A 144,179-nucleotide genomic window follows, 5' to 3' on the forward strand; every position below is an offset into this window, starting at 1 on the left:
CAAGACATCATTTAGTCCAATCCGAGACAGCTGAAAACGCAAAAGCATCATCTAGGCTGAAAGGTGGCAGAACCTGGTCTGAGCTTCCAGCTGACTCAACGTCAAGGAGTGCTGGGGGAAAGACGCCAGGAGCAATTAAAAGGCTCCAGGAGTCTCCTGCTCTTAGTTCCAGCTGCTTTCAGATCAGGAGATACTGATGAAAAACAGTTCCATCTTTCTTCAGCATCTACCACCACCCGCACCTTTAAAGACCTAGCCTTCATGGAGAAAGAGCCCATCATGTGTGAATTTCCTCTGTTTTGTGCTCCTCACAGATCTCTCTTCACCTTTTCTCACCTATCTCGTCATTTCCTACTGTAAATGTTTGGATTCAGTGAATTTTGAATGGTTCCAACAGTTCCTCTCCCCCTTTCCAACGTTAATCTCCTCTGAGTCCTAAATATATTCTTAATTTCTGTTTCGCATAGGTACTGTTTGTGCGTGCTTAGTCAGTCAGTCACGTCTGGCTCTGTGACCTGCTGAATTGTAGCCCGCCAGGCTCCTCTGTCCACAGGATTCTCTGGGTCAAGATTCCAGAGGACCTTTATTTATCCGCTCCCTTGCATCTTCAGTATTTCCTTTTGTGCTTTCTCCTAATCCTACATTCACCTCTCCCACATTCTATACCCCAACCTAAGCAAACAATCCTATCCCCTTCATCTCCTAACTGACTCAGAAGAGTCAACACTTTCTTAGTTGCTATTCATTCTTTGACCCAATTCAATTTAACCTGGGACCTCTCTTTTGCTCTGACAGAAAACGCTCTTGCAAAGATTAGCAGTGATTTAATTGCCAAGTTCAGAAGCTTCTTTCCAATTCACCCTCTTAAACTGGACAGGGTTGGTCACCACCTCTTTGTGGGGATGGGGGGTTCTCCCACCACACTATTTTACATCACTCACCTTTTTGAGCTTCTCTTCTGCTCCAACGCTGCACTGGACTATTTTCCTGACTTCCTTCATCTGTCCTCATGTCCAGATCTTCAAACATGATATAATACACACACGAGTGTGTCTCGGTGTGACTGTTTCATTTCCACTCCACACCCCAATCCTGAGTTCTAGCTCTGTACAAGGTCTCAGGGACTTCACTGGTGGGTGGGCCAGTGGTTAGGATGCCACACTTCCACTGCAGGGGGCACAGGCTCAATTCTTAATGGGAGAACTAGGACCCTACACGGTGCTTTGTCAAGGCCAAAAAAGGGAAAAATTTTAAAACAGGGTCTGCTGGGTAAGCTCAAACCAGGCGAAACGTAGTCAAAATTGAAATCATCTCGCTCTCCCCCTACCACTCCACTCTTCTTCCGACCCTTTCTCAGTTAATGGCATCAATAAACACTCAGGCCAAGGGAAAAAAAAAAAGATCACACATTGCCTTCTTCCTCTCTCAACCATCTCCTTACCATGGACTTGGCTTTGTCTCTCACACCTATCCCAGCCCACCTTCCCCACGCCGAGGGTCACAGCTGAGGGTGTGGCGTGATTCCTTCCTTAAGAGTTCACAGGCCTCCTGGCCTTGGTGCTTATCACCTTTCATAACCATCTAAAAGTTGCCTTTAAGCGTTTTCCTGCTTTAAATAACCCCTTGAAAGGTATCTCACTATTCAAATAAGTTCAACCCCTCGGAGGGCATGTAAACTTCAGTTTTGGTCCACGACTTCACAACATTTTCAGTGTCCTCTCTACCTACCACGTTTTCCAGCCACAATGAACATGTTTATGTCCGGAATGTATTTTCACATGTCAGTTACAGGCGTGTGCGTAATCCCTTTTGGATACTCATCCTTCAGTAGATTCCCTCCTCTGGAAGCAATGCCTTGATGCTTTCTGGCAGAACAAATGCTCTAAACCAGCAGTCCCCAAGCTTTTTGGCACCAGGGATTGGTTTCATGAAAGAGTTTTTCTGAGGGCCAGGGGTGGGAGGGGGGATGGTTTCGGGATGATTCAAGCGCATTACATTCATTGTGCACTTTCTCTTATTATGACATCGGCTCCACCTCAGATCATCATCAGGCGTGAGACCCCAGAGGTGGGGGACCCCTGTCTAAACGTACAGCCCCGTCGTACCTCACACATGATAAATGATTACATCCTGTGATGACTGTCTCCCCAACCCCAGAGGAGCAGTCCCAGGAGGGCAGGGACGTCATCCACTCCTATGCGCCGGGCACGCTGGCGGGTCCTCTAGGATCTGAGCAACTCAGTGGAAAATGTGTATGTAGACGGGTGTTCCCCTCAACTCCCAGGCAACACACGGGACATAAAATCATATACTGACAGAAAGAGTTTTGTGATAGCTTTAATAGCACAAAATGTTTGTTGCTACAAGTTATACATGGATTGTAAACTGTATATAATGATACAAAGTGCTAACTAAATAGATGAGGAATGCATAATCACTTTGGCTCAGTTAAGTCCGATAATTTCAACAACTGGTTCACTTGAAGATTCATCTGACTGGCTAAATCTTCAGTTTTCATTGTTTAGGAGAGTCAATGTTTTTACTGCAATCAGAATAACTTGCTGCACTCGTCAATGTGCAAGCTTGTGCAGTTTTGCTCTTGATTATATTTACAAATATCTTACGCCAGTTTTCATCAAACATAGGAAAAGGAAGCCTGCCTTTTTGTCCCCAAATTGTGAACAGGCATAAAGCTTTTTAAACGATCTTAAAACATGTCAACTGTTCATTGTCCAGTTCTCCTTTCCAATCACACAATCTGGCTCCAATCAAAACAAATCTGGGGAGGAGCATAAACATTTATCCCACACATTAAGATTATTGATAAATACTGCATGATTTCATCTTATGATTAAGTTCTACTGTGATCGTGTATTCATGTTCTAAGTAATAGTCCAAAATTTCACAGCTATTTGAAGAAAAGGGGCAGAGCTACATTTATTTTCAATGTTGGAAAACAAACAAAACAAAAAACCCCCACAAATGTACTCAATCACACTCCTGATAGGATTACTATTGAATTTCAAAAGAGAGTCCTGTGTTGTCTGTATAAACTTGCTTTCCTCTAATTTTACTTTTCCCTCCCATGATACTCAATGTAATACAAACTGTGTATCAGAACAGTTTAGCTCTTTAGTTCGGTTAAGTTTACTGGCCTTTCCAATTTTATTCAAGGCTTTTCAAAGTCCAACAAGCCAGCAGATGTACTTTCTTCCCAAAGAAAAATGAAGACTTGAAATAAATAGGTTACAGAAGGCAAATCAGGTGTTATTAGATTTGTGAATAAGACAAGGAAACAAGGCCTAATAAACAGACGGCCGAGACTGTTCAGACAACAAAAACTAGAAAGAAAACACCAAAGAATTCAGAAGACTACCTGGATACACCGTCTTCCTTAAAGATATCCAGATGTATTCTTGAATAAAGAGATCAGAAACTTGTTTGTTTGTTTAAGCTATACGTTATTTTCCACTATAACACATCAACTTTACAAAACTTGATGTGAGAGAGAAGACAGTTTCTGCAAACTAGCACACCTGATGGTTCAGAGTGCTTTTGTTCAAGTCAACCTGGTTTCCCTATGGTTCTCTAAATAGTCAATGTCTATACTATAAACAGTAATTATTTATATATGACACATATAACAGCATCCCTTCAGAGTCATGCTGTGTGTTCAGAGAGCCAATAAACCTCCTTGAAATAAATGGTAACTGATGCTTTCTAACAATTTGGTCCTAAAGCTTCACATCTGAGAAATGAACACAGAAGTGTATCATGAGAGGAAGTTGTTGAGTGTTCTGGGACTTGCGGAGCTCGAACGGAACTGGAAAGATGGCTACGGGAGGAGGAAGTGGCCGGCGCCTGTGGACTCACAGGGATCGGTCAGGCAGGCTGTGTGGTACCCACGAGAAAGGGAGTGAGCAGGAGAAAACCAATGGCTTCTCTTCAGAGCTCTGTCAACTGTTCCCACAACCCAGGTCTGGTTTTCCAAGTTTCCCAAGAGCTTGAAATAACTCTGAGACAACTGTCTTCAGAGCTGAAAGGCTTCAGAGTGTAAGTGATGCTTCCTAAAACAAGAAGCCTGTATTTATACCACAAATTGGAACTCATTCCAAAGCCTCTTGGGAAAAAATTAAAAAGGAAAGAAAATTCCAAGTCGTGAAAAATTCACATGCAGCTAATAAACATAAAAATACCACACACACACACACACACACACACACACGCACAAACCCCCAAAGCAATTTCATAGATTTCTAGGCCTGAGACATTCCTTACCAGAAATAAAGATTCTACACTATAGAAAAGACAGCATTATAACCTACTAGTATTAAAATCTGCTAATGTATTCTAGTTCTTGTACTTTATACCTATCATTTATGTAGCCTGCCTCCAACAAATTAAAATGGCGCCATTAAGAGGCTTAGACAAAGAGTGGCTCCAAAGCTGGTTTAAAATAACTTTTTATTGCCCAGGATATTTTTTTCCCTTGTGTTGTATTTTGTCTGTTTTATTTGTTTTTGTTTTCTTTTTTCATAACTATAAATTCAAGCTTAGGGAAGCTTGCCTTTGTCTTGGAAAACAAAACAACAAAGCTTTCATATCATTTGTAACCTGGTCTCCTCTGAAGAGACAGGTGGGGTTATCTTGCAAGAGGAAGATTTATACCATGAATGGTGCAGGCCTAGATCTGGTGGTACTGAGAGAAGACAATGGCATTCTTGACAAAATTACAATCTGCTGGTGGCGTTTGCGGAAAAGAAGCCCTTGCAAATTTCTAAACGACAGTAAACTCTTATTAGGAAATTCTAAAGTGTTTTACAGGCCAAAAGGGGAATGAGGTTATTAGTAAAATGCCTCAACAGAGTTGGAATAAAATACTGGATTTGAGAGTTACTGGAACTTGGATATGTAAAAAGAGGGTGGAGGTTGGGTCATGCTTACAATGGTCTCAAGTTCAAATAAACTACTGTGACAAGACACCACTTCACAAGTCACACGCTGGCCCAGGGACTCTTCTCTTCCCTTAGTAGGTGCTGGCAGAAGGCGTGCTCAGTCGTTTTCCAATGTAGATGCTGAAAGGGAAACAGAGTGTGCGTGTTTCATCTGTTTCAACAGCTCTGTACCGACCTGGCCACAGACTGAACTGTTCAAAGGAACGTCTTCAGCCGTTTGCAAAAAAGGGCTCTCTAAGAGGTCTACGTGCACGGTTCCCTGACACCCTGAAATCATTACTGACTTACCTGAAGCCAGTCACCAGCCAGCTAAACTGGTTTTATGTGGTTGTGTTTACTCGTGGGGCAGGACTGGACAGCACAGGGCAGTGATTAGGCAGTCAAGCCAGGGAGAACAGATGCTTCTGATGAGACAAGCAGAGCCAGCCTCCTCTGAGGTGGTCTGCTGTGGTGCACAAAAGATTCTACCGATATTTAAGCTAAAAAATACAGCAATATACCTAATTACAAAGCTGCCCGTGCTTTAAAATGTTCTAACAGCTTAATTCTTTTTTAAAATACTGTTTCATGATTCTTTTCTTCTCTTTAAATTTATTTACTTCTAATTGCAGGTTAATTACTTTACAATATTGTGGTGGTTTCTGTCATACATCAACATGAATCAGCCATTGGTAATGCATGCTCCCTGCTTCTTGAACCCCCCCTCCCCCCCACTCTCACCCCATCTAGGCCGTCACAGAGCGCCGGGTTTGAGCTCCCTGCATCATACAGCAAATTCCCACTGGCTACTGGTTTTCCATATGGTAATGTCTATTTCCATGCTACTCTCTCCATTCGGCTCAGCCCTCCCTTCCCCTGCAGTATACCAGCTTAACTCTTAAGGGCCTTGTATCACTTTCCCACACCAAGCAGCGGTTTTACCCTTATAGAACTGAAGCAGAAGTGAAGGGAAGGGAAAATAGAACCAGCCCACACCCCAGTGTAATGAAACTGTCATTTTTTCCTACATTTATTTTAACTGTGCTGGGTCTCAGTTGCAGCTTGTGGCATCTTCCTTGCAGCATGCTGACTTTTTAGTGGTGGCATGCATGTGGGTTATCTAGTTTCCCAACTGGGGACCAAACCCAGGTCCCTGCATTGGAAGCTTAGAGTTCTACACACAGGACCCCCAGGGGTGTCCCCCAATAATACTTTTCAAAATCCTTTTTTTCTCCATCTGGTTATATCAATAGTTACACCAGCAAAAGAAACAGTCCAAAGATTCATAAAAGCAAGATAATTCAAGGTACAAAAGCCAGCCAACCTTCTGAGGGCAAATGAATTGCTGTGCAGTCAACCCTGGGGTTGGGGGAGGAGCCTGAGCTCTGAGCCTGCCCCCACACCAACCACACACAACTTTTACACACTCCCTGTTCTGCTGGGTGCTGAGGCTGTCCTCACCCTCATGGAAGCAGGCACCCAGAAAGACGGAAGAGGTGTGTGAGACAGCCAGGTGTGTTTCCAAGTTCACGACTGTGAACATCTCTCCCACAGGCTGAGCTCCTTATAGGGAAGTTAAAAACTGTGTATCTTCTGTGCATTCTACATTGAAAATGACCCACTGGGCATGCTCAAAGAGAAGGCCGGATACATCCTGAATATAAGTAGAAGCAAGTGCCTAACTCCTAAAATACAGGGTTGGCCAGAAAGTTTGTTTGGGTTTTGCTCACAAGATGTTACGTTAACAACAAACTTTCTGGCCAACCCAGTATTTAAAAAATATATTTCCTCAATTGTTCAAATTAACAACAAAAACAAAAAGAATAAAGAATTTAAAAGGCATGCCAGAAAAATGAACGAATTATAGGTAAATGTGCAGTCAGTTTTAGAAGAATTAAAAAAAAAAAAAAAAGACTGTAAGAAGAAAAGAATCGAACTAACAGTATCAACCAATTTCCCAGTTTCACTCAAGGACTATTCAAGAAAAGTGTGCTTTCCCACCTAGGAAAAAGAAATATGCACACCAACCCCAGCTTTACACACTCAAGGTTCATCTACTTTCAAACTCAGCTGATTCTGAATAATTTATAGACAACAGCAACAAAACCCCCCAAAAAAATCAAATACAAAAGAGTTCACTTAAAAAAATCATCATTTAGGGGATTAAATCATAGAAACAACTTGCTTTCAAATGAGGGGAAAAAACTCTACTATTACAAACCCCTGTTGGGACAGGTGTACCCCGCTTTTCGAAAGTTTGGTTTCCACCACTTCACTACGGAAGTTAGACCTACATAAGTACCTGTTTTTGCTCACTGAAAGAAATCTGAAGAGGAGTTTCACTTATATTAAAAAAAAAAAAATGCAAACGTGAAAATACCACTCAGGACTGGTTTTGAAGAGAGCTGTTAGGGAGACAGGGCACCCCACGCAGTGAGAATTGCCCTGTCAAGCAAGCTCCTTCCTAGGGACCACACTCAGCATCTCAGCACCCAGCCTCCAGAGATTTGAACCGAGTCTGTGTGCTTTATCTCAAGGCATCTTGCACCCGCTAGCAAGATGTGTCCTCAGGTGACCGCTGCTTCACCTTATACCGTTTCAGCTTACGGAAGGTTTCCTAGAAACATTCTACTTTCAGAGAGTGGGGAAGGGTGGGGAGAACGTGTGTATCAATAGTGTATCAACTCATTCTTTTAAGTTCACTCCACTTGTGCTAACATATGAAAAGGAAAACACCACACACTGCTTTCACATGTATTCCTTACATCCTGAAAACAAAATCTGTGCAGAAAATGAATGGAAAAAACTTCAGCCATTGACCAGTACTTACCCGAGCCCCAAAGCCAGAACATGGGAGAGGAAGAGAGATGGAATGAACACCTTAAGAAACTCTGCGGAGAAGATGCCCCCTTTCTTCATGGCTCCACTTTTCCTCATGCTTAAGGAGACGGAACGTTTAGGGTGCCTGAAGTGGAACTCCCTGGGGGAAGAAACGCAGAGGGGATAAATGGATCTCAGGTGCTAGCGGGCCCACACCACTACACTGCGCCCACTGAAAAGGGACATGGACCGACTCACTTGGGTGGAATGTTTTCAGGTCTACTGGACCAGTCGGACACCCAGTCTACGCTTTTCTTCAGAGCATCCACTTCTTTTTCTCCTTCTGCAACTTCTTCTTCTGACTGTAGAGGAGAACGCACACTTTAAAAAAGGAGAAAAGGAAGATAGAGCCTTCCTACAACAGAAGACAAATATGGACAGAAAATACACAAGAATCATAAACTTGGGCATCAGTAATTTTTATGTAAGCAACATGCCATGTTTCTAAAAAGCCATAAGATCAGAGTATTTAATATCTTAAAAAAAAAAACCAAAAAACCTTGAGTGAGTTTCACTGTGGTTATATAAACATAAAATGAACCTGAAACTTGAATTATATCTCAATTTAAGAAAAAGAATATGAATCTGAAAAAAGTGTACATTAGGACATAATGTTAACTGAAGTGTGGAAAGCATTGATAATTGTTGAATGTAAGTGACACGTGTATGGATGGCCATCATAATAGGCTCTATTTACTTTTGTATGCATTCAAAAATGCTCATAATTAAAAACTAAAAGGAACATATCAAAAAGTATACGCTAACAAATAGAAAGGAAAAAAACTGGGAGAGGCGCTGCAGAAACAAATAATTTAAATAATTATTAACAAATAATTTAAAATAAATAGTATTTATTAAGCATTTACCAAGAGATAAGTATCGATCTAAGCACTTTCCATGTACTAACCTCTACTTAAAACAACCGTATTAAAAAAAAGGAACTATTACTATTCCATTTTCCATATGAGGCAACTGAGACATAAATAACCACCTAAGACCGTATGAGTAGTAAGTAGCAGGGCCGTATCCAAACCCAGGCAAACTGACTCTAGAGCCCCCACTCTTAGGATTAGGTTTTGTTTTATTCCCTGGAAGGAGATTATAGTTTTTAAAGAAACTGCTATCCAAATATTTCCCAAAGTTTATTCAAAACTGGTGGCACTACCGGTAAAGAATCTGCCTGCCAATGAGGGGGCACAGGAGACGCTGGTTCAATCCCTAGGTCGGGAAGATCCCCTGGAGAAGGAAACGAAAACCTATTCCAGTATCCTGGCCTGGAAAACTCCATGGACAGAGGAGCCTGGCAGGCTACAGTCCATGGGGTCACAAAGAGTCAGACATGACTGAACAACTGAACAACAAACTACATAAGCCAAAAGTTTTAAAAAGTAATTTATTTAATACTGAGTAAGAATCTGACATCTTTCATATCAAATCTTTTTCTTGCTAATGAGAACCTAAACTTTCGGCCTAAGAACAATCAAAATTTCCAATAGCTTCTCTTTCAACAGAACCCACGGGGATGAACAATTTCTGAAAAATGACACATTTATTTATTCAGTTTTCAGGAATATGAAGCTATGACCCGAAACCAAAGGGTCTCAAATGACCCGAAACCAAAGGATCTCAAAGCTAAGAATTATTTTGATGTTCTTTTGTTTGGGCAGACTTAACTTTTTGACCCAAACTTTCATTCTTTTCAGTAGGTAGTTATGAAAATTCTCTATGAAACAGCTGCCCCAGGAAGGTAACTTCAGAGAATCTCTAGGTACAGATGGCCCCGTTTGCTGTCAAACTGAAATTAAATCCCTGTGGATTTTTGCTACTCTGGTACTATCCCTCTTAGTTCCGCTGGGCTTGACAAGTTCCACAGAATGACACGATGTAGCCTTTAGGATTAAGCTTGTTCCCACTGGGTTTTGAGATGACTGGGAACCATGAGTTGGCTCTCTGGAGTAAATCTGAAAACACTAAATCAAAAGTGATCAACCGCTACAATTTACTTAGGGATCAGTCTGTCACACAGTATCTCATTCAACACACTGTGGGTCACTTCAGTTTCTAACCTTGGTCTCAATCAACTCTTCTAAAACCACTCAAAGATTTAGATTTAAATTTGTGAATAAGGTAATATTTCATACTTTCCAAAAGAATGAAAATATAATAAGATTTTATGCTAATTTTTAGAGATGATGATTTTCAGACTATGATTTAGGGAAAAGAAAAAACAACAAACAAAACCCTGATTATTTTAGAATGCTGACCTTAAGAATAAGGGCTGTAACCTTTCCTTACTCACTACCCTTTGCTTACTTTTATTAACCTTAAATTTACCAATTTTAGGCTTTGACTTGCCTTCTGATTCTTAGAATTTTAGAATACTGTAAAAATGTACTTCATCTGATGAAGTGAGAGTTGAGAGTCATGCCTTTATCCAAATCAATACCCCTCGCCCCACATCTACATCTATCATGATAGAAGATTCTGATCATCACAGTGCGTCATCATGTCGAAGTCTCTTACTTTCTAATCGCTTACATTTCCCTTCTCTGGCCCACCCCAAGCTCTCTGAGGCCTCTAAACACGGATATTGAATTCCATCCCACGTACAGATAAACCACAGTTTCACAGGAGAGAAAAGGCAGGCATTTTCAGTGTGTGTTACCTTCCAACCCATGCTGGCCTCTTTGGTCCCAGAAACACATTGAGAATTGCCTCTGAGAGACAATCTGTGGTCTATTTTCTGCTACAAACGTGAGATTCATGAGGACCATCATCCTAAAAGTCCAGTTTGAACAATCTTTCTCCTAAACACGTTACACCCTAGGCTTCCCTGTACCAGGAACGACTTGCCTGACACGTCTCGGTTCATTCTCACAACCTTGTGAGCGCTCCTGAAATCAATCCCATTCATCAACTTACTTTAGTTCAACAGGGGCCACAGGCCCAGACAGCCGGGGTGTCAGCCCTGGCCTATCACTTACTTCCTTGGGGATCTTAGGTAAGTAACTTAATTAAGACAAAGCTTGGTTTTTCCAGTTAATTCACGGGGATACATCACCTCTTTCACTGAACTGAAAATAATGTGGGAAAAACTTTAAAAAATATTCTAATAAATGAGTGTGGAGATTCCTTTAAAAACTGGAAATAGAACTGCCATATGACCCAGCAATCCCACTGCTGGGCATACACACTGAGGAAACCAGAATTGAAAGAGACACATGTACCCCAATGTTCATAGCAGCACTGTTTATAATAGCCAGGACATGGAAGCAACCTAGATGTCTATCAGCTGACGAATGGATAAGAAAGCTGTGGTACATATATAAATAGAATATTACTCAGCCATTAAAAAGAATGCATTTGAATCAGTTCTAATGGGGTGGATGAAACTGGAGGCTATTATACAGAGTGAAGTAGGTCAGAAAGGAAAACACCAATACAGTATATTAACGCATACATATGGAATTTTAAAAGATGGTAATGATGACCCTATATGCAAGACAGTGAAAGAGACACAGATGTAAAGAACAGACTGTTGGACTCTGTGGGAGAAGGCGAGGGTGGGATGATTTGAGAGAATAGCACTGAAACATGTATATTATCATATGTGAAACAGATCGCCAGTCCAGGTTCAATGCATAAGACAGGGCTCTCAGGACTGGTGCACTGGGATGACCCTGAGGGGTGGGAGAGGAGGGAGGTGGGAGACAGGGTCAGGATGGGGAACACATGTACACCCATGGCTGATTCATGTGAATGTATGGCAAAAACCACCACAATATTGTAAAGTAATTAGCCTCCAATTAAAATTTTTTAAAAATTCTAATAAATGAGCACCTTTCCTTTGTCTTCCTAAAAAGGCTAAAAACGTCATATATTCTTCATGTGGACAATATAAAAATATTCAATAAGAGCAAGTAACAGGCCTTTGTTAACTGTTTTTAACTGTTTCCTAACCCTAAGCTTCCTTCCCATTTATGAAAAAAATTCATCCTTCTAAACACTAAAATAATTAAATGATCTCTTCTTCAATTAAAAACAAGCAATATAAAAAGTTTTTTGAAAGTGTAAGTAAATTACACCTATTGATTTCTCCCTTACTAAGAGTCCTACTCTGAAGGATATAATGTTTTTCTACAGGAGTTAGGCTGCTTCTCAAAAAACATAACCTGGCTTAAATAGACTGATCTGATTGTTAGCATCACTTACGCAGTGCTTGATGATAACCAGTGTTCTTTTAGGTTCTTTTAGAGATCACACTAGCGATCCTATCACAATCTGACAAGAGACCAAACTCTCTTCTCTCCTGAATTTCACAAATTCCTTTCAAATTCTAGGATGGATGCAGTCAGCTCTAGAATTCCACTTAAAATACAATTCTCAGGTAAGCCTAACTGTACACCTGCCACCCCATGAGCCAGGACTGTTCTCTTCTGTGGTTGTCAGTTACCAGGTAGATCATTAGGGGGAAAAGGTATGTATGGAGGGGGAAGGAGGTCTAATGTCAGATAAGTTTAGGAAGCAGTCAGCTCTCAGTATGGGTGGGTCACACATCCTCGAATATGGAAGCTGACTGCACTACCAGTTTACATAAGGGACTCAATCATCCGTGGACTGGGGTGTCGGGGGTAGTGATGGTGGTCCTGGGACCAGTCCCCTGAGAATACCGAGGAATGCCTGCACTTGGTGGAAATCAACAGACTTCTTTACTGCATGAATTTCCAGAGTCTTTAATGTGCTTCTCGTGCCCTGGTACCACTGGAGAGGGAAGGTGAGTGAACCTGGGAATTGCAGTGTATTTCCCAGATATCTGACTTCAGAACTACCTTATGGAGCCTCCCATCGAGCAAATGTTCCTCAAAATGTTTTTAGGGAACCACTAACTCTAGACTTTCAACTTGTCTGTATAAAAGGCTATATGGATGGAGACACCTAACTCAGGGAAAAACTGAAGCAAACAGCTAATTTCACGTCTCCATCCTGGGATTCCTCAGTACACTTTTTCACCCCCACATCCCCCATGGAAGCTTCATATAGTCTTCTTGTTAGCTACAGCTAACTGCACACAACAAAACTGATGGACAGAGGCGAGCAATTCTACAATCACAGCAGCCAGCTCCCTGCATGAGTGCCTTGGGGCTACGAGCTTCTCTGCAACATAAAGCTCATTGTAAAATCGTTAGTAGTCAGTCCCCTAGATTTTCGAGGTTTTAGAAAACAGCACAAATGAAGCACAGTCAACATAGGGAGAAAGTGTGCAGCTTCTCAAACAGAAAGAACACTGGGTGGATCCCAGGTAACATGCAAAATATTTCCAGTGCAAAGGGAGCCAGGACACTGCAGAGAGAGCCCCACAAAACGGCTTTTGTTGTTAGCATTCACTGAAATACTCACTCAACACACATTCTTCAGGTACCTGAGCGTGGGAGGAAAAAAACAATGCTTCCTGTTCTCAGGAATTTGCACTCTGACACTGGGAGGTGATCTGACATGTCAATAAAGTCAAGGGCTGGTTATAAACATTCTACATTATCAACATCCATTACTTATTTATCAAAGGTTTATAATAAAAACCTTTGTAAGCTTTCAATACTATATTCATCTATATTTACAACAGTGTCAACTCCTAGTGAAACAATATTTAACTTCTTTACCTTAAGGAACTTGGTGTGTTTAATTTAGGAGAGTTTTATCTCTTGCTGCTGAAAATCACTGCAACAGTCACTGACTTGATTTTAGGTGCAAAAAAAGCTTCACACCTGGTTCTACAACAACTTTCATTTATTCTGTGACCTTAAATAAGTCATCAGTCTCAGTTTTCAAATATTTATAAACCTGAGACACTAGCCTGGAATACTGGAATGATACAGACAAAAGAATTTCCCAGTTCTTTTAGATGACAGGATCCCAAATTCTGGGTTGTAAAGGAGCACATTCATGACCAAAAGCATTAAGTAAATTTCAACATGAGAGCCTCAGTAAGTCAAAACGGCTTCAAACTATTTTTTATTTTAATTTTTTAATTTTTTTTAAACTATTTTTTAAAGTCTTCATATTCTTTACTATATTTTAGCAAACCAGACTTATTTAGGGATTTGCATATTCCTAATTACTGTAAACCACAAAATTAAACACACACATACACACCTGAGAGCTATGGTCCTTGCTTGTGTGCATTTCCACATCAAACATGATCTGCCCATCTTCTTGTGGGGAAGGGCTGGAGGAAAAAGTCATTGAGCTGTTAGTTTTCTTTCAATTTGTCAAATAAACCAGCCTCTACTGGATATTAGAAATTAAAGGTTACAGTCGCATCGCTTTGAAAAAGCAGCAAATCAGAAAGTATACCATAATGCTGTGTAATAAAAATTAAAACTGAGCACTCTTACTGTCCAAATGATCTAGAATTTTTCAGTGGTGCTAAATTCCTTTGCAATGATAAATATGCGATGGAAATATCACCCAAAGACAGAAGCCTGTCACATTTTCTTATTTTTACTCTTTTCCCCAGTAACGGTAAAAGGATCTTTAAATTCAGAAACTCCAGTTTGGGCTTCTTTTTATCAACGCTCTCTCATCATTAAATAATTCACCAGTTGTTCTCAAAGTGTGAAAGCAGCTCTTAAAGACTCTTTCAGAAGGTCTGTAAGGTTAAAACTGTTTTTACAACACCACTAGGATTTATGTGCCTCTTTCATGCTCATTTGCTCATGAGAGGCCAGTGCAATTTTCCAAAGGCTGCATTATATATAATATCATGACAGAGTGAATGCAACAGCACGTGAGAATCCAGCTGTTTTCTATTAAGTCAGATATTAAAGAGATGTGCATAAATATAAAATAATGCCACTATTCTTACAAATGTCTTGGTTATGGAAAACAGTTATTTTCTGTTTAAAAAAGTTACTTATGGTAATGTTTGTTGCTTGGTATGGTAGGTTTGTTATCATTGACTGAATGAACACATACTTTTTTAATGCTCTGTTTTACTTTCTCTACAGTAATATCAAAACATACAACCCACATAAATAAAAGCCCTCTGGGTCCCTCATAGTTTCACAGGTGTAAATGAGTACTGGGACCAAGAAGTCTGAGAACCACTACTTTACTGATTTTTAGAAATATTAACTCTGAGATATTGCAGAGTGAATTATAAAAGCTTATAACAAGTGATAACCTTTAGCAACTACAAGACGTAGTCCAAGAATTACAAACTTTTAGACAAAGATACATGATCGTGAGTTGTACTGGATACAACAGGTGAACACAACGTGGTAAGTGCTATTCTGAGTGGCATTGATGACTCCTTATGTAACCATAGCGAGTCACTGCATCTTTCACTCACAACCCACCTCCCCACATTTAAACTCAAGTGGGCGTGAAGGATGCTCCAGGCTTAACTTGCTCAAAGGAATTGATGATGACTATTAGAGCTGCCAAGAGCATGTGTATGATGGTAATACACAGAGATGCTGGTGAGACTGACTAGGAAGTGAGATCCCCAGAAATGTGTCGGATATTAGGTCTAGGAGTCTTTGACTATTATAACTGACATAAGTGAAGTGAAAATATTAGTCGCTCAGCTGTGTCCGACTGTTTGTGACCCTGAGGACTCTAGCCCACCAGGCTCCTCTGTCCGTGGCATTCTCCATGCAAGAATACTAGAGTAGAGTGGGGAGCCATTCCCTTCTTCAGAGGATCTTCCCAACCCAGGGATCGAACCCAGCTCTCTCGCATTGCGGGCAGATTCTTTACCATCTAAGCCACCAGGAAAGTCCCACAACTGACATAAGAGATTCTACAATGAGGGCAGGAAAAGGGAAAAGCTGGTTCTATATCAAACCACCATATTAACATACTTAGAAAATTTCTATCTTGAACTGGAGTAGAAATCTCAGGCTATAGCACAGGAACCCAGCAGAATGAGGGCCTCTTATCCTCAATGTACTGTCATTAGGCTGCTAACACTGCTGAATTCACAGCCATAGATCGAGCGAGGGGCCAGCCTCACAGAGCCACGATGATGAGGACAAGGCAGCAAACGATCAGTCAAGAACCCCAGAGAAGCACTGCTCTTCTCTACACTCCTCTTACCACGCAAGCCCAAAGTAAGCTTGCTTAGATTAACACTCAGCGTTTCACTGACTGGCTGAGCCCAACAGCATTATTCTGTTCGGAATAATCTGGTGTGCATTATTATCCTGGCTCATATTAGGATCAGCTAGGAAGCTTTTAAAATTTTCTCCTGTCTGACAACAGGATGAGAATCTCTAGGGACACGGTCTCTGCGCTAGTCTTTTTAAAAGCTCCCGGGGTGAATCTAGTATATAGGTTGGAAACTCCAACAAGAGGCTGGAACAGAAAGCAAAACACATGAAGGTTATTTTCTAACAATCGCAGTGACCATCATGTTTGTTTTAGTCGCTAAGTCATGTCTGACTCAGTGTGACTCCTCTGTCCATGGGATTTCCCAGGCAAGAATACTGGAGTGGGCTGCCATTTCCTTCCCCAAGTGGCAATCATATAGCTACGGGATAATTTTTAAATAAACAATATACATAGGGACTTCCCTGGTGGTCAAGTGGTTAAGAATTCGACTTGCAAAGCAGGGGACGTGGGTTTGATTCCTGGTCCGGGAACTAAGATCCCCCAAGTTGCAGGACAACTAAACCTGAGCGCCACAACTACTGAGCCTGTGTGCTCTGGAGTGACCTGATGTAGCCAAATAAATAAAGAAATATTTAAAAATAAATATATAAATATTTTAAAATAAATTTTAAAAAAATACACGTAAGGCTGACTCATTGGAAAAGATCCTGATGCTGGGAAAGATTGAGGGCAGGAGGAGAAGGGGACAACAGAGGATGAGATGGTTGGATGGCATCATTGACCTGATGGACATGGTTTTGGGTGAACTCCGGGAGTTGGTGATAGACAGGGAGGCCTGGCGTGCCGCGGTTCATGCGGTAACAAAGAGTCGGACACGACTGAGCAACTGGACTGAACACATAAGTTAACTCTGGAACTAATAGCCAACACTCCTAAAACACTTCTGCCTACAAGAAACAGTTCGTAAATTTCAAGTATAGACACATTGGCAATTTTGATGACATGAGCTGTAAAGACGTTTTTAAATGTTCAAGTGTTAGATATCCCCAGAAAGCATCACTGAGCGAGCATCTGAGGCCTCCTCTGAGGGGTGACTGGTAACCCAGAGCCTGAAGATGAGTCAGTAAGAACAAAAAAGTGTCCAAGAGCACCTACCACACATCAATTAACATGTTTAGAAACCCAACTGGAACATGTTCACAGGAAGATGAATTTGTATTAGATCACAAATATAACTGCAACCCCTGGTGGTCAGAGGTAAAGAACCTACCTGCCAAGGCAGGAGACATGTGTCCCATCCCTGGGTCAGAAACATCCCCTGGGGGAGGAGATGGCAACCGACTCCAGTATTCTTGTCTAGAGAATCCCATGAACAGAGGAGCCTGGTGGGCTACAGTCCACAGGGTCGCACAAGATCAGACATGACTTCTTGACTAAACACACACATAAATGACACGAGATGACCAGAAGGGCGGGCAGGGGATCTTTGCTCTGCTCAATGACAGCACCAAGGGAACGGCAGGCTAAAGGACTCGCCAGTTCCCATGATCCAGGGTTGCATATTTGAACATGTAATAAAAGCCTTATCAGCAGGCCCATAACCAGCAGAAAACTTCAGAAGCTCATCAGTGAGTCCCACAACACAAATGCACCATAATATAAATGTGATTCACAAAAACAGACTTCTGCTGGAGCTCCTATACCTGGCGGCAAGCTGCTCAGAGGCACGCCATCTGCTCGTGACAAGAGCCATCCTGGCTCCTCAGAAGCCCAGGGACATGTGAGCGATGTGATGAGGTGCTGGGGGTGAGGGGCGTGCCACTCAGACCAGCCCTTTGTGGCCTCAGTAAAGGCCGTGGGTCACCGTCATGCAGGAACTGTGAATATGATTTAACTCTTGATCCCTCTTTTCTACTTTTTTCTGGTAAGAAACAACAGGTACTATGCACAATTTTTACAAAGTATAAAAACTCTGAAGAAGACCGATGGCCAGCATTGCATCCCCTACAGATAATCACTGTTTACATTTCGAGATGGCTCCTTAATCTATTTCCTGTGTATCTGCATTTTCTATATGGCCAGTGTCAGTGAACTCTCATTAGCCAGATCATCATCCAATACCCGAAAGTGCTAATACTAGAGCTGTCAGCAGTCTAAGAATTGTTTGATATACTGCTAATGTCATTTAATTCCTAGTCCCTCTGGAAAAAAGAGAAGGCTGTACTGAGAAGTAAACTAACAACTCCGTTGCAGTCTCCTCATATATATCTGTACTCTGAACTCCCTCAAAACAAGCAGTCCTTCATCAGAAGAACTACTTTCCCCAAGCCAAATACAGGAAAAAGAGAAAACTTTTGAGCTTTAAGGAAATTCAATAGCCTTCAAAATTAACTATCTTTACAGACCCTGGTTGGTGCTTCCATCAGACAAATACTGGTATAGCTTGAATCAGCTTGTAGTTCCTGCAACTCAGACATTTACTGAGTGGCTACCATATGCCAGCCCACGACTGTCAAGAGTGAAGCTGGACTCCCGCCTCTTAAAGCCTCAAACACTATATAAGGGAGGACAGATCCGTACAAAGGTAACTGTATTCAAGGCAGAAAGAGACCTGTGAAAGGACAAAGGAAAATCGGAGAAAGATTAATTCTCTAAGTAAACATCTGTATCACTGCCTGATAAATATCGGAAAATGATACAGTCTGAAGAAGGAAACTAACGAACAAGTGGCAACTCATGTCCTTGTCAGCTGGCTGGCTGATTTATACACATGCTGCCAAGAAATCGGGAGCTGTATTTCTGTCAAATGAGGATAGAAGCAATTTATTTTGCCTAATGGGAATTAACACGGCAGCCCACCCGTGTCCGGAACTCCACCAGAACACGGATGTCACTCACCTGTCGCAATGAGAACTGCCTCTTGAACTGCTCTGTCCGGATTCATGCTGTGCGTCCAGAAGAATCTTCTCCATGTCCCCATTGTGGATGGAGGATGAGGAGGGCACGTGCTCCAGCCCCCCATTCTTCCCATTGCCATTATCATTGCCATTGCTGCCGTTCATGGGGAGCTCCACCCAGGAACCTGTTGGACAAGTCAGATAACTGCCGTCAACCACAGCAAATGGCAGGCTCGAGCGTGCACGTACCATGCGGCCATGGTGAATTCAGATAAGGATTCTGGCTCGCCTGGAACCAGAGGTTCAAGTATTCTCAAGAAAATAAACAAGGAGCAATAAAAGTCGCCAGATCTTCACCGCTCTGTTCCTGAAGGTTCTTGTGCAATCTACCGAGGTAGAAGCAGTTGGAACTCTAAAATGAGGAACTCAGAAACGCATCTTTCGGCCAGTTTTCTTTCTGGTTAAAACTTACCTACAATAAACACTGCAGGAGAACTTTTAGGTTGCTTTTCAGAAAATAAATAGCTACTTTATTACTAGATAGAATACTTACCTTTAATATTTTAGTTACATATGTATGTATTTTCCATAGTGTGCCTTTATCTAGTTAGTTGTCTAGTCTCCATCTGGCTTAGAAATTTCATAGTTTATCTTAGTAGTTAGCAACTGTGCCCTAACTAGTATAAACAACTGAGAAGCTCCTGGAGAGGCAACTTTAGCCGATGGTAAACATGTCAATTCCTGTGCGAGTGTGGAGCATAAAAACGAACGCAGCTGGCTCTTCGCTACATCAGGTGAGAATGCGAAAACCTCTAAAAAAGCCCTCCCGTCCCACACATCAGCTTCTTCCCTTCTTTTACACCTTGTTCTTTCCACTCCTTCTCCTTCCTCTATGCACTCAACATACCTTGCAAACGGCTTTTCTCTCTTCGCTCCCCCAAGTTCCACCGCCTAGGGTTTTCATGAAGCCAGCCAGTGCGGGGGGTCAGGGGCGGACTGCGCATGGGCACGGAAGGAGGGCGGGGCCACGGGAAAGGGGCGGGGCCCTGGGCGTTTGGCTTTGTCTTGAAAACATGGCTCTTGAAAACATGAGTGCCGGCTACAAGGAGGTCCTTTAATTTTACTAAGAATTGACAACAATAGCCAATAAGGCAACTTCACAACAAAAGGAGAGAGTGGTACATTTTTTCTCATAATTTCCATGCCTTACAACAAATTTTGTTTTAGAAAAGGTAACCATACAAGTTGGTGGAACCGTTCCTGTAAACTCCAAGCAGAAGTGTTGGAGAGAGTTCTGTGGCTCAGTCTCCTACCAGTAAGTCAGAATAACAGGCTCAAACCCTAAACTGCACCCTAAATGAGGTAATGGCTGATCCAGACCCAGAAGTGAACTCAATATCACCGGTCTACAAAGGAAAAGCTCAAAACGTAGCCCTGGCTGGAAATATGACTTTCCCACTTACTGTAACTTCAGCTGCCTCATCTGTAAAACAGAGATGATAACAAAGTACCTTCCTCCCAGCGTTGCTGTGCGGACTAAACAGAGAAATACAGGAAAAGTGTCTCGTAAACAGGAGATGCTCGTCTATGCACTAGTTAAGAGTTGATATTTGTAATGTACAGTGTTTGCTCCAGAAAAATGAAGTTCCCTTTTCCTTCCTTTCCCTCCAAGGCAGTCCCAGTGGCTGTCAGAATCCCATCACCACCACCACGTCTTTGGCACTGTATTGTCAAACAACACAATTGTGAGAAATCTCCCAGGTCTTCTTCTGTCCACACACAAAAATGGGCACAGACTGGACAGTACTCAAAATGGATGAACAAATTCCACTAGCAAAGCTAAGAAAGATCTAACATTGAAGGTCATTTAACTAAATGCTTATGCTTGGAGGGCATCTGGAGTGCGCAAGAAATACACTAAAAGCATCCTTAAGTTTACAGCTCTGTCAAAACATTTTCTTTCCTAAAGGCAATCAACCCAGAATATTCACTGGAAGGACTGACGCTGAAGCTCCAACACTTTGGCCACCTGATGCAAAGAGCTGACTCACCGGAAAAGACCCTGATGGTGGGAAAGACTGAAGGCAAAAGGAGAAGGGGGCAGCAGAGGATGAGATGGTTGGATGGCATCACTGAGTCATGAATTTGACAAACTCAGAAAGATAGTGGAGGACAGATAGGGGAGCGTGGCGTGCTAGAGTCCAGGGGTAGCAGAAGTCGAACATGATTTAGCAGCTGAACAACAACAAGCAAGTATTCTAACTGAAAAGAGTGACAGAGAAAGGTGTACGATGAACAAACTGTTTTGTTTTCTATTCCCACTCTTTTCTAGGACTGAAAAAGCCTAATTTATACCAACAGGACCAGTTCTTCTCATTCAGAAGCCCAATGTGACAAATAAACAAAAAGCCAGAGTTGCTCTGGTAGAAGTAGAACGAAGGAACCAGGAGTTCTAGAAGGATCTCTGTGAAAGTCAGTCTTCCCTAAAATATAATTAACATTCACTGGAAGCAGCTGATCGGGAGAAAAAAGGCTGTAACAATATCAGGGTTTGGAGACCTTGCTTTTTTTTGAAGGACTTCCAAACCCGTATGCAAATTCCACTTTCTACATTAATGTATGTAAGTAATCAGAGTGTAGGAACTGGAAGAGACACACCTAGAAGGCCTTGGTGAAAATGCCCTGCAAATGCATTAATGTGTGCGCGCTCAGTTACTCAGTCACGGCCCCCAGGTTCCTCTGCCCACCGATTCTCCAGGCAGGAAGATTGGAGTGGTTCGCCATGTCCTCCTCCAGGGGATCTTGCATCTCTTCTGTCTCCTGCACTGGTAGACGGGTCATTTACCACTAGCGCCACCTGGGAAGCAACCACCTCTACTGCGTGAATATTATCTCAAAGGAAGAAGAAGCCTGTGGCATAAGTCCTGGTACTATCACCAGCATGTATAATATGTTTATAGTCATCATAAACAGCATGATGACTATAGCTAGTAATTGCATTGTGTATCTGAATGAAAAGAGAGTAGTTCTTAAAAAGTTTTCACCGTAAGAAAAAAAATTTTTTGTAACTCTGTGATGATGAATGTTAACTAGACTTAACTGTAGTGGTCACTTCAGAATAAATAAATAAACTCATTATTTTGTACACACGAAACTCATACAATGTTGTATCTCAGTTACACCTCAATTAAAAAACACACACACACACACACACACACACAGGCAGCCTGGACGGGAGGGGATGTTTGGAGGAGAATACATACATATATATGTATGGATGAGTCCCTTTGCTGTCCATGTGAACCTATCACAACACTGTTAATCAGCTATGCTCAAACATAAAATAAAAAATTAAAAGAATACAGAAGGGCTGCCTGCACACAGTGAGAAAACAAAACAAAACACATCCACCTCATAGAGTTGTTGGGAGGATGACAGGAATAATGAAAATACAGTGCTATGTGTTAGTTACTATTATAGTTCTTCTCATTATCTTTTAAAACACACTTATTACAAAAATTAATGCATTCCTTGAAAATGCAAAGAGTACATGAAGGACAAATTCACACCTCTTCCCAACCTCCCATTCCTACTCCTAAAGGAAACTACTTTAAATAATTTCATATACAGACTTCCAGAAAACACTTCATTTTTTGTGTTCTGCTTTTACAAAAAAAAAAAAAAAAGGAACTGTATTGCACCCACTTTTCTGTAACTAGTGTTTCTTACCTAACAACTTGATGTTTATCAATGTCAACATATGTTGCTTTACCTTATTCTTTTGCATTGCATCTCATCATAAACATACACCATGCTTTAACCATTATCCAAATGGCAACAGCCAATCATTACCCAAGTGACTGTCTCTTAATATTTTGTTATTACAACCAGGACTTCCGTGAACATTCTGCCAAGAAATCTGCCAATATCCATTAAAAGCCTTAAAAAAGAAGATTGCCATTAATTCTTAATTCTCTTCCAGTAATACCATCTATGAAAATACTCAGTGCAGAGCAAGTTAGACACAGATATCCATTAAATGTTTACATAGTAGCTTTATCTTTTGAGTAAAAATGAAAAAAGGCAGACTTGTCTTTCTCAATAGATGAACTACACATGCCTTTTTCTCATCACGTACTTCATTCCTGATTTGCAGCCTCAGAATTCCTGCCTGGTCTAAGGTTACCAAGTCCCTTTATCCTTGGAAAGGAAACAAGGCAAGATATGAGCATTGTGCTGTCCAAGTATTACAAAGTTGAAAGAAAAACCTCAATGAATTCTCTTCCTAATAAATAAGCTTTAAAATTAAAAACTGGAGGCTCTATTATGTTAAAAGACTACTTATAAACTAACCACGGTTCTGTTGCGTCAGGTTGCACATATACACACTACAGGAGCTATTTTCTAGTTGAAGTGTGAGAACTGCTAAGAGGATTCAGAGATGCATGCCTCTACATTGTATAACACAGTTCACTGCGAAGGCTGGTCCAGTAATTGTGATTACATTCATGACTGCATGGTGTGTTTACTCTTTAAAATTTTATAATCACCAGTTCAATCTCTTGCAAGAAGGGAAGTGGGAAAGTGAGAGAATGTGGGGAGAGAAGGAAAAAGAGTTTTTCTCATTCTTTCCCCAATTTTTCAATTCCATGTGCAACTCATTCTAACCCAGGGTAACACATTTCATTATGTCTTATTTTCTTTCCTCAAAACCTTTCTTTTACTTCAAGTACCTGATGCTGGTATCCAGCTGAGAACGGTCACTGACATTTTTCTTTAAAAACAACAACAACAACAAAAAAACGTATTATAAGGCACTTAAGTGTCACGTATCATAGCCTTAAAGGCCTTCTTGCAGTACTGGGGAACCATGTACACCGGAGCTGAAGATGTTTAAAAGATTAAAAAAACAAACAAAAAAAGCCTGTACTGCCTACATGAAACAGTAACAAAAACTGGATTACTACTGTAATTTTCCTCATCTTACCTACTAAATTTTATGACATAAATGTCAAATATCCTAAAGAAATTTGATAGTTTAAACTAAAAGTAGCAACTGGAAAATATTATTTTAACTTTGGAAGTAGTTCAGATATTGCTCCACTGATTTGTAATGAAAGCAAACAGTCCCTCTACACGGAGAAACTTTTTTTAAAAAGTCAGAGAAAGGTTTCATTATTCCAAAAATTTCAGTAATTTGCTATTAAAGCTCCGCTTTGACCCCTGAACTAAAGATAAAATCCCAAGCCACAGATTATCTGTACAATGAGTTCATCTCCTGTTTTTCAGACTTGTGCAACTTTGCCCAACAAAGAACTTCAACTTATCAGCAATTTGGGTAGTATTAGATGCCTGAATAAGTTGTTTTCCAGAATGTCCAAAAAATCACTTGAAGGAATCAATAAGCCTTCTTGTTTTGTCCAGTCCAGATTTGTATATCGGGCTTAAAAAAAAAAAAAAGAGTGAAAAGCAAGAGAAGCGTAATGAAATGTGGCACCATCTAAAAGCTTTTTAATAACATTTCAAAGCAGCTCACCCTAGCTCCAACAAAATACTTTCTATCTAGCAGATTTCCCGAAGCAACATTTTGATACTACACACACAGGCTGAGCATCCCTGCACTTCTGTAACAGCTAATACAAATGTTATCAGCACCTGATTGGTCAAGGACATCGAAGACCTCAGGGGTCTGTCAGGACAGAGAGGAAAATGATCACATGGAGTGCAACCCCATTTTTCTGTTACAAGGCCAAAGGCAAAGAAAAATTCCTTTGCTTTCTGTGATGTCAGGGACATATACTAACCAAACAGCTAATGTGTATCACAGAAAAACTGGAGCGCAAACAAGAACCAGTACACTACAAAGAGATCCATAGGCAGCTCACCTCTGTACATTAGGTAGGATAACACAGGGAATAAATAAGAAACACACAAGATCAGGGGATTGTGGGCCACTGAAGAGGAGTGTCCTGAAAGGAACACGAGATCGGGTGAAAGTAAAACCTCAGCTCTAGGATTTAGCCTGTGGTGAACTTGGACAACACACCTGACTCTAGACTTGTTTCTCTCTTTTTAAATTGGAAGTATAGTTTACTTACAATGTGCTAAATTTTGCTGTTCAGCAAAGTGGCTCAGTTACACACATAAATATATACTCTTTTTTACATTCATTTCTAATATGGTTTATCCCAGGAGACTGGATAGAGATCCCTGTACTATATACAGCAGGACTTTGTTGTTTATACATTCTAAATAGACCTGTTTCTTTACCAGTAAAGAGCAGTGGACAGCTACTGCTAATGTTTCTTCCTATTTTAAAATCACATGCTTCTAAGAGAGTATGCTTAAAAAAAATTCTTAATTAATAATTTTAAAATGCATATTAATATGTGAGAAAATAACATTAAAAGACAAAGAAATTAATCCTAATTTACTGTGGGAAATAATACATAAACCTTATATTCCAGAACATAAGACACTTCAAAGTTTTCGAGAAGTCAACATTTAAGCAATCACTTAATCAAAAGATGGAGCAAGAACAATAAGCATTGAAAACATTTTTAAAATACTTAAATTCTATCTCAATATTGTGAGGAAAACAACTCTCTTCTTTAAAATAATTGTTGGGCCATGTTGAACACCTCTCCCTGATCAAAGATCTTGCAGTGCTTTTAAATGTCATTTAAGCATCCAACTGATTTTTAAATGACTTTATGTGGCCATATGCTAACTGTCCCAACTACCTCTTTCAAAAGGTAAATTACAGGAAGGTTAGGCAAGAACCTTCCCAAGAGTTTCAGCGAGCTTTAAAGGCAACAGGGAAAAACCTCAGAACAAGACGTCTGAGCACCAGAATGTTAGGAAAAGCAACTGTATTTGGTCGTAATTCGATATTGGCATTGATTTTCAATAGCCCGCTTTAGCACATTAAAAACGAATGAGTTTTCAATCCCGTTTCTGAATATCCATTGCCCCAGACGCCGAGATCTGTGCAATCTTGGACGGTTCAAGAGGCTGTTCAAAATCAGGTTTACAGGACACACAACACGATCGTTAAAAAAAAAAAATTACTCGAGCAACTCTGAAACATCTTTTTTTTTTTTTTTTTTAAGTAGCATAGCCTCCTCACCCCCCACCCTCACGTGATACGAGTAACCACTAAATTACCAAATAATTTTCCTGGCCAGCCTGTGCTAACAAAAGAACGCTACAAGAGGGCTCACGTTCCGAGCCCAGGGGAAAGGCCGACCCAAAGAGGTGGGGTCAGCCGGGCCTGGCCCAGGCTGCCAGCACCCTTGACCTCCCGCCCGCCCTCGGCCGCCCCCTCCTCTCGGCCCGCTGCCCGCGTCCATCCCCCAGCGTCCCAGCCGCACGTCCCCATCTCTGCCCACGTCCCCTTTGCTGCCCGCTCCGCCCACCCTCCCTCCCGCGCCGCAAGGCCCACCCCTCCACGCCCCGATTGGCTCCTCTCTGGGGCCCACCACAGGTAAGATCCACTCGACCCCCTCGTCTTCCCACCCAACTATCCTCCCCAACCGCGAACCCAAGCCGTTCCCTATCCAAGACCCCAGGAGGGAGCGGAGCCAGGTTTGGAGGAAGACAGAAGCGACTACTCCTGACCGGTGACGGGAGCTGTCAGTCACCCGCACATCCTCGGTCTTAACCAATGGGCTGTCTTCTCCTCCCGCCCCCCGCGCGGAGCTGGCGGCGGCGACCCGAGCAGCTCCTCCTCCCCCATCCCCTTTACCGAGTCCGCTGGCCCAGCACTCACTGTTGAGGCCGGCAGGCGGTGGCAGAGACTGTTCGCCTTCCTCACAGTTATTGTTGTTGTTGTGCAGGGGCGGCGGCTGTTCTACTAAGTGAGACGACATTGTCAGGAGGCTGGAAGAGCTGCGGCCCCGCAGCAAGGACCGTCTCCGGTTCTCCGGCAGCAACACAACAAGCCGAGTCCCCCGCCCCCTTTTCCGCGCCTGCGCAGCCCCTCCCCCGCCCTGACGTCAGGACCCGCCCCGACCACGTGAGGACAACACAAGAAGCGACGGGGCGGGGCGGGGGCGTGCCCAGGCGAGCAAGGTACGTGGAGACGCGGGAGTCGCGCTGACGCGCGCTCCAGGAATGAATTCCTGCGTGTCATTGACTGGCAGGATGGAGTGAGGTATGCGGCTGTAACTGGGATAGAGGATGAGGAGACGTGTAATGAGGAAGTGCAAGGCCCTCTGGTGCTGACACGCAGGTCTCCCACACCTGCGGGATCAACATTGTTTTATCAAACCCGTGAGCATTTCTTTTTTAATTTCCGTAAGGACTCCAGATATTTACCTGTAAATAGGTATCGTGGTGACAGAAGGGAAGTGCCTCCCCGTCATAAATCTAAAATCAAGCTAGTGGAACACTGACACGCCAAATAAGGAACAATATAAGGCAGGCCAGATTTTTTAGTTGTTAAACAATTTTTTTAAAAAAAAAACCATAATTACAAACAACACGCAATCAAATGGGAAATTTCAGGAAAACAGAGAAGAATATAATCACCTAAATCGCATGACTTGGCCCATTCTGGAACAGGACATGTGAAACCTTGTTTGCTATAGGTGGGTTGACTGTAAACCATGTTCCTTGACCCTCCATCTACGTCCTATTTCCGTGTCTTTGTCGTTTCCGTGGTCTCATTTATGTGTGGCATCTGTTTCTCTCGGTCTGTCATTTGTTTTTTTAACCTTGTTTCACTATAGTGGGTTCTCTAGTGTTAGTCGCTCAGTCGTGTCGGACTCTTTGCGACCCCATGGACTGTAGCTCACCAGACTCCTATATCTTATGGGATTCTCCAGACAAGAATACTGGAGTGGGTTGACATGCTCTCCTCCAGGGGATTTATCTGACCCAGGGGTCCAACCCGGGTCTACTTTGCAGGCAGATTCTTTACCAACTGAGCCACCAGGGAAGCCCAGGATTTCACTATGCTGAGGCAATCGGATCTGCTATTTTTATGACTTGGGAATACCCTCACACCATGATTTTAAATCTATTCCCTAGAATTTTTTTCTAATAGGTTGGATTTTTATACTTATACTTTAGTCAATCTGAAACTTATTTTTGTATGTTGTAAATTGCTTAACTTCAGTTCTTCACAGTTGATCCAACAGTATCTCTTAAGCTATCCTTTTGACACTGATTTGAGAGTACACCTTTATCCCATATTGAGTGAGTGAGTGGAGTTGCTCAGTCGTGTCAAACTCTTTGCGACCCCATGGACTGTACCCTACCAGGCTACTCCCGCATTACAGGCAGACGCTGTACCATCTGACCCACCAGGGAAGCCTTATCACATTTTAAATTTCCACAAAAACAGGAGTTCATTTCAGTGTCTCTACAATATATCTATCAGATAACTGTTAGAGAAAGTCTCTTCTCATTTGTCCTTTAAAATGTTTTTATGACTATTTAATTACTCTTCAGATGAACTCTGGGGGGATAATTGACATATTTACAAAATTGTCTTCCATTCAGATACTGATATCCCTTCATATTCTGTTTTTATTAAAATTTTTCAAAGTCGTTCTTCAAAAAGATCTTAAACATTTCATCTTTTTAAGTTTTGGTATGATCTTATGCTTATTAAAAAAGAAAACACAGAAGGTTTCCTTTTCTGTGGTCTTAAGTAGATAAAATTGAAATTACCTTTCTGTTTCCTCTAAGGAAACATTCAGATCTAGTGTTTTTAGCAGGGAGGGGGTAAGCTCTGGTTCTGTAGGATGTTACCTTTATTTTTTATGTTATTTGGAATCTGTTTTCTCATAATTATATTACCTAATGGTATATCTATTTTACTGGCTTTTTTAACCCAATTCCTTCTTTCTAACCATATGATCCTGAAATCCTTTTTTATTAGCTTAGTTGTTGTTTGGTCGCTAAGTCCTGTCCAACTCTTATATGACCCCACGGACCGTAGCCTGCCAGGCTCCTCTGTCCATGGCATTCCCCCAGGTAAGAATACTGGAGTAGATTGCCATTCCCTTTTCCAGGGGATCTTCCCAACACAGGGATCGAACCCCCATCTCCCACATTGCAGGTGAATTCTTTACCACTGAGCCACCTGGAAAACCCTTTATCAGCTTACTTGAGATATAACTCACATACTCTACAATTAACCTTAAATGGGTTAATTAAGTTCACAGCTCAGTGTTTTATTTACAGAGTTGTGCAGCCATCTCCACAATCTAATTCTCAACTTACGTCACCTCCAAAAGAAACCCTATGCTCATTAGTTATGTCTGATTTTTCCTAACTTCTTAGATTTGATACTTATTCATTATTTATTTGGGTGTTTAAGAATTTTTCTCTGTTCAGGGTGTGTTTTCGTACTCCTTCTAGTTTGGCCATTTCTCTTAGGTTTTCTTTGGCGCCTAATTTATGGTTCCATTTGGGAAATGTTCCATGAATATTTGAAAAGAAGGTATGATTCCTATGTTGAAGACAGCACATTTGATGTATCTGTTGGAACTACCTTAATAATTATTTAAGTTTTTTAAATTTTTTCCTCTTTCTGTGGATTTCAAGAGGTCAGTATTTCACTCCCGATGTTTCTTTCTTCTATTTTGTTGTAATTGAGGCTTCACTATTTGATGCATAGATATTCATAATTGTGTCTTTATCATTATGAATTGGTCCTAGTTTTGTCTTCAGTCCAACCTTGTCTGATATTAAAATCATGATTCTGGGTTTTTTTTTTTTTTATTATTGTTGTTGATGTTTTTGTTTAGTTGCAACATTTTGATGTACTTCTACCCATTTTTTTTTAACTTAAAAAAATTATTTATTTTTGGCTGTGCTGGGTCTTTGTTGCTGCATGGACTTTTCTCTAGTTGTGGCCAGCGGGTCTATTCTCTAGTGGTATGCAGGCTTCCCGTACCGCAAGAGAAGTAGCTTCTCTTGTTGCGGAGCACCGGCCCTAGAGCACAGACTCAACAGTTGTGGCACAGGTGCTTACTTGCTACACGGGAAGTGGGCTCTTCCCGGACCAGGGATTAAATCCGTGTTCCCTGCATTGGCAGGCAGAGTCTACCACTGTGCTACCTGGGAAGCTCAGCAGCTAAACTTATTGTGCACTTAATCTGAGCCAGACTTTATGACTATCTCATAGAGCTAATTTCCTATTTAATCCTCCCAACCATCTTAGGAGTTAGGTATTGTCACTACTTTATAAATAAGAAAACCATGACACTTTCTAAGTACCATACACATGATGATGGCGATACAGGTGGTACTTGGACCCAGAACCGTTCGCCAAGTACAGATTCGATACTTCTGCGCTCCCTCTTCATTTCCACACACGTGACTGAAGCTGCCAATGTTCTGATTATCGTCTTGCTTCTTAGCCTCCAAGGCACTGTCTAGAAAAATGGCTCCAGTTGAGCCAGATTCCTCTTTACCCAAATTTACAGAGATCGCACCTGGATACAGTGTGCATTATCCTAACCAGCTGCAGTGCCAGGCATCCTTCCTTTGGAACTTTTTACTATAAATCACAGAGTTCCTACTTATCAATTATGGGCTTATGCAAAGTTCAGTATGTTAGGTGTAATTATTTACCATTTGATTGGTAGGAAAGAATGTTTCCTTTCAGATGCTAAAAAAAAAAAAAAAAAAATGCTGCCTTAATGCTGGTATGTTAATCCAGGGAGTGATTTCTCTCAAATTATAGTTTTACTTTGCTTTCAAGGGAAGAACCATAATTGTATCATGCAGAAAATGTTTTGCCTTGATCTCTGAAGTTTTGTCAAGTTTGAGAACACTGCATTGTTATTAACTTCTGAAAAAATAAGGACCAAGTGATATAAATCAGTCAGGAAATGGACATTTTGATCCACAATTTTTGGAAATTGCTTTGGTACCTATAACACTGATAGCTAAATTAGGACCTTAACTTGTCTCATTATGTAACAAAGCTTTGTCTACAACCATTCTGGTGCAGACTGAATCCAGATTTTAAATGTAGTCTATTGGTCTAGAACTTTCACTTTCAGGAAATTAGCCTAACAAAATAATCAAAGAGGTCTGTCCATGGATAATCATTGCACTATTACTGGCCACAAAAAAAAACTTAGATAAAAAAATCTAGATGTGGCCAACAGAAAGTTAATTTAATAACAGTGGTACTTCCTTGTAATGTAGTCATGAAGAATGAAAATGTTGATCAGTGATGGGAAAATGTGGGCCATCATGTGAAAATAGTTTACAGAACAGTATTAACAGCACTCCAACGTTTGTATATATATGAAAGCAAAAGAAATGATATCTGAGAAGGAAGAATTGTGGATAGACTTGATTTTTATCTTCCTTTCCTGTCAGTCTATTAAAGTAGTGGTTAAGACTGTGGGCTCTGGAGATGACCCAATTGGGTGGTATTTACTAGTCATGTGGCTCTGGGCAAATTACTTTGAGAAAATGTTAATATGTGTAAAATCCTTAGTAAAGTGCAACTATCATCATCACTACCATTACGAAATGGAAATTAAGTAAAAATACGTAGGTCTTTAATCTCAGAGAGGCATCGTGTGTAAGATAGAGCAAAAAACATGGGACCTAGAGTAAGGAAAACTGAGTCTGAGTCCAGGCTTTCCATTGATGAGATGCTGGGCAAGTCACATCCTCTCTGAGCTTGATCGAGGGTCAGCTAGGAAAAGTAATCCTCTTTCACCATCTCGGGGATGTAGTAGGCATCAAATGAGATGTTTATGAGACAAAACCATGATGTACTCTGCAAACCATTTTATTATTGTATGTGTGTGTGTGTGCACGCGCTCGCTCAGTTGTTCAGATGTGTCCAATTCGTTGTGACCCCATGGACTGTATTCCCACCGGGCTCCTCTGTCCATGGGATTTTCCAAGCAAGAATACTGGAGTGGGGTGCCATTTTCTCCTACAGGGGATCTTTCTGATCCAGGCTCCAACCCACATCTCCTGCGTTTCCTGTATCAACTGGCAGGTGGATTCTTTACCACTGAGCCACCCAGGAAGCCCGTTATAAATTATATTGAGTGTTGATTACATATCGTAGCCAGTTACAAATAATTTTGCCTTGTTTTGGCCCCAATTCTAAAGCAGAAGAGGTGTGAACTCGGTGGTTTCAGAAGGGAGGAAAGTAAGCAAATGTGGGAGAACTGAAGCCTGAGCTTTGAGAAGCCTTCTCATCCAGTGACCGCATCAACTCTGCACGCTTCGTCAGCACTCGGCTGCCAGCTGAGACAGTGAAGAGGCTCAGAGGAGGAAAGGACTTTATAATATTTTCTTGGACTGGCAGCGCTCCTGGTGTGGCATTTCACCACATCCTAATCACCTTGTTCTTTCCTACTGAAGGCAATGGCTGCCTGGCCTGATCAGTGGATCCTTTCAGGCAGTGCTAAGTAAACTGGGCAGCAAGCGTTTGATCTAGATTGGGGCTAATACATTAACATTTTCAAAGATCCTGTGAGGAAGCAAAATGTCACTTGGAAAACTTCAAATTATGATGGTTCATTCTGCCAACTCTGCTGAGAGATTCAGAGAATAATAAAACAATAATACATTTCAATTCTCAAAAGGGACAGATACTGCAGTTTTCTTTGTAGTGACTCACAGCTAACATGACCCTCAACAGAACAATTTTATATTGTGTCATCTTTAAAATGAGGAGTTTGGTTTAATATAGTTTGAGTTCCCTTTAAACAATAAAGTAATTCTTTGATGTACAGGTCAAGATTAATTAATGCTAATAAGGGACATTATTTGGTATCTTGAAGCGAACACTTCACCTGTAGTAATTTTTATCTCATAACCTTTAATGAAGTTCAGAATTAGAACCAGAACACCAGTAATAGAAATTAAAATGTATTAAGAAATAAAAGCATCAAATATAAATATGAACATAAAGTAACTTTTTCTAATTTTAAGCTGAAGACCTTTCTAACTATAAATGAACAACTCTATGGTTTGACTATAAAATAAAAAATTAAAGAAATCCCAGTTTATAGTATTTTGAGCAGATTAAAAAAAATGAGTGTTATTAACTGTGCTCCTAAGTGGGGCAGTTTATGTAAAATGGACAATTTCCTTGAAGGGAAAACAGCCAAAACTCATTTAAGAAGTAATAGATAATTTGTGTAATTTTATGTCTTCAAAAAAAATTAAACTCCGTTAACCTTCTAAAGGGACCCAAATGGCATCACTCGTGATTTCTATCCAACACTGAAGGAAGAAATTATATGAATTCTGCCTACAGTCTTTGATAATACAGGTAAGAAGGGAAACTCATTTAATGAGGTCAATACTACACAGACCAGACAATGACATTAAAAGATAAAGAAACTATACATCAATATCCCTCATGAAACCTGAAGCAAAAATACTCAACAAGATACTAGCAAAAGAATCCAGCAATGCTCTGGGAATGCAAGGCTGGTTCCACAATTAAAAGCCAATGTAATTCACCATGTCAACATAATGAAGAAAAACTACATGATCATTCTTAATAGATACAGAAAAAACATCTGGCAAAATCCAACATCCATTCATGATTAAGAATGCTCTGGGAAGACTCAGAGGGATTGGGTAGAGAGGAAGGTGGGAGGGGGGATCGGGATGGAGAATACATGTAAATCCATGGCTGATTCATGTCAATGTATGACAAAACCCACTACAATATTGTAAAGTAATTAGCCTCCAACCAATAAAAATAAATGGAAAAAAAAAGAATGCTCAGAAAACTAGGAGTAAAGGGGAATTTCCTCAGCCTGGTTAAGACTATCTACAAAAACCTACAATTACTAAACTTAATGCTAAAAGACTGCATGCTTGTTCCCCAGTATCGGTGATGAAGCAGGTTGTGTCTGGCATCACCACTCTTTTCACCATCATAATGGAAGGTCTAACCAGTGCAGCAAGACAAGAAATAAAAGGCATTGGAAAGGAAAACTGAAAAGACTGGAAAAAATAAAACATTTATTATAAATAATAATAATCTGCAGACATGGCTATGTAGAAAACTTTAAAGAAATCTACATAAGTAATCTGGCAAAGTGTCAGGATACAAGGTCAATATACAAAAATCAGTTGTATTTCTAGATATTAGCAATGAACATTTTGGAAATTGAAAATTTTTAAAGTACCATTTATAAAAGCACACACAGAGAAAACCAGAAAGTACTGATAACATATTTGTGAGATCTGTATGCTAAAATCTAAGAACACTGATAAAAAGAAATCAAAGACCTCTATGAATGGAGCAATATGCTGCACTCATGGACTGGAGGGCAAATATTAAGATGTCCTCTCTTCCTGTTCTTGTCAACAGGCTGATTCTAAATTGTATATGGCAAGGCAAAGGATCTAAAATTAGCAAAAGTTTTCAAAAAGAACATAGCTAGCTGCATATTTATGCAGCGCTACTGTGATCATGCAATGTAGTATGAGTGAAAGTTCAGACATATAAACTTAACAGAACAGTTAATAGACTAATGGTGTGTCTACCGATTTTCAACAAAGGTGCAAAGAAAAATGAACCTTAATCTATACATGGTACATATGATTTTTATATGTAACATGTAAAACCCAACTCAAACGGATCACATTCACATCACCAAATGTAAAAACTGAAAACTTAAGTTTCTAAAATATTTTAAAACTTTGTCACCTTGTTAGGCAGATTTCTTAGATATGACACCAAAAGCCTAACTCATTAAAGAAATAGTTGAAAAAGTCAACTTTTGTGAAAATTAAGAACTTCTGCTCTTCAAAAAGCTCTGTGAAAAGAAAGACAAGCAAGCCTCATTCTGGGAAGAAATATTTATAAAGCACACGGGTGATAGTCTTGTAGCCAGATTATAGGAGATAATATCTGACTAGAAATATGTAAACACAATTTGGCTTATCATTTTTACCTTTTCTGATTGACAAAACATGAGATTTTTATCCTTAGGGGTATATTTGTGACAAAACTTCCATTTTTGGAATGGAAATTTGACAGTATGTACCAAATCATAAATATATCCATATCCTTTAATACAGTAATTTCTAGGAATGTATCCTAAAAATCTTACACACCAAGGCTGGTGTGTATGTTCACTATTCCAATACTTCCACTTGCAAAAATGAAAATAAAAATCTCTCTTGATAACAGGACTAGTTAAATAATGCATCAGCCACAAATTGAGGCTATTTGGAGGGGAAATCTGGCTTCAAGTACGCCCAGAAGAGAGCCAACAAAAGTACATACAAATATGAATGGGAATTTTCTCTGCATGATTAGATTACTTCTGGGGTATTTTTTCTTTTTTGTTCTTTCTGAAGAACATGTATTCAGAAGAAAAAAGTTAACTTTTTTTTAAAGCAATTTAGACATTCCAGAGTTAAGAGCAACATGAAATCCCTGTCTCCTTTACGGTATATAAGGATCTGATTTTGCAAGGGGAAGGGGGCAGGCTGAATAATTTCTGACTGAAAGAAAAGGCAGCTCCTAATTCTCTCTGTGTCATTTTTGCTACTTCTCCAGTAAGGCAGACCATGGATAGATAGCAGAGCTGACATCTGGGTCGCCCTTCAGTCATTCACTCCAGGGTTGTGTTGAATAGTGGTTTTGTTTGGGCATAAATACACTTTGGACTTTCCCTTTGTTTGGTTCCCAGTGTAGCTCTTAGTAATGAAGCTCTTTTGGCATCTCACTTATGCATTTTCAAAAATACCTCCTAAATGTTGGTCAAGGCTTAACTGGTGCCCCCTAGTGGGAAAGTCCTCAAGTAACTGGCTGCTATTCACATATTTTTGTTTGCCGAATTCTTCTTTTGGAGAAAACTCAAATTTTGTAGTGTCTTCTTTTCTATAGGTACTGTGCTAAGGTGGCCTTTTCATATGTATTATTAATTTTAGGCATGCAATTCTTACATAGTAGGTCACACAGTTTAAAACTATTATGCAATAATTGTCAGGCAGACAAAACTCAATTTATTATTACACAAAACTAACACTTGAGAATCCCAAGATGTTGTAAATTCTCTGAACTTCTGATTAAGACTAAAGACGCCTTGACCTTATATGCATAGTTGTAAGATTAAGCAGAATCAGTTTCCAAGGCTTTCTGGAGAGGAGGGGTGTGTAAAAAACCTTTTTAAACCATGGTGTCTCTCTCTCACAAACACACAGCTTTAATTATAAACCATCTGAACATATAAGTACCTGAAATAGTAGTGCTCTTATATACTACAGTAAATGGACTTCATTCTTGATTGCCTGGCACTGCCTTTCTTTTCTGAAGGTTGGGGCTTGGTTTTGTTCTTCTGCAAGTACACACTACTATCTCCATTTGAATTTCTATGTGGCAGAGAGAAAGATGCTGAAGCAGTGTCCCCCAGGCAAGGTGATGGCTTAAATTTCACTAAAAATACTTTTATCAGTAACTGTTTAGTTTTCACAAATAATTTTCCAAGAATAAACACATTACTTGTATAAATACTGTTTAAAAAGGTAAGAACCTCAATTTTATTGTTTTCTTTAGGAATGTCTATGACCAGAATAATTCTTACACTTGAGGTTTTTAAAAAATCCTCACTTAATCTGAAAGGAAAAAGTGTGAATGCACTTTTCTATTCCAAAAGTCTAAGGGTTTCACAGAAGAAAGCTTAATATCCAATAGTTACATAAACATGTTTATATAGATACAGAGATTTAGATAATAACTATTGCCCAGCCACTAAAGATCGAGATTAAAAGCAAAGTTCTATTATTTTTCAAAAAGGTTAATACAGAGGGACAGAATATGTATGTTTGTAGGTGTCAAAAGAATGGGAGAATATAAGCAACTTGACAAGACTACGTTTACTCTGTAATTTTTATTAATAAAAAGATTAACCATGACCATGAGTGGCTGGGCTTATAGTTTGCTACATCAAAGAAATTAAAAATTGATTAAGAATATTTTTACAGTAATTTATAATAGCATTCCTTTTATAGAGGCATTTTTAAATTTTTAAGCAATTTTGTTTTTTTGTAAATATATGAAACTAACCCTTAGTGTCATGGAGGAGAATCATCATAGCTACTGCTAAATGAAAGAATTTCCAAGAGTTGTCTGACGATGTTTATCTCAACACCTACACCCAAACTTTAGGGAAAAAATCTCCCAAAAATATCTGGAAAACTGCCTGATCAGTAATCAGTGTCTGCTTGTAGCCAGGGAATAGCCCACTTCCAAGTCAAGCATGAAGAATAACACAAAATACAAATGCACCCAAGATCCCCAAGTAAATTAGGAAAAGTGCCATTATTTTAAGAATTATCAGACATATAATCAAAGTGTTTAAATACAAATTCAGATTTGTTAAGTCCAAAAGATACAGTATTTTTATTACATATAATTTCTCCTGTGTGCTAAAAATGTTAACTTACAGGACACAGTATTTGTATACGTGTAGAGGGGATTACGGTGGAGTCGTTCAATCATTTTTCATTGATGAGAACAGAACAACAAGGTGGTGGACAGATAAGCACTTGGGTCCTCTAAAATTCAAGGCGGTGTTACTACTGCTCAACCAAAACACACTACCATTCTGTTAATATGAATGCCTACTCATTTATCTTTTAAAAATAAAGTCCATCTTTTTTTCCATTAAAGCTTCTGTAACATTGACACAAAGGTTCCTTCTACCTGTTAAAATAGGGGTAGTCTTCATCTTTGGACAAGGTATCACCATTTAGGGAAATGTAATCATATACATTACTAAATTTTTGAGGCAGCTGTTGGAGTCCATTAAGCACTTTTGGAACACTGTACCTTTAAAGTTTGTCTTTAATATTAATTGCTTTGGAAAACCAAAAATAGAAGAAAGACATCTATGGCAAAGTACATTTCATTCAGATTTGACAGCAGTAAAATACATCCCCCCCCCCAAAAATATTAGTGCAGTGTCAATTTTGTCTATGTAAATCACTTGAGGATAGTTTTGTTATGGTATGACTGAATAACCAAAAAAGTTTTAACTTGTTTAAAAAGTTTTGTCTTTGACTTAGTCTTCAGTAATGCAAAAATGAAATTAAGCACTGTAAAAAGTCTTTAAAAATGAAGTTCTACAAATTTGGTTCCCATTTACAACAGTTTTCATTAACAGATAATGAATTAAGTGTAGACACAATGTATCCATTACCCTTATAACTACAATAAAAAAAATCTCTAGTAGCATGTATATAGATCGTGATATCTTTAGGAATACCAATATATAGTCAAAATATGTTCATACAGAACCAATACCTCTCCTTCTCAATGTAAAAGAACACTTTTTAAAAATAATTAACAAAAATACCAATTAAACAATGGAACCTCATTTCATTTCACTGTGCCCAAAAGTATGACACAAAATATTGGCTTAAAGAGGTAGATTAAAAAGAAAAAGGAAACCAGATTCTCCATTCTTTGTCACTTTTATTCAGTAGTAGTATTTTTTTTTCCTTATTTTCAGTGCCAGACACGGCAAGGAGTGATTACAGCCAACTGTTATTAAAACATTTGTTCGCAACATGTACCCCCTTTACCACTGACCCCAAACTGACTCGTCTGTGTGCTTTCGTTCTTTCCTTTTTATACCACCACCAAGACTGGGTGGAGGGGCAAGGGGAAGAGAGATGAAGGGGAAGAGTCCAGGAGGCCAGAGAGGAGGAATGCTACAAGCCACAGTAAGAATGAGCTGTATTTAATTTAAAAAAGGGGAGGAGGGGTGTACCCCACAAATGATACAGTAATGAGGATACACAATTAAATCCCATTAGCATGACTGAAGGCTTTCACTGTGTTTGACGTCATCACAATGGAAGGCATAAAAAGTGGAGTAAATCAATGTTGACACAGTCCAATCTAGTCCATTAGGCAAGATGGTGCAAGAAGTCATTTAAATTAAAAGTGCCCTACCCTTACCTAAATGGCTAGCAGACATGGAGAACACCACAGGGAGGGATCCACAGAGCTTTCTCCATGTAGCTATGGAAAATGTGTTGTCGAATGGCACATTGTCAAACACTGGAAAAGGGGCGCCACAATGGACCTCTCTCTTTTTTAAGTACGAATGCTAGATTCAACTATCTCAACTAAGCAGGAAGTGGGTTCTTCTGCTAGGAAGGCCAACCCTAATTCACTTTGTCTTGAAATATATACAGATTGTTTGTAGTAGCTACAGCAATGATATTTTCCTTGGGGTGCCAGGCTGTGTGAAGTATTTTCTTGTTGAAGTCTAGGCTGTCAACACTGATTTCATCTTTCTTTCGCTTGCCACTTGCACACACTTTGCGTGGCTTCAGAACCGTGCGAGGTTTATTGTTTTCTCGTGATGCTTCCAGGGTTATGTCTCGCTTTGTGTTCCGGTCAAACATTCTGAAGAAATTATTGTAAGATCCAGTCATGACAACACTGGAAAAGGAGACAGAGCATCCAGTCAAATAAGGAACATGAGTTTTTGGTGAACATTTTGCTGGTGAAATTCTGCCTAATGCTCCAAAGCAAGAGCTACTGCAACCAGATCTGGGTTTAGGGAGAGGGCTGCTGGCACCAACCCAGAGACCAATCACTGGAATAAACTAGGAATACGCTATTAGTTAACTTGATGTCTATTCATGACTCCTTTCATGACTGCCCAGACTGTCACCAAAGTTGAAAGCATCCTCAAGTAAGGCCTGTAGGTAGTAGTGAATGGTCTTAGTTGAAAACATTTACAACCCCAGTCTATGCAGTCCTCCAGACCAGCCAAACAACAACAAAACACAAACCTGTGGTATGCACTTCTAAAAAAACAATGCTTTATTCTGATTTACATTATAAGCTACTGATGTTCCCAGGACATGTCAGATTCAGACAATAGCTTCTTATGAATGCTTTTAAGAAATCTGCTTCAAAGAATATAAAACAAGTAGCATATATAATTTTTATGAATTAAATCACTTAACCTAAGTATATTGTAAGCAAGTATTTTTGACAGATATTTTTATAATTTGTGTAGTTTAGACTGGCATCTCCATGTTACCAGAATTTGTGAGGTCTTAATGGATTTTAATGGATTCTGACACCTAGTCTATAGCTATTTAAAAGGTGTTGCTAGCCAGCATTTCTATGGGATTTTTGCCAAAAATGTATAACCTGAATCTAATCACGAGGGAGTATGAGACAACACTCAAATGAAGGAAAATTCTATACAATGAATGGCCTGTGGTTCTAAAACAAGCTGAGATCATGAAAGACAAGAATGAAGAACTGTTCCCGATTAAAGGAGACAATGAGATGGGACAAAGAGCATGACTGAGGGAACGTGTGCTATTTACGGGGTCCGAGCGACTTCACTTTCACTTTTCACTTTTCTGCATTGGAGAAGGAAATGGCAACCCACTCCAGTGTTCTTGCCTGGAGAATCCCAGGGATGGGGTCGCACAGAGTCGGACACAACTGAAGTGACTTAGCAGCAGCAGTGGGTTAGACAGCAGTACTGCACCCATGTGAATTCTTCTGCCTTAGATGCCCGCACAGTCATTTTATAGGAGAGCATCTTGCCAAAAAAAGTTTTCATGTTAGGGGAATAAACAGTTTTTCCTATAATGGAAGATGTTGTTTAAACACAAGAAGAATGAGCTGGTGCAGCTGTGCACTGTATCCTACTCCAGCAGCGCCTTCTCTTTTGTTTCCCTGACGCCTCAGGGAGAGCAGTGGTGTTCAAAGGCGAAGCCTGCTTGGTCCTCCTCCAGGTTTACTGTGGTCAGCCTACTATGTGGCCTCATATAATAACCAGATAAAAATAATTTAAAAAATCAGACAACAGATAAATGATTCAAGTTCTGTTATCTTCAATAGCACCATGAAACCTGAATCATATCAGGCTTCAGTGATAAAACTGTTGTTGAATAACATACTCTAATGAATACCTTGAAGGTAGGTTTAGTAATTCCAGAATTATGTTTTCTTTTACTATTGTCTGTTCTCCTGGAACATAATGAATGGTAAATAAATACATGGAACAATATACTGGTTCCAAATCAGGAAAGGATTATGTCAATGCTGTATATTGTCATCCCGCTTATTTAACTTATATGCAGAGTACATCACGTGAAATGCCAGGCTGGATGAAACTCGAGGTGGAATCAAGACTGCCTGGAGAAATATCAATAACCTCAGATGTGCAGATGACACCACCCTAATGGCAAAAAGCGAAGAACTAAAGAGCCTCTTGATGAAAGTGAAAGAGGAGAGTGAAAAAGTTGGCTTAAAACTCAACATTCAGAAAACTAAGATCATGGCATCTGGTCCCATCACTTCATGGCAAATAGGTAAACAAGGGAAAGAGTGACAGACTTTATATTTTTGGACTCCAAAAGCACCACGATGGTGACTGTAGCCATGAAATTAAAAGAGGCTTGGGCTTGCTCCTTGGAAAAAGCTATGACCAACCTAGACAGCATATTATAAAGCAGAGACATTACTTTGCTAACAAAGGTCCGTTTAGTCAAATGCTATTGTTTTTCCAGTAGTCACGTATGGATGTGGAAGTATGGAATGGTGACACATACATGACAGTAGTCACGTATGGAGCTGGAAAGCTGAGTGCCAAAGAATTGATGCTTTGGTGTTGGAGAAGACTCTTGAGAGTCCCGTGGACAACAAAGAGATCAAATCAGTCCATCCTAAAGGAAATCAGTCCTGAATACTCATTGGAAGGACTGATGCTGAAGCTGAAGCTCTAATACTCTGGCCACCTGACACAAAGAACAGACTCACTGGAAAAGACCCTGATGCTGGGAAAGACTGAAGGCGGGAAGGAGAGGATTAGATGGTTGGATGGCACCACCAACTCAATGGACATGAGTTTGAGTAAGTTCCGGGGGTTAAGTGATGGACAGGGAAGCCTGGTATGCTGCAGTCCATGGGGTCACAAAGAGTCGGACATGACTGAGTGACTGAACTGAACTGAATAAATACTGACAACCAAAACTGAAAAGATTAACATTTTGATGACACAGTAAAAGGAACTGTACTATGGCAAAGCTGTGGATTATAACAAGCCTCATCACTCATGGTAATATGGTTAAAATAATACCTAGAAATTACCTCTTCTCTGCTATGAGGTATTGGTGTAGTATCCAGAAAAACTAGTGTGTAAAACTCCAAATGAAGTATCTCCACCTAAATATTTCTAAAACCAATTTAACAGCAAAGTAACAAACACACTGAAATTTCACCATTTTAACTACTGGTATATTAAAAAGGTGATTGATCTGGTCCATTAAAGGGGAAAATTAAAATTTATATATTAACATTATATCTAGAAGTTTCTGGTGTATTTTCACATTTACTTAGTGAAACACAATGTTTAATTTTTATCTCCCAATACTGCTGTAAGATTTCAAGGAAACCGTGGGGGAAATAAGAGTTGGGAAATGTAATTTATGTCAGTCAAAAAACACATTGGCCATTAGTAAATGTGGCAATCATACTAGGAGTGAAATAGATTTCTTTCCTCTAATAGAATTCACATTTGAATAAGATGTTCAGTTCAAATTAAAATCAATTTACCTGTCAGATCCATTCCAACAACATTCAAATTTGTCAAATATGCAGTCATTTTCATACAGTGAACAAAGTTTACTTCTGAGGTATTCATGCACCTGGGGGGGGAAAAAAATTATTATACACACACACAAACACACACACATGTGTGTACTTAGCTTACATCACATGATCTACTGCTCCTGAAACTGGAAAATGATTTAACAAGTCTGTATCTTTTTAAGGAATATATAAACACATGGATTGAGTGAAAGTCACTCAGTCGTGTCCAACTCTTTGTGACCCTATGGATTATAGCCACCAGGGTCCTCTGTCCATGAAATTCTTCAGATCATATACATACTTTAATCTCATTAAAACTCAATTCTCAAAACAAAAACTCAATTCTCTGAGAAATAGTAAAGGTATTGAGCTCCCCGTTCCACCAATCCACATTTTTCTTTCATACAACTGAGAAATATACCCTCCTGGGGATGGCACATCTACTCTTCATAAGTTTGACTAAAACAGTAGGCCAGAAAATATTTAAAATGGCACAGATAAGACACTGATTAAAGAATATACAGCAATATTTGAATTTTCCAACACTTGATTTTCTGTCTATTGTTGATTTAAAAACACACAATACTGTGGCTTTACTTCCTTTTTAATTACCATTTTTGGGGTATAACTAACTGAAGCCTACAGTATCATTAAGTGCATATGTTATGCACTGCATGATCCTGCCCTGATCCAGTGATAAATTATATGGTTACTTCACATATGAATCATGGAAATATTTGACACACTTGTTATTACTTACACACAGTATGTGCTCAGTCACTCAATCATGTCCAACTTTCTGTGACCCTGGGACTGTAGCCCACCAGGCTCCTCTGTCTATGGAATTCTCCAGGTAAGAATACTGGAGTGGATTGCCATTTCCTCCTCCAGGGGATCTTCCCGATCTAAGGACTGAATCTGCATTTCCTGTGGATTCTATTTTGGCAGGTGGATTCTTTACACTGAGCCACCTGGGAAGCCCGTTTCTTATATAGTATCCAAAGCTAATGAAAATGGCTGTTTTTTTAAGTTCAATTCTATATTCACTAGTTTTTCACAAAGGGATCAACTAGAAAGTAAATTGAAAAAGTATTCTTAGAAATGATACATTTCTGTATTAATATTACTAAATTACAAAGCAAAGTTCCAAAGTATTTGTTGTGATCATAAGGGAAAAAAAGGAGTCTCTAGCTCACTGTTCTTATTCATTTAAATGAGAACCTTAAAATGAAGTAATGACAGAAAAGAACAAGTACTTTCTCAAAGCTTAGAATTCTCTAATCTTTATGAAACAGCCTAACATCATTTTAAGTATCTGTTTTATCTTTAAGTATAATGGAATGATTCAGACCACTCTGTGTGACATTTTAGGTGAAAATCTGTTAACACAGGATTTATAACGTTTGTGGGTTAGGACCCACAATGAGTACGTGAGGCAAACAGTAATGTTAACATTACCCTTCAATCACATAACTGGTCAGCTAGATTCTTATACAAACTCAGTGGGAGTTGACCCTGCACCTGCTACACTGAGTATGATGCGACTACTCCAATCACTAAGCCAGGTCAGCACAGGTTAAAAGAAACTGCACCCTGTCCCCGCTGTGCACATCTTCATTCGCTTCTCCGGAATAAAGGGACCCACGGGAGCAGCTTGGCTGACAAGGAGAATCCAGAACTGACTGGCATTCTATGACAGACAGGCAGCTCCCAAAGCTGTCTGCTGGGTGCTCACAAGCCCCTCTCCTTCAGCTTAAGACAACAGTTACCAGCCAGTTCACCTGACTGGGCGACACGCCAGCGTTAACCTCTCATTCAGCTAGCACTGTCCACACTCTATCTGGGAGCCTCTAGTAGGCCTGGCCATTCTCCCCACAGTTCTCCCCAGACCTCCGTAGACACCTTAATTCCATCCTCACTTCAAATGTAGATAACAGTAGAAAAAAAAGTTATTATTGAAACAAATTGGTAGCTTTAAATTTTAATTGTAAAACTACATAGAAAACACAGTCTATAAAATTAGGTATAAATTTAACATAAGGAAAAGCAGTGTATTCATGGATCTCTGAAGGAAAAAGCCCAATGGTGAACACACTTTGTACTGGGATTAACACATATAGGCTATATACTCATTGAAAGAAAGAATTCCAAATACCTGGTATGTTTCCACAGGCCTGTTTTCCATATTTAAGTCCCAAATTTTGACTGACAAATAGTCTCTAGTCATCATATATCGACCACTATGGCTGAATTTTACATCAGAAATTGAAGAGATGATTTCAGAAAAAAAAGACCTGTTACTGGGATCTTCAGGTTCTTCAAACACTAAAAACAAGCACAAAAGGTTGGGACCATCTGTAATTACTCTGGCCTGGACAAAGCATTTACACAAAACATCATTCACAAACTTCCTAGCAGTGAGCTAAAAATGACAGGCTAGTAAAGAAATGGAAAACATCTCTAAGAACATCTGTAAGACTGTAACCTTCCTGATAGAGTTTCTTAGGAGAATGAGGATAACCCAATACTGAAGCTGAAGCGGCAGAAGCACATTATGTAGCACAGCGCATCCCAGAGTCACCCGGCTAATCCACCAGAACCACTCGGCTGCCACATCTGGCATGTGTCAGGTCTGTGGTCCTACATACACCTCACTGACTTTGCATGTACTGGCACCACGAGACACAGACCACCTTTGCCATTCCCATGCATACCCACAGTTTTGAGTGGTCAGGTAAAATTAGTTTGATAAGAAGTATGTTAACAGTCTTCGTAAGTTTTTAAAAAATTCAACATGGAGGTAAGAATAATGCAACCCCTGAATTTCTTAACCTTGTACTCTTCAAACTTAAAGGAGTTGAAGAAACCTTTTCTCAGGAAAAACTCTTCCTAGGAAGCCCAAAACAGGAAGGAAGGGGGTGGGGAGAAGAGAGAAGGGAGGCAGGGAAGAGAGGAAATGTTCTACTTGCAGACAGGACTGGGGAACCCAACCCAAGCTCCCAAAGAACAGCACTCTATTAAAGTACATCCACTGGTACTCAACAGACGTACCCCACAGACAGTCTTCTATGTTCTTCCAGTAGAACCTGTAAGGTCTCGGGCTGAGTCAGGCAGCTTACCAAAAGGTACAGGAGGTCAAGACTCATGTGCTGTGCTTAGCCGCTCGGTCCTGTCTGACTGGGCAGCACCAGGGACTGCAGCCCGCCAGGCTCCTCCACCATGGGACTCTCCAGGCAGGAATACTGAAGTGGGTGGCTATGCCCTGCTCCAGGAGATCTCCCCAACCCACTGACTGAACCCGGATCTCCTGCACTGCAGGCGGATTCTTGGCGTACTGTTTGAGTCACCAAGGAAACCTATGTAAGTGCAGTTACCATGTCTGAAGACAAACAGAAAATGTTACCGTTTGAAAACAAACTCACGTTTAGAATGCCTATCACAGAGGGCGGACGCCCTCATGTCACATAACCGGATCGTCCCTTTACTGCTGCTGTAGACAAATGTGTTACAGCTGTTGGGGTGGAATTCTGCAGCTGTGATCACCTCTGTCAGCTCCTCCATGTTGGCAGGCTTGATATCCACAATATCTGGAGAGCATTTTATTAAGGAATTTCCACTTAAAAGAAAGGTCAAATATAATTTTATATTTCTCAAATCTACAGCTCATTCACAGATGCACGTATTAATCCTATTTTAGAATGTAGAGGGTTTTTTTTCCTCAGTATGATATAAATCCCAGAAGACATAAACAAAGACTGATAGGCCATCATCCTAAATATTAAGAACTTACAATATTTCCAAACAAAACAAAAGGAAAAATCTGGAAGGCAGCACAATGGGGAAGCTGCACACAAACAATGGAGCTGATTTACTTGATATTAAGAAGGTGCTTAAAAAAAAAAAAAAACTCCAATAAGAATACATGCAAATCCAATGAAAAATTTGGAAAAGAACAAAAAGAAATGGTTGAAAAAAATAAGTCTACTAAGGACGAAAGAAGCAAATGAAAACAAGAGGCCCTTTCACTAACTAGACCACTAAAGGTACAGGAAAACAGGCTCTTCTTATGCATTACAGGCAGACCTTGTTGCTTTGCTTTGCTTTACTGGGCTTCACCTATCAGTTCACTGCACTTCACTTATGATTTACTGCATTTTTTATAAATTGATGTTTTGTAGGAACTGTGCATCAAGCTAGCCTATCAAACACCATTTTCCTAACATCATCAGCTCAAACCTTTACATTATTATTACATCTGTTTCAGTGATCTGTGATCAGCTCAGCTATCTTTGATGTTACTACTATAATTGTTTTGGGCTGACATGAACTACACACATAAGGTGGTGAATTTAGTCAACTGCTGAAAGGACAACCAAGGGCTTAGAACATTACATAAACTTAGTTGATAAAGCAGTGGCAGGGTTTGAGAGGGCTGACTCCAGTTTTGAAAGAAGTTCCACTGTGGGTGAAATGCTGTCAAACAGTACTGCAGACTACAAAGAAATCATTTATGACAGGAACAGTCAAAATTGATGTGGCAAACTTCACTGTTGCCTTATTTCAAAGAAAACTGCTACAGCTACCCTAACCTTCAACAATCACACTCTCATCAGTCAGCAACCTTCAACAAGGCAAGATCCTCCAGCAGCATAAAGATTACCGCTCGCTGAAGGTGCAGGTGATGATCAGCATTTTTCAGCAATATTTTTAAACTAAAGATGCTCAACATCACTCATTATCAGAGAAATGCAAATCAAAACCACAATGAGGTACCATTACACGCCAGTCAGGATGGCTGCTATCCAAAACAAGCAATAAATGCTGGAGAGGCTGTGGAGAAAAGGGAACCCTCTTACACTGTTGGTGGGAATGCAAACTAGTACAGCCGCTATGGAAAACAGTGTGGAGATTTCTTAAAAAGCTGGAAATAGAGCTGCCATATGACCCAGCAATCCCACTTCTGGGCATACACACCGAGGAAACCAGATCTGAAAGAGACACGTGTACCCCAATGTTCATCGCAGCACTGTTTATAATAGCCAGGACATGGAAGCAACCTAGATGCCCATCAGCAGACGAATGGATGAGGAAGCTGTGGTACATATACACCATGGAATATTACTCAGCCATTAAAAAGAATTCATTTGAATCAGTTCTAATGAGATGGATGAAACTGGAGCCCATTATACAGAGCGAAGTAAGCCAGAAAGATAAAGACCATTACAGTATACTAACACATATATATGGAATTTAGAAAGATGGTAATGATAACCCTATATGCAAAACAGAAAAAGAGACTCAGATGTATAGAACAGACTTGTGGACTCTGGGAGAAGGCGAGGGTGGGATGTTTCAAGAGAACAGCATCGAAACATGTCTACTATCTATGGTGAAACAGATCACCAGCCCAGGTTGGGTGCATGAGACAAGTGCTCGGGCCTGGTGCACTGGGAAGACCCAGAGGGATCGGGTGGAGAGGGAGGTGGGACGGGGGGACCGGGATGGGGAATACATGTAAATCCATGGCTAATTCATTTCAATGTATGACAAAAACCACTGCAATGATGTAAAGTAATTAGCCTCCAACTAATAAAAATAAATGGAAAAAAATAAACTAAGGTATACTTTTTTTTTTTTTTTAAGACATAATGCAACTACATACTTTAACAGACTACAATATAGCGCTAACATTTATATGCACTGGGAAACCAAATAATTCGTGTGACTTAATTTTAGGGCAGTATTCACTTTATTCTTGTGGTCTCCAACTGAATCTGTCATATCTCTGAGGTATGCTTGCACTGGTAGAGTGTGAACTATAGTACAGTGTTAATTTTTCAAATGATATCTATTTGGAAAGATATACATTAATAGCAGTCATGATAATGACCATTTATCAAGAACTTAAGTACTTAAAAACAAACATGTATATACATTTCTATATATGTATGTGTGTGTGTGTGTATCTCGTAATCACAGAAAATTTTTAGGAGGATAACAAACAATGAGAAGTATTTAGACCATCATGACTTGTACGAATCCTTTTCCAACCTTAATGAGATACTTTTATAATTAAAAACACTTTAAAGGTAATACTCCATATATTTGTTTCTGTTACAAGAAACAGCTATTAAAATTTTTTTTTCTATTTTCATAGGTACAAAGAGAAAAATTCGTTATAATTCCAAGAATCCAATTTTTAAATTGATACATTATGCCTTTTATCAAATAATTTCACCCAGTGTTAAATAACTTATACACAAAAAAAGTGCTATAAAATAATAAGCTACTATATAAGAATCAAAACACACCAAGGAGAGAATGAAGGTAAGTCCAGTATGAGGATAACATGCCTTCTTTACCTAACACCAAAAAAGGAAACCAAACGGATACTAAAACTCCTGTCTGTTATTTCCAGATGCCAAAGATTAATCCGCAAATCATCTGCAGATAAATACGTTTCATAATCACTATTAATAGAAATTGAGTTGATGTGATATGTATGAGCATTGGCAAATATTCTTCGTGGACTGGCCTCAACCATTAGATCCATGGGCCGAAAGACTGGCACCTGTCAACAAGACATGAAAAAGAAGCGATTACAAAACACTCACTTTCTACAAGAGGACTGTAGGCTCAGGAGACTTCATTACTCCAGGTTCTGAGGTAACATTAAACAGCATAATGCTACACAGACTTAGCTTTATAAAGCAACTGATATTGATTGCTTGAAGTGTTGACATGGGAAGAAAAATGAAAAACAAATCTGCCTCCCTTTATAGATAGCAATACTATCAAAATTTGTAGTTTTTCCTAGTTTCAATCTTTTGTTTGAAAGACTTGCAAAGCTAATAAATGTTTATGATTTGCAAAACAGAAAAAGAGACACAGATGTACAGAACAGACTTTTGGACTCTGTGGGAGAAGGCAAGGGTGGGATGTTTCAAGAGAACAGCATCGAAACATGTATATTATCTATGGTGAAACAGATCACCAGCCCAGGTTGGATGCATGAGACAAGTGCTCGGGCCTGGTGCACCGGGAAGACCCAGAGGGATCGGGTAGAGAGGGAGGTGGGAGGGGGGATCGGGATGGGGAATACATGTAAATCCATGGCTGATTCATGTCAATGTATGACAAAAACCACTACAATATTGTAAAGTAATTAGCCTCCAACTAATAAAAATAAATGAAAATAAATAAATAAATAAAGTGGCTAAAAAGGAAATCGGCCCAAAGCATCAAATTCTTGGTATTTCTCATTGCAACTAGAAGATTTAGTCCATTTTTACTTTTTTGATCTCCAAACAAGTTAATCTTGAAACTTAACCTTCTAATAGCTGATAACCAAACCATAAGAACAAGAGAGTGTGGTGGCATAGTAAAAAACAAAACAAATCAAAACACAGTCTTGTGTTGAGTCCTGGTTCAGCCCCTGGCCACAGTGAGACTCGTCTGTAGGTCGGGATCTGTTTAAAATTTGAGTCTTTAATGTTCTCTGTGGTTACAGAATCTTGGGAAGCAGCAGAGTGTAATTATTCCTGTTCATGTTCTGTTGAGGATCTAGACTATATAATAACAGTACAGAAGACTATTCAATGGAATCAGAATTTTCTTTTTAACATGTACTTACACGTAGTGTAGTGACTGTAGTAGGATCTCTATACCTTCCATCTTCCTCCTTCAAGTTATACCCTTCCGGTCTTTTGTCCCTTTCACTGATTTTCCATAACTTTATTGTTTTATCTGGGGAAAAAATAAAGAAAGTCTTAAAAAATGACAGATTAAGCTTCACAGAAGAAAAACATTTTAATATATATTTAAACATGTGATTTCATATCTGACCCAAAAGGATCCCAAGAATAAAATCCCTGACCTGACTTAATAATATTAACACAAACTCTCTACTACCAGGTGAATAAAAGCATCTGTATATATAAAACTAGCACAGAAATTAAAAACCTATGTTAATGGCACTCATTAAATACCATTTAATATTAAAGTCAGGTCACAGCCAGGTCCCTATCCTTCAAAAATTATTATAGCTAGAGGGGGCGGGGCAAACTGTGTGTGTGTGTGTGTGTATGTGTGTGAGTGAGTGAGTGATTATAGCTAGAGGGGGCAGGGGAAACTCTTGTGTGTGTGTCTGTCCATCCCCTGGAGGAGGGCATGGCAAGTATTCTTGCCTGCAGAATCCCATGGACAGAGCAGCGGGCGGGCTACAGTCCATGGGGGTCACAGAGTTGGACACAACTAAGGGACTAAGCACACGCTTAGTCATATGTCTATACATGCATAATGCTTAATATTAAACTTTTACACAAAAAAGCAAAGTCGGTTAAAATGGCCTAAGTGTCAGCCACTCTGTCATGTCTAGCTCTTTGCCACCCCATGGACTGTACAGCCCACCAGGCTCAGTTCTTCCTAGTTCACGGAATTCTCCGGGCAAGAACACTGGAATGGGTATCCATTCCTTTTTCCAGGCTATCTTTCCGACACAGGGATGGAACCTGGGTCTTCTGCACCGCAGGCAAATCCTCTACCATATGAGCCAGCAGGGACTATTTAGAATAAAAATGGTAAGGTTATCTATCTCCCTTGGTCCCACACTTCCTGGCAGATGCTCTCAAAAACTCCACAAACTTCTTAACAGATCTGGATGGATCTGTTTAAACTCTTTCTTTTCCTGTTATATTTGTGATTCAATTCAAGTAAGTACAAGGGCCTGAAAATAGTTTACCAATTAAAAGCATACGTCCCCAAGTCCTTCAAGACAAAATTATTCAGGATCGAGAATATATAAAATAGTGTTTTTTACAATAAGCTTTGCCTCCGAAGTCTAGAGTTAGAGAAAAGTTGCAAAGAGCACTGAGTATTTCCATATACTCTTCACCCAGTTTTTTCCTAATGTCAGCATACAAATAAATTTGTTAAAACTAAGAAATTACCATTCCACGTTACCCTATTCGCCATACTTCAGACTTTACTCTGATTTCATCAGGTTTTCCACCAACGGCTCCTTTCTGTTCCAGGATTCAAACAACACCATTTGTAGCTGTCAAGTCACCTTAGTTTCTCTGCAACAATTTCTCAGACTTTCTTATTTTTCTTCTTCCTGACAGTTCTGAGAAGCACTGGCAAAGTGTGTGGAATGTCCGTCCACTGGGCATGTCTGTTGTTCCCTCATGATCTGATTGGGATCATGGGGTATCAGAAGAGCTGAGAGTGAAGTAAATGTATGCACAGTACTGACATGACTTCCACTGGTGATCACTTGGTTAGGAAAGAAACTGCCAGGTTCCTCCACTGCACAGTTAGTGTCTCCCCCTTGGAAATGAGGCACTAAATCCATCCATGTCTGATAGGACCAGTTACAGTCCGGGCAAGCAGGAGTGTCCATCCACATGTTATTTGGAATTCTCTGTAACAAGCATCCTTTCTCCCCACTTATTTATTTACTCAACAGCATCCTTTCTCCCCACTTATTTACTTACTCAATCAGCCATCTACATCAAGATGGAATCAAGCACATTTATTTAACTCTGTGTGCCCAAGAGGCCCAGTGTAAAGAATCCACTTGACAACACAGGAGATGCAGGCTCAATCCCCAGGTCAGGAAGATCCCCTCGAGTAGGAAATGGCAACCCACTCCAGTATTCTTGCCTGGAGAATCCCATGGACAGAGGAGGCTGGTGGGCTACAGCCCATGGGGCTGCAAAGAGTCAGACACAACTGAGCATGCATGCCCATTATAAGCTTAAAACTGCACTTACAAAATGCCACATCTTAATGGCCCTTCATAAACAAATGGGTATACCAGAATATGAAAAGCAGTGTATAGAGTCCTCTGTAATGCTCCATCATATAGAGACACGGCAGGACCTCCTCCAGCCTGGCCACCCCCTGCCCAGTGGAGAAGAGTACGCGTAGCACCACTGTGGGTGCCCCCGGCAGAGACGACATGTACACAGAGAACAACTGCCAGCTTACTGGCTTGCAGCTAACTGTTTCATCTGAAGCCTATGTAACTGGGGTTTTCAGTTATACTGCAGTTAAGTTATATGTGTTTTCTATGTGCCATTTGGTTTACATATATTTATATAAATTAGGTAAAGAATGACAAATTTTAAGAGTATTTAACCTGTCCCCAAATCTATCATTTAAATGAGCCATGCCTGAATTCTACATTTTGGGAGAAATTATTATCTGAAGATTATAAGGATGAACCCCCTCCAACACCACCACACATACGTTCCCATGATTTCTTATGGCCTGCTCAAATTCGTCATCCTTATTAACGATCCAGATAAAGAAATCACAATAAACTTATCAAACATTTCAAATAAGATGTAATTAGTTTGTGGTTCCTAGTAATGTTACAGAAAAAAAAAAAAGAGAGAAAGAAAAACAAAAAAAAACTGGGTAAACAGATTTTTGAAACAAATTAAACTTCAGAACAAAAATTTTAAGGTAATAAAATCTGTGACTTAGACAGTGCTAAAAACTTTTAATGACATAAACAAAAGACCAAGAAGTACTACACAGTATCAGTGCAGTGCTTGTGAATAGGCAGGTTGGGAATTTAAAAAAAAGGAAAAAAAAAAAAAAAAATCAAAATTTTTATGCTCTACAGTATTTTTAAAAACTTTTTTTTTTTTTGGGCTGTGCTGCTGGGCTTGCAGGTTTGTTGTTTTCTTTTTTTAAAGATTTATTTATGGCTACACTGGGCCTTCCTTACTGTGAGCAGGCTTTCTCTACTTGTAGCAAGCGCTTGCGGGGGTGGGGGGAGAGGCCTACTCTAGTTGTGATGTGCAGGCTTCTCACTGTGCTGGTCTCTTGTGGAGCACGGGCTCTAGGGTGCTTTAGTAGTTGCAGCCCACAGGCTCTAGAGCAGAAGCTCAGTAGCTGTGGCACAAGGGCTGTTATTCCACACCATGTGGGATCTTCCTGGACCAGGGAGCGAACTCGTGTCTCCCGCACTGGCAGGCAGATTCTTTACCATTGAGCCACCAGAGAAGTCCAGCGTTTACTTTTACCAGGAATTTGGGGCCTGTAGTTGGAGGGATATGAGTAATAATCAAACTCCAAAAACCTGCACACAAGAGTATGTACATATACTCATTTTCTATGAAGAGGGTTATTAGATTCCTCAGAGAGAATTTTACAGTCAAAAAGTTAAGAACCACTGCTCTACCGTGTTTCCTGACACTGTGAATACTGATATCTAAAGTGTTTCAGAAGCTCAGAGTCCCAGTATTCCCCTCACCACAGAGGATTAAAACAGGGAAAACAAATGCTACCAAGTTTCCTTTGCAGATGTGTGGCTTTTACATACAATCCAAAAAGCTTCTTATTAATAAGCTGTTAAGACAACCTATTCACAAGTGAACTTTTATTAGTCATATATTCAAAGATCCATGGTCAACAGATTTTAGAGCTGGATATTTCTGGAACATAGAGAAACTGAAGAGAATTCTGAGAAAGGCAAAGGAGGTTAAAGAGAAAGAGAATTAAGTCACTTGAAGAAACATTAAATGAATAAAGTTATAAGAAGATGGCTATGAAATTATTTCAGTAAAAACAATCTGGGAAATACTTGCATAGTGATGATCACAAAAAGCCAATGCAAAGATGAAGATTAATTCTGATTACTCAAAGTTGGAATGTTTGCTCCTATTTTCCATCAGTCTCCCCAGTAGTTTTCTAACCTTTCTTTGAGTATAAAGACCCATTACACTATGAAGAGAGAACATGTAAATCCATGGCTAATTCATTTCAATGTATGACAAAAACCATTGCAATGATGTAAAGTAATTAGCCTCCAACTAATAAAAATAAATGGAAAAAAAAAATAAATAAATCAGATAACGAAAATAAATAAATAAATCAGATTTAAAAAAAAAAAAAACACTATGAAGAGAGAAAGTACAGATATTATGCTGTCAGAGAAAACTACACCAGATAATATAGAGATACTGCTCAGATTTAACGGAAGTTAACATTTTTCCATATATTTGCCTTCTCTCTTCTCAAAGAATAAAGCTTTTCAGATGCAGCTCAAGTACTCTCATCCCTTCTCCTATTCTCAGCACTCCCAGATACTGTGGTATGTAAAATTTTCATACTTGTTACATTCTTCCACATTGGACTCTACTTTTAGCACAAAAAATAATACAGCTACCATCCCAAAAGCTGTGTTTTACTTAGCATTCATTAACAACAACAAAAAACCCCAAACATGTGCAATGCATTGTGTATTGCCCTTAAAAATAAGCTGTATTACTAATCAATGATTTTTCAAATTTACATACTCCTATTTGGGGAACACTGTTTATTCTGTCCACACAAAAACAGTACTTAGACTCACACGACCCCTGACCCAGTCCCTGGAATTTCCAGTGGTCTTTCCTCCCACTGAGCTCTTGCCGAGTTCAGTGTCTAGAAAGGCTGGGCTGATTATATGATGCCTTATTTATTTCAAATCACAGAGGAAACCTGCATGGATGACATGCAGAGATATAAATGAGAACTGAGAGATGAAATGGGGTTTGCTTTCAAATAAGACTGAAAAGGCAGGGTAAGAAGTACCAGCAAAACACAGCTGGGGATGAACTGAGAACTGCTGAACCTGGGTGTTTGGTATATGGGACTTCATTATGCTACTTCAGCTTGTATTTTAAAAATCCCCCTCTATAAAAAATAAAACAATTTAGCCTGTAAGAAGTGAACTGCCAAAATTACTACAAGCAAACACACTTCCTGAGACATTTACTTCCAAAGCAGAAACTGCCTAAATTGTGTAACACATACTGCATGCGCGCTTAGTCGCTTCAGTTGTGTCCGACTCTCTGCGACCCTATGGACCATAGTCTACCAGGCTCCTCTGTCCATGGGATTCTCCAGGCAAGAACAGTGGAGTCGGTTGCCATTTCCTTCTCTACAATAATACACATTATTTGATGTCAAAGAGCAGTACCTGAAGTGCTATTTGAAAAAACTTAGTTAACTGTACAAATCAAAACTGAACCAAGATTAGAAACCAACGTACAACGTGAGTAAACACACAGCCTCCGTTTACAGTGCTGTAAACTACAAGCTTAAATCATTATCTCTATGTATTTTTCTTTTAATAAGAAGAGAGGAAAATGCAGTTCATATTATCAGCCAGTGGTATCATTCTGTGGAATGCACTTCCAAGAATTTGACATAGTGGGTGAGAAGGCCTAAGGTGGATAAAGCCAGCACTTCATGTTTTCTACTGGGTCAACCAAAGTCACCTGAGTTTGGATTCTGCAAGTGCTGAAGAATGGTGAGTTCTAGATGCTAGTATCTGATTTTACTAATACCAAGAGGATGTGAAAGTGGAAGTCTCCCCCAACCCGTGTTCCAGCATCAAGAAGTTTTTAATTGAAATTTTTACAGACCAGCTACCCAAACACCTGGAAGTACTCAACCATGTTAATGACTCTCTCTTAGACCCAAATCTGCAGGGATAAGCCAAGTCACAGCTCAGGTAAAAATAAGAAGAACAAAAAGAAATGACCCACTTCTTAACCAGTCATAAAGGACTTTAAATTCTGATAGAGACATTATATAATTCTAACCTTCATTTAGTAACTCTTCCTACAGAAACAAGACAGTATGGCAATGAGGCAACTCCAGTTTGTGTCCTTCTTAAACAAGGACCAAGTAAGACGAGTGCTCTCCTAGGGAGTGTCCTGGAGTGGGGACCATCCTTTGACAGTGTTTTGCATTTACAGTATGAAATACTCTTTGGAGAGTCAGGCACACTTAAAAAGGAAGAGGGAAGGGAATGAACACATACTGAGCACTCACTGTGTACACCAGGAGTAACCGGTGTACTCACCTCAACCAGGTGATAAAGCAAACCCACCAGCCAGAGTGTGCAGACAAGGAGACCTGAGCAGGGTCAGCAACCTGCCCAAGGCTCCTACGCCAAGAAGGAGCAGGAACAGGATCTGACCCAAAGCAAATGTAAATCTCATTCTTTTTACTAAAACAGTGTGTGTACTAAAGAACAAGGACACCTGAGGAGCTCTTTCTGAGAATTTAAAAACTGAAAGAAAATAAAAAAGGAAAGACAAAAAAAGAACAGTTCACATTCTATATGGGGAAGAAATATTTCCAGATGTCTATCTCCAGAGCCCTCTTAACAACTACTCCTCTTTGAACAGGGGAAAGGAACCCACAGGACACGTGCACACAGCAGGTTTATGAAAAGAAGCAATGTACACTCACCGTTGGTAGACAATAAAAACTGAGCAGCATTTTTCTGGGGCAACCACCTAATTTTGTTGATCTTTTCTTCTATTTCTAAACTTTTCAAGTAGTCAAACTCTGGTTCATGGCTCTGAAAGGTGCTGTAAACATTATATTCTCCTCTGCTATGAGACTGGATTTTGTTCTAAAATGGAAACAAAAATATTTGGACCGGTTGAGAAATATTTCAAATTAATCAAACATTTAACCAGTTCTAACAGACCTCGTATCATCTTATATACAATTCTATTGTTTTTTGTATTTAAAGCTTCCAAGGAATAAATACAAATGCTTGAAAGAAAAAAAGGAAAAGCTAGATAAATCCTTTACTTAATTAGGCCCAATTTATTAGGAAAAATAATATTAAAATATGGATCCTTTTGACTGCTACTTTACCATTATGTATCACATACTTAATAATACTGAGCATACATAACAAGTTTCATCCAAAAAGTAAAGACTAAGAAAAACTCATCAGAAACAGCAGAAAGAAGGATGAGGCACACCTTCTTTCTCGGCCTTTCTCATGCCTGCCTTTAGGTCATTTCACTGCTGGAAAGCTCTTGAAGAGAAGAGCCCTCATTAAGTGCAACGACACATTTGACTCCAACCTCCCCCACTCAAGACCACATTTACAGGGCTGTACTATTCACTGAAACCATATCCAACTCTACTCAGCAACAAATGCTAAACCTCCTTAAATTATCTTTCTTAATTAAGAGCCTAGCACACACCAATGATTTATTTCATTTAGTATCAGTGCGAATGAATATAATTTAAGCTATTGGATAGAGACTACTTATGAACTTCTTCAGTTAACACTAATATCTTAGCAAAAATGAAAATTGTAACCATTTCTAGAGTTTCACTTATTAATCCATCATCACACAATCAAAAACCTTTCCACCAAAAACATTAAATGTCTAGTTCAAAGAACCAATGTAAAAATAGTTTAAAAGAAAGGTAGTATTTAAAATCAACTATTTTAAGTAAATATGAATTAACAAATGAAATGTTTAAGATGAAGTGATACTAAGAATGGCCTGTTGGTCATTATTATTACTCTCCTTATAAAAAGAAAATCTTACTGAATCATTATCTCATAACCATAGGTTTTAGGTTGTTTTTTCCAGTAGCTTGATTATCTGCATTGATCATTCATGGTCACAGTTGTATTTGGATTGATTATTATTGAGTGCATTTACCAATACTGAGAATGCAGAACATATCACAGAACATAATGCACACTGGGGATATGGAAAGGGTAAAATTCAAACTGAGAATCTTGGTCTCATTATAATACTCTTACACCAAATCTAATAACCCAGCCCATTTAATAGCTATATGCCAATATCTCTTTAGAAGAAATTCCATATATCTTCCACTGAAAATTACTCAGCCTCAAAAAATGTCATATTATTCTCCAAGAAAGTTACAATAAACAGCAATTCAATTTTTAATATGAATGCTATTTTTAATGTAAGCAAAAGACTACAGTACTATGTACACTGGGTCCCAGAGATATACAGAAATTTAATAACACAGAATCTCTGCCTTCAGGTAACTTGTGTATATGAAACTTTAGTGAAAAGTAGAAACTAAAGTCCATATAATTCAGGTAGGCCTGAATTCAGACAAAAATGGAATTGCTGGGCCAGGATGGTCTTTTCACTAAATAGTTTTCAGTTAATTGGTTATTCATATATTCAATATAATAAAACAAACCCTGACCCATACTACATCCACATTAAGCCACTCATATAAACTGATTCCAGGTCAATCAGGAATATAACTGTAAACGCTTCTAGTACAACAATATCCAAGAGAGCTTTCTGCAACAATGGAAACAGTCCTTATCTGCCCTGTCCAATATGGTAGTCACCAGTCACATGTGGTTGCTGAGCACCAGAAATGTAGCCACTGTGACTAAGGAAGTGAAGTTTACATTTAACTAATTAACTTCTAAATAGCCACATGGAGCTAGTAACTACCGTACTGGAAAGCACAGATCTAAACAATGACGGGAATATATTATCTTCCTGGATCTTGAGGTAGAGAAGTATTTCTTTTACAGGAAAGAAAACGCAGTAAGTCTAGAGAAAAACATAGATAAACTGAATTATATTAATAACCTCTACTTATGAGAATATCATTCAGAAAAATAAGACGGTAAGTCACAGAATTGCAGATACTTCCAACAAGTACAACTGACAAAGGGTTAATATTCAAAAGGTGCTAAGCCTACACATCAGTGAGAAAAACAACAGACAATCCAGTAGAAAAAAGTGCAAGAAATTTTAGTAGGTACTTCACAAAAGATGATATCCAATGGCCAACAAACCCATAAAAAGTATTAATCAAGAAAGTATAAATTAAAACTATAACAAGATACCCTCATAATCTCAAAATGTTTAAATTATAAAATCGCAAAGCATTGGCAAAGACGTGGAAGAGCCAGAATTTTTATACATTGTTCATGAGAATAAAATTGGCAGAACCACTTTTTACTGTTGTTGTTCGGCTGCTTAGTCACGTCCGACTCTTTGCGACCCCATGACTGCAGCGCACCAGGCTTCCCTTATTACTATGTTGTCTTTTTTTTTTTTTTAACTTTTTACTATGTTATCTTAACAACTTTTTATTCTTTATAGCTGAAAACTGAACCAACCAAAACATCCGCATCTGTAACAGAATGGATAGACTGTGGTACAGAAATACAGAAGACCACAATATAGCAATGAAAGTCAGCAAATTATTACAGCAACGAAAACTGAGCGAAAAGGCCAGACACATAATATTTAGTGTAGATTCCAAACAGTTCTAAAACTATAGGCCAAATTAATGTTAAAAAACTTTTGAGGAGCAAAGAGAAAGGAGTTGCTTGGAAGGGGAATGAGGAGGGTTGATGGAAGTTGGGAAGTTCTAGCTCCTGACTGAGATATCTGCTTCGTGATAATCCACTAGTGTTTTGTGCATTTTGTGCATTTTCGTGATAATCCACTAGTGTATATTTCAACACAGTTAAAAAAGAAAAAAGCATACAAATTGTGTAGCCAATTTGAAAACAGTATGGGGGTTTCTCAAAAATATAAATAAGAGGGACTTCCCTGGCATCACAGAGGTTAAGACTATGTTTCCACTGTAAGGGCCATGGGTTCAATCCCTGGTTGGGAACTAAGATCCCATATGCCACATCAAGGGAAAAAAAAAAAAAAACTACTGGATCATCCAGCAATCTGGGTATAAATCCAAAAGAAGTGAAAAAGGAACCTCAAAAGACATCATTCAGAATAGCTAAGAGGCAGAAATAACCTAAACATCCACTGACGGAAAAATGAATAAAGAAAATGTGGTGGGTGGGTATGTGCACATGCATGTGTATACACATATAAATTATTCAGCCATAAAAAAAAAAAAAAAGGAACTCCTGTCATAGGCTACAACATGGATGGACCTTAAGGACATTATGCTGAATAAAATAAAGCTGATCATTAATGATAAGTACTGCACAATTCCACTTATATATTGGATTGTCTAAAGCAGTCAGCCTCAGAGAAACAGGAGGCTGAACGGCGACAGGGACTGGAGGGAGGTCGATGGCGAGAAGCCGCTGGTCAGTGGGCACAGAGTCCCAGCTATGCTGGGGGTCTGCTGCACGGTCGTGTGCATGTGGTTGGCAAGACTGTGCTGTACGCATGGAAACTGCTGAAGTCCAATGTTATACTCTGCCACAGATAAACACAGCTCAGTACACAAAAACCAAATGAAAATCACAAGAACACATTCAAACAGTTACCTGTGAAGTGACAGGTGAATGGCAGCACATCATGCAAGTAAAAGCTAGTGTGCGCACTACTGCCCACCTGTGTGCATGTTTACTTAAATAAAGGGCCTGACGATGATCTCTAGTGGCAGTGTCATGAATTCAAGTATGCCCCTGAGATTCAACGAAACCAAAATAGAAAACAGCAGTAAGATCCAATGGTGTTAGAGTCAAACAAACATTTGGGACGAGAATTAGAACTTCATTTCTTACACAAAAATAAATTTCAGAAGGAAGAATCAAATGTTTAAAAAGTAAATAAAAGAAGCTAAGAGAAAGTACAATAGTGAATTTCTATATAATTCTCAAGTGAAAAGAAGCTTCTAAGTATAAAAGTGAAAGCAAAGAGCAAAGAAAGGTTGACTTTTGACAAGGTAAGAAAAAAAATATTTAAAAGTTTAAAAAAAGCATACTAGGGAGAAAAGTGCATCATAAGACAAGATTACTACCTTTCATGTGTAAAAAATGTTACTATCTTTTCAAGTCCTTAAAAATAATTAGTAAAAATATTAACACTCTCCCCCTTGAGACATGAAAAGGCCAACAGTTGGTAGCTTACCTAAAAAATGGTCAGCAAATATATAACTATTCATTGTTAGCATGCAAAATTAAAGAATAATGTTTTGCCTTTAAACAGATGAAGAATTTTAAAAATGATAACGATCACTGCTTTAATGATGAGAATATGGACAAAAATTATACACTACAGAAAGAAGTATAAATTTACACAGCTTTTCTGGGGAATAATCTGTCAATACTTATTGAAAGCCTTAAAAGATGTACTCAACAATTCCACTTTGAAGTACAACTGAATGAAAAACAATGTACGCAAAGCCGTGTTAACACAGGGGTCATGGGTGCCAAGTCTCTGCACAGTGGGAAGTCCAGGCATAACTTGTACTTGGTCCTCTAAATTGTGGATCCAACCACCCATGGAGATGTGCAGGTTACAGTTAATACAGGTGATCCCTGAACAGTGCAGGACTGCTCTCACATAAGTGTTTTTAATAGTGAATACAACTGTACTATGTATCAGGGGACGCAGAGGGTGACCATAAATTATACAGGGATTAACTCCATGTTGTTCAAAGGGTTAACTGTAATGCTTTAAAATGTTATAAAATCTAAAAAGGTTAAAGTGCTATGATTCAGACTATATAACTACCCAGAATAATTTAGTTCTAAACCATGACACAGAATAAGAGCAAGGCACAGAGCAACTTTAATTACTGGGAATATTAAGAGGTAGACTGGAACTAGGAATCTAGAGAACAGACAGCTGAACAAGAGAGGTGCTTGGACAAGTTAATGGATATGAATGAGGGCTACAGCCCAGGTCTCTACACTCTCAAGGCTTCCAAACTCCAACTTTTCTGTCACTAAACTTGTACAGAGAAAACATCATTCCTTAATGGCTGTTATTAAAAAGCCTGAGGACCAACTCTTTTCCATTACTATAAATGAAACTGATTTTCTTGATTCATACCACTTAGATTCATTACTTAAAGGAGTTAACATTTGTTTTTCATTGTGGATATTCATCCCAATTTATACCGAATTAGCTTTTTTTTTTTTTTAAACCCACTTGACTAGCTGTGCGATCTTAGAAAAGGCATTTAACTTAGGTCTCAATTCATTTATAAATTTGCAATAAACTGAGATGTAGTAAGCAAGCATAACATCTCTGTTATTTTACCGTGAAGATTAGTAAGATTTAGGGAGCTTGGCAGGGAGTGTGGCACATCAACTGTTGTTGCTAAACCCGGTCAGAAAGGGGAATGATGGGCGGGGAATCGGGAGTAACAGCAAGGGTTCTAGAGTAAGAGTTCACTTCTTTGTTAACTGTACGACTTCTGACCAGTAATCTGTCTGAGCTTCTCCATTTCTTTATTGGTAAAAGCAGACTGCATTGCCAGGAGTTGCAAATCTAGGGCCCACATACTACTCAACTCTTAAGAGAACACTACCCTGTCACCCTAAAACAGCAGGTTCTGTTTCTTCACTTTAATAAAAAATACACTAAGCCAAGCCCTTTGCATACACGATATTAAATTCTATTAAAACAATATCATGTGGCTGAGTCTCATCCTAGTTTTTCCAAATAATTTAGAAAGAGAATACAAACATATAAACAATACTATCCAACTCTTGAGATAAGCATGCTAAAGGTTTCTTCTAAATCGTGTTAAATTTTGGGAATACTACATTAAGAACAGAAAAGTGAGAAAGAAATCCTAGTAAGTAACCAGAAGTGGTAGAAAACAGAAAACAGAGGCTGCATAACAATCCAGAGAAATCAGTTAAGAACAACCTTTCTGTTCACCTTTCTCCTTAAGTCTCTTAAAGATATTAACCCTCCCCCAACATTTTAGCTTATATGTATCAAAAAGCCTCAGAGAAACCAGAAGAAGGTCTGAGCAATCCAAAGCCAACAGGAAACCAGTTACTTCAACAAGTGCTGACCACCTCCTATGAGCATCCATAGAAACAAAGATCCCTTAAAAAGTATGGAACACCAGTCTGACAGCTGCTTGGGCTCTCCCTCCACATTACCATCATCAGAAAGAATATTGCCCCATCCACTTTGATGTCAAAAGCTATTATTTAGGCTGTTACAAAAGCACTGTAGTTTTGCATCTGTTGAACTTTGCCGTTTTGATATTGGAATCAATTCAGTTCAGTCTCTCATCGTGTCAGACTTTTTGCAACCCCATGGACTACAGCATGCCAGGCTTCCCTGTCCATCACCAACTTCTGGAGCCTACTCAAACTCACGTCCATCAAGTTGGTGATGCCATCCTACCATCTCAGCCTCTGTAGTCCCCCTCTTCTTCTCCTGCCTTCAATCTTTCCCAGCATCAGGGTCTTTTCCAATGAGTCAGTTCTTCACATCTGGTGGCCAAACTACTGGAGCTTCAGCATCAGTCCTTCCAATGAACACTCAGGACTGGCTTCCTTTAGGATTGACTGATTTGATCTCCTAGCAGGCCAAGGGACTCTCAAGAGTCTTCTCAACACCACAGTTCAAAAGCATCAATTCTTCAGCACTCAGCTTTCTTTATGGTTCAACACTCACAACCATACATGACTACTGGGAAAACCACAGGTTTACCTAGACGAATCTTTGTTGGCAAAGTAACGTCTCTGCTTTTTAAATATGGTGCTAGGTTTGTCATAGTTTTTCTTCCAAGGAGGAAGCGTCTTTTAATTGCATGGCTGCAGTCACCACCTGCAATGCTTTTGGAGCCCCCCAAAATAAAGTCTGTCACTATTTCCATTGTTTCCCCATCCATTTGCCATTAAGTGATGAGACCAGATGCCATGATCTTTCTTTAAATGTTGAGTTTTAAGCCAGCTTTTTCACTCTCCTGTTTCACTTTCATCACGAGGTTCTTTAGTTCTTCTTTGCTTTCTGCCATAAGGGTGGTGTCATCTGAGGTTATTGATATTTCTCCTGGAAATCTTGATTCCAGCTTGTGCTTCATCCAGCCCAGCATTTCGAATGCTGTATACTGCATATAAGTTAAATAAACAGGGTGACAATATACAGCCTTAATGTACTCCTTTTCTGATTTGGAACCAGTCCATTGTTCCGCATCCAGTTCTAATTGTTGCTTCTTGACCTGCATACAAATTTCTCAGGAGGCAGGTCAGGTGGTCTGGTATTCCCATCTCTTTCAGAATTTTCCAGTTTGTTGTGATCTACACAGTCAAAGGCTTTGGTGTAATCAATAAAGCAGAATAGATGTTTCTCTGTAACTCTCTTGTTTTTTCTATGATCCGATGGACGTTGGCAATGTGATCTCTGGTTCCTCTGCCTTTTCTAAACCCAGCGTGAATATCTAGAAGTTCTCGGTTCACGTACTGTTGAAGCCTGACTTGGAGAATTTTGAGCATTACTATGATAGCGTGCAAGATGAGTACAATTGTGCGGTAGCTTGAACATTCTATGGCATTGCCTTTCTCTGGGATACATCCGTAAATAAATGTGGTTATGTAATATACTATTTTAACGTGCATTTCTTGCTTTATGTTTTTCTCTGCTAATGACTTATTACTAGGTGTTTATTTTATATTTATTTTAGACTATGGAAATGATGTCAGACAAAAAGCAAATTCGAGCTATTTTTTTGAGTTCAAAATGGGTCATAAAGAAGTGGAGACAACTCGCAGCATCAACAACACATTGGCCTAAGAACTGCTAACGAAATGTACAGTGCAGTGGTGGTTCAAGAAGCTCTGCAAACGAGACGAGAGCCTTGAACATGAAGAGCACAGTGGCTGGCCATGGGAAGTTGACAATAAGCAATTAATTCAAAGTCATTATCAAAACTGATCCTCTTACAACTACATGAGAAGTTGTAGAAGAACTTCCTTAACATGGACCATTCTCTGGTCATTCAGTATTTGAAGCAAACTGAAAGGTGAAAAAGCTCGGTAAGTGGGTAACTTATGAGCTAACCAAAAATAGTTGTTGTGAAGTGTCGTCTTCTCTTATTCTACACAACAACAATGAACCATTTCTCAATCGGATTGTGACATGCAACAAAAAGGGGACTGTAAACGAAGCACTGGCAGTGCTTGGACCAAGCAGAAGCTCCAAAGCACTTCCCAGAGCCAAACTTGCACCAAGAAAAGGTAATGGTCACTGGTGGTCTACTGTTGGTCTGATCCACTACAGCTTTCTGAATCCTGGTGAAATGATCACACCTGAGAAGTACGCTCAGCAAATCAATGAGACGCACCAAGAACTGCAACCCTTGCAGCTGGCACTGATCAACAGAAGGGGCCCGATTTTTCTCCACAACACAGGCTTCAGAAGCGGAACAAACTGGGCTACAAAGTTTTGCCTCATCTGCCATATTCACCTGACCCCTTGCCAACCAACCAACCAACCACTTCTTTAAGCAACTCGACAAGTTTTTGCAGGGAAACAGCTTCCACAACCAGCAGGAGGCAGAAAATGCTTTCTAAGAGTTCGACAAATCCTGAGGTATGGACTTTTATACTACAGGAATAAACATACTTATTTGGCAAAAATGTGTTGACTGTAGTGGTTCCTGTTTTGGTTAGTGAATATGTGTATGACCCTAGTTATGATTTAAAACTCTGTTTGAAACCACAATTACTTTTGTACCAACCTAGTACACACAAGTTGTGAAAATCAGCAAGATGGGTGCCTTATTTCAGGGCACACTACACAGAACACTGGGTGAAACTTGAAAGTCTGGACTCTGACTGTGTGACGCCTCCTGGAAACTTGATCTACCCTGTGCCTCAATTTCCCTGCATGCCCTGCTTCTATCTCAGAGACTCTGTCAAACAGAAAATCATTCAAACATGTTAGTTTAAAACACACACACACACACACACACACACACACACAAACAGGAGAACATGCTACTGAATCACCAGGCTGAAATACACTTGAACCAAATGAAAATCTTGTAAATGAGCACCCGCTTTCTTTGCCTGGGGAATAGATGGACAGGCAGCAAAGTGTGCCCGACAAGATGACAGGAAGGGGACCTGCCACACCTTGAGAGTAAAGTGAGACAGAAAAGAAGGATAAAGCTGTCTAACTCTGATGTGCAAGGTTCACTGCTACTATAGTAAGAAGAGTGAGTGGAAATATTTAAGTCTCCAGTCAAGTGAATTTTAGCAAGGAACCCTGCCACTGTAGACATGATAGTTCAAACATCATTGTATTTTGCAAAGAGAACTAGCAGGTTCTAAAACCACTCACTTGTTAAGTGCCAGCATACCCTGGAATGTACGTATAATAGCTGTGGTAGTTAGAAGAAGCTACTGAAATTTAGGGATTCAAGTTCTAATCCCAGGCCTTTGCTATTAAACTCAGCAATGTAACTTTATATAAACTTATGCTGAGATTTATCTAAACATTAGAAAAAGACTATCTCTAAGTTCGCTTCCAATTTTCAAACTCTTAACACTATTTTACAGACATTTTGCTAAGAACTCATAAAATCTAACACTAAATATGTTAGCTACTGATATAAGGCACATACATTTATAATTAACATAGGTACTGAATGTCCTGAAGACAGCCTAATATTAGAGGCTCCAGAATAAGGGCTAAAAAAATGTGGAAAATATATTGGGTAAAAGGCATCAAATTAACATTAACAACATCAAGTTTCAAGAAGGAGAATAATTATCATCTTTATTATTTATCACTAAAAAGTACACTGAAATTTACACTAAGTAATTCTCAAAAGACATACTATTAATCTGAGGTTCTAGATAATGGATTTCTGTCTTCAACACTTACATGCAGTTAAGAATGACAATTTATACTTTTAAATAACACAAAGCCCCCATTAAAAATGTAGGCTCAGAAACCCACAATGTAAAGCCCTTCAAGATGGAAATGCTCATGAAGCAAACTTAAATTTAAATGTTTTTCTCCAAACACCTTTTGTTTTTAAAACAAAAAAATACAGAATGCCATTAACTTTCAGTAAAAAACAAAACCAACCACACAAGGGCAGAGAATGTCTACAGGAAATCCAGCTCTAACTTCTAAAGAACGTTAACACCCACATTTTGGTGACTTAACGTAAAAGGCGCAGGAGTGCACCGAGGGGACATGCTGGAGCTCTGGGCTCTGGCTATGAGTCTGGGTAATCAAGGGATCTCTTATCAATCTGCTTTCTCACTTGGAGATAAAGGTAAACTATAATGATCTGTAAGGCTCTATTTCGACTCCAACTTTTCCTAGATTGTTATGGTCAACTTTTTAGCTGCTTGAAAACAGGAACAGAAAACTGATTTTGCCCCCACTTCCCACAAAAACATCCTTTGTCAAGAAAACCTTGAGTCTTATTTTCATATTTCCTTCCAACCAGTAAGAAAATAATAAAAGGAGACATATTTAGTGCTTGTGCATCTTCTAATCAGACACTATTAATCATTTCTTTTAAAATTAAATTACCTACCTCACTGGGTGTTGTGAGGATTAATTCATTAGTGTTTGTAAAGCACTTTGAGATCCTCAGGTCAAAGGCGCTATAGAAGTGCAAAGTAGTAGTATTATTACTAGATTCTTGCTTATTTAAGGAATTTCACAATCCTTTAAAAGCTAACTCTGTGTTATGATTTAGACATCTGTTCATAAAGCCCTGCATTTTATCCACATTACTTTTAACTCTTCTTGAAGATAGTATAGAGACAGGGACAGAATGTTTGGAAGCAAATGATAAATTAACTTTGATCTACAAATGGAGGGGGAGACTAAGGGAAAATCTAGTGTGACAAATTTTGTTTAGTATAAAATTTTAGTGAGAAATCTAGTCAATCAGGTTTAGAAGTGTGCCTATGTTATACACAAAACCAAACCAACCCTACTTTAATCGCAGATTCTGCAATGAGAAATCCCTTTCTTCAAAGAGAAAGGAAAACAATTTTCAAATCCACTTTAAAGAGGGGTAACTAACTTGTAAATTACATACATTACATGTGTACACATGCAACTATCATTTAAAACCTTTATACTTAAATTGCAGTAACTGTATTAGTATAAACTGATATCAAAATAGTTGAGCAGCTTTTTCCTTTAAACCAGGCTCCCACCCCTAATTACACAAGGCAAATTATACACTGAGAAGAGGTCAAAACAATTTTACTTTATGGAATTTTAGGAGAAAAAAAATGAGGGCCAAGGCTATAAAACCAGTTAAAATCTTGTATAACACACTTCTCAATCCTTTCTCTAACCAAATCCTCTCACAATTAAAACAACACACACATGGACACAGACACACAAAGCTAAAAGAACTAGAGCTATTTATACATTCAATATTCTGCTTGATATACAACAAATTCTTAAAGAAAAATTTGCCAACATCCTCTGACGAGATTCTCCAGCATAAGCTGCAGTCCCAAGAACCAACTGAAACTCGGACATCAAGCTTTAAACACTTACCTCCTGCTCCTGCTGAAAGATGACAACTCTGCCACCTTTATCTCCGGTTGCGAGTAACTCTCCAGAATGATTAAACTCTACTGTAGAAATTATATCTGCTGTATAATTGAAACAAACAAAAAGACATTAGTTCTTCTCTCCCAACTCACAACAGAGTTTCTTACTAAGAGCTCAGCTATGTTTTCCTAATATATTCCAAGTCTATATATCAACCTGCCCTCAGAAATAAAGTAAATCTAAAGTTCTTTCATGAATATTTTGAGTCATGAATATTTGGTTCACTCCTCCCACAAAACTCTCCCCAAAGTAAACCAATGACACTATTTTTGTTTAAAATAGGCACATAACAAACAAAAAATATCAGTGCTTTACTAATAATTCACTAAATTCATGAATATAAAGAAATCAACAATGCATGAAACATTCCATGATAGCACCATTAAACATTAATAATTATTGTGCTAATGTTTTCTTATATACTTCTGATAAGCTGATATACGCAAACCCAAAGAAGGTCTATAAAATTAAGACAGATATAACTAAAATGGGGAAATTCTTTAAATGCAAAAATAATTTCAGATAGAACTTTAAACAATCATAAATAAATAAATTCAAATTATGGCCTCAAACAAATACTTGTAAATAGAACACACTTATACCCGCAATGCTTTGTGCTATGCACCTTCAAAATGCATAGCTCTTCTTGTGGTTCCCACACACAGACACAGCAGGGGCTACTAGAATCAGTCATGTTACACACCCAAAGTCAGTGCTAACTTCACAGTCAAGTTCAAATAAAATTATCAGTTTTTTTCCCTTGCTTTTTGACACCAGTCATTTTCCTAAAGAAAAAAATCTAAGTTACAGGATTGGGCATTAAGATAAAGCAATCACATTACACAATTCCCCACTGTTACAAGTTCTTCACTACTAAGCATTATACTAAATTAGGGAAGACCCCATCAAATGCATGTTACATAAAAAAGCAAACTCTTACTATGGGCAAAGGGTCATTTTCTTGCCAACATTAGCTCACTGTAAGAATTTTAAAAGTGACTTTATATAATAATGGAGAAGGAAATGGCAACCCACTCCAGGATTCTTGCCTGGAAAATCCCACGGATGGAGGATCCTGGTCGGCTACAGTCCATGGGGTCACAAAGAGTCGGACATGACTGAGTGACTTCACTTCACTTATATGATAAAGAACATTATATACTTTAAATTTTAGAACTTACTGACCAACAAAGCACATCAATAAACTGACCAGCACTGCATTTTATCATTTTCATTTCAGTGATTTTCCCGAGTTGAGTCTGATTCTGCAAAGCTTTCTTTGCTTCTTCCACTGTCTAGGTCCAAGGCACTTTATCTTTCTGGAACTCTCTGAGAACTTACTGAAAGTTATACACACTCTCCCAAGAACTGTTCACATTTAAGTACACACAAAAATTTGCATGTAATTTCAAAAGGTCTGGACAGCACCCCATCTCCAGCTTAAAACCTTTGGCCCAGACAACTCACCATGGTTGGTGCTATCAGGAGGAAGGAACAAATCTAGTGTTTACGCTACATGTATATGTAACACCAAGGAGTAAAACTGAATATACTGTACTATTCTATAAAGCCCAACATCAACCAGTACTTAAAAGTCATTCTATTAGATGCTCTGTATTTACTTCTGTATTGAGTATAATAAGGGATTAAAAGTACATAGTCCTTGCACTAAAGTACATTATAGCACAGTTACAGAGAGGAAATAAGCAGGGTTAACTATTGGACAGAGCAAATAGCGACATCTTACTTGTAGGTCAGATTCTAAAATCAGGGAATAAGGTGGGAAAAAACTCCCACACACAGCAAAAATTATCTTTAAATTCAAATCCCTCAGACAGGCACCACTTTGGAGATGCAAACTTTCTCATGTTCTTTTAAGTCCAACTCAGCCAGTTTTCCCTACAGCATTCATACTTTGTACTTCCCATGAAATGAACTAGTTAATATGGCTACAAAGTCATGCTATACCAAAAACTCCTGACCCCTGGACTCCAGTATATACTCTTGGCTTGGTAAAATGCTCACACTTCATACCAACTCCAGATTCATTCTCCTGTTCACTCAATGGAGTAACAGGAAGTCATATAGGCTGAGGAACCCTAGAAACAACTGACCTGAACAGCAAGAGGCTGACTGTCAGGAAACAACAAGAGCCAAAGATTTACACTATAAGTCAACCCACATTAAATCCTTGAGGGTGGGAAATACAGAGAGAAAGGCAAATAATTTTCTCATTTCAGCTATTTTTAAGGTACTGTTGTTTTGTTGACTATTTATCTTGCCAAAAGCCAATGAATAAACATAAAATTTCAGAAACAGCTAACTAGACACTGTTGCTTAGGTGAACAGTACAGTGGAATTTTATCTGGGGGAGAGGTACGCAGATTCATGGCTTCCTCACTGATTTTTTTTAACTGCATATATTTCAGATAGGTAAGTTATTTTCATGACTTGTGTGGTGAATTAAATAGGCACATGCCCAGGTGTTCCTTCCTCCTTCCCATCGAATGAAGCAGAAATGACACGCCGTGACTCCTGCAGGCTCGGCCGTCCACACGTGAAGTGAGACAGCCACGGTGCACATAAGCCCCCATTAAACCTCCAAGTGTGTGAATGCTGTCAAAGTTGTCCTCAGTTGTAAAATGCCTAGATCTTATAAGGTCTTCTTGGGAATATGACATATAAAAAGGATGAATAACAGGGAGAATAAAATCGAATTCTGCTTTACGGTCCAGGAACCCATTAAGGAGTACTCTGGAAGTGAGCTTTGAGCTGTGTGTGCCTCGCAGCACACCAGTATGCCAGGAAGGGGGTATGGGTTTGCAACCGCCCGAACCTAAGACCTCCAGCCTGGAGCCCGCACTTGACCTCAGAGTGCCATACAAACACTTTTGCTCTCAAGTATGCCACGATGTGGAAAAGATAAGGAAGCATGGCTCTAAAAACAGTGCTCCCGTATGGTGAGTAGCGATACCCAGATGAGACTGGTCAAATACTGCTATCTTGTGTTTTTGAAAATAACAATAACCCTGCTCCTAGAAAATATTCTTCATTGCTCTGATTTCTATACCATTAAAAAAAATTACACAGTAGATGATTGCAGGAATAGCACTGTTCAGCAGAAATCTGTTACCATAGAGAGGTCCTATATCTTCGCTGTTCAATAAGCCACGTGTGGCTCCTGAATTTTTAAGTTTAGCCATATATTGCTAGGGGCTACTGTACTGGAGAGTTTAGGTCTAAAACATTACAGAGTGGACACTGACTTTTAAAAGACAAGAATGCTGAAGCTAAGAGAATTCTGAAACTTTAAACAGGTAAAATAAAACTACTGTGTACGTACACACCCAGACTGTTACCTCAAGGAGCAGGCTGAAAATATGAATGTACTTCATGAAAATTCGGATTCCTGGATACTATTTCTAAAACAAAGTATTAATGAAAGCCTTGAAAACTTGTGAACACTTTACTCTTGAGATTAAAATAACTATCACATACTTTATTATTGTTTTTTATCACATACTTTAAAAAGGCAAAGACACTAACCTCACTGTTAGAGTCACGTTACTGCAACTAGAGGCAGGGTCCAGTATAACACATCAACTATGTCTGTTCTCATAAAGGATTCATAAGAATCCTTCCTACGACCAGTACAAATGCTTTTTCACAATGAAAAAAAAACTGCCTGTTTAATATCACATAAAAGAACACTCAAATACAGTTAATAAAAAGGAAGGACTCTGGATGAGAACATCAGTCAAGGATCCTCTACTGTGCACTATATTTAGTCAACACACAGCCATTCTAGGCACCTTAAAGACAGGGATCGAAAGGCACAATCTGACTGCTGGTAAGAAAACTTAACCACAGTGTTTTCGACCTTTGATGTGAAATTCTACATAGTATTAATAAAAACCAGGAAATTTATAATGTGTTATATAAAATGGAATTAAATTTCTTCCAACCTTTTTTTCCTAAACCATCAGCATCCAGGTTTCATCCTAAGAAGATGCTATGACTGCTTTCTTTTGGGGGCAAGAATGGTTAACTGGTGGTGGGGGGACGACAACAACGCAATTTCAGGTCTGTCTTTACTTCATCAGGCACACCACACCGTTTCCTTGTTACTCACCTTCTCTATTTCTTATGTACCCTAATCAGTGGAAAAGGACACAGACAGCCAATGGTTAAAAAATACAACACACGCAATATAAAAATCTCATGATGGAAAATTAATAGACAATATATATGCATAAATGGTAGTAATTAACAATAATTACTATATATTAAGTGATGAAATTATTATTAGCTCTGACATTCTCTAAATACATCAATTCCTGCACTGTAAGACACTTTATGGGTTACTCAGTGATTTTATAATTCCACTTGAGGACTATAGTTCAAACAAATTATCTGAAGAAACCAATTAAAATTAGCACCAACATGGTTATATGTGAATTATCTACATACAGGCATACTTCATTTACTGCACTTCCCTTTACTGTGCTTCATAGATACTGTGCTTTTAACAAATTGGAGGCAACACTGTGTAGACAAAGTCTATCAAAGCTATTTTTCCAACAGCATTTACTCACTTAATATCTCTGTGTCACATTTTGGCAATTCTCTCAATATGCCAAACTTTTTCATTATTATGCTTTTAACAGTGATCTGTGATCAGTGGTCGTAAACAGTACTACTGCAAAAAGACTACAATTCGCTGAAGATTCAGATGGTAGTTAGCATTTTTTTTTAGCAATAAAGTATTTTTCCAACTAAGATATGTACATTTTTGGGGACATAACTCTATCTCACACTTAAGAGACTACAGTACATTATAAACAACTTTTATATGCGCTGGGAAACCGAAAAATTCATGTGACTCTATTTACTGCAGTCATCTAGAGCCACATCCTGAATATCTGAGATGTGCCTGTAACGAAATAAATGTATTTCAAACATCCAATAATGAGGAGATATAAAAGCAATCTGAGTATCTAGGTTGGAAAATTATGGCCTGCCAGCTATTTTTGTAAAGAACCTCTTATTGGAACCCAGCCATGCCCATTTGTTTACATATTGTCTTTGGCTGCTTTCAATTGACAACAGCAGGGCTGAATAGTTGAGACAGACTGAAAATATTTACTATCTGGTCCTTTACAGAAGATGCTTGTCAACCACTACTCAAGTATACTAAACACAACTGAATGCTGTGCTAAGTCGCTTCAGTCATGTCTAACTCTTTGTGACTCCATGAACTGTAGCCCACCAGGCTCCACTGTCCTTTGGATTCTCCAAGCAAGAATAAATGAATATTAACATTAAAAGAACAAGTATGATTTATGTGGGGACAGAGACCCGATAAACTAATGTCAAAGCACACACTATCTACAGAAAGATTCAACTATAATATGCCAAGCAGTGTACTAAATGAGCATTTATATATATATTCTCATTTAATCCTTATAATGCCACTGCGATAGAGACATCACTTTCAATTAACAGGAGAGTGTACAAAAGCACTGAGACAATAAGTAACTTGCCTTTCACACCTCTGTCAAGTGTCAAAGCCAGGAGTCAAATTTAGCAGGTGTGAACAATCGTATGTATAAGGAGGCAGCACAAAATTCTAGAAGTCACTGGATGATGAAGAAATAAATAAGTGTTCAGTTTACTGCTTCTTTTTCACTGCCAAAATGCCTGTGTTCAATAAAACATTTAAGGTCAAACTACATCGACTTTACACTATTTACTAATGATCTCATTACAATTACTGGTCTGGCCCTACAATAAAACTAAGCATTTTCCAGCACCTGCTACACTCCAGGGGCTGGGTGATCCAGAGTCTAAATTGTACCCTTTAAAGAGGTTTATAAGCAACATATTATTAAAACAGATAAACAGCTAACCAAGAAAAGACTTACTAAATGTTTAAAAGAACCAAAGAAGGAATATTGTAAGCATTATAAAATGAATTCTAAGACATAAAGACTGAGTAAATATATAAAGAAGCTCCCTTTATTTTAAAAATAAAGGGGGAAGAAATCAACTGGAAGAAACTGCTCACACATATGTTTAACGTTCTGGATTATACAGTCCCCAAAGTTTCACTTGAAACAGTTAATATAGCATCCATTGAATGCTGACACACCTGATTGTTATTTCTGTCAACAGCCTTACTATTTTTTAATTTTTGCTGACTTGGAATTTTTATTGTTAAATATATATATAAATGAAACAGGAATGTGCAGTATTCTTTCAATAAAATTGTCAGGTCAGAAACATTTTACTTAACCCTAAATTCAACTTTATCTTTCTTCCACCCAGAAAACAATGCAAACTGTAACTTATCTCTCAAATTCACCTGCTCACAAAAACTTTACTTCACTCTCCCTGCGCTGTCACTGAGACATCAGTAGTATAAGCCACCTATAAAAGCAGCTCATATTTATACACTGCTTGCAGGGCACTGTGCTCAATACCCTCAATATGGCTAGTCTTTAAAGCTAAGCAACAGAGAAGAAAATTTAAAAGGTTAATACTCATAAAATAATATAAACATCGTTACAGTAAATAGTTCTAAAAATTCAGGCACATTTGCCTTATGCATCACGGACAGCATAAATCTCAAGAGGTTCGAAATATTCACACAGAAAAACATGAGGTTTACAAAAATTCTAGGAATAACCACTGCTTCTTAAAATTTTACATTCTGAATATTATCTCAAAAGGGACTGCTCTAGGGAGAAAATGAGTGTCAGCGAAGACTCGCTGAAAGAGCAGCTGCCAGCATGGCCTTCTAGGTATCAAATGAAACTTTCAGGTCTGGAAGAAAACAAATTTATTAGCAAGTTGGCTATGCTGAATCTTACCTTTCTGCAAATAGTACTTAATTACCCTTAAAACTCTACCAAGGTAATCAGTCTTCTTTCCTTTTTGTTATATTTCAGTAAAAACAAAGAACATTAAAGCTAACAGCATAAACTGTCTCCAAAAAGTACTCAATGAAAACATGAAGTAACTTTTAGCACTTCAAAAAGGTTGAAGTGAAAGAGAAAAATCAAAATTAGAAGTCTATAATTGGTCTTCTGCTTCTAGCCATGGGGAAGCAAGACAATCTGGATTCAGCCTCTAGCTGGGAATGACTAGAAAATGAACAGAGAGAAAGTTCAAGGGATCTACAGAAATCACTTAGAATCTTTAAAGAGTTTAATACTGATTTGAGGATAGGAGGGCATGGCAACCCACTCCAGTATTCTTGCCTAGAGAATCCCTTGGACAGAGGAGCTTGGCAGGCTGCAGTCCATGGGGCCACAAAGAGTTGGACGTGACTGAAGCGACCAAGCATGCATGCATGCACACATGTAATGGTATAACACTCCACAAGGCCTACAAAAGAACTATCCGGAAGCTTACAAGGTCTCAAAATAAACAGAGATCCCACTCAGCCAGAGGAGGCTGGTTGACAATGGTCTAATCGATAATTTGTGTCTGACTCTTGCGACTCCATGGACTGCAGTCCCCCAGAATCCTTTGTCCATGGGATTTTCCAGGCAAGAATACTGGTGTGGGTTGCCAATTCCTTCTCCAAGTGATCTTCCTGACCCAAGGATCAAACCCAGGTCTCTTGCACTGCAGGGTGTTTCCTTACCAACTGAGCCACCAGCCAGAGTAGAGAAATGTGATTAACAAGGCATCAGGTGGAGTCCTCAGAAGAGCATCACCTCAGAGATCAAGTCAGCGCCAAACTGAATTCATCCTGACAAAGCTTCACATTGAAGAACTGACCTCAAGTAACTGAATTATGTGCAAGAACAAAACCAACACTCAACAATGCAAATTCACAATTGCCTGGGGTCTAAAATCATCAGGAACATAAGAAAGCAGGAAAATGTAAGCCATAACCAGAAGAAAAAGAAGCCAATAGAAACAGAACCAGAAATGCCAAAAATGATGGACGAATCATTTCTGGAAGACAAGGACCTTAAAACAGCTGTCATAAATACACTCCATATGCTTAAGACAAAGGAACATGTTAAAATGAAAAGTATACTATCTGAAATGAAAGATACATTGAATGTGATTAACAGATTAGATACTGCAACAGAAAAGATCAAGAACTTGAAGGTCTCATAACAGAGTCAAAACAATGATACAGTCAAAACAATGATACAGAGGGAAAAAAAAGAACAAAGACTTCCTTGCAGGAGAAGATCTAGTGTTCCAACATACATATCACTGCAGTCCCAGGGGAAAAGTTGGGGAATATTTGAAAAACTGACCAGCATGGAAGTGCTCCAGCATGATGACATTACATGCAGAATAAGCAAACCAAGGTATACACGCAGACTTACAAAGGTACACAGTAGTGGCAACTCAATTAATTTCATTAGTCCTGTTTTTAGGATATGACTGCAAAATCATGAAGAATTCTGACATTTCAAAGCATAATATTTCCCTAATTTACAAAGTAAACTTTAGTATATAAACACATGTAAAAAACAAAAATAGAGTTGGGTTTTTAGGCTTATAAAAATGGTTTTTTTCAACACCACAAACATGGCAAAATATTCTAAATAATGCAGACTATGGGATAACTTCTTCTAGTTCAAGACTGTCCTGAAAACTGCAGAATAGCTAGTACAATCAAGCCGAGTAAATGCCAATAATGCCTCCACTCACTGGTAAAATTAGACAAAAAAAAGAATTCAACAGGACAAGAATTTATATTATGTTTATATTTATTTGATAAAAGGTATGGTGAAGATGTAGCAGTCATAAATCTTATGCCCAAAGATTGTTACTTCATATATTTCAGGATTACCAGGAGTAGAAGAGTTGACAATAATTGTCCAGAAGCTGGAGAAATCCTTTTCCATGCCTGACAGATTAAAAATAGGTGGGGCAGGAGGCAGGGAAGGGGGGAAAAGAAGGGACAGACACATGAAAAATGTAACTGATACACACACAGAACTTTATACCAATACAAAATATGTTATTTATTCAAAAGAGCTTTTTTTAAGTCTAAGAGAGCTTACTGAGCGAGTCCCTTAAGGAATCCTAACCCACACCGTCCAAGCAATAGAAGGAGGGAACGGTGAGTAACTACTGGCTCTCATCAGCTACTCAGTGACCTTAAACTCTAAGGGCAGGACAGAAATCAGCACTGCAATACATATTTTTGAAGATTTACAGGAACGTAAGTATATAAATATTTAAGATAGTATTGTTCTTCTTAAAAAAAAAAAAAGATACAAGAATCACTATAAAACTAACTTAAAAACTGAAACAAAAAACCTGAAATCCCACCACAAGGAGTAACCACCATAGGTAATAAATGAACAATCTTTTAGCAAACTCATGCAAACTGCAAAATACGTTATCAGATGTGTTCATATATGCTATGATTTCTGAAGATCAATTTCAGTAATGAAATTACAATTAAAATTAACTTTACCTTTTTTCTGATCACACAAATAACTACTACTTTGTAAAATAACTACTTTGTTAAAAAAAAAAAAAAGAAAAAGAAAAAAAACCATTTACTCTTAAACCCACTTCTGAGAGAATTTCAGTCCAGTATACCCTTCCAAAGTTTGTTCACATGTACTTCCCGCGCTTAGTACCAAAAAAAAAAAAAAAAAAAAAAATCTATTGTACTGAGAAAGAATGTTATCTATAACATATATATTTAAAAAGTTACAAATCATGCTTGATCCTGTTGGTGTAACATAAATCCATCAGAGCATTATGGAATTGGTGACCAGAGCTTAGATAGGTACAGATACATTTTCTCATTCACATAACAGTAACAGAAACAAATGGACTAATCTCTACAAAGTAAAAAAAAAAGTAGTGAGGTTAGCACTACACAGTATTCAAATAACTAAACTTTTATTTAAAAACAATGGCTGGTGCTGGTATTGAGTAACTGCAACCCTCCCATATAGCTGGTAGGAATGCAACCCTCTTGGGGGGAAGAAAAAAGTTTTTGACTACTGCCAAACACAATGCAACCCAGCAATCACTACATATTTACCCAAGTCAAATGAAAACTACTGATTCATACAAAAAATCTGAATGCAAATGCTCACAGCAACTTTATTTGTAATCACCAAAAACTGGACACAACCCAAATGATTCTCAACTGGTGAATGAATAAACAATATGTGGCATATATCCGTACAATGAAGTACCACTCCACAACGAAAAGGAACAAATTATAGATACAAGTAGTAACATGAATAAAATTCAAAACACATCATGCTAACAAAAAGAAGCCAGATTCAAAAGGTTGCACACTATATAATTCCATTTACCTGACATTCTGGAAAAGGTATAACTAGAGGGATAGAGGGAGGGTAGAGGACAACTTCAAGGGGACATGGAACTCTTCAGAGTGACAGAACTGCTTTTTATGTTGACTATGGTAGTGACTGTTTTTTAATGAAAAATTGAAGAACTGTACATAAAAGGATAAATTTCACAGGATGTAAATTATACCATAAGAAAACAACAAAATCCTGGAATCTCAGACATGCCAAAATGTGTTTCTTCTGTTTTACTTACAGGTTACAAAATGCTTTCCTGCTCCAAAACCTTCAAGGTCCTCTAAGGATTACAACAAGATCTGTGAAGTACTGAGTGGCATTCCATCTCCTCCATAGTATGAACCCTTCCCTTAAGCATACCAACCTACTAGGACCACAGCACGCACCACCTTCTCCAGTGAAGCGCATGTTTACACCTCCCACATACATACTTATGCCCAGCCTCACTACCTCTACTTTACCCTGGACACACTGTCTACCTTGCCTGAAATACCTTCCTTCCTCTCCTAGTTCCTTCAGCCCTTCCCTATGTGCCCCATCAGGGAAAGTTTTTTTTAAAAAGTATTAATTCACATTAGAATTCTGGTGAGGTAGAGCTACACTGGATGATTACAATCTACAAGTGTAATAAAAGAAAAATGCAATTTTTATATAAATAAATAGAAGCCAAATGGACTAGGAAAAACACTTGTATTTTCAGAAATAGTTCTTAAAATGCAGCAAAACAATTCACAGAAGAATACTAGTAAAACATAAGGAAACAGCCAGTCAAATTAAACTAAATACATTTTTTAATAAGACACCATTTTCTATCTCCTAGAGGGAAAATACAAATTGTTCATAAGGCTGCTATTTGCTCTATGTGCTCAGTCACTTTATACTTTTATCTACAATACAGGTTACCTGCCTACATTGTAGACAAAAGCATAAATTATTACTGTAGAAAACTATTTCATAATTTATATCAGAAGCCACTAAACATTCATTCCTTTGGAACTTGATCAGTTCCAGAAGTCATCCTACTGAAATAACGCCCCCCAAATTTTTTAATGTATAGTCACTAATGCCTTTATAAATTATTTAAAATGTTAAAGAATATATGAGAAACATCAAATGTTCTTACTCTGCCAATGTCCTTTCACATTTTGCTCTAATCCTCCTCCATATTCACTACAAGCTCTGGCTCTTCATTAACCATTACTCGGCAAGAGCAACAAGACACTTGGGGAAACAGTCTCAGCTCTGCTATTAAGTAATAATTTGACTATGAGTAAGTCATTTAATCTTTATGCACTTCAAATTTCTTATCTGCAAAGAAATATGGATAGATGATCTCTTCAGGGAATGTCTTAGGGCATGTACACAACTCAGATACTTAAAATCAACATATTTAAGAGAGGAAGAAAACAGAATAGTGGCTGGAGGAAAATAACAAGCTTTCATTAGGATGCATGAAAATCTAATATCTGAAATTAAAGGCTGAAAGGACAACCTTCTGCAAAAGCTGCATAGCTCTACCCAGGACCAGGGTCTCTACTGAAGATCACACACTGACAAAAATGGATCCCAGACTTATTTCTTCTTCAATGTGGAACTAATTAACAATAGTGATTTACTTCCAGTAAGTTCTAAGCTACTTGATGGTGAAATAGGAATGGAACCCAGACAATGAAGCTGCTTGGCTCAATGTGAGCCACTGCTGCCGCAAGGAAGCACCAGAGATTCTATCATCTGTCATCACACAACTTCAGGAAATGGTATCTTCCTCACTTTTACACAAAGTCAGAGACTGCTTAATACATATACATGAAGCGGCAAAGTTCCCCATTTTTCCAATGTCACAGAACAAAAGCTGAATAACACAAGAGTTAATTGATCTGGACCTTTTTGGCTTCTGTAAGTTTATTTTAGCACAATTTCGGATCTACAGAAACTTGCAAAGACAGTACAGAGTACTCTCATCTACTCTCAGGTGGTTCTCCCACTGCTTGTATCTTACATCACTATGCTACATTTGTCACAAACTAAGGAATTAATACTTGCATATGATTATTAACTGAAGTCCACACTTCTGTTCAGATTTCATTTGATTTTTCCTAGTGTTCTTTTTCAGCTCCAGGATACTGCAATTAGCTTCCTATGGTCTGTGACAATTTATCAGACTTTCTTGTTTCTGATGACCTTGACAGTTCTGAAGGGTACTAGTTAGGTACTCTGCAGCAAGTATCTCAAGTGAGACTGCAATGTGTTTTCCTCAAGGCCAGGCTGCAATTACAGGGCTTACTGGCAGAAAGATCACAGAGATGAGATACCATTTTTAACACATCATAGCAAGGGGACTTCCTACCAGTATGACTTACTGATGATAACCTAGATCATCTGGCCAAGGTATGGTTTAGAAAGTTTCTCCATCAGTCACTTCACCCTCTTAAGGTACTCCAGAAGGAAATCACTAAAGGGACTGAGTGTATATGCATTAACTAAGCTCCATCTATTTGAGGGGGAGTAGCTAAATTATCTAGAATTCGTCTGGGAAATTTGTCTCTTCCCCCTCATTTATTTATCCAACCAATCATTGATCAGTAGGAATTTACAGGTATTAATGTCATACTTTGAGTTATAATCTAATAGTATGTAATTTATTGTGCTGCTCAAACTGTTCCAGATTTGGCCACTGAGAACTCTTTCAGGTTGGCTCCTGGGTCCCTTTGACATTTTCCTATTCTTCTGCTTTTTGAGAAATTTTGGTATATTCTTTTTAATGTAAACTTTCAGACAGTCTTAATATTACCACAAATTAAAAATGACTTCTTACTCTTTCATCCTATATACATACTAAATTTTAAGAACTGAACTCTCAATTCGGAAGTATAAACATACTGAAAACAAAAGGAAAAACTAAAAGAAAGATTAGCACCATAACTAACTCTCATCCTTGGAATAACTGGCCATGAGTAAGATTTCTATAGGCCCGGTGGCACAGCAGTGAAGAATCCACCTGCCAATCCAGGAGACACAGATTCAATCCCTGGGTAGGGAAGATCCCCTAGAGGAGGGCATGGCAACCCACTCCAGTATTTTTGCCTGGGAAATCCCATGGACAGAGGAGCCCGGCAGGCTACAGTCCATGGGGTCACAAAAGAGTCAGACATGACTTAGTGACTAAACAACAACAAAGATTTATATCCTAGAACAGATTCTCATTTGGTCAGCTGAGGTTCTAGAAGTTAAGAAGTTGTGTGTGTTAGCCAACAACCTGGATTTCTTAATTCTAATCTTCAAGTACTGTTTTTTTTCTTTTCAGATGTTGGGGAGATGGGGTTAAAACATAGCAGCAAGCTACTCTCTGTTACAGTCAGGGGCCTGCTGTCAAAACATTCTGACACCTTAACAGCACAGAAGTGAATTCTCATTTTGATCCAGTTTCAACAATTAAGAGTTCTCATTAAGAAGCATGTTATCTTGTTTGGAAACATGACCAATTTTTACAATCTTTTCTCCTCTATTCATTAAATACAACCTATATGGCAAACACTGGACTTCAGGATTGGCCCCACAGAGCTAACCAGAATATAATTCACCCAGATTTCTTCCCAAAGGTAACTAATTCCTCCCTAGTATAAGAAAGTATTTTGTTGGATAATGCAGCCATAAAATGCTAGCTTCTTGATAAAGGGGTGGCAAGCTTTAAGTACAGTTATTTCCCTTCAGACCACTATGATGTTTCTTTATCTCTGTTGACCTCTAGAGGGAGCTCAAAGTTCTTATTATATTTTCCCCTCAAGGTCAGGACACTCCTCCCACAAATTTGACGTGTTCAAAACTTAAGAACATTTTATCTCAGCACTCCGAAGGGAAAGCTAAGTGTGTGCCATCCCCTTAGAGTTACTTGCTTGCTTCTCAGGGCTGAGTACGACATGACCTGCTTACCTGCTCCTGGGGTGAACAGACCCCAACGATTTCTCTCTCCTCTTTCTTGCCTGGCTCTGACTAGGGCAGATCACTACCATCTGAAAGGCTGTGAGCACTCCTGCTGACACATGACTTTCACCGCTGCAGCCAGTGCACCACCTCCTCCCTCCAGCCAGAGAACGTTAGCACGGAGGGGAGGGGAGACTGCTCCCATCTGCACTCTAGCACCCACCTCCAAGGACTGAGGCACTGTTATCTTAGCACACCTGTACCCCATTCTTGGGGCCACATCTGCAGGGAACTTGGGCAGCAAGTGACCAGATGCCAGATGGTCATTTCCCCACTGTCAAATCACTACTTCTCCTGTCCATATGACCCTGAGGAAGTAACTCAGCACCTTAGACTTACTTTCCTCATCTTAAAAAGACAACCTCAGAGTTGCTTTCAGGGCTAAACAGCAGTAAATGCAAAGAAATGAGCCTTGAACGAGGCACACAGTAGGCACACTGGTTAAAAAAAAAGACATGGGCTGGGATCTAGGCTTTGTTGCATGAAGCAGAAACAAGAATTTAGCCTTATTCGTTTCTAGACTATTCTGCGGAATCCTAGTCTAAGTAAAAAAGTTCTTCAAATGGTCCAGCATAGCTCCCAGGAGCCTGCGGCTGAAGCCCAAGCTAGGATCAAAGTCCTGCCACGGCCTGGCTTGCTGCTTCTCTGCAGAGACACTTACGAGGCCTCAGGCTGAAGCACAGCTGACGGAGAACAGGATCTTGTACTCCTATCTTAGTCCAAATACCCCCTCAATTACACCATGATTTCCAAGAACAACATAAAGTGCTAGCGGCCTACATAATAAGCCTTTCCTCAGCCTCTGACTCAGTGAATCAGAACATGTTATGAGATAAGCTCCATAAAGACCACTGGCTATCGATGCTCATACAGAACCTACATTGTAATGCTGCCATGAGAGTCAGGGTCCATAGTGTAATTTCCAGAGATGTGTTCTGGAACCAGTCTCCCTTCTTTTTAACTTGTTCCTGGATAATCTGATATCATGTTTGGATAAAATGGAATGGAACCATACCCTCCTGCAACAAAGAACAGAAAGATAAACAGTTGCTAACACATTTAGTCTACAGGGATGATCTTAACAAACAAGCCCTGGTGTATGAATGTTACATACAATGTCTGAAAGGAGAGCTCTAAATTGACCATTCTAAACCTAGTTACCCTATTCATTAGATGTTCACCAACTTTTAAGGAAGTCATAATTAAGCTCACTAAACAAATCATCTCATTAAGTTGCCTTATCAAAATAAGACTCTAGTTCCTCACTGAGATCATACAAACAAGCAGTACTGCACGAAGCCCCTGCATCTCTGCATGTATGAAGATACTTTTACAACCAGAATGGTTATCTGGTTGCTAATCTCTCTCTGAAATCTTCACAAACTAGGATTATTACAGCCATCTGTAAGAACCAGAAAGCAGTTCACTGGACGGGTCTTAGCAGACTCACAACCAGAGCAAATGTGTTTTCTGACAGGATTCCTTCAGCTTACACCTACAGACTGGGTATCAAGAGGCAATATATTTTAGAGAAAGAAGTTAGAGAACAGAACTTTATGATAGAAAAAAATGTTACAGACTTTATCCCAATGACAAAAGGAAGCCCACTGGGAAGATATGCACCTTAGATTACTCACGGCTGATACAGGCTGGGAATTAGGAGAAGAGTAATTAAGCAGGGGGCAGTCTGGAGACAAACCCAGAGTCATTCCAGAAGTCCTGGTATGTGATGACTATGACCCAAGTGAATTAGTATTAGCACAGTAACGATATTATCAAAAGGAACCAACATTTGAAATTCACTTTATGTTAAGTATTTAATCTTCACAACAAACCTCTCCAACTGGTTATATTAATATATCCATTTAAGAAATGAAGAAACTAAAACATGGAGGCAAAAGAGGGGACAGAAGTCTTCAGACTTTAAAATCCATTTATGAAGTATATAAAGCAAGGCTTGATCACTGCTGAAGTGTGGAGAACTGAAGATGAAAGCAAGCACAATGTCCTGTTTCTCAAACTGGCTGAATGTATTAATCTTGCTATCATCAGTAAACAGATATTTACCTTACATTAGGTTTTATTTAACAGCATCTATATGGCAAGTCCCCTGAAAAAGAGGAAATGGCAACCCACCCCAATTTTTGCGCCTGGGAAATCCCCTGGACAGAGAGGAGTCTGGCAAGTTACAAGTTACAGCCCATGAGGTCACAAAGTGTTGGGACACGACTTAGCAACTAAACAACAACATAACTCGTAGGTCCAACTTCAGGTAAAAGAAAAAAGCTAAGTTCCATCAGCTAAGTTAAAGATTATGTCAAGAATGATTTCATGAAAACTCTTGAACCAAAAGGGATATATCATATTACTTAAAAAAAAAAAATTAGCTCAGAACATTCTTTTTGCTCATCTTTCCTGTCTTAAATGTTTTTCTTCTCAGTTCTAGATTAGTCTGCGCAAGGTGGTAATTCCCTGACCTTGTTTTCAATTGTATTTACACTGTAATCATTGTTTCTACTATACTGTTTAAACAATGATAGTCACATTTCTCAAAAATTTGAAATTAATTTCACGATTCCATTTTCAAATATGCAATTTCTTTCATGGATCTCACTGAAAGAGAATTAATCATTAAAGTTTTTCTCCACTTAGCTGAACAAAAAGTTTATTCCTCTGACAACTCATCTTTTTTTTTTTAAAATAAATCTTGTACATTTTTGTTGTTCTGCTCATTCCTTCAACAAATTCTTAACAGTCATTTCTTCATCTAATACATGCTGGACACTCCAGGTTACGCCAGCATTTCTAAGTGCTAGGGATACAGGAGTTCATAAGACAGCCCAAAAGATCCCCAGTCTCATGGACCATAGATTCTAGAGATGGGGGCATATTATACAAATAAAAGATAAATATAAAATGTAGTGCTAAGTACTATACAAACACAGTAGGGTAGTAAGAGAAAGCCTCTCTGAGATGACTTAGGTAGAAACCAAAATGAACAGGGAATCAGTCGTCCTAACTTAGAAGGACAGCATTACGAGCAGAGGACCTAAGTGGAAATGAGTTGATGAGACTAATGCAGAACAAGGTGGTAGAAGAGATGGCACATTTAACAGATGCCAAACCACATTCAGCCTGTAAGCCAAGGGGGGACTAAGACTTTGTCATAAGTGATTAAGAAGCCACTGAAGAGTTTTAAATTTGTTTTAAAACCCTTATCTGGTTCTTAAGTTATTGAAGTAGCCTAAGCAAGAGATAACGATGGTCTGAACTCAGGTGGCAGCCAGAGAAATGGATGAATTCAGAATATATTCTGAAGACAGCACTGCAAAACTTGCTGAGGTCTCAAAAGAGGTGTCAAAGGATGATTCCAAGGTTTTAGTACCGCATCCAATGGAACAGTTAGTGCCGTTTATTGAGACACATACCAGGAAAAGAGTAGGTCTGGAGTAAGAAAGGAGCCCAGAATTCCATTTTCCATCTGTGGTGCTGATTTCGACCAGACACATAAGTGGAAATGTCATCTAGGAAGCTAAACAGATTTGACAGCTTAGGGAAGGAAGAGGAGATATAAATTAGTGTATCATCAATTAATAGAGGCATTTAAGGACCAAATGTGATTTCCTAGTGAGCAAGTACAGATAAGAAAACAAGAGGTTCAGCCTAAGGACTGAGCCTTCAGACTCTCCCACGATTAGCTGAAAAGGAGAAAGCAGAGAGGAAAGAGTACCTAGGTGCTACTGGTGAGATCAGGAGACGTTTCTAGAAGCCAGGTAAGAAAATCTTTCTAATGGGAGGCAGTAATAGGGACTTCCCTAGCGGTCCAGTGGTTAGGACTCCACGTTGACACTGCAGGGGGCACAGGTCTGATTCCTAGTTGGGGAACTAAGATCCCGTATGCTGCAGTCACAAATAAATAAAGGAGACAGTGATGAACTGTGTCCCAAAGTGCACAGAAATTAAGCAAAGGTTGAGATATTAAAGTTGGATTTGGTGACATGCAGATTTCTGGGGTGATTTCAACAGAAGTGGTTTCAGTGGATTGGCATCCTTAAAATAAAAGTTATTTTCTGTGGCTTTATTCTACAGTTGTCAGGAGAAGCAGCTCTGGAGCTAAGCTGGAGAGGTTGAAATCAGTGCTCTGACAGCCTGAAATGTGGTTTACAGAGGGCATCCTCTTTATGTCTGACATAGATGAAGATCTCCCCTTACGTTTATTGAATCTATGTCTTGGGTTATTGTGGGAACCAGAGGGTTAAGCAAACACTTAAGCTGACTCACCATGCTCCTGAGTGGCTGGCTTCTCAGGGGGCTGGATGCACTGAGAGAGCAGTGCTTCTTCCCAAGAAAAGCACTTGAGTGATACACTTTGAGTCACAAGAAGCCTGAAAAATGCTATTTTGTTGCCCTATGTGAAGGACAGTCTCAGCAACCAAAGACTGTCAGGTTACACAGCTTTCCTCTAAGTTCTCTAGATGCCGCTCCACTGTTTTCACCAACAGCAAAGGTGAGGAAGAGAGCATTTTCGCGTCAGAGGCCGAGCTGCTCCCTTGAGTTTCAGCGCTCTCTGATCTTACACCTTTCAGTAAAGCCAGTGAGGAGGCAGGTTTGGATTAAAGGAGGGAACCAGAGAAGGGCCCCCCAAGTTTTTAGTCAGGCAAAATGCTACAGTCTAGCTTTTCACAACTCTGTTTTGGACTATGAAACACAAGCTAAATTAACCTAAGGCTACACTGCTCTCCTTTGTCATTGCCCCTTATGAATACATCTCTTTGTTAAGTCCCATGGGAAAATGGCACGGCCATGTTCAACAAGGTACTCCTGCATAGTTCAACAAGGCTTTCTGATCACAGAAATGTTCTATTCTGCACTGTTCAACATGGTGGCCACTAGCCACACGTAGCTATTTACTGAATACTTGAACTGAGAGGAGTGAAACTGAGGGAATAAAATGAATTAAATTTAACAGCTACATGAGGCTAGTGGCTACCACTAACTGAACAGTTCTAGCATAAAGACGACAAACTCGATGTCTACCTGATATACCTTCCTTCCTGTCTCAATACTTGTATTATTTATTTCCACACCCTAAAATTTAGAAATCCACTAGGTTATTTCTAGGTGTGGATCCCACTTATTTTGCTTGGTATGCACTTCAGTTATCTGTAAAAGAGTAATATTAACAGGTCCTACCACATGAAAGCTGTGTAGACAATTTTAAATAAGTTTCAAATTGCCCAACACACGGTATACACTAAGTGCTCAATAAATGTAAAGTATGTCCCTGAACCCTTTTGATCTGTTCTGACTTTTCACTCTGAACTCTCACTCTAAACGGAAATCCATTGTTTGTGTTTCTTATATTTGTGTCCACATTATTCATCTTTATTTATTTCCTGAGTTGCAAGAATATTTCTAGAGCCCTGCAGGTACGTGCCTCCGAAGAGTCAATAGGTTAAGAATCGCATATTTCACCAAAGAACTTTTTCTGTTCTCTGATACTTCTTCAAATGCTCAAGAGTCTCAGTGAGAATACTAACTAGTTTTTAAGTTTCAACATTTTCTCTTATTTCTTGCAATAAATCTGTCACCTTCTCTTAGACTGAGTCTATGTCTATCTTCTCGTATATTTAACTTTAAAGAGAAAGGTCTACGTTTATGCAACACTGGGAACTGTACTGGGTTCAATCAAAAACCATTCAGAAAACCAAATTAAAATCTTTAAGGATGGGGAGATGTTTACATGGTTACTTCCTACATTACTGATAGCTCTCAACTGCTGCCTAACAAAGTATCCTCAAATTTAGCAGTTTAAAACAACAAACTGGCATCAAGAACCTGGGTGTGCTGAGGGGTGCGCACTGACTCAGGATCTCTCAAAAGGCAGCAATGTGTGAGCCAGGGTCACTGTCATCTCAAAGCTCGATGCAGGCTGGTGGAAGAAGAATTGGCTCGTAAACCAAGCTCATGCACACGGCTGCTGGCAAGCCGTCAGGTCTTCACTGGCTGCTGGCCAGAAACACCAGTTCCTTGCTGCACGAGCTACACAGGGAAGCTCACAAAATGGGAGATGGTTTCCCTCAGAGTAAATGAGCAGCAGTCCAACATGGAACCCAAAGCCTTTTCATAACCTAACCTTGAAGGTGACATCCCATCACTTCTGCCACACTTGTGGAAGCAAGTCGCTACATCCAGCCATGCTCAGGGGGAGGGAATGACACACAGGCCATGCGTACCAGGAGGCAGGGTCACTGGGGCCACTTTAGAAGCTATCTGCCACACCTTACCCTTAGTCAGCTTGTCGACCCAGTCATGCGCAGTCGGGAAGCAGGATTACAAAGCCGAGAAGGCGGCATTAGAGCAGGGAGTTCCAGCACTGAGCTTCACGGTCAGTCTCCCTCCTTCAACTACAGGGAGCCAACCCCTCTCCACTTGTCACACTCTCCTTAGTAAGAACTGGTCTGTATCACTGCTCTTTTTGTTTTTGTTTTTAAGGAGTACTATTTAAGTTTACTAAATAAATGAAACAGAATGCAGGGGGTATGTCTGATCAGCTAATATATCCAAGTAGTTGACTTCCAGATAAGACCATGGTAAGGACACCAGTTAAACAAGGTTTATTCCATTTTATTTCTGGGCTCAGCATCTGATCACTTTTCATATTTATCATTCAGCTTTTAATCCAGCTTCAAGTACAAAACATCTCACCAACCAACTGCCCCATGAACCACTTTCAACTCTAGCTTTAGCTGCTCGAAGTAGGTCCCTTTACCGCACACCCTAGGAGGCTTCTCAACCACCTAAGTGGACCCAAGTCAGCCAGTAAGGACTTTCCTCACTGCTTCTCATCTGCACGGTTTCCTGACAAAATTCTTTGAGTTTTGTTACGGCACTTCCAGGGTTTCCAAGGAGACTGCACTCTCCCCATTATGCTTGTTGGTCATGTCAGCGTGTCTGTCTGTCTGTTTTAACACATGAGCTTAGAGCATCATCTTCCACTGGGTGTCAACACAGCTATTTGTTTAACTAAAGCACTTTACACACTGTTTCAAAGACTCTGTTTTGATAAATACAACAAGAAATGCTTGTTGATTTTCCGAGTCATATAATTCAATTCCGTTGTTGGATAAAACAAAGATTTCAATCTATACCATTTCCCAGGATTTATTCTATGGTAATTTAAGTAACTAAATTTTGCTGATTTCTAAAAAAATGCAGTGTCACCAAACTTAGTCCAGCTTAAGATGTGACTAATTAGAAAACTTAACTTCTCTGGTAGCCCAGCTGGTAAAGAATCCACCTGCAATGCAGGAGACCCCGATTCGATTCCTGGGTCAGGCAGATCCACTGGTGAAGGCATAAGCTCCCCACTCTAGTGTTCCTGGGCTTCCCTGGTGGCTTGGATGGTACAGAATCCGCCTGCAATGTGGGCGACCTGGATTCAACACCTGGGTTGGGAAGATCCCCTGGAGAAGGGAATGGCAACACACTCCAGTATTCTGGCCTGGAGAATTCCAAGAGGGGTTGCAAAGAGTCAGACACGAATAGAAAACTTAGTAAGCACAGAAACACTTTAACAACATCTTTAGCGGAATCACAACACACAGCTGCTCAGCGGGAGGAACTAACCAAGAGGGCTGCGCAGACGCCGGCCGCTCCGCGCCCAGCAGGGGGCACCGAGCGCTGCGGGACGGACAGGACCCTGGGAGGACAGACTGTCCAGTCGCTCAGTTGTGTCCGGCTCTGTGCGACCCAGGCAATCTCACACGGGCTGCAGCATGCCAGGCCTCCCCACCCCTCACCATCTCCTGAAGTTTGCCCAGGTTCAGTCAAAACACCAACAGTATTCTAACTCACAAACCAAAATACCCATTTTTGGTTTAACAATAAAAAAAGATTTTCCTATACCATATTATTCCTCTTACCCCATCCTCATTCCCGTGAAGACAATTTATTTGCCCTATGTGCTTACAAAACTAATAGAACAGGAAGAGAAACAACAAAAACTCAAAGGGACATCCCCGGCAGCCCAGTTGGTTTAAGACCTTGCCTTCTGATGCAGATAGTGCAGGTTCAATCCCTGATTAGGGAGCTAAGATCCCACACACCTCCTGGCCAAAAAACCAAAAAAACATAAAACACAGAAACAATATTGTAACAAACTCAATAAAGGCTGTAAAAATGGTCCACATGAAAAATACTTTAAAAAAAAACAAAACCCTCAATCAGATGTCAACAAATTTTTGGATCTGATACTCTGGTACTGGACAACCAGAACTCAGGTTCTTTGTCTGATGAATGTGTGGAAAATGTAGTTAAGGGACTTAACACAAATGCCTTAAGTAGACACAAGGCCTCCACAGGCTGCCGCACAGGACCTAACCTACACAAGCAACCATTCTGCACAAGCGCAGAAGGTCCTGTGCCCCGGGGTTAGACCCGTATCTCATCTGATCAGATTTCTAGGTGGTATGTTTTAAGTCAAACAGAATTTTCAAACATTTTAGCACTTCACTTATTGTTCTGCATCCACCAATGTAATAACTGCCTCAGGCAAGGGCCGTCAATGATTTACTTATTGATACAAAAAAGGGAAACAGGGCCCTTTTTTGGCAAGATTTAGCATATACTACATGACCAAGTGATCTGGCCAGAAATGTTTAGCACGGATTTCCTAATGGGAAACAATTGGTGAAATCCAGAAAATGAGGTATTTTATAATAGGCCTTGACTCTTCAAACTTAACCGAATGCTTTTACTGGATCCTGAATTGAAAACAAACAAAAAAAATTTTTAAGGATGATTTTTAAGTCAGCTGGGAAAGTTTAAAAATGCACTGTGTAATAGAGAGCATTTCTGAATAAATTTCTGCCAAATTTTTTGGGTAACATAAATGGTATTGTGGTTGTAAGAGAATATTCCTGTTCTTAAGAGATAAAAGCTGAGTTATTTAGGGGTAAAGCATCATGTTGCTTCTAATTTACTTTCAAAAAAATTTAGAGGCCAAATTGCAGGTATAGATAAAGCAAATGTGGCAAAATGTAATTTGTGAATATAAATAAAATAAAGAATGGTTATCAAATTTATTTTTCAACTTCTTTGTGTGCTTAAAATATTTCAAAACAGAAGATGGAAAAGGAAGGGACTGAGTGAGTACAGCAACTCCAGATACAGTCTCATACATCACAGCAAAAAAGGGAGTGCTCTCCTCCTGGGTCTCTTTCTAATGGGCTGCAAAGCCTCTCAGGGAACCAACCACCCCTCTGGTTCCTGCCCCCAGCAGACAGCACTTCATATTTCATTGTATAGACCTAATATTATCTATCTGACCTCATTTCACATTTAACTGAGTCCTAAAACTATGAAGCCACCTATAATGGCTAGGAGCGGGCAGGCAGGCAGGAGGGTGGCGCAGACTGACTTTTTTCCTAACTAACCAGCATGAAAACCAAGATCTAAGTTGGCGTATTTCCCTCAAACCCTTACTAAACCAGAAAGATAATCTCCCCAATTCTAACCAAGCTATACAGAGCACTCATGACTGGGAAAGACGAAGTCACACCTCTAAAAAATGAGATGTGGGCCTACTCAACCCCACTTCAAACAAGATACAACCAAAAGTTCTAATTTTAAAGAGATTTAATTTTAATTTTTAGAAGATTTTTAAATGTTACTACTCTAGAACCTATTCCATTCTGCAAATAATCAACATTTTCTCTGACAATGAAAATTACAGTAACATTTTTAAACTTTTTTATGCCTTGAAGAAAATATCTAATGTTAAAGGTGCAGATGAGGTAGGTAGAAAGGAAAGAGCACTGAACTAAGGAGACAACAGGTGGGAGTAACACTGCTAAGGATGACAAGCTGTAACAGGCTCACTGACCCTGCAAGTAGCCATTTCCACTTTTCTCTTCTTAGTAACAGAACACCCAGGTACTCCCCCACAGCCCCTCACCCATACCCCCAGCAAAACCATGCACACAGTTTTAACAGGAAAGTAGAGATTACATTTCTTGGGCTCTCCTAAGGCCATGTGACCAAGCTCTGAACAATGGGATATAAGTGTAACATTCCCATGTCACATCCTTAAAAAAAGCTCCGTCTTCCTCTCTCTGGCTCCCTCGCAAGGAACAAGCACAGATGTTACCCAGACCTGGCCATGCAGACAAGAGCAACACACTGTGGAAAGGGACAAAGACAGGATAAACCCGGGTGCTGGATGATCCCTGGGAAAAAGCAGCTCATCCACTGACGACCCCTCTCTACCTCTGGTGGCTTATGAGAGAAGTAAGCTCCCAATGTGGGGACAGCTGTGCATTTGGGTCTTTTACAGCAGCATGGTCTGTAACAGCTTGTACGACTTGGGGTATTTTTCTGGGTCTCATTTTGTGGAAGTGAAAGTCGCTCAGTCCGACTCTTTGTGACCCCTATGAACTAAACAAACAGTCCATGAATTCTCCAGGCCAGTATACTGGAGTGGGTAGCCGTTCCCTTCTCCAGGGGATCTTCCCAACCCAGGGATCAAACCCAGGTCTCCCGCACGGCAGGTGGATTCTTCACCAGCTGAGCCACAGGGGAAGCCGAAGAACACTGGAGTGGGTGGCCCATCCCTTCTTCAGGGGACCTTCCCGACCAGGAATCGACCCAGGGTCTCCTGCATTAAAGGCAGGTTCTTTTTTTTTTTTGTAAGAATCCACCTGCCAGTGCAGATGTGGATTTGATTCCTGGTTCAGGCAGATTCTTTACCAGCTGAACATTTTACTGGTTCACAAAGCTGATTAGAATGATACGAATGGTATTAACTTCTTTAGCTGGCTGTATCTTGTTATTAAATAAAAGCACAAATATATACCTTGGGTAAAATAAAAACTGAAGTTTTACAGATATTTGAATAAATGGGATGACATATGAAAACACTGCACAATTTATCTACCCATTCAACAAATAATTACCAAATGCCCACTGAGTGTCAAATACTGTTACATACCTGAGACTAATCAAGATGTTAAGAAAAAAATAGTAGAAATAAAGAAACGAGTTCACTGCCTCATGCATGAAAATTTTATAAACTTGAGAGAAAGCCTACAATAAACAAACAAATAGTAAGATTATGTCATATAATAATATGGGGAAAAGGAGCGGGGGAAAGCAGGTAACACTGAGTACATTTTGGAGTTCGGAGGGGACTCAATTTACACAGGTGCTGCTGCTGCTAAGTCGCTTCAGTCGTGTCCGACTCTGTGCGACTCCATTCATGGCAGCCCACCAGGCTCCTCCGTCCCTGGGATTCTCCAGGCAAGAACACTGGAGTGAGTTACCCAAAGCCATGTAAAAATTTAAGATATGCCAGGTTAAAACAGCAAGCTCAAAGCCTTCAACAGTACAAGACTGTGCATGTTCGTGGAACACAAGGGTGAGATGACAGACAAGATCTCAGAGGCAGGCAGAGGCACCCTAGCACTAAGTGAACAAATGTACAGAACTAGTTTCAGGGGATGAATGCTCTGGATGAAAAACAGAGAAAAACTATCACTCCCTTAATTCTGTCTTGGTTTCAGGAGTAAGTGATGTTCCCAGGAGAAAATTATGAACTCAGCTGCCCTGCAGTCAGTAACTGACTACAATCTTATTCTATTTACTTTGAGACAAATATTTCAATTAATTAAGTGATTTTAGGAGTTGGAAAAAAAAGTAAAAGTCATCTCTAATAGAGCAAAAGCTTTCTTTTGATATTTTTAAAATGTGATTAAGTTTCACATATGACTTTAGTCAACAAATTATCTCAGGAGCAGCTACTTCGCATGCAGACACTGCTGCAGGCGCTAAAGGTATCACAGTAAATAAAAAGGTATCACAGTAAATAAAGAACTGGTCCTCGTAGAGTTTAATGTATCAGAATACATTTCAAAGTTTAAAAATGATAACAGTGAATTTTTTAAAACTTAACTCATTTTGGCTGACTCCTTAATGTCTAAAATTTGGTTTGAAAACAGTGTATCTTAATTTCTCTCTTTTTTTGCTGTAGGCTTAGTATATTGAGAATAAAAGGACACAATGTTAGAATTTAAATCTGAGAAAACAATTAAATCTACCTTTACACTAAAAGAATGAGAAATACTACTGTGAATTCTCCTATTGCAAGACAGAGAAAGTGATTATTAAGTGTCCTGGCACACAGAGGAAATAGACCTATGTTTAATGATCTACCTGTTACATACAGAGATTCAAAACACTTCATTCATCTCTCCCCTTTAGAGCCCACTAAAATGACAATAAGTGAATAAAAACAGCTTGAGATACTAAGAACAAAAGAACATGTGGGCAAACAGCAGAAGACAACAACAAATGCACTAGAAAATGGAAAGACGTAACTTAGCAAATAAAGGAAATTGAAAACTAAGAGCATGCGGAGGGAGTTGCCAAAGAGGCAAGCAGAAGGTGCCAGGGGTCAGGAAAAGACAAGAGTGAGACATGAGATTCAAAATAAGGCTGCTGGCTGAAGCATCTACTTAAGATGCAGAGAAGTCTAATTCTCAAGGACAGAACTAGTTTCTGAAGAAACTGAACCAGAGGAGAAATGGGTTGGGCTGAAGGCCAAGTAACTGAAAACGAGACCAAGTGAAAGGATGCATAGTCAACCGTGAGCTGCCCTTCCTGGCTCTCACAATGTCAGCAGCCAGGCTTAAGACACGACACGCCCCCCCCCCCCCCCCAACACAACTCCCTCTGAATGCGGTTCCTTCTGTTGAGACACTGAGAGTCCCCAGTTCATCACCTTACAGTGAGCCCACCAGCTGATTCGCTCTGCCAGTGAACACCGCCCTTCCAATCCCCTGTGAGCATCTCACAACAGGATCATCAGATACTGCAGTCTACTAACACAAGAAAAAAAGGATCGCAAAGGAAACAGAATGCAGAGATTAGAATTGATCCTCTCAAAGATACTCCAATCTACAAAACAGAGGTTGCTGAAAAAGGAATACACCACAAAAAGCTTTTAAAAATAATCGGATTTGTAAATACCAGTGAAAGAGTTGGAAACAAAAGTGGGGAACTCTCCCCAAAAGAAACACAATGTAAAGTTGATGGAAAATAGAAGGGGGGGACCCACAAAAACTAGAGGATCAATGCAGAAAGTCCAAGATTCACATGCCAGGAGTTGCAGAAAGTCCAAGATTCACATGCCAGGAGTTCCAGAAAGAATAAAAGAATAAGACAGAGAAGGAAAAAAAACACTGAAGAAAATGAATCTACAATTTGAAAGGGGCCAATGAGCCTAACTAATGAAAAAGATACGCCATGGCACATCATCCAGAGGCGGAAAAAAATAGTGAACAGAACAGCACGAGGTTTCTTAAATGCCACACTGGACTCTTAACAGACAGAAGAAACGCCTTTCAAAGTCTGAGGAAAAGTGACTTTCCATAACTAGGCAAACCCAAAAGTGTGAAAACAGAAAGACATCCTTTCTGAGCAGGTAAAAACTTCTACCAATGGAGAAAAAAGAAAAAACAAAACAAAACATGCCACCCCAAAACTGGAAGATTCAACACAGGAAAGACAAAGGGAACTCCCACAATGGTGATGTGAATATGATAAGAACAAAGAAAAATCCCAAAGGTAAGCAATAAACTTAGAAAACACCCTCTGTCTCAGAGGGACAGAGTTCAAGGAAAAACTGAAACTGGGAGAACATCCTGATGTACTTCGAAATACTATCAAGAAAGCTAGTCTCTTAGAGGATTTGAGGGTGATTCAATGACAGATTCACAGAAAATGAATCACTCCAGACTGAAACAACACTATGGAGAACTCCAGGGGTCAAGGGGAGATAAATGACTGATTATCTGATTCTTTTAGCCACATAGAAAATTATATTGAAAAGCTGCTGAAAGGTGCAGAAAGAAAACGGGGATGGCAGATTGAAACAAACAACAACAAAAAAGGGAAAACATGATAATTATAAACTCTAGAGAAAACAATGTCATAACAGCAAAGATATAATTCATCATCTGACAGTGGTGAACAGTATTTATATGGATATAATAACATCTACTTCTGTACTTCTTTCTCATGATTCCTTTAACAAATTAACCTTAAGTCTGGTGGCTGAACACAACACAAATTTATTTTCTTACAGTTCTGCAAGCCTGATGCCCAAAATCAGTTTCACTGGAATAAAGGTATTGGCTGGCTAGCTCCTCCTAGACACTCTAAGAAAGAACGTGACTTCTTGCCTTTTGGAAGCTGCTGGGGTCACCTGCATTCTCTGGCTTGCAATCCTCTCCTCACTCCAATCTCTCGCTGCTGGGGTTGCATCTACTACTTCCTCCTTAGATCCTAATCTCCTCCTCTCTTCCTTACAAGTACCCTTGTGATTATATTCAGGGCCTAGGAAGATAAACCCAAATAACCATCTCATCTCAAAAAATTCTTAATTTAACTACAGCTCAAATTCCTTTTCCAAGTAATATTCACTCATTCCCAGGGCTACAAAGTAGGTATCTTCTTTGGGGGAGGGAGGCCATTATTCAGCCTGCTACAACTCTGAATACTGGTGTAAACAATCATAATGGTACAACAATCCTGAGGAAACAGCAAGAGTGGTAAGGGGCAGAACAGAGCTCAATTCTTAGTGACTATTTACATCTCAGGATGTCTAAAACTGATAAAAGAACAACTATATGAGCATACTGTTTAGAAACAGGAAAACAAATACCAGAAAAAACTGCTAAGAGAGTCTGAGAGACTCAAGGTGAGGAGGGACAGAAAACTTTTAATTTTCCTCAAAGGCATTGTGAAACTACCAATTTGTTAAATTATTTACATAAACTATATGGATAAAATGAAAATCAACCTAAATAAAACTAAGATTAGGTGGCTGGGGAGGGAGAGATCCTGGTAGAGACTGAAAAGGTAACTCAAGGCTAATGAAGCAAACAGAGGAATCACAAACATAAAAATTAAATGGTTACTCATTTATACTTTTAAAAATCTGTGTTAGAGGTAATGAAACAACCAATTGAGGAGTTAAGACTTCACTTCTTAAACTCATCCTTTTCACAGAACTGGAAGGCCATCTACTTATAGAAGTAAATCAGTAGCAAAAGCAAGACTGTAAGTATAGTAAGATCTTAGCCTGAGCTGAACTGCACCTGCAAACACAAACTTAACCCAACAATTACGGATGGCTGAAGCATAGTACTATGATGCAAGCTGTTCTTTTAACACTAGTACAAAGCTCTCCAGGAGGTGTTTATTCATTTATTGAACAAATGTTAACTGATGTGACAACATTACAATGGATCTATTCAGTCTGTCACAAATGCTAAGTCAACAAATTAAGTTACTACCCTACCTGTTCTCCTTCCCCTAAAAAAGGCTGTAAACTGCCTGGTCACGCAGTCTGTGGACCACAGCCCACCAGGGCAGCAGCAGCAATGTGGCCATCACTGGAGCCGGTCACAAACGCAAAACCAAAGGCTCCACCCAGGAAATTCATAAGCACATAAAGCTTGACAAGTACCTGTACTGGGCTAACACCATCCCTTCTGACAACAAAACAGCACACTTCTAAACAGGAATGGAGGAGACAAATAAGGGTGCTCACTGGTATAATAAAACTTTCTCTTCAGACTCGTGTAGAATTTTTTCTGAGTTATACATATATTCATCAGTCTACTCAAGGTTTGCTAAAGGATTCAGATCATCATAGAAACAGCTAAAGAGTGGAGGAAAGAATATTGAGAACAGTTAAACAATATAAAAGAATAATGCACTTATAAAGTTGCCTTCGAAAGCTTTTTAGATCCTCGGTAATTAAAGGGTCAATACTTCTAAGAGGATTTTCCTGGTATGACAACCTCAGGTGTCCCAAACTCCACTCTTATATGCTAAGGGAAAATGAACCCAAAGGTGAAGGGCGCTTCTGGGCCTACTGCCTGTCTCAGGTTCCCCCTCACTCCCAGCTGTAGTCTCCTTCAGAGAAGAGGCAGACTATACAATCAGAGGGAAGACAAACCACAGAGGAACTTGAGATAAACAGGAAAATGAAGCCAACAAAAAGAGAAAAGGTTTGAAATGTTGTCGCCACACAGTAATTTAGTTAAATTAACAGGCAAAGTGCCAAACCCCAGCCTAACCCCAATTCTGATGAAACTAATCTTCCCACTTCTGTGTTTGGATTTTCCAAATTCCTAACCCAACCAAGTTACAGCTGCATTTATGGCAACATACCCTGGTTGAAAGTGTCTATAACCTGCCCCATATTTCAAAACCAATTAGGCTTTTTTTTTTTAATTTATGGACTCAAATAGGCTTTTATTCTTATGTTAATCGCTAACCTGTTAGCATTAAATAACTAAATAACTGCACTTAAATTTTCTGAGCACTCAGTATGTGTCAAAACTAAGGACACACATGTGCTTAATCTTCCGAATAACAAAGCAAGTCTAGTAATTATCCCCATTCATAGACAGAAAACAAAAAAGTAGTTCTCAAATGTTTGGTTTCTTACCCTCTGGCTTTCTTTTGCCTGTCAGAAACAAACAAAACCACTTCTTTTAGGAAGTTTCCCCCATCTACCATAGACATAAGTTACTTCTTCTCTGTGCTTCCCATACAACCTTCCTCAGGTATCACATGACGGAGGGGGGCGGGAAGGAGAGGGGGAGAGGTGGGGATGCTCATACATATGAAAAAGACAAGCACCCCCAAAGAACAACAGACAAAGGACAGGAACAGAATCTACACACTTAAAACATGCGCAAATAAGTGGAAAAGATTTTTCTGAATGGTAGTATTGTTGTGCCAGACATTGTCAACAGGTCAGGAAATGGGCACTCCCATTCACTGGTGGAGAAAGGGAAAATCAACTTCATGTTCTACTGAAATTTTATAAAACATACCATTGCGCATGTGCCAAATTGCTGTAGTTGTGTTCGACTCTTTGTGACCCCATGGACTGGAGCCTGCCAGGCTCCTCATCCATGGGATTCTCCAGGCAAGAATGCTTGATTGGGTGGCCATGTACATACCATCAGCCATTAAAAAAAAGATCACACCTTTTGACTACTAGCTTCTACTGCTAGAAATATGCCCTAAAGTAATAGTAAGATTCCCACAAGGATGTTCATCATAATTTGTAACAGCAAAAATTATAAATATGTCCAAATTAAATGTATTAGGCATCCCTGGTGGCTCAGAAAGTAAAGAATCTGCCTGCAATGCAGAAGACCTGGGTTCAAACCCTGGGCTGGGAAGATTCCCTGGAGGAGGGCATGGCAACCCCACTCCAGTCCTGCCTAGAGAATTCCATGGACTAAGGAGCCCAGCAGGCCACAGGTCACAGGGTCACAGAGTCGGACACAGCCGAGCAACCAAGCACAGCACACAGACAGTTAGATATCATACAGACATTCATCTTCCTGACTGCTAACTGGGGAAAAGCTTACTACATGACCATGCATGCAACGCCAGCTGTGAAAATACATATCCACAATAGAGAAAGCACAGTACACTGGAAAAATCCATGAGAAAATGTTAACAGACGTTACCTAAAAAGAGTGAGATAACATGATTTTCTTCATTTACTTATGATGGTTTTGAGGTCAAAAGAACCAGGTTCATCCACTGGCTCTCCCACTTACCAACTGTGTAACCTTGGTCAAGATACTTTATCTAATCCTTGATTTCCTCATCTGCAAAATGAAAATGATAATACCACCCACCCTCAGAGATTAAATGAGACAGTGCATGCAAAGTGCTTACACTACAGGTAACCAGCTATGTTTCTCGGGGCTTCCCTGGTGGCTCAGCTGGCAAAGAATCCGCCTGTAATGCGGGAGACCTGGGTTCCTTCCCTGGGTGGGGAAGATCCCCTGGAGAAGGGAAAGGCTACCCACTCCAGTATTCTGGCCTGGAGAATTCCATGGACTGTATAGTCCATGGGGTCACAAAGAGTTGGACACCACTGAGTGACTTTCACTTTATGTTCCTTGGGCACTTATTTTTTAAAACATATTCAGAAAGAATAAAAATTTGTAACATTAACATATAACCACATAGCAAGAATCTGATGAAGCTATATTCTCATCAACCTGAGCAGTACACTAACATTAATCAAATTTTGGCATTTTACAGAATGTTAACCAAATTCCCAAGAAATTCAGTTGAGAATTAGAGATGGTGGATATATGAACTAAAGGACCTATGTATTTACTCAACAGTCAGAAAAACATGTTAGAAAAAAAAAAATTAGGTCCTTGGGAACCAGCCTACTCTATAACATCTAGTATAAGACTAATGAAATAATCACCAAAAAGACCAGGTCGGCTTCAGACTCTACCAGGAACAGTAAAATTCAACTAAAAACAGCTCAAGGTCTAATTTAAAAAGCAATAAGACATGGACACCAGGAATCAATAAACCCAAATGTTATTTTTAAAGATACTGATATCTTACAAGCTAATTATTATAAATTTTACTTAGCCGTATTTATAACACACTAATCACATATCTAGATTCACATCTCAAACATGTACAATCTTCTCAGCAACTCTTCAGACTGAAGCTACAGAAATCACAGACCAATTAAAAGAAACGGTAGCTACTTGGGCAAGTCAACAGATCCTCTCTAAGCATCCTGCCTACAGACTCTGCCCATCATGGACTTCTGGAATATATTTACCCACTTTAAATCTAAACTGATGAACACACTGCATTAACTCAAAAACATGCAAATATTAAATATTTCTGCAATAATAAATGTGAAAGTTCTGACAGTATATCTGGGACACAGAACCTAGGAGAATAGGTAAGAGGGAGAAATGTTTATACCGTATACCTCCTGCACTGTGTGGATTTACCATTGTATATATGTCTATGTGTATGCAGTGGTGGTGGGAGGCGTTTATATTAAATCCTGGTTAGTAAAACACAAAAATAATTGTCTTACATTTAGTTTGTAAAAAAGATATGCAAACTAGATTTGGTTATTACAGTAGGGAAAGACAGATGAGGTTCAAAGAGCTACCAGTCTTCCCTGAGACCCGGGTTTGATCCCTGGGTCAGGAAGAGTCCCTGGAGGAGGGCATGGAAACCCACTCCAGTGTTCTTGCCTGGAGAATCCCTGACCCAGGGATCGAATAGTAGATGTGCTATGTGTGTGAGGAGTACTACAGAATCAAAGTTTTTTCTTTTGTGAATGGGAGTTTTTTATTGGCTCTAGAAATTTTTTAAGGAAGAGAATCCTACTTTGTCTCTGTTAATTTTTTAGTTTATTTACAATTATTATGTTTCAAATTTAGTGTACATTATAGCAGTTATTACTAAATTTATAGAATTTTGTGACCATCATCACTTTTCTAATTCCAGAATGCTTCCATTATCCCTTAGAGAAATGCTGTATCTACTGGTAGCCACTTCCCTTTCTCCCATCCTTCAAAGCCCTAGCAACCACTAATTTATTTTCTGTCTCAACATATTTGTCTATTCTGGACATTATGTAAATACAGAACCATGTTACATGTGGGTTCTGTGACTGCTTCTTCACTTAGCATGTTTTCAAGGTTCATCCACATTGCCGCATGCACCAGTCCTTTGTTCCTTTCTATGGCTATACAATGTTCCATTGTGGCTGCAAACTAAAAGATGCTTGCTCCTTGGAAGGAAAGCTATGACAAACCTAGACACACACTAAAAAGCAGAAACCTCACATCACTTCGTCGACAAAGGTCAGTCTAGTCAAAGCTATGGTTCTTCCAGTGTCATGTATGGATGTGAGAGTAGGACCACAAAGGCTGAGCACCGAAGAACTCATGCTTTCAAACCATGGTGCTGGAGAAAACTCTCGAGAGTCCCCTGGACTGCAAGCAGAGCAAATCAGTCAATCCTAAAGGAAATCAACCCTAAATATTCACTGAAGGAAGGACTGATATTGATACTCTGGCTACCTGATGCGAAGAGCCAACTCACTGGAAAAGAAAGACTGAAGGAAAAGGAAAAGGGGGTGGCAGAGGGTGAGATGGTTAGATAGGATCACCAACTCAAAGGACATGAATCCGAAGAAACTCTGGGAGATAGCAGAGGACAGAGGAGCCCAGTGTGCTGCAGTTCATGGGGTCCCAAGAGTCGAACACAACTTAGCGACTGAACAACAAAAATCCTGCGTTAGTTTGGGGGGGGGGCCACCATGACAAAATACCACAGGTGGCTCCAAGACAAAAATTTACTGTCTCATAGCTACTGAACAACAATAACAATGGCTACATCACCTTTTCTTTATGCATCACCAGTTGGCAGATACCAGCTCTGTTTCCACTTTTTGGCTATTCAGAACAATACTGCTATAAATATTCATGGACAAGTTTTGTGGACACAAGTTTTCAATTCCCTGAGGTATATACATAGGAGTAGAATTGCTGGGTTATAGCAAATTGGTGTTTAACTTTTTAAGGAACTGCCAAAATTTCAAATGAAGGTTTTGAAACATAGGATACAAAGGAAAGAGACAAAAGGGCATGTAAACTACCACAAACATCTGTCTGGAGAAATCCTCAGTTTTATTCATTAGTAAATCCAATTCACAACCATTTGTAACCACAAAGACACAGTTATGTCTTAAAAAAGACTTGAAATAATTGTGATTTTTTGAACAACTAAGTGTTGTACTAAACACCATCTCAGTATCAGGCAGAGTAACCTCAACCTGGAACATGGGAAATAATTTACTACTCACATCCCAGCATTATCTATAAAACTTTTACATGGGGTTAGTCAAGGATCTCCTGATAATATGAATAAGTTAATACCAAAGGCCACAGTGTATTATGGAGAATGCTTACTGTAATAAAACTGACCTTTCTTAATATACCTAAAGTGATGGAACCATGTCTTCGATTTCCCTCACATTCTCCAAAATACTGGGCACTCAACAAATACTTTTTGACTGGTGGATGAATAATTAGGGTCTCACCAGAGCACTACTCCCTATGAGAACCAGTGATTTAGATTTAAATAGTATTTTTTAAAAGTGAACCACGGAGAAGCAACATGGGAGCCTTAAAGGCAGACAGAATCTTCTTCTGACTAACTGACAATCTTATATTAACATTCTTCAACTTCTTTCAGCTTCAGTGTCCTGTACAAAATGACCATATCTACCTCAAAGGCTTGTTAAGAAATGCAACCTTGGTCATTCCTTATCTACAATTTCATTACAAAGAAGTGCAATGTAGTTATCAAATTTTCCTATTATGCTGAAGACTTTGCCTAATTAAAATACACACAAAACAATGTACTGTCTTTATTGTTTTACAGTAATGAAATGTGACATAAAATCCATGGGATTTTCTACTTTTAACCAGAAACTGCAAAACAAATATAGTGAAACTCTGGTCAAAAATGCAGACTTTGCTTAATCTTATCCTGAAATGGCCTACAAAATAACCCAGTTCTTGTCCCCAAACTGTTAATCTGGGATAGCAGACTTGTATCACAGCAGTAACAACCTGTACTTTTCAATATCCTCTAATCTGACACTTCCATTTTCTGCTTAGGGCTCTTCCTGTCTACCTCCAACCACTTACAGAAAGTTTAGGATGCTCCTCCCCACAGAACCCCAGGTCTATCTATAAAGAGGTTGGCAGTACACAACAGCTAAGAGGTGGAAACCACCCAAGTGTCTGTCAAAGATGAATGAAAACAAACTGTGGGACACACACACACAGGGAATGTGGTTCAGCCTTGAAAAGGAAGGAGATCCTGCCGTAAGCTACAGCATGGGTGAGCCCTGAGGACATGAAATAAGCCAGTCTCAAAAAAACAAATACTATGATTCCACTGGTATAAAGTATTTGAAGTAGTCAAATTCACAGAAAGCAGCCTGATGGATACAGGAGTGAGGGGAGGAGAGAATGGCAAGTTGTTGTTTCAAGGGTCCAGTATCTGTTTTACAGATGAAGTAGGTTCTGGAAACCTGCTTCACAATAATGTGAATCCAGTTGGCACCACTGAACTGTACCTTTAAAAATGGCTACAATAGTAAACTTGTGGGCTTTTTTACAGTGCAAAATACATAAAAATATCAAGGTGCTAAAAAATACTTAAAGAAGTTTTGCTGCTAGGAAAAAAATAATTCTCCTTTCAAGGAAAGAAAGAAGACCAGGAGCCATCTCTTCTCTACTACCAAGTCTGATAATAATCATTTTTAATGTTGCATCCCTAGGAAAGGACTTTGACAAGAATTACTGATTGCTTACCACAGCTTGTTTTCTTGAAATACAGCCTTCCCAATCTATTACCCAATAGAAAATATTAAAGATTCCGCTTATGCTATTTTAAAAACACACCTACTTCAGGCCCACAAGACTCTCACCTTGAGATAAACTGGGTGGAGTGGGGAGGTGGGAGGTGTGTGTGCATGCATGTTTAACACCAAAAAGGTTGTTTCCACTTTCACAGAGCAGACCTAAAATTCTACAATGGCAAGTTCTAAAAGGTAACATTGTTTCAGAAATCCAAATACTTTAAAAAATGTTTCATTTCAATGTATGACAAAAACTACTGCAATGATGTAAAGTAATTAGCCTCCAACTAATAAAAATAAATGGAAAAAAAAAAAGATCTGAAAAAAAAAATTAAAAAAAAAAAAAAAAATGTTCCCACCAATCCCTTTTTAATATACTGAGGAAAATTTAGATTCCTTCTGAATGAAGTATAAACAAGTAATCAAGTAAAAAATCCAATATATCCTCTAATATTTTTATCCACTGTTAAAGAGACAACAGTTTTTCAATTAAAAAAAATTAAGATGGGACTACACTAAAGCTGTCAGGTCCAATATCTTAGAAGATTCATCCCTATAAAATTATATCAGGAGAGTAAGTACTAAAAAGATTCCTAAGAATAATCCTCTTAATAGGCTTATTAAAAACTATCATTCTCATATAAAATATCCTTGACTCCTCTAAATTAACCACATAGGCAAATTAGACACAGACAAATTTTTAGATTAAAGCCTGGGTTCTTAAACAGGGTCACTGGTCCATGAGTCCCCTCAAACTGGACAAAAGAGATCATTCAAGGACTTCAGAAGAGAAAATTCCAGTTAATATATGAGCATTCAGAGAGAAAGTCAACATACAGAAACTAAAATTACAGAAGTCTGACCATGGGACAGTGTACACAGAAGCACTCAACAATAAATTGCCAAGAATTTCACATATGTCACAGGCAAAGATCTAGATGACATTTTAATCAACTACAGCTAACATTAAAAATGTCCATATTAGTAAAAAATTAATTGGTTTTTTTTTCTTAATAAACTTGGTGTTTAAACATGGATGGAAAACTAGTAAAGCTAGCTTTAAAAGTCATACACAGGTTGACAAATTTTTAAAAAGGATAGAAAAATAGCCACAAAAATACTGAAAATACTAAGGAATAAATAGTTGAGACTGCATTCTTAGAATGGAAAACTCAGCAACTATTTAAAAATAGGATTATGTTGTACTTTAAAGCAGAATTTAAAGAAAAACACTGTTCCTTCTCCTTTCCTCTCCCTTAAGAATTGAGAAATAGTTACCATGCCAATTCTGTGCAGCTCTCACAAGGGGAGGAAAAAAAAAAAAAAACCACGTAAAACTGCTACACGTTGGGTTCAAAATAAAACACAATGGCAAGGGCACCAACTCATTTCTAATGACCAGGCAGCCAACCCAGAAATGGCAGCAGACTAGGCATTAAGGAATTTTTAATCCTACATTAAGTATTGATGATAGTGGACCTCATCAGAGAGTGACAAAACCCCTAAAAAACTTTAGGCATATTTAATTTGGTACCTAAAAAACAGCAAGGGAGTAAGCTGAAACAATCTGAAGTTAAAGGAAAGCTGTAAACATTCACACACAAAAGCAGCACTTTATGATTCTTTCTGTTTGTTCACTTATCTTGTAGTTCAGGAGACTCATCTAAAGCAAAGGTACAATGAAATTAACAGACTAAACCCACAGTTGTAAGCTATTTCTGGATAGCAGGATTTCCTTACACTATTAAAATCTGAGGACCCCCCCAAAGGCCTTTTAAAATATTTATTCATTTAAAAATGTAATAAGCAGCCCTACACATTAACAAAGAAGTTACAAAAAGAAAAAGACTATCTCCCCTCCCTCCAAAATTAGTGTGAAGAATGGCATTTACATTGTTGCAAATCTTTTCAATGTCTCGCTTAACAAAAGATGCTGAGATTCTCTCAACTGCTTCTGCATTCAACATACTACATCATGTTGTATAAGTTAAATATATGAAGAAATCCAGTCTTACTCAGGTATGTGGTTGGGAAGGCAGGAATAGTTTCCAAGATTTTCAGGTAGTTACAGATATCCCTTTGATACTATCGCAAAACTCAACATGTGACAGTTTCTTAAAGGTTTGTGGAATCTGAAATCATTACCAGTTGTCTGTTATATTAAAATCCAGCCTGGAAATCGCAACTTCTGAGGCCATGTGCTTCAACTACTGAAGCCAGTATGCCTCAGACTGGTGCTCCAATACAAGAGAAGCTACCACAATGAGAAGCCCATGCATCGCAACTAGAGTAGCCCCTGCTCACCACAAAAGCCCAAGCAGCAACAAAGACCCAGCAGAGCCAAAATTCAACAAATAAATAAATAAAAGTACATACATTAAAGAAAACCTAATGCTCTTACAGTTCAACTTATGCGTAATTCTTTAACATCACAGGCACTGGCCATTTGAAAACTACTGATTCAGTTATGCAGATCTTCCAAATGTTGACACATTTCATTACACAGTATCAAAAATCACTGTCATTAATATTACTACTGATCTCATCTAAAATATCTGTAAGTATTCAGAAGTTATCAAGTTCAGAGATGCATGTTTTCCAATACTTTCTGAGTTTTGCTTGGAAACTCAAATTTTATCAAGAGCAACAAATACTGTCCACTGCAATAACAGATTCACTGGTCATTTGCGAATATGTCTGCCAAATATTCAAGTCTGAATAGTTTGTCAGTATGGGGGCTTCCCTGTTGGCTCAGATGGTAAAGAATGTGACTCCAATGCAAGAGACATAGGAGACGTGGGTTCAATTCCTGGGTCAGGAAGATCCCCTGGAGAAGGGCATGGCAACCCACGCCAGCATTCTTGCCTGCAGAATTCCATGGACAGAGGAAGTGGGTGGGCTACAGTCCATGGAGTCACAGAGTCAGACATGACTGAGCAACTAACACACACATAGCTCTTTCTAGTAAAAATAATGTCCCCCAAAAGCAGCTAGTCAGCTCATCTTGAAACTCAAATAACTGCACTAACGCGTTTCCTCCCACCACTGTCCTCCAGTTTACACTTCAGGTGCACTTTCCATCCTGTTACACAGAATGTCAACACGTGTACTCAAGAATCAAGACTTTCAATAGTAGAGACTTGACAAAATCCATTTTTACTGCTTCATTAAAGACATTCTTAAGTAAAGCGAGCATCTTCAAACGGCTGATACATGGCAATTAAGGTGACCGTGGGGGTGCTGGTACAACCTTTTGGTGCCAAGGCCTTAACACATGCCAAGGAATCAGCAGATCAACCCACCACTGCTTGTGTATCGTTGGTGCAAACGTCAACATAATGCAAAAGGCAAACAGTGTCTTAGTATGATTATGAAAACAGTTTCAACTTCAGAGACCTTTAGAAAGAGAGGCTGCCAAACCACACCTCAAAATGGAATAAATGACTGCTGTTTTGACAATGCACCAATGTACAAGGACATACATTATATGTCCTAGCTTAAGAATTCCATTTGCAGAAAATTCAGTAAATCTCCAAGTTGGACTTAATTACTTCAAAACAATAATCTACTAGGCATTACAAATTAACTCGAAACCAGTCACATTCCAACAACCTCAAACACCTTCACCTTAACTAAAAGGAGTTCAAGTTTTTAAGTAAATAAACTTACATTAGGGAAATCTCAAGTTTTGAGGTGAGAATCCTAGCTCCACCACCTGCTTAAGGACACAGTTAAGTAAATTAACCTTTCCGGCCTGTTTCCTGTCTCTGTGGAAAAACAGCAGCATCTATGTATTTCACAGACTAATAATATATATAAAGCACCTAAAACAACACCTGGCACATAATTAAGAGATCTAATTTATATATGACCAGGCCTTTACTTCTCTTTCCTTCTACTAAGGGAGCAACTTGCAGACCTGTGATTACTCAATTTTAATTTCCATTATCACCCAAGAGAAGGGAAAAAAGATGACAGTTGAGGGCATTAGTTAAAATATCTATTTCCAACCCTTTCATTTTCCTATTTAACAACATAAGAAGCTTAAAATAAAGTTTACCTTTCTCCCTGCAACTCAACTAAACTAGGCAAATACAGATGTATAAATACAAATTATATGGCAATCTTTTTTTTAACTGATTTAATAAAATTAATTCTTTGCTTCAATCTCTCATCATTCTGCTTATTCCACAATTCTCAAGAATTTTAAAGTGTAGTTCACTAAAAGAGAGTACTGAGAAATACCTAAGTGTCATTTTTGTTTTATTTTAGTAGTCTGAGACAATCAACACCATTATTTCGTTTTTCCTTTTTTGAAACCAATCAAGGAGTATGAAAAAACTCCTTAGTACCTTAGGAGAAAACAAGGATACTGCCTACTACTAGTGAGAAATACAGTAATCCATGTTGTTTAATGGGCAAAGTGACACTACTTTATGTGATGGCACTGTATTAGTACCAGACTTCTGTCAGCAGTAATGCTAGTGTTACGAGAAATAACTTGTCACGTGTGTTACAAAGTGAAAATATTAAGTAAGACCTTTACCATGAGTCATTAAGTTCTGGAATACAACCAATGTGCCAATACTCCAAAATTTGCAAAAAACTAGGTTCTACTAGTTTTTTCTACTAACTGACCCTAGTGCTTAAATCTAACATGCCTACTACTCTAAGAAACATAGAATACAAATGATAAGTTCTGTTATACCATAGCATTGAACACGCTGAATGGATTTTAAACTGTGAAATTCTGTGATGCCCCAAAGACTGTTTCTCAAATTTTATTTACTTCATTACTTGGGGAGTATTTAGACTCTCCCACTGAAAATTTTTTTCCCAAGAACTAGTCCACAAGTCTAAGTCCAAAAATAAACAGGAAGTAGTGTTGAAAAGATGCAATGCATTTGTATCCAAGTTTCACTGGCTCATGTAGGAAAATCATAGCCTAAAATCATACCCTATGAAAGAAAGTTTAAGATGGTCAAATTTGGAGATAAGAAAAATTACACTTACATTAATGAAAATAATAAAAACTCAGTATTTAATATTCAATATTAAATAGTGAAAATCTGCATTAAGAATAATTGAAATAACCATATTGGTTAAATTCTTATTTTTTTTTACTCAAAATTACACACTTCAGACTGCTCACATGTATCTGAATTTTTAACAATCCTTTGTTCACAAGTTAAATTTGAACAAATTAATGAATTACGAGAACTGTCACCGCAAAAAATCATTAGGAAAAATTTCTTACTGTTTCACATTAAAATGATAAACTTGATTTTCAAGTTTGTTGAATCTAGATTTTAAAAACAAAACCAATGATATTTCTGTTACTAAATAATAAGAGCTGGGAAGGAGTCAAGAGATCCACAGCACCAGCCTCATGTCGATGTTGAGTGATGGGAGTTCATTACACTATTCCACCTACTTCCTATAATGTTCAAAATCTCCACAATAAAGTTTTTTTTAAAAAAAACATTTTAAAAGATCTAGGCAAATTATGAAACAGGCAATCATTAGCTTCAGGGAAAATAAAGGAATGCACAAAAAGTGAGCAACATCACAGAGCAGTGTTGGCTCAGGAATGAATTATTTGCATCCTCATGACAATGCAAGCACTGATTTCTAATCTGACCATAACATGTGATGTAGCACTGGAGCATGGGGATAAGCACATCGACAGCTAAATCTTCATCTACCAGGGAAGGAAGTCAATCGGAAATGTTTAAAATCAACAAAAAAGAGAAATGTCATTTTATTTACCAAACAAAATGTAATTAAGCCCAACGGAATACAGCTAGAAGAGTTCAATGTAACTGCCCTTACGAGAGGGACTAGAGAGGATATGAGACAGAGTGTGGAAGGGACTGTTGTTTTTCATTCTAAACCCTTCAGTACAGTATTGGATTTTTTTAGAAACTTTTTTTACTGTGAAATCTACCAAATATAGAAAATTAAAATGAATCAATTATTACAAACATCTGTACCACCACCATCCAGGTCAATTCACCATCCCATTTATACATATTCTTTGATTCCACTCATACAGAGTTCAAACACACACACCGTTTTCTCACTTAGGTAAGTTTTTAGTTGCCTTTAAACACAACTGCCCAGTCTCCTACTCTCCCTTACTCACCATAAATGTTCAAGTAATAACAAGAGCTAAACCCTTATTATGTGCTGGGTTTCTTTTCTAGGAATATTAGCTTATTTAATCATCAAAACAACTTCATAGGACACATTTTACTGTCATCCTCGCTTCACACAAGGAAAAACAGGTACAAAGAGGCTCAGGTACTTGCCCAGGACCACACAGCTATGAAGCAACCGGGCAGTATTCCGACCATGCAGCCTAGCACTGGAGTCTGTGCTCAAACTCCTGTCTCATAACAGAATAGCCATCAGCCAAGGAAAAACTTAAGCGGAAGATACGGTAAAATGCAGCTAAAGCTGCCATGAAGGCTAAAATAAAAACTACATGACATGAGACTACGTGAGTGGCAGGGGTTTTAGTGCCTCATCCTTCTCCAAGACAAGCAGCTACATCACAGGTAAACGACGTGAAGTGCCTGAAGAACACAGGGCATAGAGTAAGTAACCCAACACTGGCTGTCAACATCCAAGGGCCTACTAGGGCCAAAGGACAATAAGAGTATATGATCAAATGTCCAAACTCTGTCTCAGTTCTGAAATGTGACAGTCGCCCAGTCGTGTCTGACTCTTAGCGACCCCATACACTGCAGTCCTCCAGGCTCCTCCGTCCAGGGGATTCTCCAGGCAAGAATACTGGAGTGGGTAGCCATTCACTTCTCCAGGGAATCTTCCCAACCCAGGGATCGAACCTGGGTCGCCCGCATTGCAGGCAGATTTTTACCATATGACCCATCAGGGAAGTCCCCCTGAAATGTTCTGAAATGTACTTAAGGAAAAATCCTGAGTCCTGAGTAACCAAGACCACTGTCGTCTTCTTTTCAAATGAAGGCCCCCAGAGAATCCAACATCTCAACCAACTTAACTTACTAGTAGTAACAATATGAGGCTGTCTCTTTTCTAAGACATCTTTGAGAATTAATAAGATTAGATGACCAGAAACAACAGCAATCACCTAATCCAGTTCTGTTTTCTTAAGGCTAAGCATACTGGAACCCAGAGTGACATATACTAGCCTGTTACTAGGATAGAAACTCAAGGTCTCCTCACTTCTTCCTATTATACGGCTATATATGCATCATCAATCCACTTAAAAAGCTGCCAAGTAAAAAGTACGTCTCAATCACCCTACCTTTCACCCATATCTGTCCTCCTTCATAATCCCGTAGCAGTACATTTTTATCCCTCCACTCAGTAAACACTGAACACCACCGGGCTCCAGGCTTTGTTCTAAGCACAGCAGTTTTTACGTAGAAAGTCCCACACAGAGGACAAAGGTAAGCAGTCCTGCACTAAGCTTACAGTGCAACAGTGAAGGCTGGGGGTGCTAAATGTTATAGATACAAAGTGCTAAGAAGGAAGGTTTTAAATATTTCTGGAAAAGTGAGATGAGAATAAGGGTTACAGACGTGACTTGAGGGATGAATACGATTCTGCTAAGAGAAGAGTGGGAGGAGCGTCAGGCATTTCATGGGAAGAAGCGCGAAAAACGAAGACAAAACGAAGACCTCCAAGTAAGACCGTACAGGACTTGTCTGAAGAACAGTATCCATTCACCTGGACAGTAAAACACACTGGCAAAGAAGCTTAAAGAAGTAGGAGTCATATTGGTGAGAAGTCTCATCTCACATTCTACGCTAAAATATCTGAAGGTAATTCATAATCCTGTGGGTACAGTAACCACCAAAAACGTCTAAGGAAAACAAACTTGGGCAGCATTTAAGATTAACTTAGAAGCAAAACATTTAACAAGAAGCAAGGAATCATTTAGGAAGTTACAGCAATCCTGATGAGAAATACTGAGAACCTTAACCAAGGTGAAAGTGGGCACGGAAAGAAGATTAAAGCATTACAGAGGTAAAAAGGGTACGCCATGACAGCTGACTGTGCGTAGGAGGAAAAGACAATTTGGAGCCTTTGATGGAAAAGAACTTGGGGTGTATCCTTAACAGAAAGCAGGCAAGCCAAAGACTGACCCGGATGTAATCATTTACAGATCACACTCTGAAGCCAGGGGGAAATGTATTAATCTTATTTTATTTCAGAAAAACAAACCTTTTCTTAGTAAAATAAACATATCAGACTATAGTATGCAAACTATAGTATACAAAAATACCCAAATTTAAAGCTTGAAAATTGAGTGCTTTTTATACTTACTACATTTGTATGGACACAGGTACTAGAATAAATCATGTTTTTATTAAAATCATACCACACTTCGGCATGTTAAAATGCCAAGAGTGTACTGTGTGTTAAAAGTAATACTTAACAACCTCAGATGAAAATTATGTAATGAATCAGTAGCAAAATGCAGCTACTAAGTATTAGCAAAAGAAAACTCTTACTGATCCATCATATATGTCACAAACTATCATTTGGTTCAGTTAGGTTAAGTTTGAAATCATCAATTTCTTCTGATTAAATAAAATTCATGTGGTCTTTGCCTATTTAGCAAGCAAACTATGAACTCCTTCAGGGCAGGGTTTATATTCTAGACACATTGGACCCCTAGTATGTTTAGCAGGCCCCCAGCAGATCTCTGATAAAGGAAATAAATGGAAATCAACAAAGGAATGTTTTTCAAGGATCCAGCACTTTCATAACTTGGTGTGTATTACACAACAGCACAGAACTAATGATCCAATATTTGAGTGCCTACTGTTCAACAGGTAATGGAGTTACAAAATGAGTAACACATGACTCCTCCCTTGAACTTGGGATTTCTTTCTCTGAACAAGCTGAATGCCACAGGCTTCACCAGAAAACCTTGATTTGCACTATTTGTATGACCAGCAATGAGTCTCAACTCCTTTAAGCTTCCAGTTTCTCATCTGCAAAACGGATGAGGATTCAAGAGAAAGAAACGCGACAGACCTATCTTAAGTGCCACGGAAGCCAGCTGGCTCCCCAACAGGACTCCACAAGCTCTGATCAAGTATTTAATCGGAATGACACTGACACAAGCAAACCCAAGCATTCAACTGGCTCAACACAGGCCATCACCCTAGCATCACCCGGAAAACTGTCAGAACAAACAGCACACTGACAGGAGGTCAGAAACAGGATCTTATCTTGAGGACAACATAATCTAGAGAATTTATAAATTTTCACTAAACAAATTTTTGAAAATTAAAAGTACTTATTTTAATTTATCTGAGTTTTAGACAATTCCTACTGTAATTCAAGACACAGAATACTATTAAAATTCATACCTTAATATTTTTGAACAATGATGTAATACAACTATTTTATGAAAAATGTCTCCTCCGTCTAAGACCATCTCAAATGCCATCAGAAATCAAAAATCTTGAAGTTTCAAAATTTGAGAATTCTGAAATATGCTAATAAATCTGGGGGAAAAATAAATACCTAAGCAATTCAACTGATCAAATCCAGTTTCTAAGAATACAGAAGACATACTCTATACCCATTACACTTGTCTTTTCTTATCCACCCAAATTAACCTTTAAAAGACAATTAAAGGCATCATTAGAGCCAGCACTTCTTCACAGAATACGCCAACTTCAACACCACACTCTCAAAGTAGGCAAGTTAAAAAAAGAAAAAAACTAAAAACCCCCCTTAAAAATGAAAGATGCTATCTCTAAAAATACGGTGCATAACCATGAAAATGTATCACCATTTATTGGTACATGAAATTTACACAGCAAAGACACATTTACCATATGGACCAGATTCTTCTTATGACAGTTTTATATACACCATTATCTAGTGCTCCTCATTTTAATCAGGAAAAAAATAATAAAACACAGCATAAACAATAAAATATTTTAAGACTACCTTTTAAAACTGTTCTCCCACTGCTTGGACAACAAACATAAAACGTCCTTAAACCAATACAGAACTCAGCTGCTACAAAGTCCTTCAGCACCTGAGATTTTGAAAAGATACTATATCCAAATTCTGCATTATTAGAAGCTCTCTTACCTTCTGCTACATCATCATCTACTGCTCCTTTCACCTGAGAAAAACACCACTGAATATCATTCCCTCCTCCAGCTCCTGGAAAAAGAAAACATACCAATTAAAACTGAGTTCTGTTCATGTTTACTCTCGTAAACACAGCGATGGTATCCACGGTCGGCATGAGACTAACCGCCCGGTAGTTCCCACAGATACAACCACCACCCCAGAGCACTAAAATTTGGAAAAAGGTTAGTCCCCAACAGTTGGTATTGTCTTCAAAAGAGAGATTCCAGGTCTGAAATATCTGTCGTCCATGTACTATCATCACCCCTGTACAAGAGTGCAGAACTTTCCTTCCAGTTTTCCTTCCCCTCAAATACAGTAAAAGCCTCACATCAAGCAAGACCTACCAGAAAAACGTAAATACCAAAAGTCAGAGTTTTTCTTTAAGGGTACAAAAGCCTGCAGAAGAGTTAATAAGGTTAAGCTACCATAAAACACGGAACGAAGAGAAAACTTCAGGAACATTACTGCCTGGGTGAGGAGCAGTGATTCATATGAACCCTATCACCACAGGCGCACATAACAGCAAACACAACCTCGCCACCCATTTCTTTGCAGTTCATTACCAGCAAATCACTGGCTCCAGACTGAGAGGAAGAGAAACTGAATTGAATGCTCCTGAAGGGACGGCCACAGGAAGCTTGTTTCGCCTCCCCTTCACCTAATCCCTCAGAAGCCCAAGGACCTTGCAAAGAATGAATTCTGCTCATTTGTCATCATCTTGTGCAAAACAAAACAACTGTAATTTCACATAATTATTCAACGAGGCCAAAAAGCAACTTATTCACAGCAAACCCTAAGCCGATCCAACATGTTAACTTTTTTACAGGTTTAGTGATCTGTCTAAATATTGATGTAAGCACAGAAAACGGGTTTAGTCCCTGAATGTTTCTATTCCACTTTCAAGCACGGAGGAAAATGTCCTGCATCTACCAAGACACTGGATCGAGATCTAGAATTGATTATACTACATGAAGGACGATATTCAGCAACATCAAAATGTACAAAAATAATCCTCGAAGCAATTGCCTTTCTCCCCCTTCACCTCCATTCCTTGTTGAATATTCCAACCTGGTTTTCTCTCTGCATCTTTTTCCCCCTCCAAGCTTTTACCTAAATCTCTCCTCCGTTGGCTATTTATATCTCTGAACTCCACAACTATTTTAACTAACTCCATGAAACCCTTTTGGGAAAAGGACATCTGCACAAAAGCTAACATGCAAAACATAAGTTTAAATTACATTTTTCACACAACTTGCTGTATTAGAGGCCTTGCACTCTTTGGATGTAAACGGTAAGAAACCAAAGGGAGAATGGTTCCAGATCCCCCAAAAAATTCAGGCTTAATCTCAAAAATATACGTACCCACAGTGGAAAGAAATACACTATGTCCCCATTGTATTTTAACTTGTAAAGCACTCTTCCTTCTCGGTGCAAAATAGATTTATTTGTAGAAACACCGGAGAAGGCTTGCAGAAGGGAGAAAAATAGGAATTACCGGAAGGAAGAGCGGCAAAAAAGCCCCCCGGGGGGGCGCGGGGGCGGAGGTTTCTCCCGGCTCCCAGGCCGCAGGGACAAATCGGCGGTCGCCCCCACCCCGCCCCACCCACGCCTTACCCCTCGGCTCGCCGGCACACACCCCACCCCCACCCATGCCCAGGCGCCAGCCCTCATTTTAAAAGCCACTGCGATGCCACAGCGACCACTCGCCTCCCCAGAACCCTCCCCACCCCCACCCCACCCGACCAATTCCCTGAAATCCGAGGGGCGCCCCGTGGCTCTCCGACAGGCGCAGGCGGTCGCTAGGGGGTGATGGAGGGAGGAGGAAGGAAGCGGTGCCTTGTCAGTGGAGAGGGTGATTTCTCCTTTACCTGCCATGTTGCGCTGCAAATGGTGACCCGGCTGGGTTCCTCGGGGTCTCCGCTTCCTGAACTCACCCCCCTCACCTGGGGATGGGGGGGTAGAGAGGGCGGATGGCGGCGGATGGCACCTGTGGGGGGAGGGGGCAGGGGTCGGGGGAGAAGGAAGGAGGGGCGGGCAGACCAGGCGGCGGGATGGTGGATTTCACTCAGGGGCTTCCCCACTCTTGCTCCTTCTCCAGCGGCGGCGGCGGCGGCGGCGGCGGCTACGACAGCGACGGCGGCGGCAGCGGCAGGGCAGGCGACTCCACTTTCAAAATGGCGCCGGCTGGCCTGGCCAGTGACGTCACCCGGAGGGCGGAGCCGCCGGGCTGGGCCGGAGGGGCGGGGCGGGGCTGTGGAGGGGAGCGGAGGGGGAGGGGCGGGGGAGCTGCCCGGCGGGCTCCTGGCCCCGCCCCTTCCCGCCGCGCCCCGCCCCGCTCCGCCCGCTTCGTCCCAGCGGGCCTGGCCCGAGCGTTTCTGGTCCCTGGCTGTAGCCCCCACTGTGCTCGCCGTGTCGGTCCCAGTCCGAGGTCCTGCTGCGCTTCGGTGCCCACACCTTCGCGCCAGTGCCTGCACTCTGGGCAGGCTCAGTGGTCCATTTAACGTGCTCGCTCGTAAGAGTTGATGGGGACCTGTGTCTTTTTAGAGAATACTCCTACTGTATTGCTACTTAAAATAATGACTATCGGGCAGCTCCGAGACCGGTAAAATAAAGGGACGGTGGTGCAGACTCGCTGCTCAGGCAAGGTGAAAGTTCGCGAATCTGAGAAGGACGTGGCTGGGCGGGTGCCATCTGTGTGAATTAAATTACCTTCTCTTGGACCCGGGAACGTAGGCGAGAGCCCTTGATAAGTGAAGGCAGTTGAGAATGGTTTCAAAAAGGAAAACTGAGTTTGCTAGTAGATTATGGTCGAAGAGGTGACCCAGATCTGTTCCGCCAAAAGTGCAGAAACAGTAGTTAAGTGCTGGGCTCTGAAACCACGCAGCAGATTCTGACTCCACGCAGGAAATGAGGGTAACAATCCTACCTTATAGGATTGTTTCAAAGATTAAATGATTTGAGTACGTGATAAACGTGAGCTGCCGGTATTATTAGATTTGTATTGAAAGCATCTTCAGTGGAGTTAGAAGGTTTAAGGATAAAAATAAACTGGAAACACCCATCAGTCCAGAGAGGATGCGTACTTCTTTAAAAGATGCGCTAATAATGCATGCAGCCCCTAAAAACATACACATTACATATCTCAGTCTTTGCAATACTCCTACAGAATAGAGAACCACGATTTCCACACTAAAAACACGTCGAAAAACATCCAGGATTTGACCTTAAGGCAGAAAAGGGTGATAAGGCATTCAGAGACCAAAGGAAAGTTTATGACTGTCTGCAGCTCCTCTACATTATTTCCACTTTCTGCCTAATTCTTCTTTTTTGGTTCTTTTTGAGGGGCGGGGAGATGGCTGTATTGGGTCTTCCTTGCTGCTGGGACTTTCCTCTAGCTGCGGGAGTGGGGACTACTCTCTAGCCGCCGCGCTTGGGCTTCTCTTTGCTGTGGCTTATCTTGTGGAGCACTAGCTCTAGGGAGCCCTGGGCTTCCGCACAGGCTCAATAGCTGTGGCTCACGGGCTTAGTTGCTCCAGGGCATGTGGAATCCTCCCAGACCTGGGAGCAAACCTGTGTCTCCTGTTTTGGCAGGCCGACTCTTTACCACTGAGCCACCAGGAAAGCCCACTGCCTTATTGTTGATCTGCAGAGGAGTTTGATTGTAAACTGTTAGTCGCTCAGTTGTGCCCGACTCTTTTTTGCAATTCCATGGACTGTAGCCGTGCCAGGCTTCTCTGTCCATAGGGTTCTCCAGGCAAGATTACTGGAGTGGGTTGCCATTTCCTTCTCCAGGGGAGCTTCCTGACCCAGAGATCAAACCTGGGTCTCCTGCATTGCAAGTTTCAAAATTCCTCCAGATGGAACAGCTGCAGTGTTGTATTATGTCTCCACTTCTACATTAGTATTTCTCGCTTCACCAATGAACAAACCCAAACTAAAAATCCACCCTGTATAACTTTCAGCTACCTGTAAGATACAAAACTTCAATGCAAAAAAAAAAACCCAAAAAACTTCAATGCAGTGTGTCGTCTTGATTGTTTTAGGTACAGTTAATCTTCAGTTCCAGGGTCATTTGTTCCCATTTCTTTGTGATCAGTTCTTGGAATTGTGGCAGCTCATGTCCTGGGTATACTCTTGTCACCAAGTAGTTTATGTCTCCACATGGTGTTTGAATATCTATAAGACAGCTTACAAGTTATGGCTCAGAATATTATCTATGGCCCTTTGAGAAAGAACTAAAAGTCCTTAACTATGCTTAATGAGTACGTTATTCTTATTTAGTCTCCTTTGATTGTTTTCCTTTGTTTCCCTATTTCTCAAGTCTCTGATTAAATTTATTGACTAAAGTTTTCCACAGACAAAAGACAGGTTAAGGACTCTGGAGGGGTTGGGGGGGGGGGTGGAGGGGGTTCGGGCAGGACCATAGAATCCTGCTCCCTTTCACCTTCAGCTGTGTTGGGTATCCTTCCGAAATAGTCTCATAAAATCTAATGCCCTTCTCTCTTACTTGATTATGTTAGAATCACCTAAATATGTGTCTGTTACTAGACTGAGTTCTGTGAGGGCAGGAGATTTGTTTTAATCATATCCATATCATCAGCCACATAATTTGTTGGATTGGTGGATGAATGAATACATCTCTCTGGTTTAGGAAGGAAAACGCTGACCTGTTGGCTCCTTACTGCTTTGCTGTTGTTTAGTCATTCAGTCATGTCCAACTTTTTTGTGACCCCATGGTCTGGACTGTGGCTCCTCTGTCCATGAGATTTCCCAGGTATGAATACTGGAGTGGGTTGCCATTTCTTTCTCTAGGGGATCTTCCCTACCCACGGCTCCTGCATGGCAGGTAGATTCTTTACTGCTGAACCACCAGGTCATATCATAAATTGAGTGGGTGTTTTCACTCACCCTTCTTAATCGTGGAAGAAAGAGACATTTTACAAATTATCCTGGTCATGCCAATCTACATTTGTTAGGCAGTAATTGTTTAAATATGTAAGTTGCTTCTGGGTAGTCATCCCCACTACTTCCACAGGTCCTATGTCCCTGAATACATATTACCCAAGAGAATCCCATAGGGCACCGTTCCCTCACTCACATGAACCACGTACTATTATGCAAGCATTTTTCCATGTGAGTCTGAGCCAGAACATCAACAACTGACCGCATGTAAGATGTACAAAGTAATAGTTGCCAGCAGAACTGGGTTTGGCTTAGTTAAACCAAGAGGAAAATTCCCTCTGGGTTTTCCTGAGGGGGTCCTACAAAGACTGTAAGGCCTGGACGTGTTTTGCTTACAATCTGAACTGAAAGACTCAAAGGACAACCACAGTCTCACCAGTTAGGACACAGATAACAAGACTTATCTGTGGGTTTTTGCAAGAAGGCTTTTTAAAGAATATTATGGGATGAGGGGAGAATCACTTGAAGGTTGTTCTTTTCCTAGGAGTTAGATGAACACAAACCTCCTCCTCAGTAAATAGAAGTGGCGTTATTAGGTGCTCCTTTCCTCTAGGAGATTAGGACTTACAGTGCCTGGGAAAGATCATCAACTCAAAGGAAAAAGGAGAGGTCTCGGGGTCCCCTGGCTGTCCAGTGGCTAAGCTTCCACGCTTCCTCCCTCTGCAGAGGACACGGGTCTGATCCCTGCTTGGAAAGATTCTGCATGCCATGCACGATGGCCAAAAAATAAATAAAAATGAAAGTGAGAGCTTCCTGATTAGAAAATGATTTGGTTTAGGAACTGTATTCAATATCCTGTGATAAACTATAATGGTAAAAATATGAAAAAGAATGTATATGTGCTTAGCTGAACCACTTTGCTGTACCACAGAAATTAACACATTAGAAATCAACTATACTTGAATAAGATAAATTTAAGAAAAATAAAATAATATGGTTTAAAATTCTAGCATACCCATCAGGGTCATGCTTTCTGATATGGAGCAGGTTCAGGGACTTTACAGGGAATATTATAAGTGGTGCGTATGTTCAGACTCTCAGTCACAACTGACTCTTTGTGACCCCATGGACTATAGCCCGCCAGGCTCCTCTGTCATGTAATTCTCCAAGCAGGAATATTGGAGTGGGCTGCCATTTTCTCCTCCAGAGGATCTTCCAGACCCAGGGATCAAACCCCAGTCTCTTATGTCTTCTATATTGCCAGGCAGATTCTTTACCCCTAGCATTACCTGGAAAGCCCATTATAAGCAGATGTCAGCAATTTTTACATAACTTCTTAATATTTACATATTTGGCCTGAAAGACTGTTTCCCAAAACTATTCATTCCACAATATTCAAGATGTAGAACTCACTGTCAAGATGCCCTCCAGTGTTCATTTAGTCTTTGCTTAGGAACTTCCAATTAACCAAGAACTAAAATCTATTCTATTTTTAGATAGCTATAATCACTAAGTCATTCTTCCCTATATTATACAGAAATGTATTAATACCTCACTGGAGCTTTATTCTGCAAACTCTGACCCCTCCCACAAGGGACTTCTTCAACGTGAACACAAATGTGGTTTAGATACTAGAATAGAACTACGTCTCCCACATTTTCTCTTTTCCACAATAATCAACTTAACTTCTTCAAAGCCTCCTTCCTTGATCCAGATTTGGCCTATGTATCAATGCATTATCTCAGTCAATATCCTCTGTATAAAATCTAATTATTCCAAATGTATCATACAGGGATGCTCAGAAATAAATATAACAATTCAGGCCCAACAACTACCCATTTGAGTAAAACTGTTACCTGCCCTCTTCTGTGCAAACTCTATTTCCCTTAATGTTGCCAGGAGCCCATTGGACTTGATAATCAAATATTGTAATTTGGGGAGCTTTCCTGGTGGTTAAGATTAACTTTCCTGGTTAAGATTTTAGCTTCCATAGCAGGGAGTATGAGTTTGATCCCCAGATTGGGGAACTAAGATTCCACATGCCTCACAGTCAAAAACTAAAACATGAAACAGAAGCCATACTGTAACAAATTCATAAAAAACTTAAAAAATAGCCCACATCAAAAAGTCTTTAAAAAAATATTGTGATCTAGGCCCTTTTATATGCATAGGTGTTTATACATAGCTCCTGAATCTTTCTTCCTAATGGCTCATTTTTTGGATTGATACGTATTCTGTGGAACATAGTAGGAAATTGATAAATATTTGAATAAACAAATAGAAAGTTTTATCTTTTTCTCCTTCATAAGTGATACCTTAAAAAATATTTTTATTTATTTATTTGGCTGCTGCCAGGTCTTGCGGCTCACAGAATTTCTAGCTGTGGCATGTGGGACCGGGGATTGAATCCGGGCCCCCTGCACTGGGAGCTTGGAGACTTATCCTCTGGACTACCAGGGAAGTTCCTATAACTGAGATTTTATTGGTAATAGTTTGGTGATCAATTCATAGAAATGACAATTAATTTGCACAAAAAGTCTAAAAAGCCATGTAGTTGTAATTCTTTCTAGAGAATTATTCCAAAGATTTTTCAGCTTAAGATTTGGTGGCAAAATGCCACCAAAAAAATTCTCTTTTTTAAAAGAGGATATCAAGGAATTTCCTGGCAGTCCGGTGGTTCAGATCAGTTCAGTTCAGTTCAGTTGATCAGTTGTGTCCGACTCTTTGCAACCCCATGGACTGTAGCATGCCAGGCTTCCCTGTCCATCACCAACTCCTGGAGCTTGCTCAAACGCATGTCCATCAAATCAGTGATGGCCATCCAACCATCTTGTCCTTTGTTGTCCCCTTCTCCTCCTGCCTTCAATCTTTCCCAGCATCAGGGTCTTTTCCAATGAATCAGTTCTTCATATCAGGTGGCTAAAGTCCGGTGGTTAGGGCTCCACAATTCTACTGCAGAGGGCATGGGTTTGATCCCTGGTTAGGGAACTAAGATCCCAGCAGCTGCCTGGTGCAGCCAAAAAAAAATAAATATTTCAGATATATTGTCTTAAGGCATTTATAAGTTCTTATATCCAGAGCCCTGTGATTTCATGATTATCGGTCGCATTACATGCTCAAAAATTTGTACGTTACACATTAACAAATTATTAGCAAAAAGTGGACTACCACAACCAAAGATAATATGTCTAACAGGGTAAGCCTCTTAAAAAGAGAGCTTCCAGGCTCCAACTCCAAATATTTTGATTTACTAGGTCTCTTAAGCTTCCACCAACCCCATTTCTGAGTATATATCCAAGGGGAATTAAATTAATTAAAGAATTATCTGTGCTATCAAGTTCATTGTAACATTATTCATAATAGCCAAACTCCAAAACAAATCTTAGAGTCTGTCAACAGAAGAATGAATTTTTAAAATGTGATGTATATATAGGAATATCATTCAGCCTTGAAAAGGAGATCCTGCCATTAGAAACAATATAGATGAAACTGGAGGGCATTATACTAAGTGAAAAGCCAGATGCAGAAAGAAAATACTGTATGATGTCAATTATAGGTAAATCTAAAACTGTGAGTCAAACTCACAGAAGCAGAGAGTAGAATGGTGGTTGCCAGGGGCTAGAGGTAAAGAGCAATAGGGAGATGTTAGTCAAAGGGTACAAAGTTGCAGTTATGTAGGATGAATGAGTTCTGGAGATGCGATGTACAGCATGATCACTATAGTTAATAATACATTTAGGGACTTCCCTGGTGGTCCAGTGGTTAAGCCTCTGCACTTCCACTACAGGGGGCACCGGTATGATCGATTCCTGATCCAGGAACTGCTGTAAGATCCTGGATGCCATGATGTTTTTTGGCATGGCCAAAAAAGAAAATTTTGCCGAGACAGTAGATTTCAGATGTGCTCATCTCACACACACACACACACACACACACACACACACACACACCCCAGTAACTATGTGAGGCGATAGATACATTAATGAGCTAGATTGTAGTAATCATTTCACTCTTTGTGTATAAAATGCCATAGTGAATACCTTACATATATACAGTTTTTATCAGTCAGTCAATCCTCTAGGTGAATCTGATGTGCAGTCAAACTTGAGAATCACTGATTTAGTATATCCACACTTTTGATCAACATGCTATAAGGTGTCTGATGGAAATCATTAATGGCAAGTGTTGAGGGTCAGGCTGCTTACCGCAGATGTACAGAGCAGTGTTCCTCCACTTATTTTCCACCTGTTTTCTATTTTAAATATTCTATGGGAAAAAAAAAGTATTCTATGGGAAAAAAATGATTCTATGGTCAAAAATGTTGGGGAACATGAGGTATAAATGGGTTCTTTACTGTGTGACTTTTTAAATATACAGTTGACCCTTGAGCAACGCTGGGGTTAGAGGTGCCAACCCTCTGCACAGTTGAAAATCTGCCTTTAGCTTGTAGTCGGCCCTCTGCCAATGCATCTCCTCCCATCCGAGTTTCCGAGCCACGAATTCAACCAATCATAGATTGTGTTGTACTGTAGTATTTACTATTGAAAAAAAAATCTGCCAATTAGCGAAGCTGTGCAGTTCAAACGTGCGTTGTTCAGGGGTCAACAGTACATTGTGAATCTGCAGCAGAAAAGATCTAACATGGAAACATCACCAAACTTAGGGGACAAGAGACTTTGATCCATGAGCCAGAGTTATTTGAGTATAATCATTCAATAGTGAAGTAGCTTAAATGAAGAAGAACCTAAACTCACATTTCTCTGTATTTTCATATAAGTAAAAAAATATTTCATTGCTATTCCTTCCTTTTTTTTTTTCTTTTTTATCTTGCCCTATAAATGCTTTGATGTTCCTTCACTCATTGCTGTGGTTGCTTACACTGGCTTTTAAGAGCTGATTGTTAAAATTTTCAGGAATTTTGTGAGCTGGTTGTTAAAAAAAAGAAAAACAGCCATTATTGAAAATAAATTAGATGGACTTCCCTGGTGATCCAGTGGTTAAGACTCCAAGATTCTACTGTAGGGAGCATGGGTTCAATCCCTGGTCAGGGAACTAACATCCTGGATGCCTCTTGGAGTGGTCAAAAATAAATAAATAAATAATAAAAACTTACAATTAAATCATGTAAGTTATAAACAATGGTAATAAGTAATAAATATTCAAATTTCATCATTTCCCAATTATTCTACTACATCTTACTACTTATTAGGCTCTTGGGTTTATTTATGTCTGTTGTATTTGTAGGGACCTGGGAACTGGTCTTGATGGGAATATTTACACCTCAGAAATAAGCAAATGCTAGGGTCCCCTCCATCCCACATCAGAAAGTTGGAAAAAGTTGCTAAACATTTACGGGCACATCACTGTCCATTCACTGGGCAGCAGCATTCCTACATAATAAATCTCTGTCTGAGAGTTATCCTCTGCTTTCCTTCCTAATTAGCGTATTTTTTACCCTAAAGTGTTTCATTGCATTGATGTATTTCAGTTATGATGAGCCTCATCTCCATAATAAATCTGAACTTTTTATTTTAAAATTCCAATTTTAGGGTAGTTCCCTGGTGGTCCTGTGGTTAAAACTCTGCACTCTCACTGCTGGGGTCCTAGGTTCCACCTCTAGTCAGGTAACTAACATCCCACAAGTCACTCCAAGCAGCGAAAAAAAAAAAAAAAATCAGTTTTAAGATGTTTACTAAAACAAGCCTGTACATTGGGTATGAATCTTTTTCCTATCAAGACGGCAAAATAGGGATGTTTGAATATGTGTGGTCATGAATAAAGATGACTAAACAACATCGAAAGGTATCAGTGCTTACAAATTAAGGTTGTTTTTGAGTTGCAATAAAGGTCAGTTTGACATTCTTGAAACTGTTACTTATTCATTTCTAACCCTCCTGCCAGTTAGTGTTGCTTCCATAATTTCCCCTAGACATCCATCCATGATTCTGCTCCAATGTTTGATAGTGTACTTTAGGACTTACTTAGGTTATTGTTTCTGTGCTTCAACCTCAGTTTGGACATCTGTTATATAAAGTTTATTGTTAGTACATTACCATTATCCTGTCCTATGCATATCTAACTCAGAGCATTCTGTAGTTAAGTCATAAGAAATTCTTGAGTGCTAATTGTTCTTCCGAGCCCTCTGGCAGCAGAATTGGCATTGTCCTTCATCCTTGATAGCTTAGTTGGTAAAGAATCCACCTGCAATGCAGGAGACCCCGGTTTGATTCCTGGGTCAGGAAGATCTGCTGGAGAAGGGATAGGCTACCCACTCCAGTATTCTTGGGTTTCCCTTATGGCTCAGCTGGTAAAGAATCCACCTGCCATGTGGGAGACCTGGGTTTGATCCCTAGGTTGGTAAGATCCCCTGGAGAAGGGGAAGGCTACCCACTCCAGTATTCTGGCCTGGAGAATTCCATGGGCTGTATAGTCCACAGAGTCATAAAAAGTTGGACATGGCTGAGCGACTTTCACTTTCACTTTTCATCCTTCTACCAGATTCAGCAATAACACTGATGAAGCAGCTCTTCCATGAGTTCTTTTTTAAAAACTTTTTCTATTTACTTATTTTTGGCTGTGCTGGCTCTTCACTGTTGCACATGGGCTTTCTCTAGTTGCAGTGAGTGGGGGGATTATCCTCTATAATAGGAGGTCTATAGGGGCTCTGTAGTTGTGCTCGGGCTGAATTGCCCGAGTCACGTGGAATCTTCCTGGACCAGGGGTTGAACCCTTTGTTCCCTTCATTGACTGCTGCTCAGTCATTCAGTCATGTCTGACTCTTTGTGACCCCATGGACTGTAGCCCACCAGGCTCCTCTGTCCATGGGATATCCCAGGCAAGAATACTGGAGTGGGTTGCCATTTCCTTCTCCAGGGGATTGTCCTGACCCAAGGATCAAACCCATGTCTCTTGCATCTCCTGCACTGGCAGGCAGATTCTTAACCAATGGACCACCAGCGTAGCCCCTGTGAGTTCTTACTTACACATACTTCCTTACTTACACACATTCTTAGCCATGGAACACTCAACCCCAAATCCTAGATCTTTGATGTAGGATGAACAGACTTTCTATTCATCAGTTTCACACTATTTAGATAAGCTATTGGGTCTGATAAGCTATTGGGTAATTACTGTGGCTCAGACGGGAAAGCGTCTGCCTACAATGTGGGAGACCCAGGTTCAATCTCTGGGTCGGGAAGATCCCCTGGAGAAGGAAAGGGCAACCCACTCCAGTACTCTTTCCTGGAAAATCCCATGGACAGAGGAGCCTGGTAGGCTACAATCCATGGGGTTGCAAAGAGTTGGACACGACTGAGCAACTTTACTTTCACTTTTCACTTTCATTGGGTCTGATACATTCAAGAACCTGGGGGTTCTCTAATATTGATTACTGGATCCTATTCAACCATGTCCAAGTTCAGTCCATGTTGCTTCGAGGCCCTTCAGCAACAGTCAGTTTAATCGTCATTTAACCACCCAGAAAATAACCTTTGATATTGACACACACGTTTGCCAGTGTCCAACCTCAACAGTAGCTCTCCTGAATTCAAACACTGGTCCAACAATGAGTCTGCCTTAAGCACTGAAAGCTCCTGAAAGATGGGGGGCAAGGGTTGCCAGTGCAGGTCTTCCTACGTTCACCATGCAAGTATCTGAGTGAGCTGAAACCCTGCTCATCTCAGCTTTTACCACAATTCAGGTTTCAAACCTCACATTATTACTTATGACAACAAAATCAGCAATAATATCTTGCATTTGAACAGCTTTGCCATGTGTATTATCTCAAAGATGTTCATAAGATAAATGAGGACACCTTGGGGTTCTAAGAAATAAAGGCATTTGTTATTCAATGCTGACAGCTTGTTCGAGGTCACCCAGCTGGTTAGTGGAGAGGCTGGGAGCTGGGAAGCAGTTTGGGGCTCTATCCACTCAATCTAATGTTTCTCCTGTCATCCCTCCCAGTTGCTTATTTCTCTGTTAGTTTCCTTGGTATCGTATTTTGTCCAGAACACTTATGGAAGATACGTCCTCAAATACACATACTTTTAAAAAAGCTGGGACTTCCCTGGTGATCTAGTGGTTATGGTCTATGCTCTCAATACAGGGGCCCTGGCTTCGATCCCTGGTCAGAGAATTAGATCCCACATGCCACAGCTAAATTTCTGTGTGCTGCAACTAAGACCCAGTTCAGCCAGGGAAAAAAAAAAACACTCAAACTAGAACTGGTCAAGTAAAAATTCCTTGAGGATATAAACTCTCTTGTGACCCCCAGAGGCCTGCCAGGTGCCTCTGTCCATGGGATTCTCCAAGCAACAATTCTGGAGTGGATTGCCATTTCCTCTCCAGAGGATCTTCCCGACCCAGGAATCAAACCTGGGTCTCCTGTGTTGCAGGCAAATTCTTTACTGACTGAGCTTTGAGGGAAGCCCCAATGCACATAAACTCACCTATGAAGCTCCAAAATAATAGTCTAATGTGAGTGTACCTCTCATCTTTAGTTATTAATTTTTTTAATATTTTTTTTATTTGACTGCACTGGGTTTTAGCTGCAGGATGCAGGCTCTTAGTTGCGGCATATGGGACCTAGTTCCCGGACCAGGGATCGAACCTGGGCCACCTGCATTGGGAGCTTGGAGTCTTAGCCACGGGACCATCAGGGAGGTTCCCCCTTCATCTTTAGAACAGACTCCCCTCTCGCCCCCTAAAAGCTTATAAACACTTCCACCAACACTTGAAGATGGCTTTAGAGAAAATTGAAAGCTTAATGAATCACATTCAGCTTACACTTAATAGACCTGCAAAACCTCTCTGACATGGTATGTTGGTAGCTTTGCAGGAAAAATTTAAATTTAATGACTTCTTAATTTGGAAGGCAATAACGCTACAACAAAAGTTAAACTTCAAAATTGCTTTTGGCAAGGGAAATTAGCTGAGGCACCTCTTTGCACATGCTATTTGAAGCACCCACCTCCACAACCTAACCTCCTCCACCATAGCAAAGTTCACAATCCCCACCAAACTTCAAAATGAAAAATCTGTGGTTCTTTAGAAGGTCACAAGAGGATGCTATCGAGTGCCCCACCTATGTCTGCTGCCAGAGTCCTTTCCAACCTAAGAAGATTTCCATCCATCTCAAGTACTTGCCTCAACAATTTGGCCTCTTTGATTAAATAATCAGATTGGATCCCTGGGTTGGAAGATCCCTGGAGAAGAAAATGGCAACCTACTCCAGTATTCTTGCCTGGGAAATTCCATGGACTCCAGAGGACCCTGGTGCCTTACAGTCCATGGGTCGCAAAGAGTCAGACATGACTGAGCACACACAGATATAACCCCCACTATAGGTTTCCTGGCCCCAGGCAACTCATTCAGGGGAAAATACTCCTTTGTGCCTGGAGGGAGAGGCTGAACAAAATGACGCTGTGATAAGGTAGCAATCAGTTCAGTTCAGTCACTTAGTCGTGTCTGACTCTTTGCAACCCCATGGACTGCAGCATGCCAGGCTTCCCTGTCCATCACTAACTCCTGGAGTTTACTCAAACTCATGTCCACTGAGTTGGTGATGCCATCCAACCATCTCATCCTCTGATGTCCCATTCTCCTCTTGCCTTCAATCTTTCCCAGCATCACGGTCTTTTCCAATGAGTCAGTTCTTCACATCAGGTGGCCAAAGTATTGGAGTTTCAGCTTCAGCATCAGTCCTCCCAATGAATATTCAAGACTGATTTCCTTTAGGGTGGACTGGTTGTATCTCCTTGCTATCCAAGGGGCTCTCAATAGTCTTCTCCAGCGCCACAGTTCAAAAGTATCAATTCTTCAGTGCTCAGCTTTCTTTATGGTCCAACTCTCACATCCATACATGACCACTGGAAAAATCATAGCCTTGCCTAGACGGACCTTTGTTGGCAAAGTAATGTCTCTGCTTTTTAATATGCTGCTAGGTTGGTCATAACTTTCCTTCCAAGGAGTAAGTGTCTTTTAATTTCATGGCTGCAATCACCATCTGCAGTGATTTTGGAGCCCAAAATAATAAAGTCTGACACTGTTTCCATTGCTTCCCCATCTGTTTTCCATGAAGTGATGGCACCAGATGCCATGATCTTAGTTTTCTGGGTGTTGAGTTTTAAGCCAACTTTTTCACTCTCCTCTTTCACTTTCATCAAGAAGCTCTTTAGTTCCTCTTTGCTTTCTGCCGTAAGGGTGGTGTCATCTGCATATCCAAGGTAATTGATATTTCTTCTGGAAATCTTGATTCCAGCTTGTGCTTCCTCCAGCCTAGCATTTCTCATGGTGTACACTGCATATTAAGTTAAATAAGCAGGGTGACTATATACAGCCTTGACATACTCCTTTCCTGATTTAGAACCAATCCATTGTTCCATGTCCAGTTCTAACTGTTGCTTCTTGACCAGCATACAGATTTCTCAGGAGGCAGGTCAGGTGGTCTGGTATCCCCATCTCTTAAAGAATTTTCGACACTTTATTGTGATCCACACAGTCAAAGGCTTTGGCCTAGTCAATAAAGCAGAAATAGATGTTTCTCTGGAACTCTCTTGCTTTTTTGATGATCCAACAGATGTTGGCAATTTGATCTCTGGTTCCTCTGCCTTTTCTAAATCCAGCTTGAACATCTGGAAGTTCATGATTCATGTACTATTGAAGCCTGGCTTGGAGAATTTTGAGCATTACTTTACTAGTGTGAGAGATGAGTGCAATTGTGCAGTAGTTTGAGCATTCTTTGGCATTGCCTTTCTTTGGGATTGGAATGAAAACTGACCTTTTCCAGTCCTGTGGTCATTGCTGAGTTTTCCAAATTTGCTGGCATATTGAGTGCAGCACTTTCACAGCATCATCTTTTAGGATTTGAAATAGCTCAACCGGAATTCCATCACCTCTACTAGCTTTGTTCATAGTGATGCTTCCTAAGGCCCACTTGACTTCACACTCCAGGATATCTGGCTCTGGGTGAGTGATCACACCATCGTGATTATCTGGGTCATGAAGATCTTTTTTGTATAGTACTTCTGTGTATTCTGCCACCTCTTCTTAGTATCTTCTGCTTCTGTTAGTTCCATACCATTTCTGTCCTATATTGTGCCCATCTTTGCATGAAATGTTCCCTTGGTATCTCTAATTTTCTTGAAGAGGTCTCTAGTCTCTCCCATTCTGTTGTTTTCCTCCATTTCTTTGCATTGATCAGTTAGGAAGGCTTTCTTATCTCCTTGCTATTCTTTGGAAATCCAACAAAATTGGAAAACAGTGCCACAGATAAAGAATAAATGGGCTTGGGACTTCTCTGGCAGTCCAGTGGTTAAGAATCTGCCTGCCAATGCAGGTGACATAGGTTTGATCCCTGGCCCAGGACAGTCCCGTATGCCTACAGGCAACTAAGCTCATAGGACACAAGTACTGTGCCTGAGTCCTAGAGCCCGTGCTCCACAAGAGAAGCCACTGCAATGAGAAGCCCATGCACCACAACTAGAGAGCAGCCTCTGCTCATTGCAACCAGGGAAGGCCTGTGTACAGCCACAAAGACCCAGGGCAGCCAAAAATAAATAACTAGACTTAAGCTATTTCCATTTAGCAAAAGTACTCTAACAGCCAACTGAGTAAAGAGCACCAGTGCTTGGTAAGTTGCTCATTTAAGATCATTGAATTAACCAGATGCTATGTTAGGAAATCTGAAGGTGAGACAGCAACACCTGGGTGGATATTGACATATTGATAACTGAGATCTAAATATTTTAAAGGGGTTGTGTGACTGACTCCTGTTCCCAATTGGTCCCAACCATGATGAGAAATGGAGCCCCAAAAGCCAATCTCATGAGTTTTATACTAGCAATTCACTCCATATCAATGCAGTGAGATCATAAAGGCTTACCAAACATCTGAGTCTGGTAACTACATTGGGCCCCTTGGGGGAAAACCCAGGTGGTACAAGAGAGATATATAATAAGATGGCACTCTGTTCTTGGAAGGTCCCCAAAGGGTAAAAGCCAGCAATTTAACCCGTGAGAGTTAGCACCTACGGAAAACTGACTGGAGGTCCCACTGATGTTGCCCAAGATTTGGCAGATATTGAAATCCAGCCCTAACCAAATAGAGCCTAAGTTGGAAAGAAGGCAGATCTGTTTTTCTTTTTTCTTTCTTTTTTTTTTTTTTACCTTTTTAGTATATTTTTATTTTATTTATTTAAAAATATTTTTGGCTGCACTGGGTCTTTGTCGCGGAGCATGGGTTTCCCTAGTTGTGGTTTGTGGGCTTCAGAGTACACGGCCAGACCTAGTTGTTGCAGCGCTCACTCTATAGCTGTGACTCCTGGGCTTAGCTGCCCCACAGCATGTGGGATCCCGGTTCCCTGACCAGGGATCAAACCTGTGTCCCCTGCATTGAAAGGCAGATTCTTAACCACTGGACCACCAGGAAAGTCCCAGCTCTGTTTTTTAACAAGCAAAAAACTTACAGAAATTGAAGCAGCATCTTCTCAAAAAGAGAACCTCAAAAGAAAAGAAAAGAAAACCTCTGGTGGAAAAGAGAACCAGTGCACTCATCTGGGAAGCAACACTGCCTCTCTGGGAAAGAGAAGTCAATTCAGAGAGACTTCATACAGAGTGAGAGTTTCATAACCATAAACTCCACAGGGAAGAAGTGAAGCAGGAGGTACAGGACACACATCTGAGATTTTACTACCAAGGAAGATGTGTTCATGAAACCACTCTCTGATAAGTCCACGTGTTACTGCCTTGGAGTGCTAGGATCCAGATGAAAGAGGGAAAAAAAAGAGCAATAACAGGAGTTACCAGCCAGTTTGATTTTTTTTTTTCTTTTTAAACGTTTATTTATTTGGCTGAACCAAGTCTTAGGATCTTCGTTCTTTATTTAGTTGCATGCAGCATGCAAACACTTAGTTGTGGCATATATGACCTGGTTCCCTGACCAGGAATCGAACCCTGCATTGGGAGTATGAAGTCTTAGCCACTGAACCACCACGTAGGTCCCCAGCCAGCTCTTCTTTTGATTGAAAACTTAGTGTTCTCAATGGAAAGAGCTGGCAGATGACTTGAAGGGCATTGAAAAGATACTAACAGCCACTCTCCAGAATTATTGATGGTCGAATTATTAATATGATGACAGATAACGTCAAATGACAGATAATGGCAAATGGATTTTAAAGGGAAATAAGTCTAGGTTTGCCTATTTGTTTTTTTCTTTTTCCTTTCAAAAGTGCCTAGGTTTGGATGATAAGGTGTATGGTCACCTTATTAATGAGTTACATTAGCTTTCTCATTCACCAGATCTCTTTCTGCCATAGGAACCCCAATCAGCCTGACATCACAGAAGATGAGGAAACACTGAATTCGAAGATCTGGGCCCTGTGCCTGATCCTGCCACTGCAAGCTGAGATCTGAGGCAGGGACATCACCAGCTTGGGTTGCTTTCACATCTATAAAATGAAAGAAATGGCACTTGACTGTCTCAGTGGTCTCATGGATTTCTAAAATTATGACTACAGGAAAAAACTTTCTGTTTTTTGCCTGTTCAATCCCACCTACTCGTCTTTACCTTACTCTTCACCTCCTACAGTGAAAGGAACATCCTTCCTTAGATGTTTCTGCCTTGTCTCTGGACGTCATGCAGATTTAACTGAGTCATCTACCTTTTCAAAATCAGCTTAAAAAAATTTTTTTTTGGTCACCACCTCCTCTTTGTCTTTTGCTTTTTCAGTAAAGCATAGTCTCATGAGATTGGATGGAGTTCAATAATCCAGCAAAGGTTTTCTTTTGCTTCTTCTTTTTTTTTTTTCTGTTATAACTTCTGAGTCAAATGAAGTCTTTTTTAACTAGATGTTGAACAATACATTTCTTAGTGACATGAGGTGAAAGACAATTATTAGCTTAAAGAGTACATTGTACCAAACACAGAAAAGGTACAAAGTCCCTGGTGGATCAGTGGTAGAGAATCCGCTTGCCAGTGCAGGCGACACAGAAGGTTCAGGTTTGATTCCTGGGTTGGGAACATCCCTTGGAGAAGGGAAGGGCAACCTACTCCAGTACTTTTGCCTGGAGAATTCCAAGGACAGAGGAGCCTGGCAGACTACAGCCCATGGGGTTGCAAAGAGTCAGACATAACTTAGCAACTAAATGACACAATTTAGAATAGTAAATATCCTTATATTGGTAGAATACTGCCCCTTTCAAGGATAGACATTGGGAGTCCTTGCTCCTGGCTGAAAAAAGTATCACTCACCAGAAAGTAATGTAATTTTTCTAGGTCCTCTACTCTGATGAAACAGGGTTAATGCCACCTGGGTGTGTCATGTGAAGCAACAGCATGGCCAGTGCTCAGTGGAAAAGAAGCACTTTTAGGAGGAAACAGCAACAACTCAGGGCAGCAAATATTGACCTTGCACTTACCAGCAGTGCCAGACAGCGCTCTAAGCCCTTGACGTCCATTAACTCATGTGTGCTTTCCAACAGTCCTAGGAGGGAGGGGCCATCACTGTCATCGTACAGGTAAGAAAATGCAAGCACAGAGAGTATAAGTAACTCGATGAGGTCTCTCAGCTAATAAGAGACAGAAGTGAGATTTAAACATAGATAGTCTGACTGCAGGGTCCATCTTTAACTAAGTGTCACAGAAACAAAGTGACCGATGAGACCTCCCCAGCGGTCAGGTGGCTAAGATGTGAAGCTCCCAGTGCGGGAGGCCTGGGTTCAATCCCTGGTCAGGGAACTAGACCCCACATGCTGCAACTGCCAGTTCACATGCCACAGCTAAAGATCCCTTATCCTGCAACTTAAAAAAAAAAATTACCCATACACACTGCAGTGAAGATGCTATGTGCTGCAACTAAGATCCGGCACAGCCAAACAAATAAATAAAAAAAAATTTTCTTAAGATAGATTAAAAAAAACGAAGAAATGATCAGTTGAACAACCAATAACAAAATCTTTTTTGGAAACCTTTCACTGCTACAAAGCAAGTCATGCTCTTCTTTCTCATGACCACTTTTGCTGGGCTAAAGATTTCTGGGGACAATAATACAACTAAGATGACAATACCGTGGTTGAAGGAACTGGAGTATGAAGCAATGAAGTGTGCTCTTTTTCTATTAATTTACCAAGAATTTCTACCCATCAGTTGATGCTGAGAACGTGACCTTCCTTCTAAGGGCTCATGGAAGACAGGTCTAGGAAGAAAGGCAGATCAATTACCCCACATCTTGAACATGACAAGCAGGCTGCTTTGGTTTGATGTTGTAGAGTCACCCCCACGCTTCTTTGTCACGGGACTGAATTCCTCTGCAGAAAGCCTGACAGCACAGTCATGATAAGAGTGCCATTTCATACCACCCCCATCCACTGGCACACCATCAATGATTCCACGCTAAATACAGGTCCTACTGGTTATCCAAGTAGCTACCGCCTCCAGGCCGTGCTTGGAGATGTGCTTCACAGCTCACAGGAGGAAGAATTTGGATATTCTTTAGGGTGAACTTCAGGTCCTTTCAGGGAAATTGACTCTTGGGTCAAATCTAAAATATCTGTGAGCTCCATCACGTCACTCCAGCTCCTAAAAATTGACAGAAAGTGCTACGGTATTCATTCATGTTGCTTTCAGGTTTATTTGGTCAACTGAAGCTTTGCAATGTGGAGTTTCACCGTGAAATCCTGAACTTTCTTCTGCAACTCAATAGCATACGCTGGCTTTACCAATGACATCTAGGAGGACTCTCTCCAGTATCCCTAAGGACACGCTCTCCTCTGTCACCAGACAGAAAATCCCGGGGAAACTCTGCAACCAGGTTACTGATCTCATCTGCCTGTGTTGCCACCAGAAGTCATAGAGCAACACAATCAAAACACAGGGAAAGGCAGACATGTGACAACCTCAGCCTCCCAGGAGAGTTGAAAACATTTCTGCAAGTGTCAGAGACATAATAGAACTGTCAAAAGTTGACGGGAATAGCTTAGGTGTTGTGAAATGTCACAGGTTTTTTGTTGCTGTTGTTCGGTGACAATGTAAAAGCCGCAAGATTTTTCATCCAACTAGAAAAGAAAAATGAAGAAAAACTATAAAGGTGCTGGGATAAGTCAACAGATGATTGTCCCCACGTGGCTGTCACCACATTTGTTTACGTATCTGCTCAAAGGCTTTGCATTTCTACATGCACATCTTTCTGATTCTGCCTCTGGATCGCACTGCTGAGAGATGCTGAATCTCTAGAAGGACTCCTTGGGTTCTTACCCTCAGTTAGTTGGTTTTTTTGGAGGATGTCCTGACTACTCAGTGGGAGAGAATTTGATCCAGTTCAAAATAGACCTGGTTCCCTCCTCCACTCCAGCACTCCCCACCCCCCACTGGTAGTAATGTAACAGATGAAGTCTAAAAATTGACCTGGGAGAGAAAGAGAAGAAATATGTGTGGGGACACAGAAGGGGCCTTTTTGTGATCTGATTAGTCTGTCTCTCAGGTGATGAAGACTAATGTACCAGTGAGTTAACTGGCTACCTGGGACATCAATATAAAAGATGTGTTCAACCACCACTGGAGTAGACTTGAATAATCCCACCCCATTAGAACAGGTCTCGTACTGAACTGATGAAATATAAATCAGTCCTGCTACCACCAAAGGATAAGGCTTCCCAGGTGGTTCAGTGGTAAAGAATCTGCCTCCCAAGGCAGGAGATGAAGGAGACACGGGTTTGATCCTTGGGTCTGGAAGATCCCTGGGAGGAAGATATGGTGACCCACTCCAGTATCCTTGCCTGGAAAATGCTATGGACAAAGGAACCTGGTGGGCTATAGTCCATGGGATTGCAAAGAGTTGGACACAACTTAGCAACTGAGCATGCACGCACCACCAAAGGAGAGTGTTTTGTTTGGAGAAAAAAAAAACCCTCCGCCCTTATTCTTTTAGCATTTTTGTGGCACATGCATGTAAGGCCCAGATACAACTTTATTCATGTCCTCCCCTGGCCTTGAAGGCAGTCAGTTGACAGTTGTCTGAATAATGGATGACACTGTGTTGTTTACCTGGAATGACTTATTTTTATTTAAATTGCAAACTATGCTCTCTGCCTTCTAAGAAGCTGTCTGGTTCAAAAATTCAGAAAAAAGTTCTCATAAATCTATTATTTTGAACACAAAGAGGTATACACTATGTATCTATTTGTTTAAAACAATGAACTCCTCTTTAACCCCACTGAATATATTATATAAAAAAACACATCTGTTTAGAAGTACATAACCATGAGTCTCTGGGAGATGGTGAAGGACAGGGAAGCCTGGGATTCTGCAGTCCATGGGGTCACAAAGAGTCGGACATGACTGAGTGACTGAACAACAATAAATCACTAGTCTGCCTAAAGTCCACTTTTTAAAATCAGGTTCTGTGTTATTCACATTATATCAGCATGGTAAACCACTTGGATGACTTGTAGTCTTTTATTTACTTATTTGGCTGTGTTGGGTTTTAGTTTCAGCACACAGGGGTCTTGTGTTGCAACACACAGACTCTCAGCTGTGGCTTGAAGGCTTAGTTCCCCTGCAGCGTGTGGGGGTCTTAGTTCCCTGACCAGGGATGGAATCCAAGTCCCTGGCATTGCAAAGCAGATTCTTAACCAAGGGACCACCAGGAAGTCCTGATCTGTAGTTTTTTTTAAAAGCAGTCAAAATGTTGTATCAAATCATACTACTTGAGAACTGTTGGAAGTACCTGGAATAGTGAGGCTTACACTGTGTCCTGTATGAGTAATCTGGAAAGCTTTTCTCTTTTTTTTTTATTATTTTTCTCTCTTCTTTTAAACTACAAATTTATAGGCCCTAACTGAGACCTCCTGAATCATTCAGAAATGGAGTCTGGGAATCTGTATCTTTTAAGATACCTTCTTGGGGACTTCCCTGGTGATCCAGTGGCTAAGATTCCATATTCCCAAATCAGGGGGCCTGAGTTCAATCCCTGATCAGGGAACTAGACCCCACATGCTATAACTAAAAGATCCTGTGTGTGGCAACTAAGACTCAGAGCAGCCGGAAAAAAATCCCATTATGATTCTTCTATAACCCAATGGAGAACTAGCATTTGAGAACCACAAATTCAATCAATGGACCTTGATGAACCAACCTTACATAGATGACAAATGCAGCCTCGGAAGGTCCCAGGGCTTCTTCTGGTTCCTGCTATATGCCAGGTACTGTTCTTCATGTATAAGCTATATCAGTGGACAGAATAAGACAAAATTTACTAGTTCAATGGTGTGTTCAAATTGTGGACTTAAAATACATTCACAGCCTTCCTGGAGAAGGAAAGGGCAACCCACTCCCATATTCTTGCCTGGGAAATCCTACAGACAGAGGAACTTGGGCTGCAATCCATGTGGTTGCAAAGAGTCATACGTGACTGTGTGTTACAACCTCCTTCTCACAAATTATTAGGGATTTTAATTGTATGTGTGGTTAAAGTGTTGTAATTAATAAAATGTGCCTATATCATATCACATGCAGAAAAATATTCACAACCTAAAAGTTGAGAATTATGTTTTATTTAGTGAGACTCTTTAGGACTTCAAGCCCAGGAGACAGCATCTCAAGTAACCCTGAAGACTGCTCTCCAGAAGCAAGGGAAGGAGCCAGGTTATATAGAAATTTTGCAGCAAAGGGCAGGTAGTCTGAACATCAAAAACTTACTGTTAATTAAAGAAAAGTAGATAGCTCAGGCTCATAAATTTAGCACTTTTCTATGAATGGGACTATGCAACAGTCTGGGCTCACTGAAATCATCCATTTGATATGCACCTCAGTTCTCTAGGGCCAGTACCCTGTATTTTTACATTCTGAGCTTCCTCAGGACTCACCATAGGGAGTGGCTGCCGTCTGATGGCAGGTATTCTTTCCTTCCTTAGTTCTCTCAGGGCTCACGTGCTCATGTTGGAGGACTGCAACTGCTGGTCACTGTGACATCCTTTCTACTGATATGGCAGGAAATATTCCATTTCTCAAAAGTTATCATTAGATTATTGCATGTGCTTATGCTCAGTCACTTTAGTTGTGTCTGGCTCTTTTGCAACCCCATGGACTGTAGGGCACCAGGCTCCTCTGTCCATGGATTTCCCAGGCAGGAATACTGGAATGGATTGCCATTTCCTCCTCCAGGGGATCTTCCTGACCCAGGGATCATACCTATGTTTCCTGCATTGGCAGGAAATTTACCACTGAGCCACCAGGGAAGCCCCCAACTTATTACATACCCATCATGTATTTTGTTAAGTTCTGGAAATACAAAAATAAAAGAGACATTGTCTCTGTCTTCAAGAAGCCTTTAGTCTAGTGAGAGACAAGTATGGGAACACATTATTACAACATAGATTAATTCTGTATAGTAGAGATACACATGAGGCAGGACAAATACAAGTGGAAACAGGGAGGACCAGAAACCATTCTTGCCCATGATGCTTTTTACATCACTGTTTTTCTGTAGTTTTATGATTCTGTTAGTATAGCAATTAGTTAGTCATTTGAGAGCTGCTAATGAGATATAAGATTGGAATGCTGATTTAAGTTTTCAGTGTCACTAAGGCCTCTATGATTAAACTATAATACAATGGCATGAAATTAATTGCTAAGCTGGAAGGTTCTAATAAAAAGTGCCATTAAGGGTTAAGCACATAGTACTGTGGGTTGGACTAGTAAGTGGAGGGAATGCTAGGTGGGAGGGAAGGGGAATGGGCTTCTTTTTCTTTTTAAGATTTTTTTTTTTTTTGAAGTGGGACTTTTTTGTTGTTGTTGGATTTGTTACAACATTGCTTCTGCTCTATGCCTCAGTTTTATGACTGCCAGGTGGGTGGGACTCCAGCTCCCCAACCAGGGATCAAACCTGCACCCCTGCACCACCCCATCCACGCCCCGTCATTGGAAGATGAAGTCTCAACCATTCGACCATGAGGTTAGTCCCAAGAATGGATTTCTATCTATTCTACTCCCCTGGCACATCGCACCTGCTGTCCTATGAAAACTTCATTCTGACCTTCAAGGCAGTTATTACCCATCAGTGTTGCTGTTTAGTTACTCAGTCATGCGTGAGTCTTTGCAACCCCATGGACTGTGGCCCGCCAGCCTCCTCTCTCCGTGGGATTCCCCAGGCAAGGATACTGCAGTGGTTTGCCGTCTCCTTCCCCAGGGTTCTTCCTGACGCATGGGCTGAACCCACATCTCCTGTGTCTCCTGCACTGGCCGGTGGGTACTTAACCACTGAGCCACCAGTGAAGCTCTATTGTTACCAATATCCCTCCTCTCAGAGAGGAAGATTCGGAGGTTCAGAGAGGCTGAGAAACTTGCCCAAAGTGACATAGCTCCCAAATGACACAGCTGGTATGTAAATTCAGGTCTTCAGGTCTCCAGTTCTCCCAGTGATGGGATTCTACTAGTCCACCTCCCTAGGATCTTGCATTTCCCCAGGTCCCCTTCACTGGTCTCACAAAGCCTTAAGCACGATCTTCTGTGCTGGATTTTTGATGTGGAAGTTGCACTGGCAAGGAACTCAAACCATGCACGGGGCGCCCTGAACCTCTGAGCACGGAGCTTTCCTAGGCGTTAGAGTCATCACCCAGGGTTCAGCCAGAGGAAAGCATTGTTTGAGGAACCAGGCGCCTGCGATGGCCCGGGTGAGATAAGGCTGCTGACGATTGCCGAGAGCCTGCTGCAAGGCCTGCTCCATTCAAGCAGGAAAATGTGTCACTTCCTCCTGACTGCTATATCATTTCTCCGCGGGGGAGGAGGGGAAGGGAACCGAGCCTTGAAAGAATTTAGAATGGGGCCGGGTGGGGTGAGGGGGAAGGCCGGTCGGAGTGGAAGAGTAGGATTTAACCGGCTCTGGCTACACCCTATTTAAAAAAACCCCTGCATATTTTTACTTCTTGGCTCCTTGGCAGCCTACCCTCCTAACTGCGTCTTCATCCTTTTTTTAATTCAGTGCTGGAATCTCAGTGCGGTGACTCCTCCCCCCGTCTCCTTCTCATATGCAAAAATCTCACTTCTCAATCTTGGCTGCATTTATTTTTCTGCAAAGCTGAAAACATGGAGAGCTGGCTGAATGCGTTCCCCATCCCCCCGCCCCCCCCCCAACATCCCTTCTCGGCCCCACCCCAAAGAAATGTACACACACACACACACACACACACACACACACAGCGCCCAGTGCCTGATTCCCACAGAACAGCTCTTTTCAACAGTCCTGCTTTTGCTAACGGCCCTCCTGATCTCATTGGAATAGTAATGAAAGGCAAGGAAAAAGTGGGGTTAACGCTCAATCTGTTTGTATTTGCAGAGAAGCTACGGTATGTTAGAGATGCAAGAGCTTATCGTGTTTAACTTTCTTTCTGCGGAGGAGAAAACTGGGGCCCGCAGAGATTAAATGACTTATTCCCAGGCTCGCAGCTGGGGAGGAGTGAGCCCCGGCTGCAGCTTGGGTCCTCGCTGTGGACTTCGCTCGGCTGTTAAGAGATCAGGCGCGAGACGGTGGGGCAGTTCCAATGCCCACAGCTCCTCTTCCTGCGTAATTCACTACTGCGTGCCTAATTGCACCACTTTGGTGGCATGTAAGGGCCTTCCCTGAACCCTGCTTTAAAGGGTTTTTTCCTCACACATTCTGTGTTTGCTGCTCAGGTGCATTTTCAGTTTTCACAGGAGGTAACTCCTCCAACCTCTCATCCTGAAGTCACCTAGACTTTGGCAACAGCTAGTTCCCTTATTTGTCCTGCTCCTAATTAGAAAGCCCTTCAGCTTTCCCCCAAACATGTCGGGACCATTTTAATTGGCGAGGTGTGTGTCAATGCTTCCAAGCGTCCTGGCCAACTTGCATTGTTCACCTTTCAAAGTGGTTCTAGGAGAGAAGCCGGTTCCCTTCCCAGCCCTTGCTCGATACCACACACACCCAGCCCACAGGATCAGAAGGGTTTGTGCGAGGCGAATTTCCTGTTCTGCTGACTCATCTCCTGCAACAAGATGGAAGACAAGTTTATGTTTTCTTTTCCAGCTTTTAAAGGGAAATGGGAGTCTTACATGTTTGGGTCGCTTGGAGATGAAGTCCAGCCTAGGCAATGCCTGGCACGTAGTAGGGCTGATTACACCAGCATTGTTGAATAGATTTCTGGTGGCGCAAAGAGTCCTGGTGGCTCAGATGGTAAAGAATCTGCCTGCAATGCAGGAGACGTGGGTTTGGTCCCAGGGTGGGAAGATCCCCTGGAGAAGGGACTGGCTATCCCCTCAAGTATTCTTGCCTGGTGATTTCCATGGACAGAGGAACCTGGCCAGCTACAGTCCATGGGGTTGCGAAGAGTTGGACATGAACACTTTCATTTCACTTTCAAAGAGCTGACTTAGAGTGGGGAGCGCTTAGGGGAGGGGTGTGAGACTGGCTGGGGGTGGAACAGGGCTAAGAGGCTCTGACCTTCCATTTTGAAGGGAAGCTTTTGACTAACGGCCAAGGGGACAGTTTCAAGAAGGCATTCCTGGGTTGCACTTGTGAATGGGTAACAATGCAGCAGCCAGACTTGGTACCCATATGCTTTTCCACTGAAAACAAAGGCATTCCTCTTTTCTAAGCAAATCTAAATTGAGGGAAGGATGATTCAACTCCTTGTAGGAAACAGCAGGAAATCCGTCAATAGCATTTACATCTGGGAGGCAATTGAGCCAGATTTCTGCCAAACAAGACTGAAATTAAGGGGGAGGAGGGAAAGAATCCTGATAAGGTTTGTGCATTTCAGTGTACATTTTACCTGAAAAAAAAAATGTGTATACACACATAATAATGATAATGGAGTAGGGGGTGGGGAGTGATGGATACACGAGGTTCTATTATAATATTGTCTATTTTGTAACATTTGAAATTTTTCATAATAATATTTTAAACACTTGGATCCTAATTTTGGCTCTAATTGTCAACGTTTCTTCACGACTTTTATTTCTGTACTTCACCATCTTCATCTGTAACATATGAATAGCTCAGTGTATTGCTTTCTTAGTAAGGATGTTCAGAGTATGGTGAAATCATGAATAGGAAAGTACTTGGTAAATTATAATGGTCTAAGGAAGGTGCTGGTTAGAAAGGATACACGTTTACCATGGTAAAGGTAATCTGCGGACTTGCCTGGTGGTCTAGCCATTAAGACTCTGAGCTTCCACTGCAGTGGGCATAGGTTTGCACCCTGGTCAGGGATCTAACTGGTGGCTCAGACAGTAATGAATTTGCCTGCAATGCAGGAGACCCTGGTTTGATCCCTGAGTTGGGAAGATCCCCTAGAATATGGAAACCTACTCCAGTATTCTTGCCTGGAGAATTCCATGGACAGAGAAGCCTGGCGGGCTACAGTCCATGGGGTCACAATGAGTCGGACATGACTGAAGCGATTAACACACACACAGGGATCTAACATCTCAACTACAAAAAATAAAAAATAAAAAACAGACAAATGGATGAGGAAGCTGTGGTACATATACACCATGGAATATTACTCAATCATTAAAAAGAATTCATTTGAATCAGTTCTAATGAGATGGATGAAACTGGAGCCCATTATACAGAGCGAAGTAAGCCAGAAAGATAAAGACCATTACAGTATACTAACATATATATGGAATTTAGAAAGATGGTAACGATAACCCTATATGCAAAACAGAAAAAGAGACTCAGATGTATAGAACAGACTTGTGGACTCTGGGAGAAGGCGAGGGTGGGATGTTTCAAGAGAACAGCATTGAAACATGTATATTATCTAGGGTGAAACAGATCACCAGCCCAGGTTGGGTGCATGAGACAAGTGCTCGGGCCTGGTGCACTGGGAAGACCCAGAGGGATGGGGTGGAGAGGGAGGTGGGAGTGGGGACCGGGATGGGGAATACATGTAAATCCATGGCTAATTCATTTCAATGTATAACAAAAACTACTGTAATGATGTAAACTAATTAGCCTCCA

General features: G+C 40.0%; 2 protein-coding genes and 1 long non-coding RNA gene across 8 annotated transcripts; 1 reads left to right on the forward strand and 2 right to left on the reverse strand.

Moving 5' to 3' along the window:
- Positions 1–2,321: 2,321 nt before the first annotated feature.
- Positions 2,322–26,798, reverse strand: BNIP3L (BCL2 interacting protein 3 like). 3 transcript variants are annotated; one of them, XM_070459645.1, is made up of 6 exons: positions 26,595–26,798; positions 18,825–19,008; positions 13,965–14,037; positions 8,013–8,116; positions 7,765–7,914; positions 2,322–5,075 (listed from the first exon to the last, which is right to left on the reverse strand). In XM_070459645.1, the coding sequence occupies exons 1-6, from the start codon at positions 26,692–26,694 to the stop codon at positions 5,027–5,029; spliced, it is 660 nt and encodes a 219-aa protein (XP_070315746.1). In that variant the 5' UTR covers positions 26,695–26,798; the 3' UTR covers positions 2,322–5,026. The 3 variants fall into 3 exon arrangements, with proteins under 3 accessions (XP_070315746.1, XP_070315745.1, XP_020725320.1); XM_070459644.1 differs by having other exon boundaries at positions 26,571–26,798; XM_020869661.2 differs by lacking the exon at positions 26,595–26,798 and adding an exon at positions 19,731–19,749.
- On the forward strand, positions 26,791–32,402 carry LOC139032467 (uncharacterized). 2 transcript variants are annotated; one of them, XR_011485019.1, is made up of 2 exons: positions 26,791–27,414; positions 31,928–32,402. It is a non-coding gene; the product is annotated as an uncharacterized lncRNA (long non-coding RNA). The 2 variants fall into 2 exon arrangements; XR_011485020.1 differs by having other exon boundaries at positions 26,791–27,097.
- Positions 32,403–38,247: 5,845 nt separating this feature from the next.
- Positions 38,248–117,493, reverse strand: PPP2R2A (protein phosphatase 2 regulatory subunit Balpha). Of its 3 annotated transcripts, none has more exons than XM_070459643.1 (10): positions 117,172–117,493; positions 115,259–115,333; positions 68,474–68,571; positions 56,685–56,850; positions 50,059–50,171; positions 48,819–48,996; positions 45,848–46,012; positions 44,581–44,750; positions 42,390–42,481; positions 38,248–39,245 (listed from the first exon to the last, which is right to left on the reverse strand). In XM_070459643.1, the coding sequence occupies exons 1-10, from the start codon at positions 117,176–117,178 to the stop codon at positions 38,966–38,968; spliced, it is 1,344 nt and encodes a 447-aa protein (XP_070315744.1). In that variant the 5' UTR covers positions 117,179–117,493; the 3' UTR covers positions 38,248–38,965. The 3 variants fall into 3 exon arrangements, with proteins under 3 accessions (XP_070315744.1, XP_070315743.1, XP_020725278.1); XM_070459642.1 differs by lacking the exon at positions 117,172–117,493 and adding an exon at positions 115,648–115,780; XM_020869619.2 differs by lacking the exons at positions 115,259–115,333; positions 117,172–117,493 and adding an exon at positions 83,723–83,753.
- Positions 117,494–144,179: the final 26,686 nt, after the last annotated feature.

The sequence above is a fragment of the Odocoileus virginianus genome, chromosome 31 (genome assembly GCF_023699985.2).
Source record: "Odocoileus virginianus isolate 20LAN1187 ecotype Illinois chromosome 31, Ovbor_1.2, whole genome shotgun sequence".
Lineage (NCBI taxonomy): Eukaryota > Metazoa > Chordata > Mammalia > Artiodactyla > Cervidae > Odocoileus > Odocoileus virginianus.

Excerpts from the sequence above, each read along its gene's own strand:
- BNIP3L (XM_070459644.1), bottom strand. The coding sequence starts at position 26,694 with ATGTCGTCTCACTTAGTAGAACAGCCGCCGCCCCTGCACAACAACAAC. Across the intron at positions 14,038-18,824 it reads GGCAGTTCTCATTGCGACAG|CCCTTCCCCACAAGAAGATG; the intron begins GTGAGTGACATC and ends TTTTTCCTCCAG. Across the intron at positions 7,915-8,012 it reads CCTGAAAACATTCCACCCAA|GGAGTTCCACTTCAGGCACC; the intron begins GTGAGTCGGTCC and ends TTCTTCCCCCAG.
- PPP2R2A (XM_070459642.1), bottom strand. The coding sequence starts at position 115,765 with ATGTTCCTGAAGTTTTCTCTTCGTTCCGTGTTTTATGGTAGCTTAACC. Across the intron at positions 68,572-115,258 it reads AGATGATGATGTAGCAGAAG|CAGATATAATTTCTACAGTA; the intron begins GTAAGAGAGCTT and ends TCAATTATACAG. Across the intron at positions 39,246-42,389 it reads TGTTGGAATGGATCTGACAG|TGTTGTCATGACTGGATCTT; the intron begins GTAAATTGATTT and ends CTCCTTTTCCAG.